The sequence below is a fragment of the Thermobia domestica genome, chromosome 1, assembly GCF_964235325.1.
Source record: "Thermobia domestica chromosome 1, izTheDome1.hap1.1, whole genome shotgun sequence".
In the NCBI taxonomy this organism is placed as follows: domain Eukaryota; kingdom Metazoa; phylum Arthropoda; class Insecta; order Zygentoma; family Lepismatidae; genus Thermobia; species Thermobia domestica.
In genome coordinates, this window is record NC_137454.1 from 154,989,242 (window position 1) to 155,133,420 (window position 144,179).

General features: G+C 35.2%; 1 protein-coding gene across 2 annotated transcripts; it reads left to right on the plus strand.

Moving 5' to 3' along the window:
- Nucleotides 1-7,879: 7,879 nt before the first annotated feature.
- Nucleotides 7,880-73,007, plus strand: LOC145690220 (uncharacterized). 2 transcript variants are annotated; one of them, XM_081764899.1, is made up of 8 exons: nucleotides 7,881-8,076; nucleotides 25,769-25,881; nucleotides 27,845-27,948; nucleotides 48,596-48,721; nucleotides 54,231-54,375; nucleotides 58,537-58,635; nucleotides 71,227-71,377; nucleotides 72,637-73,007. In XM_081764899.1, exons 2-8 carry the CDS (start codon nucleotides 25,794-25,796, stop codon nucleotides 72,719-72,721), a joined length of 798 nt encoding a protein of 265 aa, XP_081621025.1. In that variant the 5' UTR covers nucleotides 7,881-8,076; nucleotides 25,769-25,793; the 3' UTR covers nucleotides 72,722-73,007. The 2 variants fall into 2 exon arrangements, with proteins under 2 accessions (XP_081621034.1, XP_081621025.1); XM_081764908.1 differs by lacking the exon at nucleotides 58,537-58,635 and having other exon boundaries at nucleotides 7,880-8,076.
- The last annotated feature ends 71,172 nt before the right edge of the window (nucleotides 73,008-144,179 follow it).

The following is a 144,179-nucleotide window of genomic DNA, read 5'->3' on the forward strand; positions in this document are numbered from 1 at the left end:
TCACCCCGGGCGCTGATTTTCCACGGCACGACACTGTTCCTAACTCAGTGGTTCTCAGTCCATGTGTCGCCACACACTGGTGAGTCACGCAGTTACTTAAGGTGTGTCGTGAAATCTTAGAATTTAAAAATCATGAAGAATTTAATAGTAATTAGTTAAAATCGAGACAGACTGTACCAGTGAACACCTCTAGCGGTAGCAATAATGCTCAGTGCTATACAGAATCATTATAAAAATTAATTGAGGCCGTGAGGCACAATTCCAGCTGAAGATACATTGAGAAACTCAATAAAAACTGAATATTTGTTGGAAATGTGTACTTGGAAATCAGATCTTTCTTCATACTTAGTGACATTTGTTATTCAGCCAAGTGTAGGCTAAGTATGAAAAAAAAAATCTGATTTCCAGGTTCACCATTTCCAACAAATATTCAGTTTCTCAATACCTCTTCAGCTGGACTTATGTGGTTATGAAACTCACGGCTTCAATTGCTTTCACTATTATATGGCAAGGTACGTACGAGCTATACAAATTCGCAAATGGAGTGAAATACGTTTCTTTGTAAACAAAGTAAGTTTTTACCTATAACAGCCAGGGAGCTCAAATTTTGTATATAGGTACCTTAGGTCAATACTGAGATCCAATAATTGAACCAGCCATCTAGGGTCACTCTCAAAGTCAAAAGATCAAATTATTGGAAAATTTTCTAAAAATCTATAGAAAGAGACCTACACAGTGACCTTAAAAAGGATATGTGTAAGCAGATGACAGACACTGGCAGAAAATACAAACACCCATGGGTCGCAATTGAAAAGTAGGAAAGTTATTTTTTCTAGGATATCACTTTTTGTGCTTGAAAAGTTTTTTTTTTATTTAATGCCAAATTACAATAACGGTTTACAATAACATAAAGACAACAGATGATTTTCAAGTTAACAAACACTATATACATTCACTAAAGAATATAAAGGATCACACTAACAGTTGTATCATACCACTACAAATTTGATTCATTATTTGGAGACGATACTGATACATCTGGTTATCATTTAGTGAGAAAGGTATTTCTCTACTAGTAGCTAAAAATGTAACGACAAGCACACAATATAGCCCACAATCTATTGCATTATATTGCTATCTATGTTTGTATAACAGCTCACTGAGTTGACGGACAGGTACTCCAGGTCTTGCTCTGTAACGCAATTTGTGAATTGGTTGCTTCAATCTTTCGATGCGTGTGTTATCTGCCATACCATACTAGTCGATTATTCCAACTCTATCATGTCGTTGATCCCAAAAACGTAAATAAAAGTGCCCACCATCGGCATAAGTGAAGACTATCAACTGTGACTTAAGCATTCTTTCAACACAATATTGATGTGTGTCACTGCACTCGAATGTCGGAACATTGCAGAGCTTCACCAGCAAAACTTCGTTGAGGACAGAATAAATACTATAGGGCAGAGGGAAAACGGTCGGTCAATTATTCGAATGTCAGTTATCGTTTATGTATCCTCTCAACATATAAAAATAAATATCGATCACAGAAGTTGACACGTCCCGAATTGGATCCACGAAAGGTAAAATCTCTGAAACTGAAGGAACCACTCTTATGTCATCATAAAAGTTAAATTCCCTGGCAGATGTAATTACTGTGAGGATTGAATCGTATTGAGCAGTTGTCCGGCGTATTGTGAGGATGCCGTATATTTCTAGATATGAGTAGAGATCTGTGCTAATTTATGAGTTCCATTGTTATATGCGTTACTAACATCCATTTTTTCACAGAAGTTCTTATGTCTATATTTTCCTCAACTAGTTTAACTTTTTTACGGGTCGTATTCATATTTTGTCTGTATTTCTTTTTGTTTGTTTGTTTTGAGGGTATTAGTCTCGATGTTTGCAACATAACTCATATCTATCAGTCGGACATCAGGGAATTTCTTCATATTTCCGACTCTGTAGAAGTGCAAGTAGAGCGAAATAATTCTTTTTCCATCGGAGTTCAGTAAACATTGGGTCAAACATGATGCCAGATAATGTTTTGCATTTACTTATCGCAACATATGTTAATCCCAGGCTAGCTTCTCTGTTACCAATGTCTATTACAGCTCTGTGAAGTGTAATGTCTTGTGCTTTGTGGATTGTGAAAGTGTAAGCTAGCTATAGAGAAATTTGGGTACGTAAGAATGATACACCATTATCCTTCCAATTCTTAGTAACAAGTGACACAGGTACTGATTTCTCATGATCGTTCACAGTCGGTCCTTAATAGGTATCAAAGCAAACCATGATGACTAGTGGCTGATGCGCAGGAAGACCTTCTCCACATTTATGAACAATCGCTCTGCCGTGTCGTGACAAAACGCTGTAACTTTGGCGAAGAAGTTTTGCGAAAATGAGCCTTAAAGTTTTCATCCGAAAATGTGATCTGTATCGTGTAGAACCAGTGTAACTAGGCAATAATGGTCAACCAATCAATTTTCACGAAATTTAATCACACAACATGCATTTACGTAACATTACATGTAACCACGTGTTTCCAAAATCAAGATACACCATTTCTACACGATACAGATCACATTTTCGGATGAAAACTTTAAGGCTCATTTTCGCAAAACTTCTTCGCCAAAGTTACAGCGTTTTGTCACGACACGGCAGCGCTGTTACAGTACCTAGCGATCCATTAACGAGATCACCTTCCACCCAAAAATTTGTTCATACCATGACATGGGTACCGACAGGCAGTTCCACGTTCTAGTACAAGTAAACGACCTTTTCTTCCATTGAATGGCACGTTGGTAGCTTCAATCAGTGCAACGGGATTACCGAATTCACTCATTCTGTGACGATTATACGAATTCACGCTTTCGAGAGGATAAAAAAAGGCGAACAGCGTTCGAAAATGTTATTATTTCCTCCAAACTGAGGGATGATATGCCACATGTCGCCAAAATATTATAGTTTTCAACAATAGTTATGCCGTGCGACAGACGATCTAACGTATCTCTGAAATTCTTTTGGACTTCATTACTTCCATTTTGTCGATGACACATTTTGAGTTCGAACGTTTTTGTCAAAATATCGGCATAAATTTTTGTCCATTTGTAGACTCAGTCCCCTTTAATTAGCAAAAGGAGGCGAATCCTTCACTAGTTGTAATATTTTCGGAAATCGCCAAAGAAATCGCCACAGAGTCCTCCGAAGCTGATATTGTTCTCGTTGTATTTGCCTTGGAGTAAACATCTTAAGTTAGTAGCATATAGTAGCTTACATCCTGCCACTGAAAATTCGTCCAGTATCAAGAACTTTTTGGCAACATATATTCCTGGAAACTGTTCAATCTCAGATCCTGAAGAGATTTGAACACATTTAAACGTAAAAGTCGGAATACTAAATGTATAATACTGCCGGCAATGTTTACAGCAGCACATCCAGTGGGAGCAACGAGAATGTATGAATTTTCACCAAAGGCTGCACTAATTTTTGAAACAATCTCAGATATTAATGTACTTTTTCCTGATCCTGCTCTACCTTGGACAAGAACAGTTCGAATAATTGATGGTGTTCCAGAACTGCTGAGCATGTCTATCTGCTGGTTCGAAGTATCCATTACCGCATTTTGTTCTTCGCGTAATTGAAAAGAACATTTGTTTGGTGAATCTTGAATGAAAAGCAGTAGTTTTCTTCTCGAATGTTTTTGATGAAGTCCACAAATTGCTTGTCTGTGAATTCGCGAATGTTTTAATGGGGTTTGAATCTATCACAGGGGCCTCGCCATCCTCGTTCCACAAGCGCCTAGTAATATGTATTATTATTACGATGTATAATAAAAATATCAAACAAGTGTGTCGCGATGTCCTGGACGTTCAGTAAAGTGTGTCGTCAATCAAAAAGGTTGAGAACCACTGAACTAACAAGCTACCTATATAGTCTATGCAACCCGGAGGTTCAATGCCGCGTTCAGAAAAGCTCTCCACTGACTTCTATGGGAACAGGTCAAAACTCCCACAGTCAAAACCCCCACACTCAAGAAATGTCAAAACGCCCACACAAACGGTCATAACTCCCACAAAAATGGACAAATCTCCCAAATACACGAATGGTCATAACCCCCACAGCCAAAACTCCCATACTCAAGAAATGTCAAAACGCCCACACAATCGGTCATAGCTCCCACACAAACGGACAAATCTCCCAAATGCACGAACGATCATAACTCCCACAGCCAAAACCCCAACACTGGTAATCGGTCATAACCTCCAACGGTTATAACTCCCACATAAATGGACAAAACTCCCACACATAGCAACGGTCACAATCCCGATATAAATGGACAAAACCCCCACACAAATGGACAAAACTCCCGCATGCAGAAATTGTCACAACTGCCACACAAATGGACAAAACCCCCACACAGTCGGACAAATCTCCCACACTCTGAAATGATCCTGGTTGCATGTCTTGCCCTTGTACTTTTTAATAACATTTTTATTCCACTTAAACTGATGTTGCAACTATTCTTCTTGCACTGTTTTCTAATGACAGAAACACTAAAGTGGGCGTCATAAAGAGCCGCAACAAAGACGTGCAATCACGATCATATCAGAGTGTGGGGGATTTGTCCGATTGTGTGGGGTTTTTGTCCATTTGTGTGGCAGTTGTGACAATTTCTGCATGTGGGAGTTTTGACCATTTGTGTGGGAGTTTTGTCCATTTATGTGGGGGATTATAACCGTTGCTATGTGTGGCTGTTTGGTCCATTTGTGTGGGAGTTATGACCGATTGTGTGGGTGTTTTGACATTTCTTGAGTGTGGGGGCTTTGACCGTTCGTGCGTTTGGGAGATTTGTCCATTTGTGTGGGAGTTATGACCGATAGTGTGGACGTTTTGACATTTCTTGAGTGTGGAAGTTTTGGCTGTGGGAGTTTTGACCGTTCGTGCGTTTGGGAGATTTGTCCATTTGTGTGGGAGTTATGACCAATCGTGTGGGCGTTTTGACATTTCTTGAGTGTGGGGGTTTTGGCTGTGGGGGGTTTTGACCTAGACCCACTTCTATCTTTAGCCAACTGGATCCAGCTTCTACTTTGTTCTACTACTTCTGCAAGATCCATCTTAATATTCATTCCTATAGTAATAATTGTAAAATATACCAAGAAACTGCTTATTTTCTATACGGATTCAGGGTCAGAGGATTGGTTCCATATCTCACGTTATCTCTCTAGTGCAGCAAAAAGTTGTAGATTTTTCTCGATATTGATTTCCCAAGAGATTTTCCAAGAGAAATACATTAATTTTTCTTTAGTGTATTGTAACTTAAGGAATAGCAATTTGTACTTTTTTTTTAAATACCAAACTTAGAGGTGTTATTTTGACAAACGTGATGTTGATTTTAGTCAAACTTTAATTCGACTGTTATTGCTTCCCATCAATTCCGTCTACGAGCCCCTTCTTCTAGCATTGTTGATCTACTCCTGTAGTCCTATTCTATCTATTTGCAGGAGTTTATTTTTGACTCTAATGGGAATATAACTACATTTGTTTTAGATACCACTTCTTATTTCTTTAGTAAAAGGAGTAAAAAAAATGTGTATCTATGTGCTTTCTTGTTAGAAAAGGCTAATGCAATTAAGATAGAACACCAATAAACAACAGCGATTTATTATAAAATTTAAAATTAAAATAACTTACAATTTACTTTAAATTCCAAAATGAATAAATATTAAGACACTATTAATTTTTAACAAGTCATAATATTAAATTATAATATCGTATTGCATGTAAATTCATTTTGTTTTCCTATAGCATATGATTAAACTGAAAACGAGCTAGTAACGTTTACAAATATATTCGCTTTCGCTCAGACTTGCGCAAGTAAATTGCATGTAAAACTGCCATAAAAAATGATGAGTTTTCCTAATTATAATAGATTTATAAGCAATTGATTGATTGATTGATTTTAGTTTAGCGTCCCTTTCAGCAACGAGGCTATATGAGACGTGGACCTACTGATTAACGTGGAATCCGAACCACATGAGCTCCCGCCGGGAATTGAACCCGGGTCTCCCACGCCAAAGGCGCGTACTTATAAGCAATTATTTAGTAGCAATAGAAAATAGAAAATATAGGGTAGAAGGGGGTAGTTGGGCGGAAAACTTTTTAAATATGTATAGTTTGCATTTCACTATATATTTTTATGGAATTTAATTACACCCAAATGTTGGGTGGGTAGATGTTAATAAGAAAAAAACTTTCATGAATTTTGAGACGGTGTAATGACATATTTGAAACCGAGTTTCAGGTTTGTGTATTTTTTGGTTTGAGTTACAATAAATCGCGCATCTGTTAACGTTTTGATCCGGATTTTTTACTGCTACTTAAAAACATCATAAGGATGGCGCCGTGAAGAGCAACAATCTTGAATCCTCATTGTGAGGCAGTTAAAATTTTGCTAAAATTTGTACCTTCCAATTACCCCCAGGGGTATTGGGTGCATGATGTGGGGGTAAATGGGCGGAATGCCTTGTTGTGTTATCTTTGTCTTTTGTGGTGTACACTTTTGCTTCATTGTGCATTGTGTTTATTAAGCTATTTTATTGAACTTAGGTCTCCAGTGGCCATTGCGTATGCCAATAGTGCTGATGCTGTAAATAGGACCTATTTATCAATCCAGAGTTAGGGGCCGCGGTGGCTCAGTGGTAGAGCGTTCAGCTGTGGTGCATGGGGTCCCGGGTTCAAACACTGCCCCCGCCAAGTAAACTTTGTGGTGGACAAACTCCGTGTGCGTGGTTTTTCTCGGTGATCTCCCGTTTCCTCCCACTTTCTTTATTCCGCCATTTCATTCATTTCTCATCATCGCCGTCTCCTTTAGCTTAGCCGGTATAACTGTGGGACGTAAAACTCCAAAATTTAATTTCATTTCAATCCAGAGTTCCAACACATGTTCTATTGTAATAGTTTATGGTTATTTAGCGTTAGTCTTATTACCTTCTCCTATGTTTGTTTGAATATCAGGGCCTGTTCTATTGGTTTTTCGAATTTTTTACGTTTTGGGCCAAAGTTTTGACCGCTTATATATTTTTTTCGTATGTGATACATTTTGAATTAAGTTCACAGGACAATATATTATGGTATAAATAATAACTGGACGGCTTGAAAAGTCATTCAAATATCTTTAGTTATTCCTTATTTTGTGTAAACAAAGGTATATTTTTTTTCTTAAGAACCTGCAACATATAATCAGTTCTTAAAAACTAGAAAAACACCTATAACCTGTGAGGAAAAAAGATTGAAAAAACATACCTCCGAATTCCCCCCTTCTACCCTATAACTCAAAACAAATTTCTAATGTAATACACTTTCAGTGATATATATCACATGACAATATCGAGTTAAAACACATAAAACTTGTGTTCTTTGAAAATTCGCCGAAACAGGTAAAAATGGAACAAAAGAATCGGGGAACGAGCTCATCCACAACAGAAATAAAATAAAGGGGGGGGGGAAGAGAGAGTGTACTAAAGAGTTTGATGAGATGACAATGAGAGTGGGCCAAAACGGCTCAGAAGGCAATACAAATATTATTATAACAAGGGCTTCTTAAAAGTTCTTTCAATTTTCAGAAGCAAGTGGCCATGACTCCTGTGCAAAATATCATTGTTACGATATGTAACTGCTATGTCGATTATTGCTAATTTTGCGTCAACGCAACACAAAATCAAAGGATAATAGTTATACGTGTAATTGATTTATGCAAGTTTTATGTTGCTTTAGGCTCCGCAATTATTGCGATGACTGGTACGGAATAAGACCATCACCCTGAAGGGATGATCAATAATTCAGGAGTTTGCTGGCAACACTGAGAAATCTCTTAGCAACGTAAGTTTGTTTACAAACATTCGGAGAATAAATAAGTGGTGGGTTCATTGTTGCTATTCTTATGCTCGAAATGTCTTATATGATGTTAAATGTGGAACAATTCTTATGAAGAAAAATAAAATCAAACTGTATGTTACTGCGCAATGAGAAACTATTCCACCAGAACTTGTAACTAGAAAGTGAAATTCGTTAAAGAAAGTAAGTAGTCTTACTTAAGTAAACATTATCTGTTTTGTAGACCTATGGGAAGAGTATCTCAGTGGTCGGGATATTTTGGAATACCTTTGATCGGAATACATATCTTCATTCCGAATCGGAATTAATATTTGTCATTTTGCAAACTTGACACTGGTTCGGAATTTTCTAATTCTGGATCCTCCGAATTTAGGTCAGAATTGTGAAACCAGTATTTTTGAAAGTAATTTCCAAGAATTTGGAATTATGGAGTCTCGGAACTTCACCACGAATCCGGAATCTCGGAACTTAAGCCTTAAATTTCCCAAGATCGTAAATTGCAAGAATATGGGAACTTTGGGCCGGAATTTTCGAATCGTGGAATTTCGGAATATTGGTCCACGATTTCAGAATGTAGGAATTTTGAGATCTTGGCTATCAAAATTGTTAGCCTTTCTGTGACCTCTGTTTCAGTTGCTGCTAGAAACCTATTTAACATAGTTATCAATTTCGTTTCGCGTGTTCTGCCCAAAGGTGGTTATACTTATGTAGGCCCACTGTTAGAAGTATGCTTGCCAGAATCTTTCCTGCTTAGGTTCGACACGATAGCGATCAGGCACGTAGCCAGGATTTCGTGAGGGGGGGGGTCCGTGACATGAAATACTGTGGTCATCACACCAGGGTCTTGATCATTCTAAACTATTTTGCTGGAACATATATTGGTTCGTTTAATCAGGATTTCGTAACGGGGGGGGGGGGACATGAAATACTGAAGGCTTAGGAGCTCGATCATTCTAAAGTACTTTACTGTCAACCAGTGGCGTATTTAGGGGGATGGCTATAGGGCTCAAGTCCCTCCCGAAATAAATTTGTTATATAAAAACTTCATTAAAATTTATCGGCACCCAAAAGGAAAAATATAAATGCTTTTTACATGTTGTGCATAGCCCCTCGAAACAAAATCCTAAATTCGTCACTGCTATCAACATATATTGGTTTGTTAGGGCAATAAAATGAGGACATGTTGGTAAGTATTTTAATAACGAACTATGAAGAAATCTCGAGTAAAATAAAACAAAGCGTATTAAAAAGATCAAATAATATTTACGTCCTTCGTCTGTTTATTCAAATATAACAATTTTCCTTTCTTTATGACCTCAACTATTATAAAAAGTACATACTCAATAATGTATTGTAAAATATTTTACAATATCTGAGTTCCTTTGTCTGTTGAATCAAATGTTAACAGAACTTTCTTTTCACACAATTTTTTGTTTTTATTGTTCCGTTAACTAGTGTCTGTTCCAAATGACAGGTTAAAGGAGCAGTAGCAAATTATTTTCGAAATAACATGTTTGATACTGCAAGGATGCGATGACGAAAAATTATGATTAAAATTGTTCATGCTGTTACACAACGGCACTATGCTTTCGGAAGCTTGAAATCTCCCTGACTAGTAGCAGAAATTCTGAAAATTCCGTAACTTTTCTAGAAATTTCAAATTCCCTGACTCTTCCAGGATATTTCTCTCACCTTGTCACCATGTATTGCAAGTACCGGTAATACAAATTTCTTCATAAGAAAGGGTAACCAAAAGCTTCCTATAAATTTTATTTTTAACGCTGATCCTTCTTTTTCTCATTTCATTTTGTTTCATCCTTCTTTAATTTTTTCATTTCTGGTCTCGAAGGGGGGTCCGGACCCCCCGGACTTCCCCTTGGCTACGTGCCTGTAGCGATATGGAAAACATAAAACTGTGAGTTAATGTGAAAGGATAGATTGAGAACTAAGATTGTGGATTTCATATATAACAATTGGGTAGCTATGACCTTGTTACTTAGATATTCATTTGCAATCGTCAATTAATATTTCTCTTAATTTATTCCACATAGCACCCAGAAGTCAGATTCCGAACAGTTATTTTGTTTATAATAAAGCATCAAATTCCTTTCCTTCGTAATTTCGTTAGTCTTTAATTTCTTGCACTTGGAAAATATGCTTTAATGTAACTAGAGCCCGCGTAACTAGCAGATGCCGTTCTTGTAACTGCAACAAAAAATGAACTCAATTATACCATGCTTCATTTTTCCTTTTGCCATAGAAAAATGTAACAGGGTACTTATAACTGAGGTGTCCGGCAGGTATATACAGGTTGTCTGGTGAGAAAATGCAGATATTTTCCACGTGCTAGAAGAATTTATTCTAATACAAAATGTTTATATGAACATGTAGTCTATTTCTCCTTGTTTCTGAAATAGGGGGATACCTTTTTAGCTCCAGAAACCTGAAGAGTTTCAGTTAATTGCGTATAGCACACCCTGTAGTTGGTGTAAAGACACAAATTGTGTCTCATTCGAAAGGTAGTGAAGTAAATTTTCCGACGATGTACAGATTATTACAACTATGTCTAAAGGAGAGAAATAACAAGGAAAATTTAAAAATTTCCCTCTAAAATCCCCACGTTTTTACAATTATCTCCTGTTATTGAGTGGAAACACTGTCATTAGAGCAAGAGAAAAAACTGGATAGCTAGATATTACATATTGAGTCAAGGATGTTTCTTAAAGATTCATGTTGTTGGCATGAACAGTAATTGAAAGAATAATTATAATGTAACTGTATGCCTATAAAAGCAATGTTGCTTGGGCTTTGCGACTGTTTATTTCAATCAGTGGCCTAATTAACGAGCCCGCAACGTGGGGGACCCAGGACCAAAGAGGGCCCATTTAAGTTTCGAAGATTAACCTTACGATGATAGGATGTTAAAATCCACTTTTCAGGTTTGATATTATTACATACGTTTTCCTCAATTGTGTTCTGCGGGGCAGCGGTGGCTCAGTGGTAGAGCATTCACCTCTGGTGCATGGGGTCCTGGGTTCAAACCCTGATCCCGCCAAGTGAACTTTGTGGTGGACAAACACCGTGTGCGTGGGTTTTCTCGGGGTTCTCCCGTTTCCTCCCACTTCCTTCATTCCACCATGTTATTCATTTCTCATAATTACCGTCCCCTTTAGCCTAACCGGCATAACTGTGGGACGTAAAACTCAAAGATTTCATTTCATTTTTCAATTTTGTTCTGTAGACTTCTAATATTATCAGGTTAGAAAGTCATTTAATTAACGGCGAACACTTTGTATAGAGACTGGAACAATAAATGGGATCGAGTTCTTTTTTAACTGAAATTTTCTTGTTTAAGGATTACTTTTGTTTCCTTGTAGTGGATCATACAATTAAGAAAATGCATTTACAACATCTAGTCAATCCTATCTTCTGTTCACAGCAGGTTGTCTTGATTGATTTTTAAACTGACATCAGTTTTGCTACTAACAAGGGACCTTGTTCTGGTGTCACACAAAATGTGGAACGAGACTATGGTCAATCGATTTGTGTTAGTGAACAAGAAAATCCATAGGCGGGAAAAACTCTTGATCACAACCGTTCCGTAGACTACTTATGGGGAGGGAGTAGAGGCACTGGTATCACAACACGTTGTGGATAATGAGACGAAATATGGAGCGAATTCGATGTAAATACGCGTAGAAGCACAGTTAAACATACTAAATGTGATAGTACATTCGACAATACTCTGACAAGTGAGGGCAGAGGCATAGAACGTAAGGACAGAGGAGGAGGGCTGGTAAGCGTGAAGTATAGCGTAGGGGAAAGTTCCATAGATTGTATGAACACATACAAGCCGGAATTGAGGTGAATAGCATAGTAATATATGATGGGCATGGTCAAATACATGGGTAGAGAGTAGAAAGGCAAGGGGGCAACGGCCCCCACCTTCCTGAACTGATTTTTCAATGGATAGTGGTGTATTGGACTTTCTCTGCCTTTCCCCCCCCCCCACTGTCAGCATTCATATGCGGTCCATCGTTCTTGCCACTGTAGCATCAAATCTCCAACAACTAATCAATTAAGTCATACAAACATAATGAATCACAAACGATAGTCAGTCTAGAAACGATACTTTCTTATTAGACTTATCACAGATATACATGTGCAAAGTTGTGTTATATATCTGCAGTATATTGTGCTTCTTTGGTGCTTTATAGTGGGCGTATATTGTTGTTCTACTTTTATGTCATCATCCTCATCATCATCATGATTAACCGTTGTCGATCCATTGCTGGATGAAGGTCTCTCCAATACTTTTCCACAACTATCTATCGTGGGCAATCCATTATGTTGCACTAGATTTCTTTGTACTTTACATTTTTAGTCAAACTTCTCGATCATTCTTATTCATGTTCGACGTATACTTCCAACCAAGTACGTAGCAAGTCAGGACTTTAAGGGGGGGAGGGAGAATCCTAGCAATGTTTAGGGGACGTTCGACAAACATATAAAAATGAATGGCTACATGTATACAACAGTCTATATATATCGGACGTTAAGGACCCTACGGACAATCCCTTTCATAGCTCTCTTTCTTCCATTTTTGCTTCACGATGTCGTGTAGACTGATTATTTAATTATGTATTATTACTGTACCATTCTCCTGACGTCTTGCTTCTCGGCTTTCCTCATTTATATCACCATTTTTACTTGAGCTTACCCGCCCCCTTCCCTGTCGTTACGTGCTACGCCTCTGCCCTCATTTAGTAGAGTATTGTCGAATGTAATATCACGTTAAAGTATATGTTTAACTGTGCTTCTATGCATATTTTCACCGAACTTGCTCTATGTTTTGTCTCATTATCCACAGTCTTTTCTTGCCAGTGCCCCTATTCTTACCCCCCATAAGCATGGAACGGTTGCGATCGAGGGTTTTTCCTATGGATTTTCTTGGTCACTAACACACATCGATTGACCATAGTCTCGTTCCACATTTCATGTGACACCAGAACAAGATACCTTGTAAGTGTACGCTATTCAACCACCGTATTCCAAATGTCTCTTCGCTTGCCTATCCATCTTATCAAGTACTTGGAAGTTATTAGGAATGGCCACAAAGTTCCGGATCCAGCGGAACCGCTTCCGCGAGGAACTGGTTATCGGAGATCCGGTTTTTAGAACCGGCTCCAGAAACCGGATCCGAGGAACCGGTTCCAGACCTGGATCCGAAAACCCGGTTCCAGACTGAATCTTAGGAACCGGTTCCAGATCTGGATCTGAAAACCCGGTTCCAGAACCGGATCTTAGGAACCTGTTCCAGACCTGGATCCGAAACCCCCAAAGACCCGTAAAGGAGGCACAAAGTTCATCTTCAAAACACTGCAAAGAGGACCATGCGCTAGTGCCCTCCCCTCCCAGACCCGCTTGTGTTCCCAGAAAAAAATTTTTGTACCACCAGTGGGTGTTTAGCCAAATGAGTTTGCCAGTTTGCCTGTTTAGCCAATGAATTTGCCAGTTACCCAGTTTGTTTAGCCAAATGAGACAAGCGGCCGCCGTCTGGGCGCCTGCCTGTCGCTTCCACCATTTCATCTAGCACACTGTTCACAGCCTGCCAGCAGCTCGGGTTTAGCGTAGGGATAGCCACAAAGTTCCGTGGTTCTTGGGGATCCGGTTTTCAGAACCGGTTCCAAAACCGGTTCTAGGCCTGGATCCGAAAAACCGGATCCGGAACCGGATCCGTTCATATCCGAAAACCGGTTGCACCAGGAACCGGTTCTGGCCAACCCTAGAAGTTATACATCTTATATTAGGCGTTTGCATAAGTTTCCAGCATTCTTTTGACAGAATATAAACTACATTTCTAAGCAACGAATTACAATCCTAATCATCAAAATAATTTCCTTTACTCTCCATTACTTTAACCCATAAGTCAGATAGCTTGCAATTTCCCTGCTCAAAGAAAGACTGTGACTTAGTGGTTATGAAGTTGTTGATGCACTTCTTGATATTATAAATGTTCCCAAAGCGCTGGCTAGCTATAGGAGCCGAAACAAATTTAATCTGAAGGAGCGAGATTAGGTAAATATGTCACATATAGAAGAATTTCTCAACTCAGGTTGAAGATTTTTTTCTCGTTGTTGAAAAAGTAACATGTGGAAGAGCATTGTCATGCAACAGTATGACGTCTTGCATTCCTTGGGTAGTAAAAGGTTGTTTCTCCTCGATTTTTTTTCACTTAAATGGAGCAATTTGGTTTGAAACGTTCGGCCTTGATTGTTTCACCAGACTTTAGGAATTCGTGATAGAGCACGCCCTTCATATTCCATCAGATTCACAACAAAACTTTTTTGTCATGGATATTCGTTTCAGCATTGGAAGTTAACGGCGGTCTAGGATTTACCCCGATTTTTGATATTTTGGGTTGTCGTAATAAACTCGTCTTTCGTCTCTCGTTACAATTTTCCATATAAAAAAAACTTAGTTATATGGCTAGCATGAAGTGACACACAAATGTTCAGAGACTACCGTAGCTATACTTCGTTCTGTAAGCCCATGTGGAATCAATTTACCTGCTTTCTGGATCTTACCAAGCGCGCACAGAGGTCTAGTGATAGTCTAATGTAGATTCCCAGCTTTTCCAATTCTTTGGTTTAACACAGGTCTTTGAGTAGCGTTTCCAGATCGTCATTTTTGAATTCTTGAAATCTTCCACTTCTTCGCTTGTCTTTCAATTTCCCTCCTTGAAATTGGCAAATCTTTCTCTCACCGTACTTGCACCAATGCTGTTCTTACCATTGGCTTCGTTGATCGTTCTTTTGGCTTCGCAGCAGACTTCCCAAGGTTCAAATGGAATAGCAAGTAATGTCGAACGTGTATCTTGTTGGCAGCGATGACAAATTAAATATTAACTCACTTTATCGGGAAGCTAGGTGTGAAGCTATGTAATCCTTACCCCGTCTTCTCAGAAAGTTTAATGAAGTTGCTCAAAGATACCGCTGGAAATTCATGCACATACTTATGTATTTTGCTGGTTGTCTAAATCAGGGGTAAAAGTGGAGCTGAAAAGGTAGGGGGACGCATGACGTCACGTCGTCTTTCGTGCCTATCTGCTCATTGTAATTTTTTTTTAGGAACTGGTAGACCCTTAGATATTTTCTGGAAGTCAGGGCACGACATCCTCCCGCGTTCCCACTCACTTTACCCTTGGTCTAAATTCAATCTAGCAGGCGAGAAAAAAGTAGTATTTATAGAAACGATTAAACAGATACAAAACTTTGTTTTTCGGTATACAATCTTGGTTACACCTCGATCTCTGCTCGGAAAGCATTTTATCCGGAGCTTCAGAAACTTCAGTACACATGCTTATTTCAGCTATGGTTTTAGTTTAAAATCATTATTAATATAATTTCCTTCTTTCTTTACTGATACAGGGATACATGTTTGAAATAAGAAACTCGTGAATAATGAAAAAGTTCTTCAACCCTCGAATTTTAGCGGCCTTAATAAATGTCATAAATAGCTGTAACGAAGTGCTAGTTCATTCATAAATTTTAAATAACATTTTGGTTCCATTTACTACATTTTAAGAACAGTAATCGCCAACATGATTAAAGTTTTATTAAAACATTGTTGTTGGACGTTTATCTGACAGCTCCATAAAGAATTCATTGCTACTAGAAAAGCCACTGCGTCCACCAATTTGCACTTTCTCTGTTCTATCGAATGACAAATTTTCTTTAATTCTTAGACGCTTTCAGGGTTCTCTTTTCAGAATTCAATAACTAAATAAATATTCTCGTATTATAATAGGAAAACCAAGCTGGGACGTACCATTTTCATTGCACTAAAATCGAAATATTTTTAAAAGACCAAAATTCCTTAGACAAAAAAGCCACGAAAAAAGCTCCATCTGAGAGTGAATTAAAGTTTACTTTTTACTTGGTAGCAATGAGAACAAAATCAAGCCGGGCATCACCATCACAATATAATAATAATAATAATAATAATAATAATAATAATAATAATAATAATAATAATAATAATAATAATAATAATAATAATAATAATAATAATAATAATATGCAATTTTTGTATAATAGGATCAAATAGTGAGCGACTAGATGGAACATCCAAGGTCAAAGCATTTTTTTTTCTGTTTCTCTATAAATTACATGTCTTTATGAACGTTGAATTGAGGGGGGCCCCTTTTGACATTTCCGCGGGAGGACCATGCATCCTTACTTACGCTACTGATTTCAATAATGATATTTAATAATAGTTTATAATTAAAATGTGTTGCGTTTCGTGAGTGTAGTATCCTAATGATTTGCCATTCATTCTGTTTACTGATGGGGCCTTTTCACCCGGAACGAGATTAATAACACCTGCAACATATATCGTTGGAGTGACAAAAGTCCTAGGGCATCGACAGTAAGAAATTATCAAGAACGATTTGCGGTAAATATGTGGGCTGGGATTATTGATAATAATAATATTGATCTTTTTTCCTGCATCAGCGTTTGACCGGTGAAGCTTACTTGCGCTTCCTACGCGATGACTTACGAGGACTGCTAGAGGATATCCCTCTTCAGACCAGGTTGTTGTTAATACACCAGCATGACGGACCACCATCTCACCTTACGCAATTTGTACGTCCGTATATTGATAAAAAAAATTCTAAATCGCCTGGATCATCGGAAAGGACCAGTTAACTGGCCACCTCGTTTACCCGACCTAACACCTATGGATTTTTGCTTGTGGGGATAATTGAAGGACATCGTACACAGGCAAAGATTTAACTCAAGAGACGAACTAATACACATCATCATCCAGGCATTTATTACCATCAAAAAGCACAGAAGACATCAGTCGGACAACAAGACGTATAAGGACTTGTACTGCAAAATGCATCGAAGGAGATGATGGTATTTTTAAAAACCTTCTTTGACCACATACCATAAACTGTATGGGAAATCCCGATGTTAGGTTTCTGTTTGGTATAGGGTGTATCTTCTTTAACTGAATTTGCCTTTCTACTGTATCACAGAAATGCGCCCAATTACAACAAGTGAATAAATACTTATATATTTCCTTTTAAGTGCCGACAAATTTTAATGAAATTTTGCATATAACAAATTTATTTCGGAGGCTTGAGCCCGATAGCCACCCCCTAAATACCCCACTGGACATTGTCAAATACTTTTTTTGAATCTTGAATTGCATGTAACATATTCAAGTTTATGTGTACACATACTTACTTAAGAGACACTTTCGTGAGAAGTCCCAAGAAGTCAGTCTCTAGAGCCTTACGAGAGTTGCAGATTCCTAAGGCATCAGTGCACCGCATCCACATAAACATCTTTTCCGTGCATACAAAGTCCAAATCGTGCAATCTCTTCAACCAACGGATTACAGTGTTCGTTATGGCTTTGCTGTTGCCATACTGTCTGAGATTGAGGAATATGTTTACTATCTGAAGCGCGTCCTTTTCTCAGATGAGGCCACATTTCACATGAACTATGTTGTCAACCGACACAATTCTAGGATCTTGGGGTTCGAGACCGTCAGAGACAGCCGTTAGCTGAATGTGTGGTGCGGTCTTATGCACAATACGAGTAAAATCATAGGACCGCTTTTCTTCAGTGAAAAGACGATCACAGCCAATACCTATCTTGATGTGTTGCAGTTATTTGTTGTGCCACAGATTCAGGATATTCCGGACTTAATTTTCTAACATGATGGTGCGTCACCTCGTTGGGAGTTAGATGTCCGTGCCTATTTGGATGCAACATTTCCGGAAAGATTGATCGGACGGGATGATCCCATGAGTTGGCTTCTACGATAACCGGACATAATACCGCTGGATTTCCTCCTTTGGGGTTATGTCAAGGACCAGGATTACCAAATACCAATGAACGACATTGCAGCATTACGAAGCAGAATTACTGAAGTTATAATGTCTTTAACATCCATCCCTCAAGTAATGCTGACCAGTGGGTGAAATTGGAATATCGACTGGATAGCCATCGGGCAAATAAAGGTTCGCACGTAGAAATGTATTAATTGTGTACACAAAAACTTTAATATGTTACATGCAATTTAAGATAAAATATATTTTGTCTATGCGTCTTACTTTATGCCTTATGAATGTTTGTAATTAGGGGAAAGAATTCTTGGACATCCTATACATATATATATATATATATAGGTGTGGGTGTGTGTATATATACAGAGAATTATATGTTAAATGTAACATTCATACATTTACAATGAAATATAATTAATATTCATAATGATATCCAAGTTATATATTATTATTATTATTATTATTATTATTATTATTATTATTATTATTATTATTATTATTATTATTATTATTAAATTTTACTGTTGGATATCAAATTTCACTGTTAGTTTTCTTGGCTTGTAGATACGTTTAACTTAAAACGTGTTTTCTTGATAATCCAAACTTTCAACATACGGTATTAGTCCCCTAGATTTTTGTAAATAACGATAAAGATGATCCTAAATCTTCCAAATAATTACAAAAAGCGATCACTAAAATTTACAGTTGACGTTTTGAGAACATGCTGGCCCTAATTGATATATCACATCACTACCTTTCCATTTAAAAAAAATCACAGATTTCAAAGTGGCGGATTTCAAGATGGAGACGGAAGTTCGTGATCTACTCTGCGTATTCTTATTTTGCCAATATGTGAAATTACCACCGTTTACATTGTACATCTTTCATTATTTTTACGATTCAACAGTTTATTTGATGTATTTCAATAACCACGAAATTTGACCCTCTCCCCCTCCGTTTCTTATGGCGCTCAGCCGCTATAATTTTGCACATATATATATTTTTACATCCTCTATCAGGCGCACTATGTTCTCATCCCACAACTCGATTCATCCATTTGAACCCTTTACTTATGAATGGGGTTTTTCCTGGGTTTTCCTTATTCACATCAGGCATATACCGGGATAGTACTAAACATGAAAATTTCAGCTTATTCCCTTTCTTCTTCACTTCCCCGGCTAGTATAATCACCAAAGGACATCCTCCGTCATACATGACGGCTAAAATGGCCATAGATGCCGAAAGCCCAAAAATATAATACGTAATCCTAATCCATTTCCTCGCCTTCTTTCATTCCACTAATTTTCCTAGTATTTTTAACTTACGTCTTTACTGCCATCTTCGTTAGTTCGTTACGTAAATTGGGTTGTTAAACTTAAAGATTATCTTGAACTTTCAATTTTAATGATTTTCAAATTATTTTATTTTAAAATGTGTGATTTGTACAATATTTTTTTTAATGAAGACTATAAATCTATATATATAAAAGAGAACGCACAAAATCCTTTGTCCGCTCATCACGCTAATACGGCTGAACCGATTTCTTTCATTTTTGGGGGGTTGTTAGGATTTGGACCCTAGATGGTTTTTATCATATCACTTTAATTTTCAATTACCAGTGTCTTGAGATAATTGACCAATCAGGTGTCAATACGTAAAAAAAATCCTTTGTCCGCTCATCACACTAATACGGCTGAACCGATTTCTTTCATTTTTGGGGGGTTGTTAGGATGTGGACCCTAGATGGTTTTTATCATATCACTTTAATTTTCAATTACCAGTGTCTTGAGATAATTGACCATTCAGGTGTCCATACGTACAAATCCTTTGTTATTAGTTCATCATAGGTATAAAAATAAACGTATTTATATGCAACCCGCATGACCCTGTGACTCGGCGGGTTAACATAACTGACAGGCGCTATAAATCACTTGAAAGCGAAAAAGTAAAAATTATCTAAGTAACAAAGTTTATTGCGTTCCGGGATGACCGCAGCGAAGCGGGGCGGGTTGGGGTGACCGCAGCGAAGCGGGGCGGGTTAACATAAATGACAGGCGCTATAATGTTAACATTTACTGCAATCTTCTATGGTTTTTATCATATCACTTGAAAGCGAAAAAGTAAAAATTATCTAAGTAACAAAGTTTATTGCGTTCCGGGGTGACCGCAGCGAAGCGGGGTGAACGCTGCTAGTCACACATAAAGACTTTAAAAATCACACATAATAGAGTCTTAATTAACGTGATAGTATATTATTATTATTATTATTATTATTATTATTATTATTATTATTATTATTATTATTATTATTATTATTATTATTATTACTGGAAAATTAATTTAGAAAATTCTTTCGCTCCTGCCATGGTATTTTACAGCCTGTAGGGTTACTTAAATCTATTTTAGAGTTGAATTATATATTCATATTTAATGACATTAAGTGCGAACGTGTAATGAAAGCAAGAATTAAACTGACGGAAGAAACTACTAAACTACAAAGGAAGAGACTATTTTGGGGATTCTTGAATAAAGACTTACGAAAATTTTGAATTGATTTGATTTTAAGTTTAGCGTCCCGCTTAGCAGTGAGGTTATATAAGACGTGGATCTACAGTTAACATGGTATCTAAAGTTGATGATGCATGGGAGCTTCTCAGTTGAAGCAAGTGACCTGGCTATAATGACAGAATACCTACGATGTAGTATCCCATGATTCTTTGAACTATTTCAAAATACTGTGATGTCTTCTTCAGTTATCCTCGCATCTCGCACAATCGACAAACACCGTGTGCGTTGGTTTTCTCGATGTTTTCCCACTTCCTTCATTCCACCATTTCATTCATTAGCATCATCACCATCTCATTTAGCCTTGGAGCATAATCGTGGGACATTAAATTAAAAAAAAAATCATAAATCCATAACCCAGTTGCACAAGACTCCTAAAAGGATTTTTATTATGTAGGATTATGTCAGAAGAATTAATACAACTTATATATCGGAAATAAATTTACGCAGAATCCCAGAGAAATTAATGATCATTTTCTGTACTTGCCATTATTTTCATCAAAGATTACCTGCACTTGAGCCACACTGAACCAGGAGAATTGTATTTTACAACTACACAAAAACTTGTATTGAATCTATAACAGTTACTTTTCATGTGATATCCTTGTAATATTAGACACTTGCTTTCATTGCTTGCATTTTGTCAACTTCTAGAACATCACCATATAAATATCTCTTTGTAAACAATTTAATCTTTGTTATTATTCTGAAATCTTATTTTGTAGGTTAAATTATGCCAGATTTTATTCATTTTATCCAGTGTATGTTGATTTTAATTTGTTCATAAGTTATCTGTTTTTTTTTTTTTTTTTGTGACAAATTATTAAGAATAACTGAGCATGAAAATGTTTATCTGAAATCTTGCATGTACCGAAGCATTTTTTCCTCGTCTTCCTCTTCAAAATATATAGTTAAAAATGACACATAAATATATAGATCGGAAAAGGAAGATATAAAAATATGACTAAAATGAATATTTGAATGTAAAAACAAACCAAAGCTGGCTATTCTAATAGAAGTTATGTACGATCAAGGTTAAATAATTTACAACACTCTTTTCTTTAATCCTAATCTTGTTGTTTGTTGTTGAGGTGAAATAAATAGTAAAAAATTATGAGTCTGCAAAATAATCAGGCCTAACCTTGAGCAATTGAATTGATGTCAGCTACTTCTAAATTTATAAATTAATGCTCCGTTGTGGTATCTTCCAAGCATTGTAATAAGCCTAATTCTACCATACCATACTACCATCGTGATCAGCGTTAATTAGTCATACCTACGACCGGCCAACGAAATACTAAGAAATGTATTGTATGTCTGATATGATTAGTAAGGTATTCGTCGATATTAAAGTAAAATAAAATATAGATATAGGGGTCGATCTGTTTCACATTATGGACAATATGATTAAATATTAATGAGGATTATTATCAAATATTTTTATTCTTTAAATGCTATGAAAGAATGATTGATGGAAACTGTTATATGGGCAGTATAAGTATTTCCAGCTGGTTGTAGTTATTATTAAGCCTTATGTAACGCATAGTATATATTAATGACAGTGTCGACAACGATGCGAATAAACGATACTGCATTTAGAATTTGAGTTTGGTTATTATCAAGATTTGGAAACTGCATTTTCGGAAGATTAAAGTTAATTTTCATGTGGAGACATCTTCTGCTTCCCGAATCTTACTTCATGAAGTTCATAATCTGTTACTCTTCCGTATCTACATTAGTTGTGTGAGTCAGACGGACGTTATTTTGAATGGAAGGGATAAAAATATTCGAAATGCAATTTCAGACAATAATTCACGTTTAATTAAGTTTCTCTGTCAAGAGCAGCGGAAGGAATTGAGGAAGAATTTATCAAACAAATGATCACTTTTTGTCTCTAAGCCACTTCCTTGGATGCACTTGAGCCCAATTAATCCAGAAGAATTGAGAAGATCCACTTTAATACAAATACGTAGAGAAAGAAGGAATTTTAATTTCCTGAACTAACATTGGATTAACTTCAAACATTATCAGAAATCTACCAACCGCAATTCAACATAACTTGTTGTCAAAAAGAATGTGGAGACAGGCGAGATTTATATTGAGTTAGGGATCTTTACATGGTAATCAAAATGTAATTTAAATCATTAAGTAAATATTATTTTGCACTTATTTTGAAAATCAATGAATAAGCTCCAGTTTTACTTGGATATATCAAGGCAGAATAAAAGTTCATACCATTTACATATTATTATTATTATTATTATTATTATTATTATTATTATTATTATTATTACGCTTATTTAATTGAACATTATTTTCATCATTGTAAAGTTGTTCACAACAAGTTGAATGACTTCCTGCACAAACACGGGTACGTCTTACTATCTTTTGTCTTCCATATACTGATAAATTACATATTGGACAGTTATCAGATAAAAGTGTCATTTATAAAATGCGTAGAACACAAAAACCAATGAACAAAATGGCAAAATGGAAGGGAAGATTATCATACTCCCTGGCAAAAGTGGAATCAAGCAAAAGTTTCAAGGTACGCTTCTCGACCTGCCAGAGGATGTAATAGCAAGGAACATGGAAACCTCTCGATCTCATCTACAGTGCTATAGACACTGTAGCATAATAGAACAACGTAAATCAAATCAGGGGTAAATTCACTCCCACACAATTAACTCACTTGAACCTCAGGCAGTGAAGATTGTGAGAAATACTCGAAGAACATATACAGAGAATAATTTTCATAAGTCATGGCGGTATGTTTTTAACGTGGGAGAAAGAGAATTTGAATTTACTCTTTCTCATTTTCGGTTAATTTTAATTCTATGCTTCGGATATGATTCATAAACGTTAATAAAAGTACGCGCCATGTTTAATCAGTAATGCCATATTTCTTTTTTACGAAAATGATCATGAAATCCTTAGATCGGAGAGGAGAAAAATTACCTCCTTCCTATTTGACAGATTTCAACCTCAAGAAGTGTGGATGATTGGGAAACCATAAAGAAAATATTCTTCATATTTAAATTTGAATAATTTTGGCATATCGAAAAAAATTACTGTATGAGCTGGACACAAATATTATCTTGCTAATTTTGGTATTCTCAGAAGATGATGAAAATGGTTATTTCACCAAAGAAGAGGCTTTTCCTCCGAAACTGCTTCATCAACAATATAGGTACCGATTTAATTCTTTCATATATAATTTAAATCAAGAAACTTAGAAGTTCGTGGGAAGTTGTCCCATTTACCTGCTTATCCGTGGCCAATTTCAACCACAAGCAATGGACGTAATCGGGTAAAAAGAAAATATATACTAGATTATATCTAAATCGAACAATTTTACACAGGTTATACTGAAAAATGGTTTTATCGCGCTGTGTATAATATACGAAACTTTAAAACGGAATGGGTTTCTTTTACCCTCTTATTGTAGATGGATTTCAACTTCAAAGAATAGGGTTATTTTTGCACGTTAGGAGAAGATACATGCAAAGTTTCGTACGAAACGGATAAATTTTATGAGAGTTTCATTAAACAGGTAGATAGACGGACAGACACTCAATGTCGATTGAGTTGAATAGGCAGAAGTTTGCTGCGCTCGCTTCAATCATATATAGATGCTTCTACCTAATAATAAGGACGCTAATAACTATACTTCTGTTCAACAGCTTAAATTAACTGCATGATGATCTTAAAACATAAGCAAAATAGATACTTTTGTTGATTAATTTATCATCTTGTATATTAAATCAATTAAATGTAAAAGTCAGTAAGCATACTTAATTAAGATACATTCAACAGTGTGTTAAAATACTTTTGGGACAATTGGCTTTTTATCATAGATAAAAATATTATTTGTTCAGCATGATCAACGGCAAAACATGTTCTGTAATTTGCTACTACGCTGCTATCACAGCTGAAAACTCGCGTCAGTAAGCATACTTAATTAAGATACATTCAACAGTGTGTTAAAATACTTTTGGGACAATTGGCTTTTTATCATAGATAAAAATATTATTTGTTCAGCATGATCAACGGCAAAACATGTTCTGTAATTTGCTACTACGCTGCTATCACAGCTGAAAACTCGCTCACTGGAGACACTCGTATGAGCTGTACACAAATATTATCTTGCTAAATTTGTCATTCTCGGAAGATAATGGAAATGGTTATTTCTTTATGGAGAAAAGAAGAGGCTTTTTCTCCGAAACTGCTTCATCAACAATATATGTACCGCTTTATTCTTTCATTTGACTGTCTTCATTATAATTTCTGTCACCAAATTAGTACGGTTGTATTAATGTATTAGAACTTTCGTTTACTTATGAATTTTTAAAGCGACATATACATATAAAATAAATAATAATTTTTTATCTGTACACTATTCTTCTTAAACTTCTCGTGCTGTGTACCACTGCGTACGGGGTTAAGGCTGTAAGAACTTACAGTTGTATTCGCTTTCGTTTGGTGACTGAAAACCTCTTACATCGCACTCTCTGAGCCAGAGTGGCCGCATCATTCCCGCATTTCGAATTCCAAAATTGAATTTCCGGAACAGAAAAATCAGCCGTCGAAATGGCGTGGTCTATCTCTCGTCGAGGTGAGATAGTATGAAAACGGTCTATATTTTGAGGGTTAATTATAGAAGACGGTCTGTGCACCTTCCAACTGCAGCGAATTCAAGTTCTAGTCGTGGTTCCGAGTTCATGTTTACTAGGGATGGCCAATTCCGGAATTTGAAAAGTAAAATCAGAAAAATTCCGGATTTTGGAAAAATTCCACAATTCGGGAAAATCCAGATTTCTGGAAATTCCGTATTTTTTCCGAATCCCAGAATTTTCTAAATTCCGGAATTTTCCAAAAGCCGGAATTTTTCCAAGGTCCGGAATTTTTCTGAATTCCGGAGTTTTTCCGAATTCTGGATTTTTTTTTGAATTTCGGAATTTTTCCGAAATCCGGAAAGTAAAATTTCCGATTCCAGAAATTTTTTTACGGAATCCAGTTTTCGGGAAATTTTAGCCATTCCTAATGTTAACCATAGGTTACACCCTTTATAACCTCGGTGAGGCATAAGGACACAGAACACAAAAACTCAAACTCCGCCCGAATACCCTTACTCAGTGGAAGTTGGATCTGAGAATGCATATGGCTTTCAGTAGTGGTAAGGCAATATTGCTAGGCTACAGTAGAGGTTGTTTGGTGTAAGTGGATTAAGTGAAACTCAAAGGATTAATTGTTCAATTTTATGATCTGTTGTAATCCGCGTACGGGGTGATTATTTACTTAAAGAATTATTTGATAATCATAATCGTTGAAAGTGGATACATTTCTGTAATTCTGGAATATATTTTTTTAAAGAACACAAGCTCACTTTTAGGTACTTCTAAAAATATGATTTAAGAAGTCTCTTAAAATAATTTTGTCTTTCAGGGAGCTAAAGATTTTTCTTTTAAAAATGTTTAAGAAAACAGCGTCTGCAAACGATAATTCTGTGCCAGCCCATAGATTTCGCTCTCGACAGTGTCAAACGAAGAACCATCTTGGTAAGTTGAACAAAGTAGTGATATCTGTGACCTTTTCACTTGTAAACCTACAAAATTGTCCTATTTTTAATGTGTTGATTGTAGTAGAAGAGATCTACTTTGAAGATTTGAGTCCATACATAGTGTTATTCATATCTAATGTTCATTTGTATAGAGTGTTCTAAAATCATAAGTTATTCACTTCCTAGGTTTGTTTTTCATGGGTTGAAACTACATGTTACCATTTTTTTTAACTTCTGCCATTGTTGTATGAAATAGAAAGTAATATCCGATAGTAATTAATTTATTTTGTAATGTAAAAATATAAACAGGCTTAAAAGTTCCATTTTATTTGGTATGCAGCAGTTTTTTTTTAGCTTAATTAACTTATACTGTTGATTAAGAAGAGATTATTAAACATGTAAAATTAGGATAATAAATAGAGCGAGAGCAAGAGTATATACAAAAATTAATAGATAAATCGATACCGGTCTATGTTGCAAATTAAAATGCTTGTAAATAGTTACTGTGTCTAAATGATCGTGTCATGAATTTTTATCAATATTACTGAGTATGACTTAGTAAGGTTTAAATATTTGGTGTATACGAAGATAAAAAAAAAAAACATGTATACGAATCTCACTATGTTTGCATTCCTAGTGTGTTCTAATGGAAAGTCTTAAATATTATTTAAAGAACTAAACTGATATATGATTTTAACCTAAACTCAGGAATGTGTCTAAATATTTATTAAAAGCAAAATTTTCAGTGAGATCTCCCACCTTCGTCAGCGTTTTTTTTTTTTTTTAATCATAATGTGCGGCTGTTTTAAAAAAAGCCGCTGATGAAGGTTGGGGTTTGAAAATTTCGGTATTATTAAATATTTAGACACAATACTCCTTTTGATAGCCTTATTTTAAAAGTATACACATACTGGACTATTTAAAAAACCTAAGCTTTTTATGCACGAGGAGGAAATGAGTTGACAAATGACATGAAAGAGAAATTGTCATCATATGTCTGACATACGATGACAATAGAAAATATAGCCTACCTGTATCTATTAACTATTTGAAATGTTACTGTAGGCTAAGTATATGTGTTCTTGTTACATGTCGTTACGTTTAATTTTTGCGATTGGCAGTATAGTTATCTAAATTGATTGAAATGTTATTAAATGTTATTTACCAATATATTTTATGTAACTTATCTGATGCTCATGTATTCTTTACTATATTTCACTTTCGAGTAATTGTTATTCGTGCCAAGAACTTGGATGTATGTAGAATGATATATCTTAATGTGTAGAATGTCAAACCCTAAAAGCAAATGTGTACTCTAATGTATCCTGTAGTGAGTAGGTTGGTAGTGTGGTTTTCGTTGTTTACGTCCCTGTCCGTTGCGTGTTTTGATTTCGCTTTCGTGGAATTTCTCTATCTGCCACCATGTAATGGATTAACCACAATTGCTGTTGGAAAGGTTGCCGACTCGTACAAGTTATCCCTGTAATATTAGCGAATATGAATGTAGTGAAATGCGGGAAGCAACATTGGCTGATGATTACTAATGGAGAGCACTACATATGTTATTCGTCTATCACAGTCAGGATTAGGATCGTTGGTGTTTGACCAAAATGACTGACTGATTATTGTTGATATATAGAATAGTATTACATTTACATTTACATCTTGTTTTAATCTATCCTTCTTGTTCGTGTATCTGTCTTGGAAGTTGCTACCGGCATAAATAATTGAAATACATATTGGAAATCATGTTTCGGCATTCCACAGAATAATATTTTTCCTTCTAATATATATTGAGGTAATTGAATCATTGCAAGTTTATTCTCCTTTCTTTTAAGGAAATTATTCGGAAAGGGAATCTCTATTGAATTTTTCGCTGTACTTCAGAATTTAAATTAGGTTAAACTGAGCTTGTACATACGTCCGAAATGACAGTAAATCCTGTTGTTTTTCTATTTCAGAAATAGCAAGAATTTCTAGTCTGCAAGGGAGTCCTCAATTAAGAAAATCAACAACTGCCAAATCACTTCCTTGTCCTATAGGTATTCCATCATTAGAAACAAAGGTAATTAGTTTTATAGTTATTAGCAGAATTCCCCACTCTTTTCATGGGAAGAATAAAGTTGAATGGATATTACATTTAAACCCTCACATATGTGGGTGATCTTCGTATGGATTATCGGCAACTTTCAAAGAATTCCGAAATATAGGCATCTCTTTATAATAACGGCAACTCTCATTTCACCCGTTCCAAGTCGAATTTCTAATACTGTGATGTTCATATTTCGGAATTCCTTAAGTTTAGACACATGAAATTTGGTATTTGGACTATTCATTTAAAATAACTAATCATATGTTTCAGTGTTTCGTGATATTTGACATAGATAAATGAACCATACCCATCCCTTTGCCTTCCCTTCTAGGTCAAACATCAAAAAGTAATCAACCGCATGTTTAATTATATTAAATGAAAAGTCTAAATACTGAATTTTATGTCTCTAAAGTCAAAGAATTCCGAGATGTGATCTTATTATGATAATTGCAATTTTCATCCATTTTCTTCCCTTCTTGATCAAATATATATATATATATATATATATATATATACAGTATATATATATATACAGTATATATATATATATATATATTAAAAAAAACTGAAACGTGTGTTTGATTAGTTTACTTGAAAAGTTTAAATACCAAATTTCATATCCCTAACCTTAAGGAATTCCGAGAGATATACATCTTATAATATCTGCAACCTTCATTTCTTCCGCACATCGATTTTTTTAAAAATCTTCCTTAGTGGTTTCTAACGTCACGAAACCTATGTACTTTCCAAATTTCAAGTTTCTATCTTAAGTAGTTTGGCCTTGGATCAGTCAGTCCTGTTGATCAGTCAGTCAGTCAGGACTTCTTTTATGTATATATAAGTTGAAAATTTAAAATTACAATTCTGTAAATAAGAAATGTGAAAAGAACAGAGAACATATGTCAAATAATAAGGAAATCTGGTAATTAATGTGCAGCTGTATTAGAAAAAATTAAGAACAATCACAAAATAAACAAATAAATAAAAATACAATCGTGAAATAAATATATTTCAATGCAGCGAGACTAAACTTCTAATGATATTTCTAGAGCTTTGTTTTAAAATTCCATCCATATAAACTATATATTATATAATGAGAGTTTTAGAGGTTATATATGAACTCTAGGTTATATATATATATATATATATATATATATATATATATATATATATATATATATATATATATATATATATATATATATAATTACTTAGAGGTTACACAATATATTATATATATATATAATCTATAAAACTCTCTTTATTTTCAACTATTGAACGCCCCCACGTGTTACTGCTGGCAAATTAGAACCTCTCCCTTTTGCACCTTTTAGATGGAATTCATCTGAGCACGAAGTTTTGCACGAAATTGGGACGTCTTGTATATGGATATCTTAGTGAACTACCCTCACTCCTTTTCTAGATTAAACACCTAAAAACGCTTAAACACATGTTTAATTATTTTAGATAATAAATTAATTTATTAAAATTCTTTAACAACCGGTTCTGTATATATATATATATATATATATATATATATATATATATATATAGAGAGAGAGAGAGAGAGTAGATGGATGGATATAACTCTCTTAGGAAACAAACCGGTATAAGGTAGACAAAAGTTTTTTTTTTTTTTTTTTTTTTTTTTTTTTTTGCTAGATACCACAAGTGACAAATAGAGAACTACAAAGCATCCTAATACAAGATATGAAGAAATTAGGTAGCACTGCGCATATCTTGGAAACAAATTATCTAAGATAGATGGTTGTTAAAAAGACCTTAACCCAGCAATGGGTCTATAATTGTTGATAATGGTTCGTATGTGTTTCAAATATAAATAACCTTCACCACTACACTCATGTGACCCCAATTCTCATTTTTTGATATCTGAGCATTTGAGATTTAGAAATAAACGCCTATATCTTATTTTGAGAGATCATATGTTTAACACTGTAGTTGTAAGAATTTCTAAAAACAGAGATAGTTAAACTAAAATTTACTTTTCCTGCGCATAACTGGGTAAAATTTACTGTTAGGGTAGGGTATAATAAACAGTTTTGCGAACTCGGTTCTAGTGAACCGAGCCGAACCAGCTGAATAGAATCACTGGTTTTAATACCAAATTTCATGTCTCTAACCTTAAGGAGTTCTGGGATATGGACATCATATTGTAGTAATTGCAACGCACAACCATTTTCTTTCCACCTCTTTTTTTATGTTCTAGGGGAAACATCTATAAAAACACCGAAACACACGTTTAATTATTTTAAATTATTCTTCTCAAGTGTTCCCACCTTTTACTATGTTTATATGGGTTCGCGTTTCCATCTTTCATTGTTTTCTTCCATTCTACTGTATCTTGAGCGTTCTCTATTCGCCATCCCTTCACCCTCAGATCATTTTGTATCTTGTCTTTCCATCTCATCTTGAGTCTTCCTCTCTTTCTTTTATTTGGTACTTCTAGTTTTCCAATTCTCTTCCCCACATAGTCTTCGTTCCTTCGTTCTACATGTCCAAGACGTCTCAGCCTCCGTTTTTGAAACTTTTTACTCAAGAGTCCCACCTTAACAGTATCCCTTATACAATCGGTCTTTATCCTGTCCTTTCTCGTCACATCACACATTCATCTTAATATTCTCATCTCCGCTACTGATATATATTCTTTTCCTGGATCCTTGTAATTGCCCACGTTTCACTACCGTATATCATCGCTGGACTCATTACCGTTATATATATATATATATATATATATATATATATATATATATATATATATATATATATATGGTCTTTTAACCTACAACTTACTTTCTTGTTACACAGTTACCCGCTCATCCTTCTCCAGTTAAGCCAGCCATGTTGTATTCTGTGTTGGATATCTGTGTGTAATCCTCCATCCTGGTCGAGGTATGATCCAAGGTACTTAAATTTCGAGATAGATAATAGCTTCTCTTCTTATAGCTGTATAAAGCTACATCTTCTTTGCTGAATCTCATATATTTTGTCTTTGTTCTATTTATCCTCATGCCTCTCTCTTCCAACACTCTCTTCCAGTTTCTTTTCTGGTTTTTCTTTGGATGTTTCGCGTATGACGATATCATCTGCAAACAGCATAGTCCATGGTGCTCTACTGCGTGCCTCCCTCGGTAACACATCCATTACCAAATTCAACAAATAGGGCTGAGAGCTGATCTCTGATGCAGACCAATTTCTACAGTGAAACTTACTGTCATGCCTACATTACTCTTCTCGTGGGTCCCTTCTCTTGTATATGTCCCTTATGAAGCATACATATTTTATCAGAAACCTCCTTCTCTCTTATACATTGCCATAGTTTTTAGTCTGGACACTCTGTCGTACGCCTTTTGCAACTCCGCTTGCATTTCCTTAAATCATCCCATCTGAACTATCTCACGCAAAGATTGCGTCAATTATTCCTTTTCCTGGAATAAAACCAAAATCTTTCTAATAGTTGTATCCTCTCTTGAATTATTCTTGTCCAGATCTTCATGGTATTGAGATATTAATTTAATACTACTGTAATTCCACAATCGTGCACATCATTGTGGAATTATATTATGTGTCCATTTTTCAGTCATGAGTCATTAAATGAATGAGTTATACTAAAAGAAAACTGAATATAAGCTATTTTGATCTTGGTAATGCTCTTGATTTGGCTAATGATTCTTACTTGCTGCATAAATTACCTTACATATCTTATGTGTGTTGTTCAAACATTGCTTGTCTTAATAGGTCTTAATCTTTCTATTGCTAGCTACATCTTGTATTTTAATGTTTACCTTTGCTGTTGATACATTTTGCGTTTGATATTTATGCCATATCTAACTGTGTTTGCATGTTTCACATTGTAGTTAATGATATGTTAGTTCACTAATATGGCCATAAGGCGTAACAAATCTCTTGTAATCTCTGTATTTGGAAATTATCCATGAATTCTTCTTTTCTAAATTTTTCTATGTCTTCTTTTTCTAAATTTTATTTAGAATTATTATATGATTGATCCGCAATTAAATTACCATAAACAAGTGTAATTTGATCGAGGATCTTTATAAAACACTGTTTTTACTGATGTTATAATAATGCGAAACAATATTTAAGATAAATATATAAACATTCAAATATTACAAAAACGTTTGCGATTTGGAGCACCTATGACATTTACTGAAGTTACGAGAATGGATTACGAAACGCTTAACTATCCTGATCCTTGTTGCTGAACTTGCTGTCTTGCAGTCAAATTTGTATGTATAAACCTATTCGTGAATAATTTGGTCAGTAATTCATGCTTACGGGAACTAGTTGATGTGCAAGCATAATAAGAAAAGTAATCATGCGAGCTTTTAGCTACACAAAACTGTAATAGAAGACGATGGAAACAACACGTCTGGGGTCGAATTTGAAATTGAATCTAGGAATGTACAATCTATGAATTGTAGTTTTTCTGATATGAAAATAGGTAACACTCTTTCTATATAGAGAGATGTAAATAAATAAATAAATAAAGATAAAATGAATGAGCGATGACAAATGTATAAGAAATAAATGTAATGACATGTGTTGTGCTACGGTAGTAATCAATGATAATTAGAAAAGAATGTTCTACAAAGGATAATCTAAATGTAATAAAGCTATGATAAAAGTGATGGAAATAATGATTTATAGAATTTCTTATTATGTTCTTACTCCTAGAACCAATCCATTACAATGTCTATTTCTTTGTATTGTTTCTTTGATCTATGTATTTTTGTTATATACGCTGATTACCGTCTTACTGTTAGTTGACGATATTATCTAACTATTTATAATTCCATGAACTATTGGATGAATGTGCTTGAACTACAGCCCTTATTTCGACACTATTTGTTTTATGTGAGAAATGGAACAATAAATTGACACTACATATTACTTTAATCAATAATTTTCTTCAGTATTTATATTAGTTTAATAACTTCTGATTAGCTTAATTTTGGTTCTTCTCATAATGATGATTTTGTCTGATTGGGTCATGCCATCTGGGCACCGTATCTTATCTTCATTCGAAATCCTGATAACACGATTTAACAATTTAAGAGAGTGACTGCTCGTTTTGAAGTAGCCAAAGCCAACGACGACACAGGGTTATTCACTCAGTTAAATTCCAGAAAATATTCTGTTCACAATAAATTAATACCTATTGATACAGTTGATAAGTTCAATTCCATAAAGGTAAATTTTCCTTTGGAAAGTACTCAAACAGTGATTAAAGCTGAATAAATTTAACAGTTTGCAAGTGTATGTAATAATGTAGCAAATTTTGGAGACATGTTCATAGATTAATTTCTTTATCTTTGAGGACGAGGTGTATAAGCATAGTTACGAGGATTAGCAATGGGTAAGCTACTTTTTTTCGTTACTGGCAGCATTGTTATGAACCATTCTTAAATGTAAAATTTTGGAAAAAGGATAATTTAAATTTATTAAATATTCTAGATATGCTGATAGTACTATTATTCTACAAAACTGGTGAACAGTTTCAGAGGCTTCTTCAGGAATTGTAATATGATACATTCACAAATCAAATTCACTATTGAGTATAAAAAGATAATAATTTGGATTTTCTATATTTGGCGTTTAGTAGGTGGATTAATAAATTAATATTTAAATTTTACTGAAAACAAATTGCTTGTGAGTATATCCACGTATGCGTATATAATTTAGGCCAATTTATGGCTAAATTTCTTTCCAAGAGTTCCAGATTAGTATTTACTGAAGGTAACATAAAAAAATCCATTAAAAATTAGTTTTGAATCAGGAAAAGTAAGTGGGTGGAAGGAGAGAGAGAAGATGGGCACTACCTTAATATTTCTTCAAAAAGTAGGGTTTCAATTAAGCCTAATAAACCTTGTAACGGGAATTCATTTTGTAACAGATCAACAGATCAAAATTTTGATCCGAATGCAATCTTGTAATGTAGTTGCTTGTACTTTGTTAATGTTACAAGCTTAAATTCTAATTTATTTCTATTTATGTTTATCTTATTATACATTTCCTTTCGAAAGTTGGATTATGTCTAACAGGCATTTTCATCTGATACAGATGATTTTCAAAACATTTCATTTAATTATTTTGTCGCTATTTTTGTACATACAAATGTTACTGATGATGATTTTTGTTTGTGTGATAATTTATTCAAATGGCAATAAGGTGCATAAATCTGTCCCATTTTTTTTTCTTCTGGATTACAAAACTTTGTTTGATAGAATACTAAATACTGCTTCATTTTTAGAAAATTGATTGATATTTATTCTTCAAATATCTACCTTCATCAAACATATAGAACTGTAGTTTACTAAAACTTATTAATAGTGTATGGATTTGTTTTGTTATGATGGGAATTAAAATATGTCAGATGAAACTGTAAACCTGAAAGGTCCAACGCCGTTGATTTGATGTAATGTACAAAATTTTTTTCTCTTGCATGTTTAATTTTTTTAACCATAAAGTTGAATAGAATTTAATGGAAATAAACACAAGTTATATGGACAATCTTGAAGGTCTGTGCAATATTACGGTCACTTTAAGGCGTGATTTTCATTATAATTTCAAATGAGTACTATATATTATTAGGCGGGTTTATGTCTCGATGTTTCAATGTCTCCATTGTAAGAAGAAATATGAAGAACGATATTTAATGAAATAAAAAAAATAAGGAATATGAAATACGACGGAAGTAATATATAATGTAAAATACTGTATATTGAATTTGGCAACAGTGATAAGCAGAGGGTTAATTTATATAGTTTTACTTACTGTAATTGCATGTTCTAGAAAACGTTGATATCATCGCATGTGCTTTGATTTGGTACTCGTATTAAGATCCAATGTCATACTTGAATATTCTGAGATTTGTCTGTTATGATCTGTATGCTGTAGAGTTGGAATGCATGTACGTGTTTTGTGTCTGCATTAGGTACTATTTTCTTAAACTCTGTATCCTATCATAATTTAGAGTGTTGATACAATATTTAGGTAGGTAAATTTAAGTAGAATTTGAGGTATCATGAAATAACAACAAAATTTACATTTGCTTTCTGAAATGGTGAGTTCTATAGTCATTTAATATTAAAAGATAGGTATGCGTTTTTCCAAAGACCAAATCAGAATTATCTTCCTCTTCTTGTTTACTTCTTTGTGAAGTCTGATAACATGGACATTATTTAACTATTGTATGTATAGTACAAGTAAGACGCCACAGTGGTGCGACATTTTCAGTTTTGGTAAAAATTGTCATTGAAGTCAATTAAAGTAGTTAAGAAATATAGTTTATTTGTTAACTATTAATCTACTATAAGTATTGAGAAACACTTCACGGATTTCAAGAAATATTTGTTATAAGGTCTAGTCATATGAGAGTGTATGAGGCTATCTGTCAATTGTGATGGTTCATACATTGGTATGAGTGAAAGGAATATTGATACCAGAAGAAAGAAGCATTTAAGACGCCAAGGTTCGAGATTTTGCAATTTCCGTCTTATACAAACATTTAGGTGTATCCAAATATAGTATTTAGGTACTCAAATTCTTTCGCCAAAACACATCACAAATCGAAAGGAACACTGTATTAAAAGTTGCACTATATTAAAAGTAAAAATTGTAAGTTAAATTTAGACGATGGCAACTCTGAAAACATGAAATATTGCCATTAATAGTTTTATTTTTTTTAAAAAAGTGTATTCTATTGACGTTAATCCTATTTTTTTATTACGCTTATAATCAAAGGTGATACATAGGAGCACTTTATTTTCAGCGTGTGGGAACTGGAAATATTAAAGATTTTGCAACATTTACTCTACGTAGTCTTAAGTATAGTTCGGTTGTATTCTGTGAAGTTCTTTGTAAATATGTTAATGTGAATTTTTCTGAATATGTGAGTAGTAAGAACAAGTTTAGCTGGCCAGCTAGATTTTAATAAAATGACTCATGATACAGTACGTTGTTAAAAAAAAGGACAAATAAGAAGGTGAGTTCTTTGGTACCTGAGTTCATCGTACTAGTGTGATCAACGAAGAGAGTAGGAGCATCTTTCGAAATTATTTTATCGTGACAAATATTACGGCTTAATACAGGTTAGTTGTTGATATCTTGTTACTTTAATTCGTTTCTTCATACTGAAGTTTCATCTTATAACGACGTCAGAGTTTTTGAAAACTCAAAGTTTGTTTTTATAACCATATTACTAAGTCTGCTAGAAAATGTAAGGAAAATTTTAGGTTTGCTCTACAGGTTATTGATATTAGATGTAAGAACAGGTAAGCTTTTTCTTTTAGTTTTTAATTTTTATTTATTTATTTATTTTTACAAAATATCTCTTTTCATGTTGAGTATTGCTCATCTATTTAGACAGTAACATTTCATATAGTTCTATCCAAGATTAATAGAAAGTTATTTTTTTCCCCCCTCTCTTTTGAAATGTCAATAGAAACCAGTACTTAGAAATTCTGCTTCCAGAACCTTTACTCTAGATATATTTGCACGACTTCAAGTGACTCTATAATCAACACTTCACCTTATGGGTTGTATTTCATTCAGCAAGCCATCACTCGAGACATGATAAATGGGTGTAATTTATAGTTCCGTTCCACAACATAGTGATTCTGGATGTTCTTGCATGGAGATTTGGAAGAGCAACGACATACTCTACAAAGGATCATAGAAAATGAATGAGATCGTCGTTTTCTCCTTGTATTTGGCGTGATTTCTTCGAACAGTCGTCGTAGTTCTCTTAAGGATAAGGATAAATCATCACTTGGAACTGTTTGGTAGAAAAGACGAGTGGATTCAACTCTTATTTCGCGCATCTTTTTCTCGATTTGTTGATTGAATAACTATGTTTGTATTCCATTTCTTCTAATCTTTGCGACCTCCGTATTGAAGTCCGGATAGACGGCTAAACTCTGTGATTATTTGATAGCATTGTTCCAGAAAGTCATCTGACATACAAATATTTCGTCATTTGTCAACTCACTGTTTCCTGTGAATTAGCGGATGATTCGATAGAGTGTCTCCTAAAGAGGGAATTTTAAGCTCTTCTCAATGTTACAACCGTTTCCATGCTTACGATAGTAATATCACTGGTGCTAATCTCTGAATCTGTGGCAGGACGTCTTATAATTGGAGACATTCTACGGAAAGCCCAGGGCCGGTGCTAGCAGTTTTGCCGCTCTGGGCGGTACTTTCTCATGCCGCCCCTTTAATCCGCAAACTTTATTTTGACACAAGACATTCAAGTGTCACGAAAAAGTAAGATGCCCTATTTAAAAACATGTATGAAATGGAAAAGTAAACAAAAATTGAACTACCTCTCTCGAATGCTTTTTTCTACATAATATTTAAACGACTCTATACGTGACACAATATTCAGTATGCTCGATTTCGCTGTATATATGCAGTCTTGGTATACATGTAATATACAGCAGCGCATACAGAAAATAAAATTTTAAAAATATGCTTTAGTCACGACAAAGAATTTTAATTTTTAAGCCTATTTTATATCAAAAAGTGTTTCCAATACAGTATGGAGCATAAAGATAATATAGTGAATCAAATATTACGGCAAAATTAAGTGATTAGCCTGAGCCTTATGTACTAAGACACAATAGAGATACACAAATTTAACATATTTTAATTGAAAGTTTTCTTGCTTCGATGTGAGCAAATTCCTTGATCACATTCGCGTAGTTCAATGTTTCAGCCAATTCACGCTCTATTGATATTCTAGTTAGACCATTCAAGCGTGTTTCAGACCTGGAAGACTATAGATAGTTTTATATAACTTCCTTCTCCACTTGTCATTGTTACCTGTAAGGTTAACAAAATCCTAAGTGCAGCACTAACATTGGGAACAAAGTCGTGTTCCTCGATTAATTTTAAAGCTTATTCTTTAGGCTTAATTATAGCGGATAACATGGGGTTGGTATCTTTCGATTCTTCTTGTTAAAATGCTGGCAAGTTTACTACACTTTTCAGACAAAAGTTCAGGTGGCATATCTTTAACATTACTTATATCGTAAAGAAAATCGAAATACTCTGTAATATTTAAGTTGCTCAAACCTTTCTCTTAAAGCTAACATAATCAGGTCTAGAACTTTGTAATAAAAATCGATCCTGTATCTTGTTTGTGGATTTTCAATAGCTTCATCATTTGCCTCGTACTGAAACTGTCTCTTCTTACGACTTTGAGCTTGCATTGTATTCCTTATCCGTGGATCGTCCATATCTAATACTGATGGCAACTCATCGCATCAACTAAGTAAGATTGAAACTTTGTATCATTTCTGCTGCTCTCAAAGTACTCGGATATATTTTAAAGAAACCAGACTGCACCCAACACATGAGAATCAATGCTATGGAGACTTTTGCTTACTATGTTTGTATGGAGTAAAAAGGCATACCAGATAACGAGTGAGCAAAAGAAAGTAGTCACGCAGCTGGTTTGTTATACACAAAGCATCGTGGCCGACCATTCTATCCAGTCGTTCTTTCAGAAAAAAATGTTCCGGGGGGTCACACTTAGTATTCCGGCGGGGCACTGCTAGTACTATTATTATTTATTATTATATTATAGGCGTATTATTTTGGTCTCTTCCGGGCGGCACTCTCAGAGCTCCGAGGGAGCAGTGCCCCCCAAAATCATGTCTGGAAGAAACACTGATTCTATCTGTTCTATTATCGTTACATATTTGAAGTAAGACATCATAAACCTCGCTTATTTTATATCTAAGTGGAGTCAGAGCATCAATTCGGCTCTCCCTCCTTGTGGTGCCTAATGGCTTTAAAGTGAGACTGCTAACGTGTTCCTTCCTGACGTATACTACAATATTTTGCAACTCGCAACAAAGACAGTATTTTACTTTTAATTTATTCACTAAGAATTTGAATAATTTCATTTTGGACATCTTTTCCTAACTAATGGTGGTATTTAATTGTCCTCCCATGGTTCTTTTCATGTGTTCGGCCATGACGCTGTCAAACTTTGCAAAAAGTTCTACCAGTTTTAGAAAATTACCATTATTACTCGTGTAAAGTTTATCAGATGTTCTACGTAACGGTACACATTATTCACCTAAAAACTGTATTATTGCAACTAGTCGTTCTATTACGTTCTTCCAATGTTGTGCTTCGGCATTTAACATTTTCTCGTGTTCTGCGTCAATTGTAAGACCACTCTTCAGTCGTATCGAAAGCTCCATCTACCTTCTTTGCGACTCAAGGTGAATAGGAGACCTATCATGACTAGCAAAAGCTTCAGAAATGTGACGACAATTGTTATCATCAACTGTGAAAGATATTTTACTTGTGGATCTTGGTCTATAACGACATCACTATGGGTGATATTTGTGCTCGCTTTTGTGGTGAGATCGTCATTCATTGTATCTATAGAAAATGTGAAAACGAAGGTGTATCACTAACAGAGAGCAGTCACTGAATTATATTTCCTGACTGACTGAGTTCTTCATTTAAATCTATTTTTTTGACTCATTGTCATTTGAAGGAACGTTAGGAACTTATGCAAGCTAACTGATAATCTTATCTACGTCGCTGCAAGAGAAATATTGAACGAGATACATGTGGCTAGTAGTTTGATAATTGAAAATGATGAGAAGTGCTCTGAGTTTCCTAAATGAGTATTTTTCTAAATGTGAGTGAAGTAAGTTTAATTACATTCTCAGGTGAACACCATGTGGACTTAATACGAAGCATTATATTTTGATAATATTCTTTCTTCAAATTTTGCCGCCCATTAGACTTGCCGCCCTGGGCGGTGGCACGGCCCGACTCCCCGTCGCGCCGGCCCTGGGAAAGCCCATTCTCAAGGTGGAACGATGTGTTCAACTTGTAAATTTTTTAGCTGTCCCAACATCGCTAGCAGCTATGGGTAGCTTTGAAGCTGTCTCATATAAAATAATAATGTATATATCACAAAGTTTTGATGACAAAATAAAAACTTTTGAAATGATGTATGTGTGTTAGTGGTGGTGGTTATTTAATTCACGAAGACTATTTTCTAGGATTATTTTTAACATTAATTATCATAACATTAGTAATGTTATCGTTATTGAATTACTTAAACAATTAATTAACTACCTTTGACAACTTGATGAGATAGCAACAAAATAAACAATTACAGCAATGAAAAGTAAACTAAACAAAAATATTACATAAGTTGTTAAAAATACGACTTCTTGCGTCTAAATGCACTTTAACTGTTTCAGCAATCTCTGCTACCTTTGTCAATATCTCTGGGAAATTCATTTGATTTTTTCTCTCACTTCTTTAGAGTTTCATTTTACACTTTTTTCTTGAGCCCAGTGGAAAATTGATGAGAGTAGAACCCTCGTTAATGTAAATCCCTTGTACTCGAACAACTCTTCTTTTGAACGATGTACTACTTAAGTACTGCAAATATTTTGCAGTAGAACTTCAGTAATGACATATGAAATGTAGAACTAGCTTCGTAGATTTGTGTTTACCATTCAAAAGTACTTGTAGACTTACTATGGTATTATGATTATAAACTTATAAGATCATATGCTTTTTCAACTTAACATTCACTTGAAATTCCCATTAAACAATTGATATGTAATTTTCGTAGTGTTTTAATATCAAACCATAAATAATTAACTTTTTGACCTGAACAAGCATTAATCGCTGAGAAAACTTAAAATCAAATTTAGTCACAGTAAATCGTTGTATATATATATATATATATATATATATATATATATATATATATATATATATATATATATATATACACAACGTTTTATTTTTAAACATAAAGGTGTCGTTACGCTGGATCTCAGGTTCATAATGGTTAATTAGTTGCAAAGATCCATATCTTTCAGGGTATTATTATTATTATTATTATTAAGAATAATGTCCAGTAGCATATCACTGCAATCTTGTAACTAAAATCTCTTACATATATAGATATAGATATAAAGATGCTTTAAAAATGTCTGATTCTTACATCTTAATTTTATAATACAATAAACGTAATGATAATCAGTATTTCTTTGTGATTGGCTTCTTACTTTTTTCTCTTTTTGTAAACGGGCGAAAGTAAGGTTGATATTGTTTGTTTTCAAAAGGCATCAAAAGTTCCACAAATATTGAATTTCAATAACAACACACCTACAGTACATTGATCGTTTAATGTTCTTCAGAATACTAATCATGCTACCAAAATGTTCTACAAACCGCTACTAAATTAATGGATAAACTTTGAGAAAAAATCTAGGGAATGCTTTCACTTAATTCTCTTCCAAATAATGAATAAAAACAATTAATTGGATACATTAAAGGAGGAACTGAGCAAACGCTCCTCTGCGGAAAAGGTATTGAGGTGGAGTCCGAACAGAATTTTTGTACTGGCTTTCAGTTTAGCCGGACTTCAGAGACAGACAAATTTGTTGGGATTGTTTCGTTGTGGGAGGACAGTCTTTTCAGAAAAAAAAAGAACTGGTCGGTTTAGAACTTTTATTGTTTATATTACAGTGCAAAAAAAAAAAAAAAAAAAAAAAAAAAAAAAAAAAAAAAAAAAAAAGAGGAACAAAGATTCGCAACTCTTTCTTTAGAAAGAGAAAAAGGAAAATGAAAACAATAAAAACTCTGATTTTCAATAAATCTATATATTTACTATTTGATATTTTCGAAGTTTCTCTTTAACTTCTTTAAGACAGAGGAGAAAATATTCCTTTCTCATTAAAAAGGTGCCGGTACGTCGTACCGTTGCGTACCGCCAGAAATAAAACACTAACCTGTTAACCATGAACAAAATTATATTATTGTTTCGGAGTCTTATGTTCATTTTCAGCACCAATATCTATACCCACAACTTAACATGGAATCGGACCCACATGAACTTCCACAGGGTGTTGAAGCCGGATTTCTCGCGCCGAAGGGCAATATGACCACGAGGGAGTTTATAAAAATATGTTCTGGGGTGGAAAAGCAATCATTTCATGAACTTTACGCACATCACTATTTACATTCGTAAAACATTCGAAGCATTTGGTTAAACTAAAATATATCAGCCCAGTTAGAAGTGATAGTTAAACCAAAAACAACGCTCGGATGTTTTGCTTTTCCGGAATTAATTTTTTGTTGTGAAGGAAGGGTACAAATTCTGACCATAGAAACCTAAATTATCTTTTAGAGTTTAAGTCCAAAGAATTGAGTATAGTTATATAAGTGAATATATGACATACATTTTTGGCATTAGTAAAAAGTACGAATAGTATTTTTATCGTCAATAACTGTCTAATTACTTGTTATATAATGTCCTTCTTAATTATCACGTCTCAGCAAAATGAATGATTTTTCCCTACTTTTGTGAAAGACAATAACTTGCACAGTCTGTAAGATGAGTAGACTGTTTCCTTGTAATCAAATATATAATTTGCCCATAAAGAACATTCTTAAGGGATAAGAAGGAAGATGAAAGTAAGAAACAGGGACATTGTGTGACAGATAATTCAATCTTATAGCGGCGTACGACTACCAAGAAACGAAGAGAGATATACTTCATAGTAGAGGCTTCATGGTGTAGTGAGTAACGTGTGTAGCAGTAAGCAGAATGCTCTTTAAAGAATGGACTTTAGTCCTATCTATGGAAAATATTTCATTTTTCGCAAAGAATCTGCGTTTTATTGATAAAGAATGTGCTGTACGAATGTAATATACATGTATATAATATGCCACATATATAATATAGTGAAATATTTAATAGCACAAAGGACCATTCCTTCCACGGGAGTAAACAATATTATTCTACTTACAGGTTTCTGTAATTCCTGAATCTTTAAATTTCCAAGCTTTCGACTCTCCCTTGGAGTCTTGGTCACGGAGGTTAAAAACAGGCAGGAAAAGAATAGAAACATCAAGGAATAAAGAGCAACGGAGTTACCAAGGGGAAGAGCTGTGTGGAAAACACTTTGTCAAGTGCGTCAGCGATCTGCAGATGTTCTTGAAGCAAACTAAAATATGGCGGAGTCAGTTTGTGCGCCTTTTATGTTTCTGTTGGAAGGTTGCCAACACATGTTATTTTTATTATTGTGCCAATGCTGTGAAAATTCTGTGATAACCGCCTCCCATTCGTCACTTAGCCATCCATTATCTAATCTAGGTTTAATTTATTTTTAATGAATAAATAAATTTCCGAAAACCAGTCTTTTTACTTCATTTCTAGCTCCAAATAAAATTTTTGAATCTTCTACCCTGTGTTGCGTTTCTTTTAAATGTTTCGATAAACCTGACACCGAATTTTTCTCTTTCGAATCTCTAATGTGTTCGAAGCTGGTACACAGTACATTCATTATAAATCTGCACATTCAGCAGGTACTAAAGCAAATATTTGGAAGAATTTCTTTTTGCGAGCCATGCGTCTTACTTCCCTAAAAGCAAATTTACAGACAGAGATTGAATACCTGATGAAACTGGGTAGTCTGAACGGATACCCAGCTTCATTATTAAATAATTGATATAATCGGATTAAAAGGAATGTAAGTTCCGATAAACCTGAAACCGACGTGAAGGATAAAAGATGGATAGGTTTGCCTATTTTTTCTAGATTGACAACTGCATTAAATAGAATTTACACACAATACAGTTTATGTACAACTTTAATACCACCTAAAACTTTAGAAAAGAACATCACTCAATTTAGGAGTTATTACACAGATGCTAATAAGAAATTGGGTATTTATGAAATAAATGCAGTTGCCAAGAGAGTTACATAGGCAAACGGAAAAGAAATTTACGTTAGTCCGAGTAAAGGAACACATTAGAGATTCGAAAGCGGAAAATCCGATGTCAAGTTTATTGAAAAATTTAAAATAAACACAACACAGGGTAGAAGATTCAAAAATTTTATTTGGAGCTAGAAATGAAGTAAAAAGACTGGTTTTCGGAAATTTATTTATTAATTAAAAAAAATGAACCTAAATAATGGATGGCTAAGTGACGAATGAGAGGCGGTTATGACAAAATTTTCACAGCATTGGCACGATAATAAAAATAACATGTGTTGGCAACCTTCCAACAGAAACATAAAAGGCGCACAAACTGACTCCGCCATATTTTAGTTTGCTTCAAGAACATCTGCAGATCGCTGACGCACTTGACAAAGTGTCTTCCACACAGTTCTTCCTCTTGGTAACTCCGTTGCTCTTTATTCCTTGATGTTTCTATTCTTTTTCTTCCTGTTTTTAACCTCCGTGACCAAGACTCCAAGGGAGAGTCGAAAGCTTGGAAATTTAAAGATTCAGAAATTACAGAATCCTGTAAGTAGAATGATAGTTCAATTGCTGTGTGTGGTTTTGCAATAAATAATATTAGTGAAAAAATATTTGAAACATGCATACTCTTCTAGTTTTAGGAAATTCGTTGACGTTAATTTCAAATTCAGTGTAGTTCCTCAACCCTCTTACATAATCACTCTTAAATGACTTCCTGCAACATTGATATAGAGACAGAAATGTTTAACTCACCCGAAAATAATAGAAATCCATTTCATGCAAATTATTAGGCAAAATTGTTTGCCTTCTTTGCAATGAATATCTTCAAAATCGTCAATAAATTATTTCGGTAAAGTCAAGACCTAGCCAAATCACTTTTTCATATCCAAAAACGATTGGTTCACCTAATTCTGTGAAAAGTACCCCTTCTACACTTACCTCAAAATGAGTTGTCCCAAATCCGCTCTTAAGTGATTTCTGTCAAAGCTAAACGACTTCTGCTAAGTCATTTTCTTGCACTTAAAAACAGTGAAAAATAATTCCATCTGATGCTAGTTGTTTAGCAAGCTCTTTAGCCATAGTCCCGAATTAAAGTTTATCGAAATCGATCCTAAGTAAGTTTTCTGAGTTAAATCGTTTTCGTATACCCGAAAACGAAATATTTTGTCCGTTTCAGGAAATCGTTACTCAAATCTCTTAGTTCCCTCTCCCCCAGAAATGAATTTTCCCATTCACTTCTAAATGGCATTACTCAACTTCGAAATGTGGCTACCTTTTTTCTCTTGTTCGCAAAAAGACAGAAAACTCTCTGTATTCAGTTTATTCGAATTTACGTAATGTAGTTTTCCTACATTCGGTTCTGATGAGAGTTTTTTTTTTTTTTAATTTAATTTTTGGTTTATTCCATTTCGTAAAAGTAATTATGAAGAATTGCTAACATTTCCAAGAAATTAATTTTGTCGGATTGACACTCCGTCCTCCTAAAAATATTAGATTACCACAATATAATGTACCATATTTAGGGGTACTTGCCACAAATACAAACATGAATATTGTTTGGATCTCATTTTCAACAGTAGGTTTTGTCTTGTATAGCCTCGGTGCTGATAAAAGACGTTAAACTCAAATCAATCAAATCCAATTCAATCTTGTGTACAGGACAAACTCTAATTTGTACTACAATGTAAAACATTAAAGGGTGTTGTATGTATTTATTTATGAGTGTACATGTTTGACTCAAAACCTACTGGATCGCGTTCAATAAAACCTGAACTAGGCCTTCACTGGAATCTTAGGGTGGTGAATAATAGATAAAATTTTTTGTTAAATGTTGCGTAATTCTACCATATTATTAATGTTCAACGAAAACAGTCTAAAGATGACAATATATCAATTGATAGGTCTCATAAAGCTGAACAAAATAACATGAATGAGAGTAAATTTTGGTGCACAACTTTCGAGAAAATAGAGAAGAACGAACTTCTTTGTAAACCTAAAAATTGATGTTTCTTAACAACTAGCATCAAATGGGATTATTTTTCACTGTTATTTAGGTGCAAGAAAGCGATTTAACAAAAGTCGTGAGCGGGAAGGGGCTTCTTACGGAATTAGACGAGCCAATCCTCTTTTGATACGAGAAAGTGATTTGACTAGGTCTCGACATCGGCCAAAGGAATTTGTTGAAGATTTTGGGGATATTTATTGCCAAAGAGGCAAACAATTTTGCCTAATGATTTGCATGAAATGGATTTCTGTTATTTTCGGGTGAGATAAACGTTTTTGTCTCTGTATTAATGTTGCAAAAAGTCGTTTAAGAGCAATTATATAAGAGAGTTGAGGAACTACAGTGAATTCGAACTTACATCAATGCATTTCCTACAACTAGAAGAGTATGTACCTTTCAAATATTTTTCATTAGTATTATTTATTTCCCGTAGGAAGAACAGTCACTTGTGCTAATTCATTATATTATGTATGGCATATTTTATAATTTCTTTACATTTGCATACACATGTTCTTTGTCAATAAAACGCAGATTCTTCGCGAAAAATGAAATATTTTCGACAGATAAGACTAAAATGCATTCTTTAAAGAGCAGTTTGCTTACTATAAAAAATATCTTTGCTTACTAAACCATGAAGCTACTACTGTAAAAGCCTCTCTCTTAATTTCTTGATAGTCGTAACATAACCACGCTATCAAAACAAAAATGAAACTGGATCATTAATCAAATTTTTCATTATAATACTAGCAAGTACACACAGTACATACTATGGTTAATGCGATTATAGTTCAAAATTATAATTAAGTCTTCAATTTTAATTTTTGTTTAACTATAACATTTGTCCTAAGACGAGATGCATACCAATCGATAGAACACATTAAGCTAAACAAAATGAGATGCATGAGGGTCAATTCTCGTGCGTATTTTTCGAGAAAACATGGCATATGTCGTTTCGTTGATTTTTTAAAATTGTGCTGGAACAGGTTGTTTATTTATTTATGTACTATATATATATATATATATATATATATATATATATATATATATATATATATATATATATATATATATATATATAAGAATACCGTTAAAATGAAATGAAATCTTTGAGTTTTACGTCCCACGATTATGTCGATTAGGTTAAAGGTGACGGTAATGATGAGAGATTAATGAAATGGTGGAATGAAAAAAGTGGAAGGAAACGGGAGAACCCCGAGGAAACCTACACACACGATGTTTATTCATCACAAAGTTCACTTGTCGCGAGCTGGGATCGAACAAGGAATCCTATGCATCAGAGGTGAACGCTCTACCATTGAGCCACCGCGGTCCGCAAGAATACCGTTAAATCGCAAATTGTATCTATTGGTGTTTGTCATCCAACGGTGACACAATCCTCTTAACAATGATGCACATACTATTTGTAATTCTAGAAATAGTATGATTCAGGGTTCAAATGACTGTATGAAAAGGGTGGTGATACAGATATCGGGAGAGTCGGAGAGGGGTTAGTAATATGTCATTTATGGATGCCTTGCTACAGACATCTCGCATTATACCAATACCCTCATATGATTTTATTGAAATGAAGATACTTCAAACAAAAAGTATTGTATTAGAGGTTTGGTTAAGAAAACAGCCGCGGCAGTATTGCTGTAACTTCAGATTTACTAGCCTTACATGAACGTTGCAAACTTACGACCAACAAAGATCCACCTGGTGTTGTTCCTGAAAAATCATGTAAATATTTCAGTGAAATTAATTCATTTTATTTTTGTTCCTAATTTTCTTTCGGGAGGGAGCACTGGCATATTTGCTCGACTACCCGCATAGTCTATTCCTGGCAGTAGCGTAGCCAGGATTTTTGTTTGGGGGGGCCTTAGTGTTGGGATCATTATATATATATATATGCGTTTGTTGAACCACAATGTTTAGTTTTAATAATAATAATAACATAACAATAACAATAATAATAATACTTAAAATTTCTCTGAAGTGCCGGCTTCTTTAGATATTTCTTCGTTGTTTCTGGATTGCTGGGCATTTTCTTTGCCAAAATTAGCACACTGTCTTTTTTTCTTCGTTCTAGCCACTTTTCTACAGCGTTTTTCGAGTCTTTCTCTGAATTAATATTTTGTTTAGATGTTTTTACGTTGTTATTTTTTTTTTGGGGGGGGGGGTTGTTTGCACATTTTCCTCACCGAAATTAACACAGCTGTCTTTTTTCCACTTTACCCACTATTATAAAACGATTTCCGACATTTTGCAATTGCAAAGTAAGCATTGGCGAACACAGCGTTGGCAAACACAGCTTGTCTAGGGACTGTTTAGTGGCATATTTTGTTTTCAAATAGAGTACATGAAAGGCAATTGTCTTTTCTTCTGAGAAAAAAAATTACCAATATCAAAGTGCCAAAGTACATTCTTGGAACCCTTTGGGAGTCTGGGCTCACCCCTTCCCTACGCCACTGATTCCTGGTATAATGGTACCATTTTTGCGTATGAAAAAACAATTTAACTTTTTTTTTTTATGTCGAGTCCACTTCGGGAAACTTATTTAAGTGGAGATGGTGCAACGATTTCATATAATTATTTTCATGAGATAGAGCGAAGCTGGTATCAAATTTTGGAAAATTCATTGAGAGGCGACTTTTAGGGAGGAACTAGTCCGGATCTCCAATGGACTTGAAACCTAATCTAGAATCTAAAGTAAACTATATACGTTTAAGATATATTTCATTAATCTCACCTCCTCCTGATAGATGAACTGGAATTTCAGTAAGTAATATGTACGCCAGTTACTTTAATCTTTTAGGCTGAAGTAGAAGAGGAGGATGAAAATAAGCGTAAACTAGACAAGGCCTGCAATAATTATCTCAAGGCTCTTAAGGAGAACGAAAAGACTTTCATGGCCTCAGAGAAGGGACAGATCGATATAAAGGTAAGTAACAAAGATCCGTGCTGCAGTACGCTATAATGCAAATGTGTAATAGATATTCATCTTCACCATCGTTTTGATCACAATATTCGCTATTTGTACCCTTGGATAACTTCATACGCAGGCTTATAATAAAAGTTAGAAAGAGACAAAGAACTTAACACATTTGTATACATGTTGGTGTTGCCATAAATTAATATGTACAGACTGTAGTGTAGGTAGAAAAAAAACCATCACACCTGAATTAAAATTCGTATATTTACAGACCAAAGCTATAGGTGTTCCTCGCCAATGTAGTTATTCAAAATAACAGTCTTTCTTTTACACATTTGTTAGATCATTGATGACAAGACTTGACAATATTGTACCACTTCCAATGGAAATCATTGCACTGCTTGACGAAAAGATTGCTTGAGATACAAGGATAATATGAATGTTTGCAGCAGCAAACCTGACCGCAAACAATGGGCTAAGGGGTTAAGATATGGACTATTAATAGGTACCAGTTTTTACATAAGTGAAGGTCTGTACCCACATAACACCTCACCTCCATTACACCATCACTGACGTCTCATGGTGACCTCTTTTGATACTTTTCACGAGTTTAAAAGCCTCACCAGAGTCTTGATTTAACTCTTTGTGGTTGAGCTTTACTTAGATACTACTTTTTTCTTAATCTGTAAAAAGGACAACCCCTTGATTTTGGGTGTACCACTGAAACAGAACCTTTTCTTGTTAATGCTAGTTGATTGAAAAAGAAAGACTGTAATTATACTACTCAAGGCAGTTGATGGCGAGAGCACTTGTACACTGTTACGTCACACAACGTAATTGTCTAAAAGAAGGCAGTTGGAAATAGTTTTAGGTAAATTCCTATAGATGATTTATTTATTTATTAACTATCACCTATAACAGAGCTTAAGCTCCAATTACAATAGGCATTATAACTATGTATTTAATAATATTCATACTTACAAACATTCAATATATCACACTATACATAGGATATCACATTGTACAATTATTTAATATGATATAAGTATTCATAATACACAACTACAGCACAATATGTATATCCACAGCATATTATGAAGAAATTCATGTTTTCCTTTAACAGCATTATTATGTTTCCTTGAAAGCCTTGTAAGTGGTGAGTTTTGATGATATACTGAATTAGATTTCTTACAGTAGAATTGTTGCCGATTCCGTAACGCATTCATTTTAACATTAAAGTTTATTGTAAACATTCATCACATTTCAATAGGCCATTTACAATCTTATACAGAAAGAGATGATCTGCTAACTCTCTTTGACTCGAATGTATCACAAGTAAATTCATCAACTAAATTCTATTTTTTGTAATTCATATGTAGTAAAAATTTAATTTGAATTCTTTCAATTTTCTTAATGTAACAGTGATAAGGATTCCATACCACGCTTGCGTACTCTAATCTGCTCCTTACATAATATTAAATAACTTGAATGCAGTTTGAATATTATTTAAACCTTTAGAATTTCGTAGCACAAAATCAAGTGCCTTATAAGATTCATTAACCGTTCTCTCAACACGTAATTCAGATGTAAGTTTTATTGTTTAGCCACACATCCAAATCTTTAGTAAAATTTACTCTTTTTAATGATTCACAATTCATAACATATTCATGGGTGTACGGAGCGTATTGCCTTGAAAATATACCCACAAAACATTTCTCTATATTAAACCTAAGTTTATTTTGCTACTGCCATATGTAACAACTGTCCATATTATCGGTTTATTAAGCTAATTCCAGTCTCCAGTTTTAAAGCTCTCGTTTTACTTTTTGACAAAGGACTCCGACAAAGTTCGAAGTATCAAGACCAGGCCTAAAAGATTGAACGGAATGGTGAGTGCAATGAATTACGTCGCTCCAGCGCAGTTTATTTGGTAAAAAAAGAAACTGTGTCATTGATGATTCTTAAATCGTGTCTCCAATCAGGGTTGAGTTTCTGATTACACACCTTTGGTTTGTGATCCATCTAAAATTCGACATTTCTGGTTTAACTCGAACAAATCACAGCAAGTTCAAGCGTAGTGAAGAAACAAGCCAGGAGTATGATAACACTACTGTCAATGTTAGGCACCAAGGACCCTAAGTTTCAATTCTTGTCTATTCCGTAGTGATATTTCGTTTAACACTGTTGGAGAATTTCTGGTGAATCCAAATCTCCCAATTTGGTAACCTGTGTGTGTAACTCTACCTGCGCAGCTATTGGATTTCTTTCATAAAACGAATAATATTGTATTTATTACAAACTTTAGTTAATAATAGTTAGCAGGACCTAGACGGAGCTAAGAGATTGTAGTAAGGAGCATTCAGGGCCCAGACGCAGCCAAGAGAGAGTAAGGTAATTTTCAAGACCGAGTGCAACCAAGAGAAGGTAGGTAAGGTGGCCAGTTTCAATGCAGATTGAGGTCTTTGAGGGTGCTGCGGCGTCTTAAATTCCGTACCCTATCTTTATGAGTCGTAATAGATCCTTAAGGTGTGATGACGTTTGTCCTTTTTTTCAGATTATATGTTAATTGATAACATCTGTCGTCTTCCGGGTATTATTCTTGTTGTTGAGCACGTGCAGCGTTGTCATATACAAAAGATATTACAATATGCAATTCAAAAACAAATACAAACGTCGGAACTTTAAATGGTTTAAAAAATAAATAAAATAAGAAATAAAAATAAATAAATAAATAAATAAAACCGAACATCACCTCGTTCGACCCTTTAATAAATCTATATTTTCATATTATACGCTTTTCTGTTTTTCTTCCTTTTATTTTAACTACAGAACAGAAGATTTTTTAAAACAGAACTGAATAATGAATGAGTTCTTATCTCTTGTAATTTAATTGAAATAGACTGAAATTAAATGTTTAGTAAATAAATAAAAATAATTTATCCTTCCTTTGAAGACGAAAATTAAATGAAGTTATTGTTGGTTACAGAGATTGAAAGTTGGCATGGGAGACTTCAGTTTGATTCCCGACAGGAGCTCATGTGGTTCGGATTCCAAGTTAAGCTGTAGGTCCACTTCATATATTACTTCGCTGCTGAACAGGACGATAAATTCAAATCCAATCCAATGCAATCCAATCCAATCCAATCCAATCCAATCCAATCCAATCCAATCCAATCCAATCCAATCCAATCCAATCCAATCCAATCCAATCCAAGAGATTAAAAGTGACGAAAGAGAACAGCAATAATTTCTCAACATTAAATGCAAGGAAATTGGGGTAGAATTTAGACATTAAACGATACAGTATCTTATAAAAAGTTTTCTTTCTGATAAGATCGGTGAGTTGCTTTCCTATTCGGCAGTGTAAAGGAGGGAGAGGGGAGTTCGTTTTGATTATCTATTAGGTTAGGAGGAATGAATAGCAGTAGGGGAAGCGACAAGAGATTGCACTTGTTTTTTTGACTTTCTAGCTTTTCAGAAATATACCAAGATTCATTTATGAAGCCACTGTCTTTTAAGAAGTAAAATTTATTTATTTAGGAATTGAACTTTTAATTGAGCTACAGGAAGTTTCAGTTTAATACTTACTACTAACAAAAGGTCGAAGGCATTCAAGAACCGCCAATTTTTCCCAATATGATAAAAATGATAATTAATTATACTTCACTTCGTTCAAACATTTGATTTTTTTTAAAAAAATTAAAACTAAACTGAAAAAAATAAATTTATTTATTTTCTTCAGTTTAGTTTTATTTTTTGTTAAAAAATCAAATGTTTGAACATCTACAAATCAAAATTTATTCTGATAATTTGTTTTATAAACTAGAACGAATTCAAAATTTAGCTATTGTTTTAACATTTTAAAAATACTACAATGACTTGTTCGATAGAGTCTAAGTAAGTCAGAGATTTGAACACTACACCTTTTATTACAAAATAAAGTCTTATATAAAAATTTACAAAGTCTATAAAATGTATTTCCAGTGTGGAAAAGGTCTTCGGCACACAAGGTGGCTTTTGATTTGAATTTTACATGTCTTAACCCAGAGCGGCGTCAGATGGTAATTTAAGGATCTAGGTAATCTTCTTTGCTAGTTAAAGATTAGGACTTTTGCTCATCGCAGCCTTAGGGGTAGGTTGATTAAAGGACTACTTCCTTGCTCATAGCAGCCTCAAGAGTAGGGACTAAAGGAAATCTACGTAGCTCATAGCGGTATCGGAAGATAGTTTAGGTAGGTTAGCGATCAGCCCTGGCAGTATTGGCTCTGTCCTCTTGAGGTCCTCTTTTATAGACATCCTTTAGAAGTGAAGGACCTTGAGAGCAGGTCAGCCGTCTGCGTTTTCCTTCCGAAACCACTTCGTGCCTTCCTGGTGTTTATGTTTGAACACAATAACTCGTGTTCATGGTAGGAGCATATGTTTATAGTAAACACACGCAGTTGGGTATGCGTGAGGGTATGGAACCTTATAATACATTATTACATTATTATATGCTATATTTGAATTGTAGCAACTTTGTAAATGAGAAAATATAACAATCTGAATGCTGCTTATTTTAGCTGTGGAACTACGTATAATTTAAGTACAAACTAAATCTGACCCAAGCAAACACTTAGATTACTAATCTGTGTTACAGTTTCGGTAGGATATCATTGCCTTCATCAGACATTATCTATCTGATAAAATTGTCGTTAGAGTTGTAATCTGAATCAGTAATCTTTCATTGGATAGTATTTCTGATGAAGACAATGATATATAGCCGAAACTGCAACACAGATTAGTAATAACAAATGTTTGCTTTGGTCAGATTTTATTAACTTAATTTATAACATTTTTAATAACAATTATAACGGAAATAAATTATTAAGATAGCAAACATTAATGCAATTAAGTTAAATAAATTTTATTAAGTGATGTGATTAAAATAATAATAATAATAATAATAATAATAATAATAATAATAATAATAATAATAATAATAATAATAATAATAATAATAAATTAAATAAATAAACAAGTAAATAAATAAATAAATAAATAAGTAAATGACAACCTGAACACCATCTCGTCCGACCTTACGACGAGACATTTTTGTCGTCCATTGACATTTGTGTGTACATCTGTGACATTTATAGACATATTAAATGATCTTTTGCACAAAAATTTCATAACAAGTGGTTACACTGTTGTTATTCGAAATTCATGCCTTCTGCTTATATTATTTTTGTATTGTAAAGTCTGTATATTTACCAACATTCTCTTTATTAGACTGAGGTTTAACGAAAAGAAAGAAGAAAAAGTTAGTTTTTGGATCTGATAGGAACCGAAGTTTCTGATTACGTATCAACTGGTTCCTAAATATGTGCATGGTAAAGGCAAGTCCAATATACGGAATAACACGCTTCCATAACGCCATTTTTGAGTGTTTGTTGTATTTGTAATTCATTTGAAATACTAATAATATTAAAGGTCATGTATAAAAGAAGGTAATAAATTTCAGTATTTATGTGTTTTCTAGGAAGAAATGGCTGCTCTTAGCAAACGTATAGAATTTAATCGTCTTTTGTTATCGTCTATGAACCAAAAGTTTAAAAGCGTGTCCTTTGGCAGCAGGGATTTTCAACCAGTGAATTCCAAGGAGATTGTTCCAAACAATTTCTTTAGTAAGTTTGAATATTATTTCCTTCTTTCCTTAAAAGTATAAAGTACTATAAGGGGTATTGGAAAATTTTAATTATCCTCCAGAAGTTGAGAGGTTTTGATGTAACTTGGCCTGTGAAGACATTAAATCTCACATGTATAATTTAGTGGAAGTTGTTTATGGATGCCATTTACTTTATAGGTGACGGTAGTTGTCAGTAAGATGCAAGGTAGAGAAGATAGAAAGCGTAGCGTGAATAAGTTTCTGCATTTGAAGGGTTACAATGCTCTTCAAGTTCATGATGAAATGTAGCTTGTGTACGGTGGTGATTGTCCATCCTATGACATTGTCGTGAGGTGGAAGAGAATTTCCAAACATGTCACAGTCCCTTATAGATAAGGTAATATCTGGACGTCCATCAATCACGGACGATGACGTCATAACGAGAACATCGAGTAGCTGATCCTGGAAGACCGACGAATAAACATGCATAACATCGTGCAGCAAAGTAGACTCAGTTATGGCAGTGTGTGGAAAACAACTAATGGGAAATTGCACATGTCTAAGGTGTCAGCACTTTGGGTTCCGTAGAGCGTTCACCTCCGGTAATTGGGGTCCCTGATTCGATCCCAAATCGCGCCTATGGACTTTGTCGTGGACAAACACCGTGCTTGTGGATTTTCTTGGGGTTCTCTTGTTCCTCCCACTTTCATCATTCCACCATCTCATTCATTTCTCATCTTCATCTCACCGGTATAATCGTGGGACGTAAAACTCAAAGATTTCATTTCATTTTTCATTTTGAGTTCCGCATTTGCTGACTCGTCTTCAGACACAAACACGGTGTGATATGTCGAGTCACTTGTTGATCCATTTGGATTACGGTGAGGAAGATTTTCTCGCCCGTATGATAACTATGGACGAATGTTGGATCTATATATAGATATATAATCCTGAGACAAAAGAGATGGTTAAGGAGTGAAGGCACTTCTCTTCATCTTCCTCCTAAAAATGTAAAGGTTCAAAAATCTGCCGGTGAGGTCATACTCTCAGGATTTTGGAACTATCATGGGGTCATCCTTACATACTACCTTTAGAAGGGTGGTACTATCACTGATACATACTACTTCTCATTTCTGTGGAAGTTGCGAGATGCTGTCAAGCGAAAACGTCAAAGTGTGCTCACCAAAGGGATCCGTTTCTTTGCGGACAATGCACCCACTTATGCACCCCAAGCAGAATTTGTGGAAGCACTTTTTCAAAATATTGCTGCACCTATTCTATTCTCCTGATCTGGCACCAACTGACTTCTTCTTGTTCCCACAAACGAAGAATCTACTTCGTGGTCATCATTTTGACAACATAGGTGACATCATAATAGAGTTGAACTAATGGTTTTCCATGCAATTTTTGAAGTTCTACAATGACCAAAAAAAAAAAAAAAAAAAAGATAAAATGTGTAACTCTGCACAAAGACTATACAGAGAAGTCTTAAGAAATGACATAAAACTCACCTGTGTCTGTATTGGTTTAAGGGAAGGTTGTTTTATTGAACTTTACTTTCTCTTCGTTGTCTTATGTTCAAAACTTGATCTCGTATCTTTCTTTCTTTCTCCATTTTTTAAAACTTGGTGTGTATATGTATTTAGTCTTTTACTTTCTTCTGATAGAAAATTCTATCGGTTACTTCTTATAGGGCTTTGTTAGACTTTTGTCGAGTGAGTGCATGCGAGATTGGCAGGTCCGTACTGGTTGTGTGATACGAGAGCTAGTATTGTTTCATCAGGTACTTGAAAAGACATACCGTCGGATATCTGAATAATTTTCTTAGAGGTGACAGTTTGGGAAAAATAAATTAAAGAAAATAAAAAAGAAAAAGGAAAAAAATGTCATGGATGTGTAGACGAAAGTGAAGTTGATTAAAACAGAAAAGAAAAGGATAAAACTCATTTTCTTTAGAATACTTTCGTTCGTGATCTTAGCTTTGTTACTTTTACGATCATGGAGGGTAGAGGAAAGTCATAGAGCGTAATTACTTGGAGACTACGAGTACTGGATTCTCAGTTCATAACTTGTAAGCTTCTTGTAGAAAATTTAGTTTAAATATTGCACTATGACGTTCATGAAAATCTTTCAGCTGTGTTTTAACTAGATGTTCTTTTTTCCAACTGAAGTTATTATTCATACATAGTCATTTTCCTTTATTTTGGTATCTGTCATCAATTTCCTTTTGCCTATAGGCAGAGGAAAGTAGTAGGAGGACACTAAAGGGAAGAAACATCCAGTATGCCTTAAGTTTTCTAATGCAGAACAAAATGCTATTTACGCAAAGGAAAGAAAGTCTCTAATAGGAAAATAAAGATTCTTATATATCGAAAATTATCTTGAGTTTGAAATTGCTACAAATGTGTATGGAGATCTTTCCCGTGGCTATATTGTAAGTGTAAGCGTCTTTGGCACGGGTGACCCGGGTCCAATTCCCGGTGGGAACTCATATGATTCGAATCCCACGTTAACCTGTAGGTTCACGTATCAGGGTGCTGGAAAGACTCTAAATACTACTTCAACCAACCACCAACACACATGGAATAAAATATTTTTTTTTCTAAAAGGAATCACTAAAAAGTAGAAAATAATAGAAGTGCTAGAAAGCAGAACATAATAATAATAAAGTGCTTAAAAAAAACCTATTATCTATAAAAATTGTGAAGTCTATACCATTCGATGATAATTTTATGAGGGATTAATTTGTTCACATGGTACAGACTTCAGAATTTTTTATAGCTAATAGTAATGAATTATTTTCTGCTTTGAACACTTTATTATTGTTATTTTCTACTTTTATTATTATTTTCTACTTTTATTATTTTCTACTTTTTAGCGCTTTTGTTGAAGTCGGTTAATATTGTTCTTTTCAAAAAGTTTTTAGTGCGTTTTTGAAGTCAGTTACTTTACTTTTAAGTTTGTTTAGTTTTTCCACTTTTTCGTTATGGCAGTAATTTAATGATATACCTAATCTAAAGACAGGGTACTACTTTTCTATAAAGTGGGTCAGCATTAGAAACATGTATGACCACACACACAAACACACACACACACATCTATCTATCTCTCTGTCTATCTACCTAGGTATATCCTTTGATAAAATTTATTCTTTGAAACTTAAAAAAAAAATCAGTATATTTGTGTTGAAGTTATGCGTGAACATGCACACAATGAAGTTGGTTAATTATGATATTAACATTGCGAGTCGTTGAAAAGTTTCGTAGTTTGGCTGCGAAGACTGTCTCTAGATCCTTATGAAGTTCATGTGGGATCTCAAGGAAAGAATACTCTTTCAAGAACAAAAAGAATAACCAAAACCGGTGCTCCTATGTCGAAGTTATGTGTAAATATACACACATTAAAGTAGATTAACGGTTTTCACACTATATCCATTAAGGCATTTCATGTCTAGCTCCAAAGACTATCACTACATTCTGATTAAATTTATGTGGGCCCACCAAAAGGCATGCTTTTTCAAACAAATAAGTAATCATTCAAAATCAGTGCACTTAGGTCGAAGTTAAGCGTAAACAAAGACACAATATACCATATATATAGGCAAGTCTAGTTGAGAACTTCCTGCTTTTTTTGAAATCGGTTAAAAATCGATAATATAAAAGTTTCACCTAATTAGAAAAAAAAATGATGTTCAATACTAGGCTTTCCTTTCTAGTTTATCTTAAATAAATTCTTCAGCAATTTACTAAGCTTGTCAGATAGAGTTTCCTGCCATATTTATTTCTCTCTCTCTTTCTCTTAAAATATACGTGAAAAAAAGTTATACTACAAACTTCACGGTAGGATAAGTGATAAGTTAAGGATAAGATAGGTTAAGGTAGGTTATAAGATAGGATAAAGTAGGATAAGTTAAGTTAAACTCTCATTGAAGTTGTTTCCAAGTGATTTTCCATTTTTGTTAAGTAAACTGTTCTAATTTGATGAATTACGGAGGTTAAATGAGACGATACGACAGCTACTTCTGTCCATGTGATGAACGGTGATTCGGAACTAACTTTTATGTAGGAATTGTGATTGCGCGTAACTTCTATGGAATCTTGAATTTCTTTCTTTCTTTGTATTTTTTTGACTGTATATATGTGTATGTGTCATTATTTCTTTTTGTTTTCCCATGGAATAGAACAAATGTCCAAGATCAAGTCTGAAGAAGGTTTGTGGAATCAACGAAATAGGGATCAAACTTCAGAACTTTTTAATGGCAGAGCAAAAGAAGGAATGCGTATGTATTTATAATCTTGAATTACCGTAACAATAGATTTAACAACCAATTTTGGTGCACGAGGTTAGTTAGATGTTTTTGTTATAAAGTACACGCAATTAATTCTCCATTTTAAGATTGTACATGTATATTATGAACAGGTATATTACAAACACGGAAGTAAATAAGAAATGACGATTTTTATTTCTGTCCGGTGACTTGGAATTAGTGTGCTCATCTTTGAAGTATAGGATTATGAACATTATAGTACACATGATGTGAGTGAGCTTAAGAGTTGATTAATAATGAATGGACAGTCGGATCTCTTAGGCTGGATTATTATAAGAGATTTGAAGACAAAATTTTCGAAGAAGAACAAAAGGTACTGTACATGGAACGGACATAGAAGGAAACTGTCAGGTACTAAAGAAAGAGTCAGAAAAAAAGACATGTAGGTATACTGGTAATTCAAGAAATGATAGCCTCTTGATAGAATAATTCACGTTCTTTTATGGAGAAACTGAAGCACGAAATGAAATTGTTCGTAGAACTTCGTCAGTATAATTTATATATATAGAAATGAAAGTGACTATGTTTATGACTTCATACTTCTTGAACCACCTGATCGATCTTGATTAAATTCTCAACATAGAAGAGGTTCGGGCCTGGGATGGTTTTTGTCACTTCACTTTGATGGTACAATGTAGGGGGGGGGGATATATAAAAATAAATAAAACTTTGTAACTCTTGAATCACGTAACAGATCTCGATCAAATTTCGGATGAGGTTCGGATCTGAGATATTTTTATCATTTCACTGTGACGGTGCAACTTTGGGGAGGGGGAGATGTATAAAAGTAAATAAAAATGAAAATGAATCGTTTATGACTTAATAACTCTTGAACCATCCGATTGATCTCGATCAAATTTTTAATATAGATGTGGTTGGGGTCTGGAATGGTTAACATTTACTTTGACGGTTCCCAACTTAGGAGAGGGAAAGATATATATAAAAGTAAATAAAAATGAAAATGAATCGTTTATGACTTAATAACTCTTGAACCATCCGATTGATCTCGATCAAATTTTTAATATAGATGTGGTTGGGGTCTGGAATGGTTAACATTTACTTTGACGGTTCCCAACTTAGGAGAGGGAAAGATATATATAAAAGTAAATAAAAATGAAAATGAATTGTTTGTGACTTAATAACTCTTCAACCACTCCATTGATATTGATGAAATTTTCAACATAGATGAGGTTCGGGTCTGGGATGGATTTTATCATTTCACTTTGACGGTGCAACTTAGGGTAGGGGGAGATATAAAAAAGTAAATAAACATGAAAATGAATCGTTTATGACTTAATAACTCTTGAACCACACGATTGATCTCGATCAAATTTTCAACATTGATGAGGCTCGGATCTGGGGTGGTTTTTAACATTTACTTTGACGGTACAACGTAGAGAAGGGAAAGGCAAGATATTTAAAAATGATCGAAAATGACTGATATTAGTGTCGAATCCATCGTTTTCGGGGTCGCTGAGATGAATAGTGACACTTCCGATGCCGTTTAAATCGAAATTCAGCCCTTTACATCCAAAATGAAACTATTCTTCCCGTGCAAAGAACGGGTATTTTGCTAGTATATAAATCATAGAATATCGTACATCAAACTGAAAAAGCGGTTCAATGATATATGTGTCAAAATGTGTACGTATCAATGAAAGAAACTGTGAAGATTATATTCGAAACAGTTTCTACTAAGAAATGGAACAAATATTCGACCAGTTTCCAAAGTTCAATGAAAGTGATTATAAAGGGAAGATAGGAAGGGAACACTGTCGGTAAAGAAAGCGTACATGAAGGAAATAACGACAATGGGGTAAGAAATATTTTTTTCAACATTCAAGAATCTACGCACCTTCTACAAACGTAAGAACATTCACATATATATAGGACATCTCTGGAAGGTTGAAATTGTTCAGTTTTGGTAGATCGCCGGAAACATACATACCGACATCTTAGATATTCGATCGTAGAGAAGAGCTGATTGTAACTTGGCCATAATATGCTGATTGTGAAGTTATTGTGGAGACTTTCCATGAGAAAGAGAATCGCGGAAGCTGTGAACGGAGGAAAAAATGGCGTTAAAAGATTAAATAAGTATAATCTGGAAGCTCAGAAAGAAATTCAGATCAATGTTCGTATTATATATTTAAAGTTCTTCAGGCTGCAAATCACTACAAAAATGAAGGCAATGCAAGGTGAGGTAAACGCAACGATAGGAATGGTGAGAGAAGTATTTAGAGAAAATAAAATAAAAATGAGTTTTGGTATGCTTGAATAAAGACTTAATGATGAAATAATGCTAATGTTAAAGAAACGTTGGAAAATTTCCGCGAAACTGTGAAAAGACCAGCGGAGAAGCAGAAGTAGTATAGACTATGACGATGTCGGGAAGGCATAAGAAAATGAATTAAGTTGACGAAGTGAGAATGATAAAGAATTTAGGATGCTTCGAAACGAGTTTGAGATAGCGATATCTGAAACAAAGAATGGAGAAAAATTTGGTAAAAGCAAGAGCTCATTATGAACAAACGAGAAGAACGGAAGAAAAAATTATTCTTACTTTGTAATGAAGACAATGATAAAATTGACTAAGAAACCGAACTCAGAATGGACTATGGAGCCATTAGTTTCATAGTGCATGCAGTAAAATTAATTTCGACAAGGAACAGGATACTATATAGAGGATTAAATGAGGAATCCGCGAAGGGATAGTCTATATTTAGAAGGTTGAGAACAGAGCATACTGTATATCCGCAAAATGCTTGAGAGGGCAAGGAAGTGTTTATTGATCTAAAAGAGATTTTTCAGCAAATGAATTAGGAAATGTTAATGAGAATGCAGAAGAAGAAGATTGGGCGGGAATGGAAAGATTGAAGACTCGTAAGAAACTTATATATGAATTAGTAAGTAAATGAAGAGTGGAAAATAACTGATGAAACTAGACTTGAAAGGGGAATTTTACAGGAATGTTGCCTCCCACCAACATTATTTAATAACAATTTAAGAGAAGAGACATAAAAAAAAAAAAAAAAAAGGTTGTACAAATTGAAGAAGGTATTTTGGTAGAGGTAGAAGCATTATGACTTCACGTTTGTAGATTAAATTATTTGATTGTCCTGTTTGTATGTTAAAGTTTAACATCCCTTTTCAACACTGAGTCTATATAAGGAGGGGCGTCATTTCAGACTTCGCTTGACGGGGGCAAGAGCCCCACAGACATAAGACTTTCACGTTTTGTACTAGTATATTAGTAGACAATTTATTAAAGTATATGTATTCCTCAAATTCTTGGGGAGGCAATTGCCCCCTCCTGCCCCCCCTAAATGACGCCCCTGTATATAAGACGTAAACCTACAGTTTAAAGTGAAATCCAAACTACCGCAATGTATTCAATGCTATTTCACCAGGAATATAAGGTGAGACTACAGTTTCACGCGCTGGTCACTAAACGAGCGGGGAGGAAAAAGAAGTTGATTGGAACTAAAAAGAGTGACAGAGACAGTAAGAAGGAGGGGAAGAAAGTAGAAAAAGTGATGAATTTTTGTAGGTAATGAAAGGGAAAACAAGTGCAACGATAGGAATAGTGAGATACAGTAGCGACTCGTAGTCTGTAGAAGCACCGGTTGCAATGTTGTAATATCAAAGGTATGTAGGTACGCGCAGGTGTTCCCCTCCCCCAGCATTCTTGAGTCTTATCCAAGAAATATTCAGGAAATATGAAGAGGAAAGTCTTTTAAGCTCTATTTGTATATTATTGATTAAATTATTTCTCTAATATTAATTTAATATATAAGCTATTTACTTTTTTTTTCAAACAACTACTATCAATGTATGTTTATACACAATTTATATACAAAACCTCTACACTCATGTTATTGAACACGATATAAATCGAGTGTATAGTGTGTGCTGTAAGCCATGAATGATGGCGTTAATCCGAAAAGCAGAAAAAAGCAAGAAAATTGCATGCACGCAGTTAAACAAAATTATTTAATTATATAAACTATGCATTATTTTAGAATGGAAGGTCTTTCTTCGATCTTTCGGGCTTCAAATTAATCTATGACCTTATTGAAATCTGAAATGCTGCTCGCCAAGTTTCTCTGAATAGAAAGCATCGCTACCGCAAATATTTTCCGCTTTATTTTCTTTAGGGTCCAGAAACACCTCTCTCCTCCGACAATATGCATTTTGTTATCATTTCTTTGTATAAATATACGGAACAAAAAGTCCATTTTCAGGAACCACATATTTTTTTGTCTGTAAAGAAGCATGAAATCTAAGATGCTTTCCTTTGAAAATAATAATAATAATAATAATAATAATAATAATAATAATAATAATAATAATAATAATAATAATAATAATAATAATAATAATAATAATAATAATAATAATAATAAATAGTTTAACATTCCAGCAAATTAGGCTAAAGAAGACAGATGAGTATTGGAAGTGAATGATTTGATATTAATTTATGCTCTCCGCCGGAAATCGAACACGGAATCATGTGCACGAAAGACACAGAGCTAGGAATTAGACCAGTAGTAAGACATTTTGTTCTTGAAGACTCGATTGACCCCCCCCCCCCCAGAATAGGATTTTTTTAAAAATAAATCTTATCCCAAGAATTTTCACCTTTGTATTATAAATGTTAAATAAAATCTATTGACTTCGAACGACCGCCCCCCCCAAACTTTCAGCCTGGATCCGTCCCTGCTACCACCAGACTTATATTTGTTCTTTGCGAGTTTATGTTTTGTGAATAACTTCTTTCTTCCACGCATCTGTATCTTCCTCACCCTATCAATTGAGTCAAGCGCTGCTAAGCGGAGTAATTCGTAACTATTACAGAAGCTGACCAGTTGCGGCAGAAATTGCAACCGTAAGGGACCAATACGGGAAGATAGGAGCGTTGCAAGAATAAATCCACTTCCCCATGTTAAGAGATAGGAGCTCGCTGCCATATGCTCAATGTTACTGCTTCCAGTGGCAACGTTCGCTGCCACTGGAAAGGTAAATCTCTCTCTTTCTTTCCGTTTTTTTAATTGACTTTTTTCAGAAATGCATCAATACTGTTTTGCGCTCAAGAGCAAAGGTTTATTTTTTACTGATACACTACTTTAACACTTAAAAATATTTTTAGTATTAAAAAAAAATATCCGGTTGCACAACCATGCAACATATAGTACCAGCCGCCACTGGTGAGATAAGTATTTAGAGAGAAGAAAACAAAAATGTGCTTTGGTATGTTTGAATAGTCATCAAATCTGAGAGTTTTCAATGTTTGAATACTCATCAAATCTTCTGTGTGGAATATTTTGCCTTTCGAGGCAGGTAACATGGCCACTACGCAAAAGGGACAATAAAGACCAAAGGCATTTGGGATATGGATGTAAAGGTTAATGAACAAAATTAGCTGAGTTGAAGAAACCAATGATGGAAGTAAGAAAAAGAGTACAAACGATTAAAAATGGATATATACAACATCAAGATATAGAAGTTAGTTAACGGAAGACTATAATGCATAGCAGCGTCTGAATTTGAGGAAGGTAGGTAGCTTATCAGTGATGTCAGAATAGATACGATGATTTCTTCAGGAGTAGTTTCGTTCATAAGTCTAAGTGTATTTGGAATTATGACAAAACTTTTACATACAATGTCGCATACTTTGGTGTACATAACTATACAAAATCATTACTGTGAAAATTTGTAGTCTTTTATAATTCCAATATGAAAAAAAAAAAAAAAAAAACAACTTGAAAATTGTACAATTACAACCGAGTCTGTAGTCATCATTCTTTGTAACCATATTAATACATTAATGTAACACAGAATTCCTGAAAGAAACCCGTACTTTTCTTATAGTAAAACGGCTTCCCTTAAATTTCTTAAATATGCGATATTGCGATTCGTTACGGTATTGCGATCCTGTACATAAGTCATGATGGACACAACAATCGGAAAGCCCTTGTCGGCTTTAAATAGAGTTTCCTACCAACCAATTGTTGTAAATTCAATGTGATTGTGTCTAATTAAATGTCACTTTCAGTTGACGAATCGAAATGTAATTGTTTAAGATGTATAACTCATAAAATAGTTGGACAATTAAATTATTAGATGACTGGGTGATTCAAAGATGGATTTTTAATACAGTCGTGTCCAGAAGTTAAGAGACACCATGGAAAAGTGACACACAGATGAAGACAGGAGGATCTATACTGAATTACGGAATCGAACGTGTAGGAGAGGTACCCAGGAACAAAGCTGAAAGTTATATGAGACAGGGCATAAGGCACCTACCTCTTGAGGTTTATCTTGTCGATTTTATATCGGTTCCGTTTGACATCGCCAGATGTGTTCAGTATTGAAGTGTGTTCACCCAAACGGCTATACAGGACCACCTTGTTTCCATACTGCGGATGAGGCTAGCCAGCAGCTCCTGTGTAGGGATAGGTGCTGACTGCCACGGGTGCTGACTGCCACAGCCAATTATTGGTGCTGACTGCCACGACTGTCACTGATTGCAAATATGAAGGTGCTGACTGCCACGACGGCGTGCTGACTGCCACGAGCCTGGAAGAAATTGTATTTGGAAAGAGAGGAATTAATCCCTCATTCTAAATTTATGATTATTAATTAATTTAGTAATCATCACAGCAAATGTATGTGGCATCCTATAAGTTATAAAGTTGCTCACTAAGTGGAACGACATACACTTGAATGTTTATAACGGTATTGTCTTTTCTGTTCTATGTACAATTTGCACATTTCATTGTTTATATTAATTTTTTTTTGTATTATTTAATGGATATGATGGTCTGAAGCCAGCTGACAAGGGAAGTTTCGGAGAAGCACTCGCCTGCAGAGAAATAAGCATGTCATTTGAAGGACTAATTCATGCTGATTACAACAGGTAATAAAACTCCTGTACGTTGAGAACTGTTCGAGATATTCAGCTTGGAAATTTATATGAGAAAATGAGTGGATGCACGTTTTAATGCGTTAAGTATTCTCATCCATGGCGAAGCCTGATGTTTTGAACTTGCTATTGCTTGATCACTGGGGTCCATTCACAGACAAATTGTCCATTACAAGTTGCATGACGAATGGCAAAGACCTAATGGTTGAGAAGATACCAAAGAATTGCAAACGATTTGTGCAACCATTTGATGTGTTTTGATTCCGATCAATCAAAGATTATGGCAGGAGATTTGTACATGTATGAATCTTCTTCATCTGGACGTTATAATGTACCAACGAAACAATCAAATAAAGTTCGTGTCCATACGAATCACTTCCGATCAGCGCGATACATTGGATTGTTTCAGTTTGCGTTCTGCAAGGCAGGTTACGAACAAATTATAGGCCTATAACTTTTGAATCACTTGCTTTTTGCTTTGGTTCTGCGAACTGTTCTCTTGATGGATGCAACACAATTGCACATATAAAATGTTCATGGTGCAAGGGAGTATTTTGCCTGCGTCATTTCTTCATAAAACAAAAGAACAACAGTGATCAAGTTTCATCTCTAACCTATGATTATTGTGAACAATGTAATGACTAATTGTATCTAACAAACCCGTTAGTTATTGCGAAACACTTTTTTTCTGTTACTTCCGATAGCTTTCAATTCGTATGTCAATATTAGTTACTAATTATGTTGTACTTAACGCGTATAAATGCGTATATCCTCATTTTCTCATATAAACTTCCAAGTTGAATATCTCGAACCGTTCTCAACCGTACAGGAATTTTGTTAGCTTGTTATAATCAGCATGAATTGGGACTTCAAATGGCATGCTTAGTTTCTCTGCAGGCGAGTACTTTCTCCTGAACTTCCCTTGTGAGGTACAGCCAGCAGTGCTTTTTTGATGGAACTTTCAAGAGCTGCTCGAAACAATTTGCACAGCTATACAGTTCATGCTGACATAGGGAGTTCAAGTGAGAATACATAAATCGTACCAATTTTGTACTCACCGCTCCCTGACAAAACTGAAATTACACTCATGTCCAAAATTATTGTCGCATATCTATAACTGTCTTAGAATACTTTTAATACTTATATTATGTGTATAATCAGGAAATTTATATTTGTGATAAATTTCATAGGAAAGGAATTATAAATACGAAAATCATAATGAGTAAAATAAAATGTAACTAAATGGACAAGAAAATTTTATTTTCGTTTTATTGTTCTTATTTACTGCTCTTTTGACATGAAATTTACCACATACTTGTCTTTGCCGATTATACACATACTAACATTATAAGAAATACCGGACGAATTCGTTATCAAATTATATTACTAGAACAACATATTTATAAACATGTGACAATAATTTTGGACATGAGTGTACATACAGAGACCTGTTTACCTTTGTTAGGTGTTGGTCTGAACAACACGACCCAAAGGATAATCTAGTTTCTTTCATGCTTCTTGGCGTCCGGTAATGTTACGTCTAGCAACTTTCTCTCAGGCTCGTGGCAGTCAGCACGCCATTGTGGCAGTCAGCACCTTGATATTGGCAATCAGCGTCAGTCGTGGCAATCAGCACCAATAATTGGCTGTGGCAGTCAGCACCCGTGGCAGTCAGCACCCCACCAGTGTAGTACGTCCCATTCTTGCACAAACACCCGTCCGTCGTCATCTGGAGTCGCGGGTGGTTATTTCCGGTTGCAATCGGATGTCCAAGGGCGTCCCAGACACATATTCAGCTGGTTTAAGAACTTGGGACTGTGTGGACACTCGGCATACGTGATATCCTTCTACCAAATTCGGTGAATGATTTTCTAATGATTTTTTTTTGGGGGGGGGGGAATTGATTTAATTCACGATGTATTTGATGTGTGAAATAATTCAGTGAGTGATAACTTTCCACCAATGATCTTAGACTATGAGTTATGACTAAAGTTGAAGTGTGAAATTGTTGTTATCAATCGAATGAGTGCAAAGTTTTAAACCAAAATTTTCAAACTAAAAATTTAAACTAAAAATGTCAAAAACTTTTCAGGGAGTGCAAAAAGTTTCGAACTAAAATTTTTAAAATAAAAATGTTCAAAATAATTTTAAACAAATTTCAAAAACTTTTGAAAAATTTTAAACAAAGATTTGAAAATCATCAGCCAATCAAATTGCTCCAAGAATAACTTTCCACAAATGAACTTAGACTCAGGGCGCACAATTTCAAAGCCAGACGCATTCGCCAATCCAAAACTGATTGTCGCCAGTATCTCTCACATACAAATTATAAGAGGTCCTCCCCCTCCCCTACGGCTTTTGGTTTGACAAAGAAAGAAATTACATCAGGTCATAAAATTTCAAAACCAGACAATTAGATTCAGGATAATCAATTTTGCATTGAACAATTCATAATGTTAAAAAAATATCTTACCTTATACTTCATGTTTATGTAACGTGAAGTACTAGTTATGGATTGCAGTTTCTGGATCAAAGTCTTTAAGTGAAGGACCATTGATGGAAATTGTCAGCAAATCATCCAGTGTGTCAATTTTCAGTGAATTTCTGTAGGTAGTCTTAACTCAAGTGAGACTACTGAAGTCTCTGTCAGATGAAGCAGTTCTCACAGGTAAAATTGCACAAAATGTGACAATTGGAAGCAAATTTGGGAATCTCGAATGAAGTTTTCACTGTAAATCTGTTTCACATTCCGTCTTTTTTCTCACTCAATAACAATTATTTTCGTGCGAAACAGAAATTGCGCAGCCCTGTGAATTTAGGCAGAAACCATTCCTACTAAACAATGGTGACCTGGCGACCAGAAATTTTGCGCCATGGACTTAGACTATGAGTTGTGACTAAAGTGTGAAATTGTTATTGTTACGTATTAATCCGTGATTGCAATACTATTAACAAAAGTTTTTAGACTAAAAATTTTAAACGAAAATTTTCAAAAGCTTTTCAGTGTCAAAATATGTTTGCACGCAAAATACGACGATGGATATATTGGATCATAGAGATTTAGTTCATAAAGGAGTTCCAGCGTGCAGAGCGGCTCGTTTACACTTTCTGTCAACTTTGAGTAACACTTGTTTATCACATCTATGTCTTCCTGGGTTTCTTCCTTTTCCTCGTTCTCTTCATCGGAGCCCTCTTCTTCTATATCATCTCCTCAAGCTTTGTTCTGTTTTGCTATTTTGCTGGTATCGATATATTTAGACTTTGGTAATGATTTGTTGTAGTCACCATAATGTTGGAAAAACAGAAACATTTCTTTTCGGGCATCTCCTTCACTTTGGAATAATAAATTAGAATACCCATAGAGGGTCTTCAAATAGCTCTTGTAACAAACTGATCTCGTTGAAATGGGATAGATGTAGCTAAGCTCTATCTTCCACAAAATGCTACATTCGAGATAAAAGGAGAATTCACTTGCTGAATTGCGGTGACAATGGTAATATTAAAAACGTTTATTTCAAACCGTTTTGATGGTGAAGACGAAATATTTCTTGTTTCGTCGCTGAAAGTTTCACCAAGTCGTAGGGTTTATTTGGGTACTGCCTTAGTTTGGGAGAAAACTTTAAATTTCAGTATTGTAATCGATTTCATGTACGTTTTTTTTTAACAATAAAATTTCAATCAAAACGTGTATGACTATACATAGGTAGGAAAGAAGAATAAGATTAAACTCTTCCACAACCCAAGAAGAGGATAATTTTGTTTAACAAAATTGACATGATTGTTCTTTTGGAAGCATACTTCATTTGTCACATTCTTATTGACCCTTTTTTATGTATAGGGCTGTTATAAAGTCCTTCTTATAGAACAAATGCTTATAACTTTTTTGAAAATAATGATATTGCAGTGAAATAAATGTTAAGATCTTTTTTTGAGACTTACATTTTGTATCATCATCCATAGATACACCATTGCCATCATCGCCACACCTCCAGCTGGGCTCCGTTGACATCTACACATTCCTGCAACCTCCGGCGAAATCTGTAAATGCTATTCCATCTGGCGTCGTCAGAAAGGTCATGGGTCACTTCACTAATCTTAGCTTTCAGGTCCTGGAAATCCTTTGGCTTTTCTACATACACCTGTGTCTTAACATGACCCCATAACCAAAAATCACAGGGTACAAATTGGGATACCTAGGAGCAGGGCCGTTTCTAGATATTACTTAAGTGTAAGCAAATAATATTTATGCGCCCTCTTCTAAATGATAATAAAAGAGTAGAAAGTTGTAATTGACAAAAATTCTTCAAATAATTGTTACAACTGCAAATTTCTTCAATATCTGTATTCCTGTCAGGGACGGATCCAGGACGGACTTGGGGAAGCGGTGGGTTGTAATACTGCTACTTAGAGCTACTCTTAAGAGCTCCAAACTCTGGGATGGGTTTTATTTTTATATAAAATAAGAAAGTTTTTTTATTCTGGGGGCGATCGCTCCCTGGATCCGCCCCTGCTTCCTGTGAATATTAACGAAAAATGGAGAAATTATAACTAATTGACTGTAGATGAATACTGAACAGAATTCCAATTTTAATAATTAATAGTATTTTTTATTAAATAAGCACAAGACACAACTAAAATATATACCTAAGATGTATTTTGACAAGTACAATTGAAACAAAAGTCGAAACAGAATACAATGTGTAATGACTAATGACGATTATTTTGATTTTCTTCTATTTTTTTAAAATATTATTCACCAACAATGGAATTCGATCCTTAATAAAAGCACACATAAGTTAGATTCCATTTAAACTTTAGGTGCATGTTTGTGCTGGAAAGGGACTTTGAAATACCAATTAAAACAAGTACTATAATTTCTTAGATTTTATTTTACAGTTTCTAATTTGATATACCTGCTAGTAAGACGATAGTGCTTTGATTTCTCAGTTCCATTAATAGAAATAGTTTTACATGTCCTACCATTATCTATTAATTTTATTTGTATGCAAAACTGACTCAGGCGCGCACCCACTGACTGGGGCCGCGCTAACTGGGTTCGTGCCCCTCTTCTAAAACTTACTAACTCAACTAACATTTGTACATTTTCTTATCACAACTATACTTGTTTAACAGAGCAATGTTATTGATGCAGCCTAAAGATTTGATTTTACACTTCATCTGTACCCTTTCTTTTCTTTTAAAAATAATATAGTTTAGTTCTATCATTCTTAAAAAAAAGAACATATGTGGCAGTAATGAACAATTATTTATCGTCTTCTCGGATGCAGAGTAACACAGATTCAACACTGCATAGACGTATTAGACACCTCAAAAAGAAAACTTTGGACCCCTTTAACAAAAAAAAAAAAAAAAAAAAAAAGGTGCCCACCTGGAGCAATTGCATGTATTTATATTAAAGTAATGGAGTACGTAAAAGTTCACCAAGGCGGGGGGAGTTCAAGTTAATATAATTTCAGGTGATTGTATACGTATCTTAATATGGGTAAATATTTATTTTTGAGTAATATCTGCTCAGGGAGGATGTAGAACTCCGAACCGCCATTGTGTACGCCACCGTGTTCAAGATTCGTACATGACAACCTCGTTTTTTTTTTCAGGTGTTCTTACTGGTACACTGCAGGGTGCATGCCATTACTTAGACAAAATTCATATGGCATCAGAAGAGTATTCCAACAATTGTAGAAATTTCCTGAAAAAGAAACAAATTCCAAGTGAAGGTAGTGAAGAGACTACTGATCCGCTCAAATCGTACGTAATTAATGCTTTATATACAAATGTAATGATATTTTTAAAGCACTTAATTGGTTAGTCATATATCAGTAGGAAAACGTTTTCCATGTTATTAAATTTGCAGTTCTTTGTACCATTCTTGATTCCCATTTTAATCGTTTCTGTATAACTTCCTTTATCTTGAAGGGAAAAGCAAAACCTAAATTTATAGGAAAAGCAATGCTATCCAAGTATTAAAAAAAGGGCTAATTTTCTATGTATAACTTCACATTATCATACTCTCTGCTTATTTAATAAGAAGTTATCCCTTCACGTTGTCACTATACCATTAGTTTCCCAACAAATACCATTTCAGGAAATGAATGCTACATTATTACTTTCAACAGCATGTTAATCACTATAGTAATAAATTAAAAGGCCACAATAATAGTGGAAATAAGACTAAATTTACGACTTTAAAAAAAATACTAGAGTTATTTGTTTCACTACGTCTTGTATAGATTTGTATAATCAATGATTCAGTCATAGAAGCGAAACGAGCATTCATTTGGTTTTGCAATATTTTTTTTTTTTTACTAGGTTCAAGGAAAATACGAATTATAGTTTCCTGTAAGTTACCATTAATAAGGATATCCATTTTATGTAGAAATCATACCTGTAAATGTAGTTTAGTTTGTGTTGGCATTCCTTTTAAAAGGTCTTATATTTCCAAAATTATTGTCGCATGTCCACAAATATGTTGTAGGAATATAATTGGATAACGAATTCGCCCGGTATTTCTTACAATGTTAGTATGTGTATAATCGGCAAAGACATGCATGAGGCAAAATTAATGTCAAAGCAGTAAATAAGAACAATAAAACTAAAATAAAACTTTCTTGTCCATTTAGCAACATTTTGTTTTACTCATTCTAAATTTCGTATTTATAATTCTTCTCCTATGAAATTTACCACAAATATATATTTTCAGATTATACACATAGTATCAATATTAAAGGTACCCTACAAAAATCATTATCAAATTATATTCTTACAAGAAGACAGTTATAGATATGTGACAATCATTTTGGACATGAGTGTACGTATGTATGTATATTTAGATTTATTTGACTTTTGAACTACTGGACTAATTTATGTTACTAGTCTAGTTTTGAATTACTTTTAAATTGCAAAAGAGCGATGGAGTATGAAACAGCTCACATATTTAAATGTAAGAACCATACATTATTTTATTTTTATCTATGCTGTTGTACCAATACACTTGTTATTTATTTCAGACCTGATAGATTTTCTTCAAGACTAGATGTTTTATTGGATGATATCGAAAAGACTAGACAGGATCTATATGTTAAAGACTTTTAGGAAAAAAAGAACAAATTTAGAAACCAGTGAAATGGAAATTTGATGTTGATCTTTTAAAGATCATGGTTTAAACGCTTAATCTTTTGGTGTATGAATGTGCATGTGTAGGTATGTGCTTTGAGTATTTGTGCGTGTGATTTATACCTGTATATGTGTCGTTATATTATTTTTTATTACTATTGATATTGAAATATTTTACTACTGTTTTTAAAAAAGCTAAATTATTTGTAATGGTTTTGATATTGAAACTTCTCTAAGTAAATAAAGAATTATAGTAAGAAATAAATTAATTTTCATTATACGAGTATTTGATATAACACACCTTTCAAATGCAATCTTTTAAATTTATTGTTTATAGAAACTTCGAATTTAGGATTTTATCGAGACGAGACCAGACGACTTCACATAGTCTTCGTCTCGTCTTGATTGACAAATAGCTGTTTCGGTCTCATCTCGATAGTCTCGAAATAAATTGCCCAAAAAATAAAATGTGTAAGCAGTATCATCTTAAGCCTGTTGCTCGCACTTTTTATTTTTTTCAGTTCATTCTTGACTGAAGAATTATTGTAGGTTGCGTACCCCTTCATAATTAAACGGCTAACGCTCTTGCTTTATGTGTGTGTGTGTGTGTGTGTGTGTGTGTGTGTGTGTGTGTGTGTGTGTGTGTGTGCACGGGTCCAGTCTTCACTGCGTGTATCAAGCCTTGGATAAAACCCAACTAATAATCCACATCCTAGTTTAAGTGATAAATCTTGTCACCTATAGTCTCAGTTTTGACAATACAATGGAGCTCTAGTTAGTCAACTGGAAACTCAATATTATTTTCGTACCCTTCCTGTTGAATCAGCGTTATTTAATCCCACATATTATATAACACAAGTGATAACAGGAAGAATGTATTTAATCGGACCAAAACACAGCTAATAACAGTAAGAATGTATTTAGCCTAATTGGACCAAAACACAGTTGATAACAATAAGTGTATTTAATCGGACCAAACACAGCTGATAACAGTAAGAATGTATTTAATTGGACCAAAACACAGTTGATAACAGTAAGAGTGTATTTAATTGGGCCAAAATACAGTTGATAACAGTAAGAGTGTAGTTAATTGGACCGAAATTCAAATTTTACAATTTCTCATTTATTATCCATTACATTCTTCTTTAACTGATGTGTTAACCACAGACAGAAAACCACTCACATTATCTTAATACATATCCGCTCTTGCCAATAACGAGGTCATGGAAGTATAAAGCCGTATTACCCTTGTGCCTGAGTTACATGGAGAGCCTACTTGTATTTTTTATTTTTGTGTATCTCTTTTGAAGTAATACTAATTTAACTGTATATAATAATAATAATAATAATAATAATAATAATAATAATAATAATAATAATAATAATAATAATAATAATAATAATAATTATTATTATTATTATTATTATTATTAAATTTGGCAAAAGTGAAATTCTACAACCAAGAAAATAATTTTGAATTATAGATTATAGCAGTAGTTTCCAATCTTTTTTTATTTTTTTTAATAGGCGACATCTTTTACTGAATGCCACACCATCGCGACATACTTGTTTGATTTCTGTATTAATATAAATTATAGTAGCGTAAACCTATAAATTTGTATAATGCCACTATGTAGTACTGAACATTTCCGCAACACAATTTCTCAATTTCCGAATTTTACAACAAATATCGGGGTTGTATCTGAAATTAAAGTCCAGGTAGAGATCAAGAAAGAGAGGCAAAGAGAATGTTCGCTTTTTATAGCTTAAGAAAAACATTTTTTTAAGAAATACTGTATTAATATATACTTTGTTACACATTTTATATATAAAATGCTGGTTAATAGCTTTAACTAATTCTCTGGTTTAATTTGATGCTCTTTCTACTTCCATGATCTTGCTGTAACCTATTCCAAAATTTGTTTCTGCTTTCCTTCAATCTGAAGAGTTTAATTTGAGATATTACGATATAATTTGATATTACGATTAATTTGAGAAATTGGCGGTTGTACACGAGCGCTTGTACACGAAAACACGAGCGGTTGTAGTAAAACAAGAATTTTGAAACATATTCTTGCCTGAGTAATTCCTGAAAAATATTGTTGGGAGGTTGAAACCTCATGTGTTCGCTTTACAAAATTAGGATTATGTTTGAAACATGCTCTTTGAGTAATTAAAATTATTGCAAAAATAATAAAAATGTGGAATCCCAACTCAAAATTGTGTGCTGCTTAAATTACTTTCGACATAGCACGTGATCAGAGGTGGCATTTGTTCCCCTTCCTTCCATATATACGCCCATGACTGTGGCTACCCAAAGAAATTGTTCCATATGTAACGCAACAGTTCACGAATTTTAAATAAAAATAATTTCAGTAATTTTTTGGCAATATTTGAGCCGACATCGAGACTAGGTTTATTCTTGTCTCAGTGTCGCCTCGAATTACAATTGTCTGTCTTGATCTCGGTCTCATCTCGAGTAAGTCTCGGTGCTATTTCTACTTTGAATTGCTCATCAAATCGAAACTTTAATTATGTGTTACCTTACAATTATTATATTTAATACAATGTCCAAATTAAAAGAAAGATAATCAAAAGGATGTCACAGCTTCTTTCAGTGTAATTTTTCTCATGCGAGAAATTTATAGCTAGGTAACAATTGGAAAGTTGAGTGCCACAGTCACCTAAGCGCCAAAATATAAATTTCTCAGTTAGGTCCACGAATCGCCCTTAGAAGCCATTGTTATCCAAGGAGACATTAAACTATCGTGATGTATGGCTCATTCACTGCTTGGAGAGCAGTGATATCTTGTTACGCTGTTAAAACTTATGAAAAAAACTGGACTTTAGGTCAAATCTTCTCAAAAGTATGAACGTGGCACATAGGCTACTCTGGCACGTAATCCATTGTATATTCTCGTATCATCATTTACTTACGTTAAAATATTGTGTTTACTATGTCAAATTACATTTTGATCTCCGACAAAAAATATGTTGTTTTTCCTGTTGATCTAGTAGGTAGAGCGCGCGCGCCTTTGATGCATGAGGTCCTGGTCCCGGGTTTGATTCCCGCTGGAAGAACATTTGATTCGAAGATTAGGATTTCACCTTAAACTGTACGTCCACGTCTTTATAGCGTTGGTGCTGAGAAGAGACGCTATAACAAAGGAACAAAACATATTTTTCTAGTTATATTGACGTTCTTGTAAGAAAGATGCAAGAAGTAATATTTATCGATACTACAGCAATATTCCAGTGGTGTTCTATTATTTAATTATTTAAGAACAGGTTTTATGATCAGTATAATAAACGGACTTAGTGTTAATATTATTACTATATGATTCTATTATTATTATTATTATTATTATTTATTCTATTGATACTATTAATAGTGACTAGGATTAAGGCATGTAGCATCTTTATGTTGATTTTTTAAATTTTGATTTTTAAAACTACAGGGTAGTAACTGGTAAACGCTTAAATATACGAGGGAATGCTGATAAAGATTGAGCCTTATCAAAAAAAAAAAAAAAAAAAGCTAGGAAGCTGAAATTAGGAAAGTATAGGGCAGGATCTGTATAGACTATGTTGCAAAATTCAATGTTCTTTGATATTAACACCCTTTTCATTTTCATTTCAGAAGTGTACATGGTAGCTTCTCCAGCAAGCTTCTGTCCAGAGAAGCATAGGACCGTCATGAAGTTTCTCTTCCTCCAAGAGAAAGGTGCGACTAAGATCTACGATGAAACGAGTTGAGTTGATTTTAAGTTTAACGTCCCGTTCAGCAGCGAGGCTATATGAGACGTGGACCTACTGATTAACGTGGAATCCGAGCCACATGAATTCCCGACGGGAACCGAACCCGGGTCTCCCACCCAAAGGCGCGTACGCTAACCGCTTAGCCACGAATGAGCTCTATGATGAAACGAAACAAATTTTGGGGGACCGTGGGCTGTCATATGCAACTGTCAAACGCTGGGTGGCAAACTTCAGAACTGGCCATTTTGATGTTGAAAGTGCGAAACTCAGTGGCGAGCCTGTTTTGCTGTGGGGAACAGGTCAAAACTTCCACAGCCAAAACGCCTACACTCAAGAAATGTCAAAACTCCCACACAAACGGTCATAACCCCACACAAATGGACAATTTTTTCAAATACACGAACGGTCATAACCCCCACAGCCAAAACTCCCACACTCAAGAAATGTCAAAGCGCCCACACAATCGGTCATAACTCCCACACAAACGGACAAATCTCCCAAATGCACGAACGGTCATAACTCCCACAGCCAAAACCCCACACTGGTAATCGGTCATAACTCCCACACATATGGACAAAACTCCCACACATAGCAACTTTCACAATCCCCACATAAATGGACAAAAGCCCCACACGAATGGACAAAACTCCCACATACAGAAATTGTCACAACTGCCACACAAATGGACAAAAACCCAACACAATCGGACAAATTCCCACACTCTGAAATGATCCTGGTTGCATGTCTTGCCCTTCTACTTTTTAATAACATTTTTTATTCCACTTAAACTGATGTTGCAACTATTATTTCTGCACTGTTTTCTAATGACAGAAACACTAAAGTGGGCGTCATAAAGAGCCGCAACAAAGACGTGCAATCACGATCATTTTAAAGTGTGGGGGATTTGTCCGATTGTGTGGGGTTTTTGTCCATTTGTGTGGCAGTTGTGACAATTTTTGCATGTGGGAGTTTTGACCATTTCTGTGGGAGTTTTGTCCATTTATGTGGGGATTATGACCGTTGCTATGTGTGGCTGTTTTGTCCATTTGTGTGGGAGTTATGACCGATTGTGTGGGCGTTTTGACATTTTTTGAGTATGGGAGTTTTGGCTGTGGGGGTTTTGACCGTTCGTGCGTTTGGGAGATTTGTCCATTTGTGTGGGAGTTATGACCGATCGTGTGGGCGTTTTGACATTTTTTGAGTGTGGGAGTTTTGGCTGTGGGGGTTTTGACCGTTCGTGCGTTTGGGAGATTTGTCCATTTGTGTGCGAGTTATGACCAATCGTGTGGACGTTTTGACATTTTTTGAGGGTGGGTGTTTTGACCTAGACCATTTCTGTGTCTGTTCCTGAAAATGTGCAAGCCATCCAGGACATGATAATGGAAGATCGTCGAATATCAGCCAAAAGGTTGCTACCTATTTGGGGCATATCACGTGAAAGAGTAGGTACCATTATTCATAATGCTCTGGATATGAGGAAGGTTGCGGCAAAGTGGATCCCCAAATTTCTGACGAAGCAACAAAATCAGGAAAGAGTGAGAACTTCACGGATAGTTTTGGAACATTTTGCAAGACGTTTTTTTTTTTTTTTTTTTTTTTGTAGAAACTCGTAACTGAGACGTGGATCTATTGTTATGATCCCGAGATTAAAGAACAGTCTAAGGAATGGAGGCACGGTTCTTCTCCCCGGCCAAAGAAGTGCCGTGTGCAGAGGTCTGCAGAGAAACAAATGGCAACAATCTTTTGGGATAAGGATGGAGTTCTACTGGTGGAGTATCTTCCAGTGGGTGCAACGATTAATGCAGCATATTACTGTGGTTGAGGAAGTTGCGCGAAAACATCAAGGACAAACGTCGTGATAAGATCTCCAAAGGTGTTCTGCTTTTGCAAGACAATGCCTCCTTACACATGACATTTGAAACACAGGATGCATTGACCACCCTAGGCTTTCAAGTGTTGCCTCATCCTTCTTATTCGCCTGACCTAGCTCCATCCGATTATCATCTGTTCCCGAATCTCCAAAAACACCTCAACAATCACCGTTTTCAGAGTGTTCAAGCGGCAACTGATGCTACAGATGAGTGGTTACAGCAGGAGACAAGATACTTCTATTTACATTGACTTAAAATGTTGCAGGACCGATGTCGCAAATGCATTAACCTACTAGGGGAATTTGTGGAATAGTGTGGAAGTTTCAGCTTTCTAGCTCAATTCTTTCTTGGTAAGGCTCAATCTTTAACAGCACCCCTTCGTACAACCAAAGTAACATTGTAATTGGGGAATAAGTTTGGGAGAAAATGTCTGAGAACACATCACAATGACGTCCGCCACCTTGCATTTTACGTAAAAATTGTCTAAAATGGAAATCATAGCACGTGATATATCATTTTAACAGCAAATTTTCGTAGAAATTGAGTGGCACTGTGATTTTGGTCTAGTACTAACCATTTTGAAGTTATGACTGTTTCTTTGTTTGTATCGTTGGAGGTGACTTACTAGCAGAAGTGGTCTTGATGGATGCAGAGCGCATTGAAATCATGCTGGCGATTGGAGATGATTTTAACTGCCATCCGGCTACCATCTGCTGTACAGTAGTGATGGGTAGTTCCGGAATGATTCGTTTCGAAAGAACGAATCCTTCAGAGGAATGAAAGGAACGAATCTCTGAAAGGAATCGGATTTATTTGGGCGGATTCACACACGGGATGGATTCACTCAGGAAGTTTAATTATTGAATCAGTGGATTCGATTGGTGGAATCAGATGGCGGAACCAAACAACAGACAAGTGGATTGATATGAATGGAGTCGGATTGATATGGATGGGACAAAAACAGTAGTAAAGAATAGACCGACACTGCACAACAGAGAAGCAAATAAGGCACATACTGCGCATGTCTGGACACAAGCAATCTATCTTACGCGCTCTCGTGTCACTTTTCCGCAATATTCTGTCCGCCGCAACTGCTCTCCCAACTGGAGAATAGGGGGAGATCAGCTGCTAGTCTTATCACTATTTTTTCTTTCTTTCTTTTTGTTTTTACTTCAATGTTCAAGGTTCAAGATTCAAGGTATTTTCCTTCCTTCTCTTCGGAAGATTGGTTCCTGAAAAAAAATTAAAAAATCGCGAGAAAAAAATGTGCTGCTCTTTCTTCATTTAACATTTTCCATTTTCTTCTTCCACCAAAATTCAAGAAGTCCGTTGGTTTTTCCATTTCCTTCTCACTTAGTTCCTTTCCATTTACATTAAAGCCTAGCCTCCAAGCTAATTTAACCAAGTTCCCTTCCTTTTCCATGTCATCGTTCCATTTCCATGTTCCCCTTATTTTTAGAGTTTCTTCCATTTTAACAATAAATGTTCTAGTGTTTCATCTTCTCTAAAACATAGTTGACATTTTTTGTTCACTTCTTTAAATTTTTTCAATCTTACCCCTGTTTCAAGGCTCCCTTATTTGGCTTTGAAAAGTAAAATGCTCATTGTTCATATAATTTATTTTTTCATAACGCTTTTTATATGTGTAAAATATTCCTTTCAAACTTCTCTTCTTGACTACTTCTTCATACCACTTTTCATGCGCTTTCTCTTTAGTTGTTTTTCGGTGATTTTTTTTAAATGTTTATAATTCTCTTCTATGTGCCAACAGGTAGTTTGATCATATTTTCTTTCTAAATTCCTAACTCTCCTCAACCATTTTGTGTTCTCCCCTTTTCTTATATGTTTAGTGGACTCATGCACAACTTTTACTAATCTTGTTTCTTCCATAAATTTTAATTTTCCAAGACATTTATTTTACTCATAACTTCTCTTTTTTCAAAATCACTCCATCCCATCTCTCCTGTTTTTGTTACATTTGCAATTAATTTATTTGCGCCTAGGCCAAACCTTCCTATTTGATTTTGTGCTTGTTGTAAAACACTCCTGGTTTTATCCGTTAAAGTTATTACTTCATTTGCATATGTTAGCACCGGTACTGCTACTTGTTTCCATTGTATTCTTGACACCTCATATCTGTTGTATGACCACATTGCTTTATTTTTTATAATTGCTGTATATTTTTATAGTTTATTTTTCAGTTTTTTCTCGTGTTCAAGTAAGTATTGTTCTCCTTCTTCAAGTGTAATTCCTAAAAATTCTATTTTTTCAGTCCTGTTTATTATTGTATTCTGCTTGTATATTTTGATCCTCTATGTCTCCACTAAAAACCATGAACTTGCTTTTTTCTTCATTTATTTTTAAATCAATTTTTCTTCTTTCCTAACTACTGTTTCTAACATTTCCTTAATGCATTCAATATTATTACTCATCAATGCTACATCGTCTGCAAATAGAGTGCCAGGAATTTTTCTTACTTTTTCTTTTCCTTGCAATCTTAATTCTATCCCTCTGTTTGTTTTGATCAATGCTTCTTCTACTTTGTGTATGTATATCAGGAATAGAACTGGTGATAGAGGACATCCTTGTTTCAAATCTTTGTTACTGTCTATCCATTTTGATTTTGTTTTCCATTTCATTTCTGTATTTGTTATCCTTATATAGTTCCTTAAGGACATAATAAATTTCTTTGATATTCCTAAGTTTTCCATTACTTCCTATAATATCTTTCTCTTGACTGTATCCTACGCCTTTTCAATATCAATAACTGCTTTGTATCATACGTCTTTTAAATATCAATAAATGGTACTATGAAATTCTTTTCTTTCTCTCCTGTATTTCTATCAGTTGTGTTATAATGTAAATGTTATCTGTTGTTCTTCTATTTGTACTGCATCCATTTTGTAACTCACTTAATATTTTATTTTTCTCTAGCAGTTCATTACTCTGTCTCTTAGAATAATTGCGAAGAACTTATATACGCAGCTGGTAATAGCTATTGGTCTATAATTTTTATGCCATGGTTATCTTTTCCTTTATATATTAACTTAATCTTTGATTGCTTCCAACTTGGAGGAATGGTTCTTGATTCAAGTATTACTCATAATATCCTTTAAACTTTCCAAAGATTTATTATCTCGGTTTATTAACATCTCATTTGACACCTCATCTGTTCCTGTCGTTTTTTCTCTTCTTAGCTTTTCCCTAACCTTCTCTATTTCCATATTTTCAATATCATATGTTAATTCCTGACTTTCATCTTCTGCACTCCTATTACTTATTTTTGCTCTCGTATTTGTTTCATTTATCCTTTCTTCATAAGTTTGCTTCATCGCCCAATTTGTTACGTACGTCTCAATTTCCGTCTTGTCTTTCAGCATTTGTCCGTTTTCATTTCTAAGAATTTCTTTTCTGTTTCGTTTTGTTTTTGTCTGACATATCTCAAAATCTTTTCCCTGCTTCTCTCCCTCCTGACTTAATTTCTTCTGCTATTTCTTTATTGAAATTTCTAATTTCTTTCATTTTAGCTATGTGTGCATCTTTCTTGCTATTTATATATTCATTCCATGCTTGAATTACTTCTTCTTTTCCAATTTTTCCTTTTCTAAATTTCTTTAGCATTAATCTATGGGTTCGGCTTTTTTCCTTTCTTATATTAATTTTTGTTTCTGTATCTTTGGTCCAAATGAACTTACTACTTTCTCTATAACCTTTCTTGCCTTCCTTCACATTTGTGAGTTCTGCTGCAGCACGTTTAATTTTTGTTTCTAGGGATTCATAGTTTCGTTCATTTATGTATTCTTTTTCTAACTTCTCTTTATATTTCTTTATCTCTTCTTCTTTTTCCAGCCTTCTAATAGTAGGTTTGTTTTGATCTCTTTTATTTAGTTTTTTGAGTAATTTCTCTTGCCCTTCTGATCAAATAGCTCCATTTCTAGTAATCTATGATCACTTCATACACTATAAATTCCCTCTTCATCAACATCAAATTCTTTAACCATTTTCCTGCTTTTTTCACTAACAAGAAAGTAATCAATAGTAGTAGCTATCTCTCTTTTGAAGTATGTCTTCTTAACTGGTGTTTATCTTATGTTCATTATTTCTAAATTAAAATCCTTTACTAGTGAGTATAAAAGCTGCCCATTTTGTTTACTTCTCCTTCCGTTTCTATCAAATGCGCATTTAAATCTCCACCTATTATATAATCTACATTTGCTTTTCTTATTTCATTTAAATCTTCATTTACAGAATTATATATTTCCGTATCCACTCTAGATTTTTATCGGGTCTCCAATATATTACACCTATATAAAATTCCTTTTTTTCCAGTTTTACCTTTATCCATAAATGATCATTTACAGCCTTGGCTTTGCATCTTAATTTGTTTTCTATGATACTTATATTTTTATTTATTATAACTCCAACTCCTCCTCCTCTAATATCTCCAGTCTTTCTATTTCTTCCTTTCCACTTGTACTTAGTATCTTCCAAAGGTAGGGTAATTTCATCCCTCATGTGTGTTGCTGTAATTGGCATTATGTTTATATTTAATTCCTCCATATTATGAATAATTTCCTTCCGTTTTTCTATTTGATTTCCCCTTCCCGAATATTTAAACAACCTATTTTTATATTTACAGAATTATTTTTATTTACTTTTTCATTTCTGGCAACCTTACTCCAACTTGCTTTCCCTTCCAGTCAGTAATTCCGATCCATAATTCTTATTTCAAGGATTTTTTCGCATACTTCCAAGATTTGTTATCCTAAGAAACACCCTCCTCTCCAGTTAAGATGTATTCCATCATTTGCTGCTTCATATTTGGTTAGTCTTCTATTTGCATCTTCATATACCGTTTCTAACTGTTTAAGGCCCAATTTATGCCATCATTCAGCTTTTCTATAGTATCCTCATAAACATAATTTCTATATATTAATCCATTTACGACCCATTTACTTTCAGGATTTAGTTCCTTACCTTTTTCTAGGAACTCCCACATTTCTTGGATTAGATGCTTTCCGTTTCTTTTTCCTATATTATTTGTTTCTACATGCCCTACAATTACTTTTGGATTTTTATATTCTTCTTTATTTTTCTTTAACATCTTCCCTAATTCATTTATCCTAATTCCTGGGAAAACCTGGGTTTATACTCCATATTTTCGTAGAATTTCGCTGCACTTTTACCATTGAATCTCTTATTACTAAAACATCTCCTTCCTGTACAATATTTTTTACATTTGGATTTTGTTGCTTATTTCCTATATTTGCATTTGATCTTTTTCTCCTTTTACTATTTTCCAGTATTTTTCTTCTTGTTTACTTACTGGCTGTTCTTTTTTATTTTGTGTAACTTACCTGGTTTTTCTTTTTTTCCTGTCCTTTCACTTCAATTTTCCTTTTTCACTTTCATTATCTGCAATTGTCTCTATGCCTATTCTTTTCTCAGGATTACTCTGTTTGGTATTGATTTTTTTTACCTATTTCTTTTCCAGGTATGCTCTCTCTTTCTGCAGGTATGTACTCTCTTCACTTACATTTTCACTTACTTCGGAGCTTCTTTCTTTTGTAACTTCTTTAAAATTTTGTTCCTTGCTTTATGACTCTGGCACCTCCTTTGCTCGATTCTTCATTTCTGTTTTGTCTTGTTTCTTATCCTCTACCGTCTCTGACTTCTTATCTCCTAAGTGCTTACCTGTGTTTATTTGTTTGGTTTCTTCTCCGCACGTATATGACTTTTCTTGTATTGCTTTCTTCAGTTAGTCTATTTCTTCCTGAAGTTGCTGTATTATAGTTAATAGGTTCTGTACGTCTTCTGTTTTACTATATTTCCCTTTCTTTAAGTCTATCCATTCCCGTTTGCAGTTTTCACAGCTCCAAAAGCCATCTATCTCATTTTCGTCTCTTTTAAGTTTTACTTTCTTCATTTTTATGTCTCTACTTTCTGTTTCATCAGCTGCTATCCCTATACAGAGTAGGTGAAACCAATTACCACACAGATCACAAGCAATCATTTTCTCTCCACTGTCCTTTCCTTTGTATTTACATTTTTGAAAGCAAAAGGTATTTTTACTTTTATCCATATTTATTTAAAATTTACACTTAAAATATGGTAACTCCTTTCCCAATTCCTTATTTAGAAAAAAAAAACATGCACTATTTATCTACTAAAGTATTAAGTTTCTAAGATATATTATTAGCTATATCAGAAAGTGTTAGTTACACCCGATGCACATGCTGCAATACCTACTGGTACTATCTGTTTTCTTACACCCTTTTATGTAAATCTATATATGTACTTTACCACCTAGTTTGCGTTCTTTTCTTGTGAAGGAATTTTCAAGAATCCTATACTCTATTTATAAGTTTCTTGGACATCACTATTTAGTTCCGAAGTAGGCCACTCAGGTCCTTGATAAAACCTTGTTTTGCTTAGGTAAGTCTTATAAGTACAAGGGCACAATTTATCCACTTACATACTTATATCGTTTAACCACTAAATTCCGATTGTTGATAATCGCTGCTTTTCCTTATGTATAAAATTCGTGTGCACGAAGTTACACTATTATACAGTAATAACACTGACCAGTAATAACGGAAACCTGCCTTCCAAGAACAATTCACTTCAATTCACAACCATTCTTCATACAATTATACACTCAAATTTCTGCAATTCACACAATTCACAACCATTCTTCACACAATTAAGTTAGAAACAAAAACGACAGCGTGTCTACTAGTCCACTGTGTAGATGCACATTTAGCCAGGACTTGAGTGATTCATATACTTCAATTATCGAACATTTTAACATTTCTCTTTCAAAAACTGTAATCCAAAAACAAACCTACTCGGAGTCGACAATAAACCAGAGATTAACTTATAAATATTTTCACCAACACCTCATTCTATTTTATACAAAGCCAGAGTTTTCGTATTTTCTATGACCAGTGTCTCTTTTTTCTACCACCATTTGCCTTGCCACCTTGCCTGAACACTTTTTCACAGGTGTTCAGCGTTACCAGATCTATAGATTTTTGTTGCAAGACGGATAATAAAACTATTTGCTGTAACACACAAGCTCTTATTCAATATATTCTGATGTAATGTCCATATAACCCTATACTAATATAAAATTCGCAATTGGTTGTTTGATTAGGTTTTAATGCTTATTTCAACACCAAGATAATATGAAAAAAATGAAATGAAATCTTTGAGTTTTACGTCCCACGATTATGACAGTTAGGCTAAAGGAGACGGTGATGATGAGCAATGAATGAAATGGTAGAATGAAGAAAGTGGGAGGAAACGGGAGATCCCCGAGAAAACCCACGCATACGGTGTTTGTCCACCACAAAGTCCACGCGGTGCGAGCTGGGATCGAACCAGGGACCCCAAGCACCGGAGGTAAACGCTCTACCACTGAGCCACCGCACCCCCGAACCACAAGAAAAGGAAATGAAATGAAATCTTCGAGTTTTACTTCCCACGGTCCCGAACCACAAGAGTTGCCGTTGGAAATACAACTCGAGTCTCCCGCGAGGAGACCCGAAATTCCGCGTAACGTTTATTATTATTATTATTATTATTATTATTATTATTATTATTATTATTATTATTATTATTATTATTATTATTATTATTATTATACAATTTATTAAACAATATGTAATTCTCAAAATCAGGGTAGACAATTGCCCCCTGCCCTCTCCAAATGACACTCCTAGAGTGTTTCTTCCAGACATGTTTTTTGGGGTGCACTGCCATCCGGAGCTCTGAGAGTGGCTCCCCGGAGGAGACCAAAATAATACATCTGAAATATGTTAATAAATAGAATAGTACCAGAAGTGCCCCCCGGAATACTAAGTGTGCCACCCCGGATCATTTTTTCTGAAAGAATGACTGACTCCTAGACAAGGAAGCCCGAGACTTCGTTTGTTGTTGCTGGTATTACATATTTAAATAAATAGTAATGAAAATTACAAAACATTTACTTTTTTGCGTTTAATAGTCATGTAAAAAATGAGAAGAAGAAGAAAAAGAAGACCATCTGTTATTCTTTAACAGTTTCAACGTGCACTCTTAGCAACACGCTTTAATAAAACAGAAAACTTCAAAGAAACAAACAATATCTGTATCTGCTCTTGTCCTATGTGCAATATTATCTCTGTCTTATAAGAAAAAAATAGAACCTTGTGAACATGTTTCAAAACACCGCAATCCCTCCTTTTGCTTCTACTCATTCCAATTTCCCACACCACCACACTGCAGCAACTTCTCAGGCGATAAGAGTGGTTTGACGAATTTGGGTGAAAGGAGGAATCGAATTGGAGAGCCATATGAGAACTCAGAATTATTCCGACTCATCGATACCAAAGGATTCGATCCAGAGAGGAATGATCCTTGTTTAAGGGAATCAAATCGAAAAAGCCATGGAATCATTTAACTTTGCGGAACCAAAGGATTCGGTCCGGAGGAACGAATCCTTCTTCGGAACGGATTCAAAGGAATTGATTCCGGGAAAGGAACCGAACTGCCCATCACTACTGTACAGAAATGCAACTAACTTTAAATAGACGCTAGACCAGTAGAAGATAAAGAAATTCAAACAGATCAGTTTTAGGGTGTATGAACATATACACACTGATTTGTTTTAATTTCTTTGCCTTCTACTGGTCTAGCGTCTAGGTGAAGTTAGTTGCATTTCTGTATAGCAAATGACAGCAGTAATAAGTGCTGCAACGTGGTTTTACCATGTAACTAACGGAAAATAGAGAGGAAACATGCAGAAAGGTGGTTTCATGGCGTAACTAAAGTACAGTCTCTAAATTAATTAGTTAATTAAGAATCAAAATATGTTTATATTTGAATTTTCTTTTCGGGAGAATTTTAGCGTATTCATTCTGAAAGAAAACAATGATTTTATTTTTCAAATAGTAGAAAATGATCAGTATAAAACGTGTAATAAGGAAACGTAAGAATAAGGAGAAAATAGAAATTTTGTCTTTTGCTTTGGAAAGTTGTGACGCAAAAGACAGCAAGAAGTTAGCAAGGAAAAAGCGCAACGCAGTGAGTGAAATAGACTCTTGTTCCTTTTGAGATGAAATTAAAATTCTTATCACGTTTCTTGTGGATTGCTTCAGAATCTCCTTCATTGGAGCTCAGTGATGCGATGCATCTCAGGAACCCGAAAGCATTCGTGCGTAACTAGTTGCGGAGGTCAACTACAGACACGGGAAACAAAATTTCTTTTTCCTTCTGCTTCTGTTGCTTCAGTTCATGAAGAGAAATTATTTGCAGACTATTCCACGAGGTAGATTTTAAAGGAAGCAACTGTAACAACCAACATTTAGACTCTACAAAAGAAATAAAATTCAGATAGAATATAATCAGAGGGCCTTTCCAACAATTTTTTCATTGTGTTACGTATTTTGGAGGAATATTTTTTGCTTGGAAGGATGAGTTGAAGTTTGCGTTGTGTTGCTACTTGTACTCTACTATATAGCAATGACACGCAGAAGGCATTATTCTGCAGAAAATACTATCCACAGCTTGGAATTTTGAGATCACACTTCTCATACTACGAACATACGGCAAATTTAGTTTTCACAATATTGAAACTATTTCGCCATAGAGATAAGGCGGTCTGAGGAATTAATTATTTTAGTGAAATGAATATATTCATGTATATCTAAAAGAGTTCTTAACGAGTCGAACGAAATGGTGCATGGCAAAATGCATGATGGCAATGTAGGACGTTTACAGTTTCCTTGGTGTATAAATCAGTATGTGCTTTGAGCCAGCTCTATCTAGGGAGATCAATCACTCCTTACGACCACCTTCAGCTCAGGCCCGTATCCAGGGGGGTCTAGGCCCCCCTAAATTTTTGCGGGCCCCCCTTAAATTTCCACGGTAGAATTGCAAATGAACTATAATATGGTGATGAACTATATTATTTTGGGGTTGGGCCCTCCCTGACTTCAGCCGCCGCCCCCCTACATTTTGGGGCTGGCTACCGGCCTGCTTCAGCCACGTGAAACTTTCATTTGCTTATTTAGATAAATATATATGATGTGAACTCAAGTTAGCTCGTTCTCAGAAACACAGCTCCCCCGTCTGTTTTAGACTTCTGGCTACTAGCTTGAATTGAATCTAATCGAAATGTGTGTGAATATATGTTTCTTATACTATGTGTACTAGAAATTTACAATAGGAAAGAAGTTCGTTTTTTTAAAATTCAGTTTCAAAGCGTGTTAACTGTATTTATTTTTAAACTGCAAATTATTGGTACCCCGTGATTAAATATTCATTGGCTTCAGAATGGATATACTTTTTGTCTTAAAAAACCTGGCTAAAATAGTCTAAAGTTGGCGAGAAATGTACACTGTTGCCAAAAAATATGAACCATCTTATATTACATAAGGAAATGGCGACCGTATGAGCTACTGCTACAAAACTATTTTGTTCCTTCCTTTAAAAAAGAAAGTCACCATTATATTGAAAAATTAGCATATAATAAGCATTTGCATCAATATAATGTGCAAAATAAGCAACTGATGTCTATTAGTGAGATCTCTCTCTCTCTCTATTTGTATATATATAGGTCTCTCTCTCTTTCTCTCTGGTACTTCCGCAACAATTTTTATAGACGTAGTTCATAAGTGCTTCAACTTATATGCCCGTAGCCAAATTCCCTCTATAAAAATTGTTGCATGAGTACCTTAGGATTCTGAAACATGGGTAGGGCACATATTAGTTCCTAAGTGAAGTCTTGATCCGACTACAGTAGATCCCATAGTTTTGGAGCAATGGACATACCTTTTGTCTTATCTTGGTTTGAAACACCCTATATATATATATATATATATATATATATATATATATATATATATATATATATATATATATATATATATATATATATGTGTATATATATATATATATCTTATATCGTAAAATTTTGTTAAGAGTTTTCTTTGACAGGGTTTAATACTTTCTTCGTTCGCTTATCCCATTGATTTAGTATATTTTAAATAACTTCCGTTTTCTTTGAAATGTACTTTAATTTCAATTGTTTGGTTTTACTGATTGTTTTTCCCTTAAAACCTATCTGAATGTCACTTACTTCGAGAAAATTAAATTTTGTTGTATATAATTTGATATTTAACAGTGGTAGTGTTCCTTGATGCGATTAGCTGGGCGAGTCAGCGCAATTTTTGAAGAAATGAAGTAGTTTTCTATTTTGCTATTCTTTTCTCATCAAATACTGGATACATACAAAGGGCGTTTAATAAGTTTTGCACAGACGGATATAATATTTTTATTAGTTGCAATATGATGATGAAATGTTAGATGAATATTGTAATGTTCAATGTGCTTGTGTTTACGAATATCCTCCATGAGCTGCTATTTATAAACAACAACCACGTGCAATTTACTATGAAGTACTACAGCTACTACAACTGCAGAAAATAGAGACGACAGTGACACCATGGATCATATGACGACGAGGGAACTACAGCGCCATCGTCTCATTTGGAGCGCCTATATAACCGTGAGGATTCCATCGACAGCCCTCACTTTCGACTGATCAAATCCCCTTTGTCGGCTTGCAGTGGAGCATAGGAAGTACCTACCCAAACTCAAAGTCTTAGCTTGCAGTGGAGCAATCGATTCCTTTTGCTCCTGGCTCCCGGTAGAGCCTTGTGGGAAACTTTACTTCCCTTTCTGCTTCCAGTGAAGCAGCGGGAGATTCCTAATCACAGCCCGAGTTGGCTTCCAGTGGAGCATAGGAAGTACCTACCCAAACTCAAAGTCTTAGCTTGCAGTGGAGCTATCGGTTCCTTTTCCTCCTGGCTTCCAGTAGAGCCTTGTGGGAGACTTTACTTCTCTTTCTGCTTCCAGTGAAGCAGCGGGAGATTCCTAATCACAACCCGGGTTGGCTTGCAGTGGAGCCTAGAAAGTACCTACCCAAACTCAAAGTCTTAGCTTGCAGTGGAGCTATCGGTTCCTTTTCCTTCTGGCTTCCCGTAGAGCCTTGTGGGAGACTTTACTTCTCTTTCTGCTTCCAGTGAAGCAGCGGGAGATTCCTAATCATAACCCGAGTTGGCTTGCAGTGGAGCATAGGAAGTATCTACCCAAACTCAAAGTCTTAGCTTGCAGTGGAGCTATCGGTTCCTTTTCCTTCTGGCTTTCAGTAGAGCCTTGTCGGAGACTTTATTTGTCTTTCTGCTTCCAGTGAAGCAGCGGGAGATTCCTAATCACAGCCCGAGTTGGCTTGCAGTGGAGCATAGGAAGTACCTACCCAAACTCAAAGTCTTAGCTTGCAGTGGAGCTATCGGTTCCTTTTCCTCCTGGCTTCCAGTAGAGCCTTGTAGGAGACTTTACTTCTCTTTCTGCTTCCAGTGAAGCAGCGGGAGATTCCTAATCACAGCCCGGTTTAGCTTGCAGTGGAGCTTTGTCAGAATCTCTAACCCCTCTCTGCTTGCAGTGAAGTAGCGAGTGTCCTACACATCCTCACGTAGTTTGCTACTGAGGAATACTTTCCGAGGCGTCAGGTCGAAGAACACCCATTCCAATATATTAGAGAATTTATATTATTATTGTAGTATTTCTGTAAAAAATACTGTTCATAAAGGTTTTTTTTATAACAAAAATCCGGTAGTGGGAAACGATACCGGACTATAATTTGCTATACCTAAGCTCCACCTACCCCTATACAGGGAGAACGTTACATGTCATGATGTTACGTTTAGTGATCGATTTATAATTTTCTAGCATCCATACGTGATACATGAAACATGAGTGTTGTTGCAATAAAAATGCAGATTCTTTAATTTAAAAAAAAATCTAGCAGAAAGGATTCTAACCCAGGTTAAAATAAAAAATATATATATATAGAGGTCTGTTACGCTAACAACCAAACCACGTTGATTTCCGCAATGCTCCGTTTGTGTGTATGTAGCTTTCTTGGTGATCCTGTCCCTTACAGGCCTGAATCATTCTGTATTACCCAATATGCTAGGTTTTGTCTTTTATCTATCTGTATATAATTTATATACTCCTTTTTGTAAATTTTTATGATTGTATTCTGTGTGCCAATTATATATTGACTTGGCGGTAACGTTAAGATGGTCTTTTGTTCTTGTAAACCTACGCATTTACTCTTTGTCAGAATGGAAGGAAAATAATTTCCCTGTAAGCACAGATCCGAGGGAGATAAATATGTATACGTTCAATTTTTTCGTCTTAGTCTAGGTTTTTTTGTGACCAGAAGCGTACAGCATGTGTGTATGAATGTAAGATAAATTCAGGTTAGCTTCCCAAAAATTACCTCAGCCTCCGTGTCTTAGTGTTCTGGCTAAAGCCTGGTCTAATTTAACCAGGTCTAATCTATAATGGTTTGTGATAACTAATCGATCATGATTAAAAGACTGCAGAACGTTTGCAGCAGAGTACATATGGTAGTCTCTACAGACTGGATATAATTCTGCAATACATGCCTCTCTTCTGATATGTTATTGTTAAATAACACCTTATTTTAACACATAGCATATATGCTACCTATACTCGTATATGAATTAAGTACATGTTAATATAATGCATTATATATATATATATATATATATATATATATATATATATATATATATATATATATGTCCCTCTGCCTATCTTTGCCCATTGTAAATTTTTAGAAACTGGGAGACGTCGTACATATTTTTGGAGGTGAGAGGACGGCGTCCCCTCGCGTTCCCCTCAATTTACCCTTATGGGTGTCCCAGGAGGAAGGGGCAATACTTCGTAAAATGATAGGATGGGTGATTCTAAGCAAAAAATGTTCATATAAACATGGGTCCTAATCTGAAAGGTTTGAGAGCTACAGGTTTTGAACCATTTTGAGTTTATATTGCATACGGTACTTCTCATCCTGTAGTTATTCTACAGAGGTAAGACATAGCGGATGAAAGATGATTATATGGCCTTTCCAACGGTATGCAATATGTAACAGTGGTGTCTTTGGAAGAGAAGTTATTGAGGACTATTTGGGAATCAGTGTTGCCATCCAATTTCATTTAATAACCTTAACATTTCCAAATTTTCCTCAATAGCTTCCCTTCCAAAGATACCACTGCCACATGTTGCCTACCGTTGGAAAAGCCATTCCATCACCTTTCAAGTTCGCTATGTCTCACCTCTGTAGAGTTAATACAGGGTGAGCAATACTCATCATAAAGTCAAAAATGGTTCTCAACCTGTAGCTCTCAAACCGTTGAGATTAGAACCTATGTTCATATGAACTATTTTGCTTAGAATCACCCATACTATCATTTCCCAAAATATTGTCCTTTCCTCCTAGGACACCCTGTATATATAAAGGCTCGATTCGAACTCTGGCTTTCAGAGATATTTCCTTGTTGAGAATAAAAGTATGGCTTTTTAAATTCGTCTTCCCAGAAGTTGTGAAGGGTGAAAATAACAACAATGAAAATAAAATAAATACATTTCATACACACTACATTTCAAGAAAAGAGTGGCCTAGCGAGAACTGAGTCAGCTGCATGCTTCTCACACTAAAGCACCATGTTAAATTAACACGAAAGGCAAGGGAAGAGAAGATCTTGCATGGAAGTTAATAGCATTCACTGTTGCATGCTTTCACAAAAGACAAAGTGACTTGGGTTGTCGACGCCCCCTACGGCACGTAGAAACATCATTTGGAGGGCTCAGACCAGAGACGCAGCTAGAAATTTTAAGTAGGAGACGACGTCGACAATGGAGGGGGGGGGGGGGAGTAGAGTAGATAGAGTCAAAACCGGGGGAAGGAGGTTTGAAGCACATAGTTACGTCATGGAGCGAGGTTGAGATGTAATACACTCTGTGAATTACTAATATTCTCATAAACACAAAAGGTTTAGCAAAACTTGTTTCCAACAATTTCTCCTCTTACGCAGAGTGCGTTTGTTATGTAGTTTGTATGTGACGAACAACACATAATTATATCTTTTGTCCAGTATGTTTTGTCATATAGTTTATGAGTTAAAATTTTTATTTTACAAATTTGCAGTTTATTAATACATAAGAAGGGGTGCCCCAAAAGTAAGTAGTAATTTTAGAAGTTAATAACTTTTAAAATAATAATTTGTTTTGTTTTGTTTTTATTTCAGATTTGAAAACTGGAAACTTGGAGGTTTTAATAATTTTTGGTTTCGTTTCAGATTTGAAGAGATTGAAGATAGGAAGAGATTCAATATTGAACAAAAAATCGCAGTTGTAGAACTTCATTTTGAAACGATAAATCACTGCAACTCAGAGAGGTTTTCGTGGAGTTGCCATCTGTCTGGTTTTTAAACTAGAATCAGGTATTTGAAGATATTGTCCTGTTTCCGGTTACATGTTAAAACCTGACGCTTAATGTCAGTTGTTTTCGTATGCTTTTCTGAAGATGTAAATTATTTCAAACCATGATATCAGTTCCATTAAGCCTTTCCCGATAGAATTTTCAATTTGATGAATGCTTCATGGACAAAGGTTAGGAATCCAATTGACACAGGTTTAGTTAGAGTTTAATTCCGTATGAAGGTCAGGTATGCAATGCCTTGTGCTGAATTCATAAAGTGTGTGAAAACCAAATCTAAACGTTTTTTTGCTGCTTGTGGAAACTAGAAATATGATTTTAAGTTTAAAACAAAATTAAACTTAGCTAGAAATACACAATTTCAATCACGTAATTTGTGCATTAAGCGAGTTTGCATATCTAGCCTCCAAACTATGAAAACATTTACGATTATTCCAATCTCAATCATTTCACGGATTTAATCTGTTTTACATAAGTTACTATGATGCAAAATTGAATGTGACTTGTACGAAAATCACATTTATATATTGCAAAAGCTATAACTTCCAATTATTCGTAATAATCTCAATTGTATCTGACTGTAAACAAAAGCTAGTTGAAAGTAGGAAACCACTTTATGAAAACGTTTAAATGAGGTTTCAGATAGCGTAAGAAATAATAATGCGATGTGAGTAGTTTGTCAATGCAGTGTTTGTGTTCAAATACTGCACGAAGTCAAGTTTTTTCAGATTTATTTATTTTTTCGCGTGCTCTTAACTTAATCCGGAGACTGCAAACATCTATCTGAATAACACTTTTGTGACTTCTTTCCTTTCAAATTGTATTAAGAGAATATAAATAAATACGAATTGCGGATGTAAAATATCATAGCTATTAACGAAATATTAAGAATGGGCAGTCCTTTAATCGAAACATAAAATCATTCAGTAAGTTTTTCTTAAATATAGGATCTAATTTGTTTCTTTGTTATATATTTTCAAATGACAAAATCACAATTTTTGTGTAAATGAACGAAAACAACATAATAGATATAAAGTAAATATTACCATGTATAATACCTATTTCCGGTGGGTTGCTTACCTCAGACAAAAACTCGAGTACAGTTTCAGATTGCACTTTAAAGTAAGTTTCCCCTTATATAAATCAGATGCTGGAAAGGGACGTTAAACTCCAATTAATCATTCGGTCAATGCACTTAACACCGTTACAAGTATGAGACAGTGCATCATAAACAAGAAGGGAAAAAAAGAAACAAAATTAGTAATAGAAAGTATACGTAAGTTAGGATTTGGTAATAGTTTTATTATACAGTTTTGTACATACACTCGCCAATCGATATGAGACCAGTACAAATACGCACCTAAATTCTTATTTCACCTATGTAAATAAATGCTGCAACGATTCAACTAGGATTTCTTCATAGTTTAATAAAGCAATTTAAATGATATTGATTTTCTTTTAATTTCAAAAGTTCGACCAAACAAGACTATTTCCTTTTTAAGTTTTAATTTATGTACATTTCAAATTCTACTTAATCGAATCCGGGAGGGAAACGAACACAGGACCCTCGAGAAAAGTTAAAAAACTTTTATATTTTAGTATGGGACTCAAACCAATGGTTATAAGACACTTCATCCTGATCAGCAGCCAAACGTTACAGACCACTAGACAAGAGTAACTGATCATCAAATGCACTAAACTTGTTCGATTAACACATCTGGTTACAGGACGAAGTGTCTTTTGTATTGTCTCAGTTTAAAATTTAATTGGCCCTCGCGCAGTAAGTCTATTGTAATTTTTTTTTATGTTCACGGTATTTGTTTCTTTGACGAGTTATATTTGCTACTAACACTTGTTCTATTTCATATTTGATAATCAAGGATTATTAGGGATTGCTTATGGCAGTGGAAATTTTGAAAACTACAGTTTACTGAGTTTCTGATAGAGTCAGTGGCAAACTTCTAAGTGGTTGTAAAAATATTTCACTCTTAATCAGTGGTTCGCATTCCGAGTTATGTACGCCCTGGGATGCACGAAGAGACAGAAAAACTACATTCTAATTTACAAAATTACGAATTTTGTAACAAAGACGTTAAACACATTAAATTAAATGCCATACAGATTCAAAACAACTATTGAATAGGAACTGTCAACTGAGCAAACCTGGTAAACAAATAATACTGCATTACAAAGGTATGCAGAAATTTTGCTGGAAATATATATAAATTGGTGAGATTACTGTTATTATTATTGAATATTTAGTACGTCAATGCTACAATGAAATTACAGAAGGGGCAGACCAACAAGCGGGAAAGAGGAAGGGATGTATGTAAAGTCTACGAAAGGCGGTGCCAGATAAATAAGGTTCTGATCCACTGCTATGAAAGTTGCGGAGAACTGTTTGTTGCTCTGCGAAGTTAAATCATAGGTCCAGTAACAATGGGACAACGTGTCCTTCAGATTGCTAGAGATCTGGGATGTGGCAAAAAAAAAAAAAAAAAGTCAAGAAATGGATTCAACGACATAAAGAAGGATATGAATAGTTCACATCTTGCCACGGAAATGTGAAGCCTGAAATAACAATTGCTGCTCAAGATCAAGCGCTAATTGAAGAAGTATGGAATAGACCTTTATGTTACACCTATCCTCTTGGACAAAGCCAGGCATATATGCCTGTTCTCATGAAGCAATAAGAAAAAGATTATTACCGGCTGATTTATATTGTTCAAGACTTGCTACTAAGACTTTCTTAATTGAGAATCAGAAGTTCAGAAAAAAGGAGTGGGCACAGAAAAATATAATCCAATCTCAATCATATTGAGACTTAAAAGGGAATGATGCAATTTTAAGGTGGAAATTTCGAACACAATGTATAACGTTGGGAAGGGTTCAGTACGAAATGGAAAATAATTTGTGCAGAATGGATTGCTAGAAAAAAGGCAAAATGTCGATACGTGAAAAAGTAGACGGAATCAAGAGGAACGGTTGCTGTATTGGCTGTGTGACCGAGTGATAAAATCAGTCAACTCTGGAGCGTGGAATCGTAGGTTCAAATTTCATCGTCGACTATCATTTACTTTTTTCTGTGAAAAAATCTGTGATGAAATGAACTGTATATCCATCGCATTGGAAATTATTGTGAGAAGGGTGAAAACATACACCGGCGTGCAAACGAAGATACAAAAGGTGTGTTCTAGTTACATGCAACTACATAGGAATCGTGCAAAATATGAAACTATAGAAACAAATACAGAGAAAAATTTTTAATAATGGACATGCCGAAAAACAACAAAATGATGGAAGCAAAAGCATGCATTACACACAACACTAACATCGGTCGTTCGAACTACATTTCACACGATCAGATGGCTGTTTTACGAAATATCAAACTCGTTTCCCAAGCATTCTATTCGCTTCGTTTGGTTAACGGCTATCAGTTCTTATATAAAACTGCTTCAACTAACCAACCAACAAACAAGAAATAGAAGCCGATAGTGGCATTTGAACCCTGCCCTACGATCTGGATTCCCTTTCCCAATCGGAAACATAGCCGTTACTCTTGCTTTCGTCTACATTTTTCGCGTGTAGACATTTTTCTTTTTTCTCGCAATATTATTTTTTTTAAAAAAATCGTTTTTAATTTGAGTTTGTTTCATATCGGTATTGTTCAGTTTCTATTATGGAGATCTGCTAAATTCGTTCAGGGTGTGGCAACCCAGAGGTTTCGTAGACATTTTAATAGAAGAAGCACACACAGAGAGATGACTATACACAATCTAATTGCACGTTCTCGACAAAGGCGGTCCGTAATTGACCTGGCTCGAACAAGAAGACCAAGTTATTCCAATATAAAGCAGAGTATTTGAGAAATGCAGGCCAGTGTGGAATAAGATGTAGGAATATCACTCGGACGGCGTCCGTGTCAAGTCTTGACGGTGTACTGGGTCATTTGCATATGTTTGGCCAATTAAGCTTCTTTTTTTACCATTTGCAGCCTGTATATTTCCAACAACGACTTCAATATGCTGTTAGCTGTCAATAAATATGTAGAGAAGAAAACAATTTACTTAACAGATTAATTATGAGAGATGAGGCTCATTTCCATCTGAATGAATTCGTCAACAAACAAAACTGTAAGTTTTGGGTCATGGCAAATTAAGAGTCTTCTATGAAAGACAACTTCATCTCACAAAACATTCAGTTCGGAGTTACTACTCAAGACATAATCGAAACTGTTTTTCAAAAGGGATGATGGAAACCATGTAGCTGTTACTGGTGAACGGTATAGAGCCATGCCTCAAAGTTTTAAGATTTGTGTTACTAAATATGCTAGACATAAGGTTCCAATAGGATGGAGGTACTTCTTATACGGCCAGATCAACAATGTAGCTATTTACAGAGCTCTGTAATAAACGAATCGTTTCGAGAAATTCAGCAATTCCATATAGGCCACGTTCCCCTGACCTGAGAGTCACCGTCTTTTCCCTTTGGGGTTACCTCAAGGAGATAGTTTTCATAAATAAACCCGCAACTCATGAGTAGCTGAGAGGGAACATCCGAGCTGAAGTCAGATTTTTAAATGAAGAAATTGTAACATCTGTAATGGAAATCAGCTTAGAAAGAGCAAGAATGTGCAAAGATGAAAATGGGAGTCACTTGGAGACGCTATGAATAAAATAAATCACTCTTCTTTGTCCATTAGTGTCTATAGATTATTCAACCTTTCTGTGTCAAACTTTTCTGAAGAATAAATTACTTTAAAAAATTATTGGTTTTTCAAATCACCTACTTACTTTCTGGACATCTTGTAGTAATAGAATTTTGTACTTATCTTGACTTACACATCTGATCCTTTATTTGGTTTACATTGACCGTAACTAAGAAAGTTAGGATGCACTTTTCGTCTAATATGATATAGGCTAGTCGCCTGCTAGTGCAAGTTCGCTATGAAGAGTAAGTTGCTTTCTAGTGAGATTGCTAATCTTGAAAGTCTAATATGCTTTCTCACCAAATGTATTAAAACAATGTCTCATGCTTTGGTGAAAATGAACAGCCATCTCTCGGGCTTGCTCTTTGACATTTGACGGTGATCAGAGAGTTAGTGGGATACCATTATCTTGGCCCATTCTCCGGCAAAGCATTTGCTTCCTCTACTATGTAGCTTATGCTCTTACTAGAGCACGTATGTGCACGCTATTCCAAAAGGTTTGTGACTGGTATTGTCTGACGTCAGCTAACAGCCAACTAAGTTAAGCCAACTTTTAAGTAGTTAGTAGTACGTACCACTAGAAAAGATCTGAGATGTGAACGGAAAATAAATTCTGCTAAGACAGTAAAACTGATCTCGCGATTCCAAATTATTTTATTATAGGCGACCAACATTTATTTGCTACTATACAGGTTGCATAGAAGATAGGGAATGTTGTAGATTTTACACGGTATATACGAGGCATATGTCAAAAAGAGGGAGGGATAGTAGTTTTTAAAACGAAAATGATAGGAGAAGTTTATTGCGATTGATATGCAAGTAATACCTTGGCTATTTTTCGATGTAGTCACCATGAAGCTCCAGATAATTTGATAATGTGGCACAAGCTTCCGTATACCTCTCTGTAAAATTTAGCGCCTGAAACTGCAACCAGTCCAGAACTGATGTATTGAGCACTTCAGTGTCATAGAAACGCTTCGATATAATCGACTTTTTCAGGTGAAGAAATCACTGGGTGCAACATCGGGAAGGATTGATTGAACAGTTCCCATCGAAATCTTTGAATTGTTTCAACAGTACAAGCAGCTATGTGTGTGGGGGTGGGGTGAGGGTGGGTTCATGGATAAGATTTCCAGAGCGTAGTATTCCTCTCCACCGATTTTGGATGGCACGTTGCAGATTGTTCAGTTCTTAGAAATACAAATCTGTTATAATTATTTGTCCCGTTTCCAAGAATTCTATAAGTCAAACCCTTTGGGCTCCAAATCACTTTTGCCATGATTTTTTGAACTGGTGGTGTTTGTTTGAATACCTTCGCTTTAGGAGAACCAAAGTGCTGTCATTGCATTGACTGCTACTTTGACTCATAAGTGGCTTGCAATATCTAGGTTTTATTTTCCGTCACTATGTGAGGAAAGAGATCATCCTCATCCTCCACCACTCAAAAAATCACGTGCAGCTGTCATTCTTTGCTTTTTGTGAACTTTTGTCAGCATTTTTGGAGTCCACCTCGCACGCAATGCGTAATAACCCAGTTTGTCACTCACAATTCGATGCACTGTTTTTTCAGGCACGTCTGGAAACTCTTTAGCGAGCTCAGGTATTATGATTCAGCGATTGGATGTCATCTTCTCGTTTATGTGTCTTATATGATTGTATCCAAACATTTTCCACACTGATACAATGTACCATTAATGGTTTTTAACCACATTCATTTTCTACGACCTTTCATACGAGAGCAATGACACTTTTATTTTTTCCACACGTGCTTTTTGCCGCCATCAGTAGTGATACACTTTAATTTTCTCATTAAAGATTGTTTTCCTGAATAGTATTTTCAACTTCTTTAACTTCTTCTCCAGTGGTCATGCCGTGAGTGCTATGAATGTCAACAAGCTCTTCATACACTTCATAATTTTTATCTACTACTTGAATAAAAAGTAATATCTGAGCAGTATCTTAAACATCTGTTGACTCTTCCGAGGCCAAAGAGAATCCCTCTAACAACTGGCGATTTTTGTTAGACAATTGAGTTAATATATTTTTGCAATATCATCTACTCTTCAAGCCACAATATTTGCTGACAAACTGACACTTTTAAATAAATTGGCTTTTTCTAGACACATTTTTTCTTCTGCCGCTGCAATCTTGCAATCCTTGATTAATTTGTCGTCAGTAAATGGTTTCCCGTGTTTCGCTATTGAATGAGCCATTGGTGCTTGGGGTCCTGCGATCCCACCCCTTGCCAAGTGAACTTTTTGGAGGACAAACACCGTGTGTGTGGGTTTCCTCGGGGTTCTACCGTTTCCTTCCACTTAATTCATTCTACCATTTCATTCATTTCTAATCACTGCCGTCTCCTTTAGCCTAAGCGGCATTACCGTGGGACGTAAAACTTAAATATTTCATTTCTTGAATGAGCCAGGGGAAAACAAGCACGAGTTACTGCTTCTTGTTCAGCGTTTACTTTCTTAAACAACAATGCAGAAATTTCGCCTTTCACAAATTCATGTTTTTCTAACCTGTAAATTTGGTAAATTACAGATACCTTCATGTAAATTTGGAGTAATCCTGAGAATATTTAGTCTCATAATGAGAATGTTCAGTCTCATATTGTATTCTTTGAGGACTGATAATGTTTCATAGCAGCACAGCTCCGGGGATCTGAATAAATATGGCTCGTTATTACTGCACTGGGTTTATCTACTCACAGTTAAACACACTGGGCCTTAAGCAGAGTCGTTGTGACGCGTGATTAGTGCAATAGTAAAGAGTACGACTAGCAATTGTTCTCAGCAGTAGTCAAGTCTTTAGTATGACGCAAATGATACGTCCAAACGACTCTGCATAAGGCCCACTATATTTTCACTAAGAAATTATAGTCACAAAACTCACTAGTCGCACAACATTTCGCTTTTCAGATTGCACTTGTCACTCCGAACTCAAAATCCGGAATTGTTCAATTCTCGGTTGTTTCTAATTTATATCACGCGTCCTCGGTGCGTAGAACTAATTCAAAAATACTCGAAGTACTCGAATCTTCCAGACAAGTGATCATGAAGCAGAACTTTACCAGGACATGCTCTACTTCTTCTACTCCTACAAAATGGCGCTGGCGCTACGGTAAAGTCATTCTTCCAGTAGATAGACGGCACCATACAATCCTTCGAAATAAGAAATTCTTCATAGATAACTTCAATCTCGAAGGCAAATTTTCCATCTTCGCCTCAAAACTACTTTACATCATGCATGCCGAGTACTTGGGCGCTCCGGTTCCGGAGTTCCGGCACCCACACAAATAATCTTATGGGTAAGCCACACCCACAATATTTTTAGTTTGGACCGGGTTTGAGCCCGTTTCTCTTGCGTTTGTCAGCCGTGTTACCAGCTGAGGTAGGGTAGCCCCAACTTCTCCTTATGGTACCAGTATATTTTACTTTATCACGGCACAGCCCTTTATGACAGTGTTCATAAAAGATTTTAACTAAAAATAAATCGATCAAATATTGAGATTTCCTTGAAAACATATAGGCTAACATGTCCCGCCATTGATATGCACCCACATAAATTTTGGAAAGTCGGCGCCGTTGCTTTACATTCAATCATTTTCGTGTAAAAATAAATCCCATAAAACCTAACTTTAACCACAAATATACTACTAAACTCGAGCAACATCCTTTTACCTCTTTATGATAAATGACATCACTCCTGTATTCACACACATATTCTCACTCACGACCTCAGATGACATTATGCAGGCTGTTGACTTCTGTTTTCAAGTATGGTATATGTAATTGTGTTAAGTTTCTTTAAATCATAGCTACTACTAGAATTTTAATTTAACTTCTCATATTAATTAATTAATTAATTACTAATGGACATCCTTTAGTTGTTTTCAGTTAGACATCCTCCATTTTCTTGACAAAGTGTAAACTTATGTGTTTTGAGCTTTTTCCCCCCTGGCGGTTTCAGCCAACATGTGATTTTTGTAAGACATGTATTCCGTTTCTGCTTTATATCACAGTAACTTTTAGTTCGGATATTTGATGGAAAGAATGAGCGTCAAAAATAAAGTGAGGAAGTTTATTTCTATACGAACGAAGCCTTGCCCAAAGAAACGATGATGATAAACGACTGCAGAATATATTCTGTTCTTAACAATTTCTCGAAGATTCAGTGCATAGCTTTAAAAAGTAGTAGTATAACCCTATATTATGAATTAATTTTAATAGTACTCTAAGTTGGTTTAAAAATAAATATGTTTGAGTTCATTTGCAGTACACTCTACTTGCAGAAAATCTGTAAAGTAAAAATAAATAATTTGTCTTTTTTCCGTATAATACGAATTTTCAATAATTCTAGGCCTGTTTAATCCAATCCGATTCATTGGTACACTATATATATATACCAAAAAAGGAGTAATTCTTAAGCATGGAGGAAGTTCCGCTTTAGTGGTCAATCAATGCATTGTATCTTGAAGTTCTAAATGTTACGGGACTTGCGGGACTTACAGGTTAGTTTTATACGTCTCGTAAAGGGTGGTTTGCAAATATTTATTTAATCCCTTTTGTTAAAAATTTATAATGGAAATCTGTTATCTCCATTTGAATGAATCAAATTTCATGTCACATTTGTTAATCATTTCCGTGAGACTATTGAGTGGTCATGAAAGAGAAGCATAATATTTGAACCTATGTTGTAATATAATAACAGTACAGCTTTATCTTGAAATGAGCTTTAATTATTAATGCATTATATTTTCGATAACACTTTAAAGTTCTACCTAGATACATAGTGCATTCCATTAATTTCACAAAGTGCATAATGTATTTCATTAATTTTTAAACGTTTAAAAGCAATGTTTAAGTTGATTTTCACGTATCTGTCTTTGCTTTGAAGGGACACATTTTGTGATATATTTTTCGTAAATTTCCGACACGGCTGGAATGAATTATGTGGTTCGAACTGTCATTAATTTAATTGTTTTCTTCCCTCAAGAGCTGAATGTATGTTTCTTTTTTTTATTTATTCACGTTTTCAGTGTACTTTAGGATGTAATTTTAATGTAGACGTACTACAGAACAACACAACAAAGTAAAACTTACAATTTGAAAATGCAAATTTATATCACAATGAAGAGAAATAAAATTCCATCTAAATAGTATTTCGGTAATATTTACTGTTAATATTTTCTATGACATAGGTTAAGGACAAGACGAAAATTTCCTTTCTCTGATAAAAAGATGTATATTTCTAATGGCACACTCCATTGACAAATAAGCCGGACTTTTGATAATAAATTTCCTCGTGGTGAAACTTTGACTACCTTTTTACGAACTATTTATTTTATTGATCAACTTTTATATTTATTTAACAATTAATTAATTAATTAATTAATTTAACAATCACCAGATACAGCTCAGAGACCATTTTATACTGAATATTTAACAACAACAATAACAACAATGGAAAGGATTTGGGAAGGTATCGGCCGGGGCCTGTTTAGTAGTTACCTTCCCCGCATTTGCCTGGTAGGACTGTGGAAAACCCTGGAAAACCTCAGTCAGGATGGTCGGCAGCGGGAATCGAACCCGCGACCTCCCGAATGCGAAGCCAACGCTCTACCACTTGAGCTACTTCGCTCGGTAAAATAAGCTGAATGTCTTAATTCATTCTTACAAGTAAATAAGTTATATAATTCATGTATAACTGCAGAATACTAATAACTTTATTTTTACTATTATTATTCTGCTATGAACAGCTATGAACAGCTTATATGCAAAAATACAGCACTGTGTTAAAACCTTTACATAATCGTTTTAAACAGACCAGAAAATGTATAGTATAGAATGACTATTAGAGCAGGTTAAGACCTTTGTCAGAAGGTTAATATATTAAAAATTATAAGGTTCAAACTGATATATAAAATAAAAATATAAAAAACAGTCAATTTCATAATATACTATTTACAGAACTATGCAAATTAAAGTCTCATTTAAATAATCATTTAAAAGAAAGAGTTAATCTGGCTTAAAATTGCACATCCAGCATGGAAAAATCTTGGCCACTTATTGTCATGTTTTAACATAGAAGACTGGTTCTTGGAATAAAAGATTATAACATAAAAATACACTGAAATTACACAATAACAATAAAATGAAGTTTGGCAGCTAGAATCCTTGTCATAAAATTAAAACAGTTTAATTTTTGTAAGAATTGCTCTGTTATCTCTCTTAACATATGTTCATTTTAAATTGTAAGACATTGTCACCCTTGTTAGTATTTCACGTTTTGAATTTAATGTTACCAATGTCGATTGATTCCTATCACTATAAATTTGCACTCTTATTCCTATATTTTCTAAGCAATATTCGCTACTATATTTGTTATCTAAATAAATATTTTTATTAATAACTTTTCTCCTTTCCGATAGGGATTGAAGTCCCGAAAATGTTAACCAATATTCATATCCATGTGCATAATAATCCTTCTTTATTTTATAACACAGTAATCTTATAAAACATTTCTGTGCAGCTTCGATTTTGTTAACAAGATAAACTGTTCCAGACAAGTGAACCAAATTCCAGTTTGAATCTAACAAGTGTCTTATATAGATACACGTAAGAACTACTATTTATAAAATCAGCTTTTGATTAAATATAAAATCTATTATTTTTCTTGTTGATTGAAGTATGTCATTTATATGATTACCAAATTTTAATTACCTGTCATACAAAATACTGAGATCTTTAATTTGTTCAACTTTGTTTATTGTTACTCCATTAATTTTATATTTACTAACAAAATATTGAGTTTTATTAGTGAATGTCACATGCAGGCCCGTGCTGGCCCACCGGGACACCGGGACGTGTCCCGGTGCGCCCTCCAAAATATCACCGTATAAATAAAGGTACAAGTTTTTAGTAATAAATTCTTAAAGTTTTATTGGTAAAGAACCCGTGAAAGGTGCAGTGCGTCCTTTACATTAGGCGCCCTTCCGAGACCACATCAAAGATTAACGATTTTATTTACTCTTCTGTATAGCACAGTTCTGTACAATAAATATATATAGTTACTATTGGTAAACAACCCGTGAAAGGTACAGTGCGCCCTTTACATTAGGTGCCCTTCCGAGACCACATCAAAGATGAACGATTTTATTTACTCTTCTGTATAGCACAGTTCTGTACAATAAATACACACAGTTACTGTTAGCGAAGAGCCCGTGAAAGGTACAGTGCGCCCTTTACATAAGGCGCCCTACGAAACATCACATTATAGATAAGTGGTTTTAGATATCCTGTATACGAGCTTTGTATAATAAATTCAAATACTGACTGGTAGTACAGAACCTGTGAAGAATACAAGGCGCCCTTTACATAAGATGCTCTGCGAAATATCACATTATTTTTCTTAATTTTATTTTTCTGTATTTCAGTTTTGTATTATGAATTTATACAGTTGCTATTGGCAGAGAACAGTTAAAGAGTATAATCACTTACAAAAATATTATAAAGTTATATATTTATAAAACGAATCAATGTGATACATCAAGAATAGTTCGCATAGTCAAACGTACGATGCATTTATGTAATACTGCACTGACACTAGTCTCTAATTTACGATTTTTACGGCATCGAAGCTTTCACAGTCTTAATATGCATCCATATATCCGAGCATATTGGTTGTTCCTGTAGGTTTTAAAGCAGTGTTCGAGTAATCAGTACCTGTTGTATTTCTCAAATCTAGCTGTATTAATTTCCGTAAAATGTGGTCTTTCTATCACCACGGCACAGCGCGTCCTCAGGTTGTGGATCGAGAAGGCCTCTGGGATATAGAGGTTAGCTGCGAATATACTGAGTAAGCAGTCGCGGACAGACAAGGGAATATAATCCAGCTTGAGAATTTGGTGTGAGGCTAACAACCTCATCCTACAAAAAAAAAAAAAAAAAAAAAAAAAAAGGATTGTTCAGCGCAGAATCCTCTGATCAGAACTGATAACTTGGCACGAACTCAGCAAAGTAGAATCTAAAAGTATGAGATCTGGAACATAAAATATAAGAAGTCCCTATAGGACAGGCGTGTTAATATTTGTAAAAAATGAGTTTAGAAATAGAGGTTGGACCTAGTGGGATATCAGGAAGTTAGATGAGAAGGAAATAGAGGAGTCAAGTCGGGAAATTTTACGTGCTTCTACGGGGAACAAATTAAAAATTACCAACTAGAAACAGGACTTTCCGTTCACAAACGAATACGTAATATCAGCAATTACATGGGTTGAATTTGCTAATGATAGATTTTCTTTTACTTCTCTTAAGGGTCGGTGGTGTAATATTATTGTTTTAAATGCACATGCCCCAACAGAAAATAAGGATGGCGATAAAAAAAAATACAGTTTTTACGAAAGAATAGAACGGATATTTGATCATTTCCTGCAATACCACATAAAAATTCTGTTAGGCGGTTTCAATGCGAAGGTAGGACGAGAGGGTATTTTCAAACCAATTATAGGGAATAAGTGTTTGCATCAGGAAGGTTGTGACAACGGCGTTAGACTCGTGAACTGTGCAATATCCAGAAACCTTATCGTGAAGATTACAAAATTCCAACATCGCGACATTCATAAATACACTTTGTCTTCATCAGATGAAAAAAAACATAATCAAACTGATCATGTTTTAGTAGACAGAAGAAAACAGTCTAGTACAACTGATGTTCGGTCGTTCAGAGGAGTTGATTGTGATAGTAAGAGGGAGACTATCGTTGAATATAGAAAATATTAAATATCTGAAAACGGAGCGGTTTATTTTTATTTTTTAAAATAGAGGAAAGTCAGGTGAGAGGGGAGCCAGATTGAAGTGTCGAATAGATTCTCGGTTTTAGAAGGTTCGGAGTGCAGTAGTTTAAGATACTTGGTTGAAATGAGAGATAACATTAAAATTTCTGCAAAAGATATATTGGGTCACGCAGAAATACGTAGGAACAAACCATGGTTCAACCAGGAATGTACTAAAGTAGCGGAGAAGAGAAAACAGAAGTAACTGCGTTGGCTACAAAATCCGAACGAAATAACTACATAAAATTTCATTGTCATCTGGCAGAAAACTTCTAAAGCCTTTAGAACAAAGAAACGCGACTTTTGAAAGTAAAAATTAATTAACTTGAAAATAATAGTGAAAACAAAAACATGCAAGACATGTATAAATGCATCAACGAACTTAAGAAAGGCTATCAACTTCGTGCTTATATATTAAAGAAACCTAAAGGAGCAGTTCGCACTGATACAGATAGCATCTTAAATAGATGGACAAATTTCTTTGACGATTTGCTTAACACATAGCCAAAAACTAATGCGCGTGGAGAAAGTGAAATGCATGCAGCATAACCGTAATTCCAGAACCTAACCAGACAGAAATAGAAATCGCTATTTAAAAAAATTAAACTCACATCTCCGGGTGTAGACGAAATTCTGATTGACTTAATTTTACCTGGAGGGGAAAAATTGTAGAGCAAGATACACAAACTCATTCTCCTTATCTGGAACAATGAGGAATTACCACAAGAGTGAAGAAAATAATCATTGTTCCAGTTCAGAAGAAAAGTAACAAAACAAATTTAATAATTATCGAGGCATTTCTCTTCTGTCAACATCAAATAAATCCTCTTAAACATTGTATTAGCAAGATTGACTCCATACGCAGATGAAATTATTGGAGATTATCAGGCCGGATTTAAGTAAAATCGATCAACTATCGAACAGGTATTTACCATTTGACTAATACTTGAAAAGGAATGAGAGAATACAACATTCTGGCACATCAATTATTGACTTTAGACTCTGGTAGAAGAGAAACATTGTACAACGTGCTTACAGAATTTGCAATACCGAAAAAGGTAGATTAATTAAGATATGTTTAAATGAATCCCAAAGTAAGGTTCGAGTAGAGAAATTCTTGTTTACGAGCTTTCACGTTGAGAATGACCTGAAACAAGGAGATGCGTTGTCGTCATTATTATTTAACTTTGTTCTGGAGAACACTATAAGGAAAATCAAAGACAGCAATCAGTTACTAGAGCTGAATTGTATTTGCCAGGTTATGGCGTATGCTGATGATGTAAATTTAATAGGGAATGATAGGATAATAGAAAGGAATGCAGAAATCTTAATTAACGCTTGCAGGGTTATAGGCTTAAAAGTTAATGCAGAGAAAACTACATAAATGGAAGTTTGTCGGGATCGTAATACTTCATTTTATGGATGCGTTAAAATACCAACTTATATTTTCTTGTGACAAAGTGGATACTTTCAAATATCTAGGATCATTATTAACAGATCAAACCTATAATCACTAAAAAATTTGATGTCAGCTGAAAGCGGGGATTTCGTGCTATTATTCAGTTAAAATCTTTTGTCGTCGCTAATTCTGTTGAGGAATTTGTAGCTCAAAATATAAAACGATAATCATGCCTGTTGTGCTGTATGGTTGCAAAACATGGTCACTGACTGAGGGAAAATCGCAGACTGAAAGTATTTGAAAACAAGATTCTTAAACCAATATTGAAACTTCAAAAGGAACGGGAATGGGGAAAGGCGGAAACTTCATAAGGAGGAACTACATAATTTTAAACCGTTTACCAAACATTGTTAGGGTCATCAAGTCTAGGAGGCTCAAATGGTCAGGTTATGTAGCCAGAATGGAAGAAATTAGAAACGCTTTCGAAGTTGTAACTGGAAATCCAAATAGGAAAATGACCGTTAGAAAGACCGAGGCGCAGATGGGAGGACAATATTAAAATGGTTCTCGCAGAGACTGAAATATAAAGTAGAAACTGGGTTCAGTTGGCTAAGGACAGAAATCAATGGAGAGCTTTTGTAAACGCGGCAATGAACCTCCAGCGTGCTGTATTAAGTTGTTGATACATTTAGCTTCTTTTTATTTGACAGAAATGTTATTACAGGAACTAAAAAGTTTTTCTGTAGTATAGAGGATTTCGATTCGAGGTTAGCTATTTACGTTACTACTAAAACAAATTTGGTGGTGATTTTGATATAAAATAGCACCCATACTTTCTTTCAAAGTCTCTCTCTCTCTCTCTCTCTCTCTCTCTATATATATATATATATATATATATATATATATATATATATATATATATATATATATATATATTCCTGTTTGTATGGCGCCCTTTTAGTAGACTTGTCCACCGCCCTCATTAGTATCCCAGCACGGCCCTGGTCACATGTTCTGTTTTTTCAGAGTTGATCATTAATAAATTATTTTCTCACCAATGATTTATTATATCATAAATCTTTCTGCAGCAGATAGTTACCATACTCATTAATTAACTACTCTAAAAAGTTTTATGCCATCTACGTATAATAGTATTTTTGAGTATTTGACTTTTCTTGGTAAATCATTGATCAATAGAGAAAAAAAGAAGTGGCCCCAGGGGAGATCCTGGAGGTATTCTTTTCCTATTTGACTTTGACTAGACATTACATTACTTATCTTTACTTTAAAAGTTCTATTTGACAAGTAACTTTCAAACCAACTAATATATGGTAGTGAAGGGCCAATGTTTGATAACTTACTTAGTAGTAATTTGTGATCAGTGGAATCAAAGCTCTTTTGGTATTTATTTGTCATGTGATTTTTTGAATGTTCTCCAGAAGTACAGAGTGTCTTTACACATACTGTTCTCCAGTGTTAAGAAGTAAACTTTTCTAGCCTATAGATATTTCTTTTTAACCAGCTTTCTTAAATCGGAGTACCTTTGATACCAAATTTTATTATTTGATTGGTCTTTACAAAATATTTTGTTTTCTTATTTATTAATGATTTAATGTCTCTAGTCATTCACGGGTCCTTATATATAGTATTATTATTATACAATTTCTTCGGTACATGAGAATCAAAAACTTTATATATTTTGTCATAGAAGATTTCAGACATTCTATCGATGTTGTTGGTGGGATCATTAATTCCTTTTATATTCTTTGTTCCGTAATAAACCTGTAAGAAATCAGTTCTCTTAAAGTCATAATTGCTGGTTTGTTTTGAATTCTTTTAAAGTTATTATTCCTTACAATATTCCATTATTATTATTATTATTATTATTATTATTATTATTATTATTATTATTATTATTATTATTATTATTATTATTATTATTATTATTATTATTATTTTAGTATATTAATATAACTGTTACTGTTGGAATTAAGTACATTCGTAACATTGTGGTAACCACCTCAATGTCGCGGTTCTATGTGGTCGTGGCAAACTTCAGAACTGAAACAAATAAATGGAATAAGCACAAGACCTAAACGGCACAAGTCCTAAATTGCATAAGACCTAATATTTAGGATTTTGTGCCCATATTTTAAGGATTTATGACGCTCAGGTCTTGTGCCATTTAGGACGTATGAGCGATATCCAAAAAGTTGCTTAATGACAAGATAGTGGAACGTGCGTTGGGAATTTCTTCGCATCACATACTACAAATTTGTTTCGTTATGGAGTCCAATCATTATCTGAGCAATGGAAAAAGTGTGTAACTCCAGCCAACGGCGGCATTAACTAACCAGGTAATTGTGGTTTTCCCTTCTTTTCTTTTCTTTTGGCCTTTGAAGATGACACAGTTGGTCATACATTTCAATAGCACAAACCAAATAGAAAATAGAGAATACCCATTGCCTGATTAGGTCGGAATAATATCAACATTCATAAAAGAAGAGAAAATTCCCATTAAATGAAATTAAACGTATCAGATTTACGTCCCACAATTATATCTTACATTTCTAGGCTAAAGAAAACAAACGATTAATGAAATTCAATGATTGTGAAAGAATTGATGAAATCCGAATGTGGAAGCAAACAGGAATACACCGAGAAAACCCACGGACACGTTGCTGTTTAAAAGAAACACGTGGTCTGGGACCGGTACCTCACACCAGAAGTGAGCGCTCTACTGCCTATCAAAAATGCTTTCCGACTCATTATTTTGTTTCTTAGACTTATCAAGGCTCCAAAACTCGACAGGGACACGAATATTGTAACCAACGAGGATAGTTAAACACGCCCTTGCTCTTCAGAAGGATTCGAACTTCCAATGAGTTTTGTCTCATGATCGTCAGCCTCTAACGCCGCAGACTTTTCAACTATACCACTGAGCCACAGTGCCCCCTAGAGATAATTTGATTTCAAAGGATAATTAATTTCGCATCAACTAATAAGCAGTAACTAAAAGTACAAAATCAATTACATACCATAGAAAAAATTAAAAGTGACAAATGAACTAGAAAGTTCTTTTAAATACATCATGCAGTAGTGTACGCAAGAATTTATTTCGGGGGGTTCAAACTCAATATGAGGATATTTTATATAAAATTCCTAAAATTGCTCCTAAAATTAGGCTAAATTTACACAAAAGTTGAAATTTCGGGGGGGGGGGAAGAGTCCGGACAACCAGGACCCACCCCCTGCGTACGTCCCTGACACCATGATATTGCATTGTAGTGTATTTTTGAATCTTATGCTTTACGGCTTCGTGCTTTCGGCTAAAGGAAGTGATCAGAAATAAATGGCGAAAGAATAATATGCAACATCCTTTGTAACAGATGTACGGTTGCCCACGAGACGAGACGAGACGAGACAGACAATTCTTGACGAGATAAGAGGCGAGACAAAACTCTACTCTTCCAATAGAAGAACAGTATTTTCTGAGACGAGACATCACATTCATGGCTTCTTTAGAAGACGAGGATGTCACAAAGACAACCCTAGGAACCTCATCTGTATGTAGCACGTTGCTAATCATCCTTCATTAACACAAAAAACATACCTTTATTTACTTGAATGAAGTAAGGAAATGTCTTAAATTTCGTTTTAAAAAGGCTACTGTAATAATAATAATAATAATAATAATAATAATAATAATAATAATAATAATAATAATAATAATAATAATAATAATAATAATAATAATAATAGTCTGAAATGTGTACAATCAATACCTTAAAAGGGCAAAATAGATCCAAAGTGATGCACCTCCCAACAGATAAGTAGCAGATGTAAATACAGTTTTCCTTGTTACTGAAGAGGGTAAACAAAAGAAAGCGCAAATGAAAGAGCATAAAAGCAACTGACCCGAACATAAAACCTGCTTACTGATAAAATCCAGAAGATTCAAGACAGCGCACGAGCTTTGTTCATTTCCGCCATTCTCTGTAATTCCTCCTTGTTGTTTTCCACAGTGGCTGAACACGGAGAACTTTTTAAAATTTAGACGAGAAAAATGTCTTTCTGGAACGTTTAACCTGAAGTTATTGCAAAAATCTCAACAAAGTGGCACATGAAGCGTTAAAAATCCTTTGGTTGTTATTTAGAACAGTTGCTATATTGCTTGAAATGGGGCACAATCTCACAGCTAATCTTAAGAACAAAACCACCTACGTTTCTCTGTCTCCGCTTAAACCGCAGATGGCATACATTTGGTTTACCTTCTATTTCGACTACAATTCGTCAGAGGACGTTGAGTGAAACCAAAGGAAAACCACAGAACACTGTAATAACAGGAGGACACTAAGCACATGTAAAGTCAGTATATATGAGACCTGTGTGTATTTGGTATGTCTCTATTTAAGTACTTCCGTTTGAAGAAAGTGGTTTCGTTTTTATTTTGGTTTTGTTATTTGTTTAACCAACTGGAGGGGTGCGGCCTGTGGTTTATCTTCGATGGAACACACAGAGCCATTTAACTTCCATTAAAACGATCTTAACTCAAGTTGAATGTTGTTGAAGTAATTCGAAAAAATATAACATTCTCTCTTCAGAGTTTTATCTTAAGTTAAACGTAAAATAATATGGACTTACTGATTGAGGTAGGCCTTAGCTACCTGGCATAAGACTCATTGATATCGAGTTAGGCCATGTTGTTATGTCTACGGATGACTAAAAAATAGATGAACTAACAGAATCCTGTTACTCATAGGAGATCCACTCTAGTTGATTCAGTGGCGGCTAATGAGAGAAGTCACTTTGGTTAAAGATTCAACCATATCGCTACGAGCTAAGGGAAGCAAACTTTAATGTTCTAATACTTGAACGTACAGTTTCCTGACACCAAAATAATTTTAAAAGTTGATATGGGCCTAGTTTCACAGTTAGGGTTGTCCAAAAGCGTAGAAAAACTACATTGCAACGCGCGTTATTTCGAATATCAGACACTGTGAAGTGGCGGTCCATATCAGCGCAACGAAAGTCATACATACGTCACCCAAAAATGTATTTCAGCGATGTGCAATGTGTGATAAAGGGATTACCTTCAGAACATACAGTTCTCATGCATACTTCCAACAAAATTCTCAGATATGTTCTGACTTGAAGATGAGTCCAAAATAGGCAAACGCTAAACCTTGACAGCAGTGAGTATGGAATGCGTCAGAAGGAAGTCTGAAGTGTTAGGGAACGCCAGTTTCACACTTCCTTATGTTCGGAATATAGCGTGGTGCGATATATTGACTCTTATATGTGTACGGAAATATGAAATGTACCGTGGAACAGTAGAAACCAGGCGGTATCATTTCAAACACGAGGAACCGTGGAACTGGCGTTTCCTAAAACTTCAGACTCCCGCTAACGCATTCCGTATTCCCTGATGTCAAGATTTACCGTTTGTTAACTTTGGACCTACCTTGAAATCAGAGTATATCTGACATGTGAGAATTCTGTTGTGAACATATCTGGGAATTATGCCCTGTAGAGAATCCCTTGCACGCAAATTGCACATTGCTGAATATGCATTTTTGGATGGTATATGTGAGACTTCCTTAACTAGTATGAACCGCCCCTCCATAGTTTCTCATGTTCGAAATAAAGGGTGTTGCGATGTAGCTTTTCCACGGTTTTGGACAATTCTAGCTGTGAAACTAAGCACTTCCCCCGTAAGTCCATGTGTATATTTCAACTATCTTGGTGTCAAGAATCACCTCCCAGACGTTGTTAGTGTTTTTAAACACCCTGTATACTATGGAAGATCAAAACCTTTTACTTATTATTTAATTAATTAATCAAAAATTTATTTATTTATTCGTTTATGAATTGTATATGAAAAATATATACTGATAAGTAAAATATTCTGTCCATTGTTGTTTGATTTCTCCTAATCCTCAGCAGTGATGCAAATAATACTTGTAAAACTCACATCAATTAATTTATATTTAAATTACATTAAACAGCTTCGGCCATGTCCCATAATTTCCACATTTAAGATATTATCAGCGGCGTAGCGTAAGGGAACGCCGGTATGCCCGGCATCCCCTGTTAATAAGAAAAAGTACGTATTTCATTATATATAAATTGTCTGCTTGTAATTATCACAATTATTTCCACTGCAATCTTCTGGCGCGCTCTCTCGACTTACTTTGACAAGAGGAACCTACGCATGCGCGTCGCTCAGATGCACATTTTCTGTCTTTCCTCCTGTCGTATGCTATTTTCCTCGGGCTTCCAGGCCTACTGAAAGCATCGGGGTTTTCGTCTGCTTTCTGTTGAACGCGCATGCGCAATACTTCCCTTCTCACTCCTCCTCATCCCTTGCAACCCTACATTCGCTTTAGATATACGCTGGCATATTCAAGTATTTCCAACTGTATATATTTTGAACTAAGCTATAGTTTCTGAACAGAACGTACGAGCCCTAATATAAAGGAAATAGAACAAAACGGAAATGGTTAGTTCAACGCATTTTTGAAGCATGCCAGTTATGTAAATAATAGTATTAAAATAGTTATGCCTTAATCGTAACTAAATGCATCGTAATTGTAATCTTCATTGTAAAGGAACTCACAGACACAGGCATAAATTTAAAGCATTCTGTAGAATTACGGTCACCGATCTGGTAGGACAAGAGAGCCACCACTCCCCGTCACTCGCAAAGGTTATACCAGGGCCCTTCAGTCACTGCCACAAATCTCGGGGACATAAGGGGAACATGTTCCCTACAATCTTGTCCCCCCCCCAATAATCCGATTTGAGATTGTGATGATGATGATTTCTATCCGACTGCCACAAAGGAAATGGATGTCCTTTGACTTGTTTCATTTTAAAAAAAGAATCGTATTCTTTAATATTTCATTGTCATTAATTATTAGTAATCTATTTTCAACTATTTGTTTAATTCCTGTAACAATTCCTATAATGCTATTGTGGTAATCATAATTTTGCTCAGATAAGAGTATTGTTGCGCCAAATATAGGCCTGATTGATTTTCTTGCATAGTTTTGAGGAAGTCATTATTTGCATTGTTATAAAACAAATGTCCTAAAATTTTTAATGTGGATCATTGTGGATGCGTAAGTAGAAACATGTCAATTATTATTATGCATATATTCAAATTTCAGAATGTGCTCACGACACTGAGTTGTAATAATGATATGTACCACTATTTCATCTACATCACTTGGTATATAATATACGAGTACAACAGGTTTACCTCAGAAATCTGATTCATCTACTGTAATATGAGTCTCTTTTCTCCCTTCCCCCCACAATAAGCCTAAAAATGTGCCCTTCTGCCGATGTTATAGACAACTCTGCTCCCCTAATCCTCCACAGCATTTTTTTCAACTTCATAAATATTTTGAACATCGTTAAAAAAAGGAAAGGATTATGGGAACGGTCTTACCCATCCCACGAACGTTGAAGACAGATTTGCGCCCTTGACTTCAGCATCTGGGCCCCAGGCCCCCAGAGTTGGTTTAAGTGCTTCGTATTTACATCTTCAAATGATATATACACTCAGGCCCATATTCACGAACGGGCGTCTGAGTTCCGGACCCAAGATGACAAATTTTTAGGGGTGATATATATATATATATATATATATATATATATATTTTTTTTTTTTTGAAAGAACGAGATTGACGTGTGGTATGTGGAGAAAAAAGCCGCCCACGAGAAAGAAATGAAGGGAACGATACTGGAAACAATGTTCATACAAAAGTGGGGCCTAGTTTTCTCGTCGCAACGGTAGTGGCAAGAAGGAGCTGAGACAATTGGTTATTAAATTCTAACGTAATCCACGCATTCGCTTCTCTATGCCTCACTAGACCTCCAATTAAGGGGGCTTCCTCCTAAATTTTGTATAACCCTATATTTCCATTCGGAATAGCTATGTATTGCTGCTTGCAGTAGTACTATATCGCACAAATGACTAACTTTGGCATCCCCCTTTCGGAATATCACCCTACGCTACTGGATATTATACAATTTTGTGTAGCTTATAACTCTGGAATGACGTGTAGACATATTTCTGGTTTCATGGTAGTTAGGACCATCTTTATTATTTGTATGAGAAATTAATTTCGTTAAGTTGCAGGCCAGAAATTTATGTTCGACGTGGTGTTTATCCTACCAGTTATGTGTGTTCCCAACAAATATATACAGGGGTAGACAAAAAAATCTAAAAACACTTCATACAAAATACGTAAGTTTGGCCCTCCACTGTACAACACGTGTTGCGGTTGCCGATCGTTTTTTGTTTTCAATGTGTCATGCGGACCTTCCTCTTCCGTCAGCATTAACCAGTTCACCTGTGTGTGTCGTGGTGTGAAAGTGGTGCGGTAAAATGGGCGACCTGACAGACTTCCAAAGGGGCATGATCGTTGGTGCCCGTCTGGTTGGAGCTTCAGCGGCAACAGTGGCGAACATTGTAGGGGTATCGAAAGGCACTGTGTCCAATGTCACGAGGGCATACATAATTCATAGGCCAACGACGTCTGCAAAGCACAACAGTGGTCGAAAGACAATCCTGTCAGATAGGGACCAGAGGGCATTAAAACGGATTGTAGCAGCTAAAAAGAAGACCACTGCAATAAAAATTACGTCTGAACTTAATTCCGGCCTACAGAACCCGGTTTCATCGAAAACAGTGCGACGGGAATTTCATAAAATGAAAATTCATGGCAGGGTCGCTATTACCAAATCTCTGGCCACAGCAGTAAATGCGAAGAGGTGGTGCAAGGGCCACAAGGCGTGGACTCATGAGCAGTGGAAACACGTAATGTGGTCCGATGAATCGACCTTCATCTTGTTTCCAACAACCGGCCGTGTTTACGTATGGAGATCACCATCGCAGGCCTATGATACAGACTGTCTGCTCCAAATTGTAAAGCATGGGGGTGGTTCTGTTACAGTATGGGCAGTGATATCGTGGTTTTCTGCAGGTCGTTTCGTTTAGAATATAATAGATGCTACTGAGCCTCCTTTCGTACGAAAATGAATATGAAATCTTTCAGTTTAACGCCGCAATATTATGCCCTTTAAGCTAAGGGAAACGGATGATTAAGGCAAATGAATGGCAATGCAAGAATTGGTGGAATAAGAATGTGGGAGGAAACGGGAGAACCCACAGACACGATGTTGTCCACCATAAGCTTACTTAACCGGTGATCGAACTAAGAACCCCACGCACCAGAGGTAAGCGCTCTACCACTGAATCGTGCTCTCTTCTTTTGTATAGTCTATACTCAGAAACCTCTGTATTATTTTTGAGTATGGCAAGACAAATACGCATGGAATTATATTTGAATTATACAAGACATAATATGTACCTTGATTAAGACATATCACAATGGTAATCAAACAAATTAATGTTAGAGCTTCAGTACTGGATGTCTTAATCCACTATAGAATTTTCTACTAATACTGCAGAGTTTATACCGTATATTGGCTACTTCCAGGTCGCCGGGTCTAAGAAACTCAGGTCCAGACGAAAGTACACAGAGAAATAAACGGAAGTGGCGTACGTAAAATCGTGTGTTACATTTGTAAATCCTGTAGTTTTTGGACTACAGGAAACGTATACAACAAACGTATAACTGAAAATGCATGTTTTATAATACTTTCTGTATAACTGTTCCATCTGCGCCCACTTTCCGTATGAAACAAATAGGCAGTCAGGATCTCACATACAAATGGACGTATATAACATATAGCTAACGAAAGTAACATACATATATGTATGTAATATAAGGAAGACTGCAACAGCATGATGTAATATCTAAGGTTAGTGCCTATGTAGCATACGGATAACGTACGCTCCGTACTGATTTCTGTAGTAAGAAAGAGGATTTCGTATATTTGAACAATATACCGCTGTCCGGAGAACGGATTTTTCTCAGTGTAATGTACCAAGTGACCTAGTGACCCTGACTCTTTCCATCACTGTCCCTGACTACCATTAGGAGAATAATGGGCAGGTACTTCAAAGCCTTGGCAAAATTTCTAGCCAGATTTCAGTGCTAGTTGTTTCCAGTGTAAAATGCCTTGAAATTGATTTCAAAACTACGTTAATGATTAATTAATTGAATGACTCCAGTGATTCATTAATGACTAAAGAAAATGTATCTTCCAGTCAATGTACTTACTAGTCCCAACTCAATTTCAGATCTCAAAAATACACTTTTGCTTGCGACTGTACCTGCCCTTGTTGTTTTTACCATTTTTTTTCAAATAGCCTCAGTCAGAACCAACTTTCATTTCTCTTGTGTAATCAGAAAAACTTTTATGTGCAGCTGACGACTCTGGCGTAGCAGTAGTTTCAGAGTAAATTTTCCAGAAACATTCTCATTACATACGTTTACAAGACTTCTATATTATCGCTTTCATCTCTCATTCGTTCCTGGTGTTCCCTTTTTCGCTTTCCCAGTTCTACTCATCCTGTACTCGTTATTATATTTCCACACAAAGTATATATATATATATATATATATATATATATATATATATATATATATATATATATATATATATATATATATATATAACAACAACAAAATGATCAGTATGTTAAAACTCATCTCTTCCATGGACTTGAAAAGCTATCCTATCCTATTATATTGCCATCAGTCTACGATCCTGATGAGTCCTTTGTTCGGTTGCAGTCCATACATAGGTGACATTACGGCAAATTTAGGAGGAAGAACGGGCGGTACGGATGTAATTTTCTCTACAATTTCCAGTTATTTCGCTTCGCTAGTACAATATAATCACCTCATTTTGTCGTTTCTATTGTTGGTTATTGTTGTTCTTTGGAGTGGATTAATCTTCCTTCTATTTTTGTCTTCTAAAACTCACAGAATAAAAATAATACAAATATTTGATCTCTTATTTACCAGACTAACACATATAATAGAATGTGACTAGAATAAAAGACAATAACAATAGTTCTTTTGACATCAAATTATATAACAATTTATCTTTCACCTCTCACAGTGCTGTGAGCCATAACTGCTGTTGTACGGTGATGTTAAGCTCTTCGAGAGAGACAATTCAGTTAGCAATGAACATAACGCTCACTCTTGGAAAATGCTGTAAATAGAATGAACAACTAGTCTCAGTATTAGAGAATGTTATGAGATTAGCACCTTCGTTGTGTAGAACGCTGTGAAAACTTTGTTAAGTACTGGTTTCTTGCAAAATGTACTGGGTGAAAGGCTAGAAGCTGTTCTTTAACTGTTGTGATAATTTGAAATACAGTTATTATTGTTGATTGATTTTTACAAAAGGGGTGTTTATTTATGAACTTAACAATTCTTGGAATCTTCAGATAGAATATTGGAAGTTATTACATAATACGAATTTTTCTGCTATGAATCTCCTATTAGGACAATTATATTTTTCACATATTTAACTCATTTAAACTAGTTGCAATCAGGAGGGTTTTGTAGCGTCATCGATTTCTATATAACTTTGGGGTGGGGGCTTTTAGTTACGTATATTTCTTTGTTACATACCGTCTAACAAGACACCAATGAAGATGTTAAAACGGATTAGGGGCTCCAACCTAACTAAAAGGAACGGCTATGGCCCTCTAGGCCCCATAAGGATCAGCGCCAATAGTATTAGTAATACACAATTTTGGAAATCCAATTCAAATAAGAAAAAAACCTTCTGTAATATATTACTGTTTGTGTGTTTGTGAAAATTGCAACATCGAGAAGGTACGACGGTAATGCATTCAAGCTCACAAAAATTTATATGGGAGGCTATGACATAAGATTACAACTTCAGTAGGATAGCACAGGCGTGCTCAGCAGCATTCTCGGTTCTGGTACATAAGGAGGGTTATTTTGAAATATAATATCTTACCAAACAAAATTTTAGAGGTTGATATTTTTAGGCAGTATTAAAAGTAGCAGGATTTTCTTTTATTCATTTTATACTTACACCTAATTTCCAATAGCAGACACATGTAGTTTATTGGTTTCTAAAGCATACTCGTCAAGCCCTAATTCTTATACAACAGGCGAGTTACAATTTGTACATCTTTTTCATAGATACTTGGGTGACAACAGGCAGCCATTCGGAACAGATAGGCTTACAAAGCACTGTATCTAGCCATTAATCATATATTATCCAGCACCTGAACTACAGAAGAATTTTCAATGATGCAAGTTACTTCTGTAGCGTTCGACGCTTAGTAACTTCTATATAGTGTCATATCTATTTCACGGAATATAACAATAGAGCTAAATTGGAGCTACAAGGAAAATAAATAGGGATAAATAAATACATTTGTAGTATAAAGAGAAAGAATGTTAGTGTATACAAAATATTAAAAATTCTACATCATGCGTACAGCCTGCAAAATTAAGTAGAGGATTTCTGACTTAGTTTACTCTCCGTGAATGTATTATTGCTTATGTGAAAGGGCAATGGACACTTTGGTGGATTTGTTGTTATATTCAGGATTGTAATGGGGGAAGTATACGGTGTATTACTAGTGCGGCGTATGCTGACCTTAAATTTACGAGAGAACGAGTGTATGTATGTTGGAGTGGTTATACTCCATATTTTTGAAAACGGTAGAGTGTATACATAGAATTATCCACCTTTCCAAAGCAAAACATACAATAACTTTATGCAACTAACGGAGGAGAAATGTATCCGAAAATATTTGCTACAGAATCCTGCAGTACTTCCGCAATAACTTTTATAGAGGTAGTTAGTGAGTACTTCAGATTATATACCAGTAACCAAACTGCCTGTACAAAAATTGTTGCGTGAGTACCTTAGGATTATGAAACATGTATTTTTGGATAGAGCACATATTAGTTCCTAAGTAAAGTCTTGACCCGACTACGGTAGGTCCCATAGTTTTGGAGCTATGGATCTTTAAAGTTCATTTTTTCATGTTTTCGGCAGCCTATAACTCCGAAAGGAAGCATTTGTGCACCCAGGTTGGTTTTCGTTTTTTTCTTTTTTGGTGTCAGGAATCACCTCCCAAACGTTGTCGGTGTTATTCTGAAACACCGTGTATTCGGCACGTGGGATATTACAATAGACGCCTCTCCAACCATGCACCCAGGACACTTGCTCTGCTTCCTCCCCTTTAGTTGCGGCCTTGTTGTTAGTCATAATACAAACTGATGCAAATTAAACGAATGATATATACTTGACTAGATCAAAATGGAAGACAGTTCTAAAATTGGATGAAGTCTGCATTTATCTCAAATGCAATGGTAATATTAGGACAATTATTTACGGTTACGAGAGTGAAGTTAGAAGTACGTAAAGTGAAGAAAAACATGAAAATAAATACTGCCTACTTCCAGGAATCTCCTGACCTCAATCTACACCGTATCTTAAATATATCCTTCGTTTGTACAGTGCTAATAAGAACAAGATGTGGATCCATATTAACTAAGCGTCCTTATGCAATTTTTGTCAAAACTTCTGACGCCATCGCTATGTATTTCTGCGTAATTTGTTTGTTAAAACGTTGATATAATACCGCCCTCATTATCCTATGGAAGTCCTACAGGGAGGATTGGGATGGAATTCTTATGGTTGAGCGTAGTTTGTTGAGGTGGAAATTGTAATGGGTGATTGTCCATAATAGTGGTGGTCCGATACAAAACAAAGTTATTCATAGAGCAGGATGGTTTTTCATACTGTAAGTACACTTTGAAAATCGGTCGGATTTAACCCACTTAGCCTTCTGTAGATGAAGAAGGGTAGAGAGCAGTTTGTATAATTTATAAAAGGACATTAAGTAGGAAAAATAACTTTTTACATAGACTATTTGAGGGTAACGTTTAGTTCACAAATCGCAGAGGCATTAAAATATTTATTACTAATACTCGACAAAAGAAGAAGAAGAAAAAAAAGAAATGGAAAATACAATACTTTTTGGAGAAGAGTCTTTCAGTGTTACATTAAAGTTAAATTACCTTCTTAAATGTATATTGTGTTTCAGTCTGTTTGCATTTCGTTTTTCTCTCTCTCTCTCTCTTTCTATCATTGAAAGTGATGAAAAGAGAGAAAAAAGAAAAAGAAAGCAGGAAATTCTTGTCATCATAGTGAAATTGCAGATAGCTGAATGAATAATTCAAGATGTCCGAAAACAAAAAAATAGCGCGCTGTTTATGTAAGAAACAGGTCTTTTTTATGTTTATTTCTTTTGTTTTTTGTCGCTTCTCGTGTGCATGAACAGAGATTTTGTTTTGCATTTTTGAACAGCAGTCGGCGTCTGTTCTAATAAATTCGAAATCAAGGCAGCAGATGTTTTTCTTCATTCGTTCCATATAATACGTGCTCAGTGATGATATTTTGAATGTGCTTTTTTCCTCTAACTTTCCGTATCTTCGTCCTTAATTTATATCAAGCTTATATTATGGATATAGATCCGAGGTTGGAGAATAGCAGACCCAAGAGCTAAAGTGTAGTTCAGTTCTGCTTTGCTTTCATTCCCAGTTCGGTTAACATAAAACATTTGTTTGCTTGACTTGGTAAAATGACAATGATGATGGTAACTTTTTGTTGCCTTCAAAGTTAGAATGATTTCAAATAACTATGCTAATCAATGGGCTAATGGCGGTTCTTGAGGGAAGTTACATCTGATATAATTAAAATTGTATTGCTACGAGCTAAGGGAAGAAAAGGAACCTTACTAACATTTTACAAGATTTCTTTCCTTAGATTGGATCGATTAAATTTGAATTTTTACCAATATGATTTTCCTCAAGAGCCGCTACTGATTTTATACACAAATTATAAAAAATGAAATGAAATATTTCAGTTTAATGTCCGACGATTATGCCCTTTAGGCTAAGGGAGACGATGGTTAAAGTAAGTGAATCATGATGGAAGAATTGGTGAAATGAGAAAGTGGAAGGAAAGGGAGTATCCCAGAAAACCCACGGACACAATGTTGTCCACCACAATTCGTAACCAACTGTGGCCCCGTAGCGTAGTCGCTAACGCTCTCGCCTTTGGTGCGAGCGGCCCCGGGTTCGATTCCCCGTGGGGGCACTCGGTCGAAAAAGTGTAAAACGCTTTTTCAGGCCAACCACCCTGAATGAGGTTTTCCTCATTCACACCAGGCAAATGCCGGAGTGGTACCTAACTTATAAGTCCCAGTCGACTTCCTTCCTTCCCCAATCCTTTCTTTTCTCCCTTTCCTCGGATAGTGTGATCGCCGAGGGACGTCATCCCTCAAACGTGACGGGCTAACATGGCCATCGATGCCGAAAGCCCAGAAATCTAATTCGTAATCCCCTAAATCGTAAACAAACCACAAATGCAATGCAATATACAGATAGAGTAAATTGTTTGAACATTACAGGCCCGCAACCAGAGGGGGCTAGGGGGGTTGGCTCTCCTAAACTTTTTGTGGCCCCTACAGACCTCAATACAAAATGCTATTATTAATACAAAAAACACAATTTAGATATTGGTAAGAGAATTTTTAATGACTTGGCCCTCCACTAACATATTTATACCCCCCCGCAACCTCTGTAGCTGGTTTCGGACCTGTGTGAATACATATAAGTTCTTGTTTAATTGGTATATTGTCATTCTGTGTAGAATATTAAATATTGGAGTGTAAAGTGAAAATTGAACCCTTGATTGTTGGTTCTCAGTCTACTAAATCTTAGGTTGATTTCTGACAGAATATTGCGAGAGACAGATACAAACATAAATTAAGGACAATAGGGAACTGGTAATTGGGTGATAAAGAGGATCAATTTCATTACTTGTTCTTATAACTTGTGTAAAGCCTATGCTTGAGATACGAAGCAAGGAATCTGTAACTGTCAGAAAAAGGTCAATATGAAAAGGCACTTACATTGTGATCCTTGTGGTAGTTGAAGTAAACCTCGAAGGCTCCGCTTCTTCTTGGCTTACGGAACTTATGTAAAGACGTGTTCAAATTATTAGACTCACGCTCGAAAAATGCAAAATTGATGTAGGAGTCCTAATTTCAGAGTTCTAGAACATTTAATTTAATGGTTAAACCACCAATATAGGATCCTTCATTTGATTACTGTACAGTTGAAGTGGTGATATCACCGTTGAACAGCAGATGGTATTAGTGAGGGGGGAAATTCTGAAAGTGATGTTTCAGTTGTAGATAGCTATTGTGGTTCCTATCAACAAATTACAGTCTGAAGTGTTGTGGTTGCTGTCGTAAGAAGTTAACGACATTCAAAGCGTTCAACAGTTCGAATGGGCCAGTTTAAAATGATCGTGACATGTTTCATGTATCAATCTTTTATTCTCTGTAGTCCTGTAATTGCAGCATAATGGGAAATGCAGAAGATCTTTCTCCGCATAAAATGAAAGTTAACAAAACACTTGTGGTGGAAATAAGATATACACGGCAATATATTGCTAGAAGAGTTGGGATAGAACAGAAACCTGTGAGTAGAATCTCTGTTGAAATGAACAAGAGCCAAAATAGGGTTGGGAAGTGTGGATGAAAACCAAAGCTATCGCTAAGAGGTATCAGAAAACTAAAACGATTGGCTCTGTGAAACAGAAGTGCAACTTCTAATAGACTTAAGCATAAAAATGGCTGAGTATGGCGCAGACATTTGGCCTGAAAGTGTTCGAAGGATTCTTTGTGCCGAGGGAATAAAAGCACACGGTCAAGAAAGAAAACAAAAATTAGAGTTTACTCCAATCATGGAAAAGAAGAGCTTCGAATGGGCACGAGGCCTAGAATATTGGACTGCTTTTTCAGTGATGAATCATGTATCTTTGTGTCTGATGAATGTTCACAATATGTGCGACATTGACCTGGGAGGAATTCAAGTTGGAATGTCTTTAATAAACCGTGAAGCATTCTACTTCAGTCATGGTCTAGGATGTGATCTCTGTCTTCGGGCCTGGAAGACTGTATACAGGGTGTTAATGAACTATACCTACAAACTGTAAGAGGTGATTCCTCACATCAAAATAAGAGAAAAAGTTCATATGGACCTGTGGGGAAAGGTGCATAGTTTCAGGGCTAGGGCTGTCCAAAATCGTGGAAAAGCCAAATTTCAAGAGGCCCTTTTTCGAATTTGACAAACTGTGGATGGTGGTCCTTATCAGCGTAAATATCGAAAACGACTAATGTTAGTGTCAAATCATTAATTTTCAGTATTATAAGTTAATTGGTGGCAGTCCTGATCCCTTTTAAGTCCAAGTTCAGCCCTCAGTGGGTGCAAGACTGACTGCTCCATGATGACAATGCACCCTGTCACTGTGCTCTCCTCAGACGTGAGTTTCTCAGCGGGAACAAGATGATCGAACTTCCGCACCCACCTACCATGCTAATCTTGCGGACTTTGTGATCTTCCTGAATCTGAAGAGCCAGCTCAAAGTTCGTGGTTTGGACACATTGCGGAGATCTAGCGCGAATCGCAGAAGGTGCTTGACATACTTCGAAAAGAAGAGTTTCACAACACATTTCAACATTGGCAGAAACGCTGTAAGCGCTAGAATGCTGCACAAGGTGACTTTAAACGTAGATAAATAACGTATCTACGTAGTAAACGTAGATAAATAAAGTACTTTCTTATCTGTTACTACTCAATATCTTGTGAGTCGGATAAACAAAACTAGTCTCGAAACTTTTCCCAATACAACCTCGTACTCTTTTCTAATTCCTTCACTAGCTTCATAAGTGCAAGCTACCACTGGCAAGAGCTTTGAAACCGACTTATCACATGAATATTGTAAGCAGAGGTGCAACAAGATTTTTGTTGCTTCTTTCTTTTTCGGAGAGGAGGTAAATATTTTAATCTGACCTGAGTCTGATCAGAAGTTTGCAGAGCAGAAAGTATTAGATATTTTTAACCAAAGAAAAATTGTTATATTTGAATAATGTGGGAGTTTATTTAAAAAGAAATAGTATACACTGTATACCACAGACTAAAAACAACAAAAAAATCAAGATATACAGTTGTACACTAATAAAACTTATTTCGAAAAAGATTAATTTTGTCCAACTCACAAAAAAGAAATACAAAATAGATTATTTGAAAACATTAAAGTTGTCACAGGAACTTCGGTTTCTTTCACTATTCCAAGAAAACACTAAATCCGTTTTTCACCAAAACTTCTGCACCAGTCTGCGTTCAGAAATAAATTAGTGGCTTGAGAGAACATTTTCTAACAATTATATGAACATTTTCTAAGTTCCGAGTAAACTGGAAAAGAAAGTTTAACATTCCCATGCAATGCAATGGTACATACCAAAGAAGTCCCCTACCATCTCCAGGTACATTTTCGAAATTAAAAAAGTACTTATATACTGTTCTATGGTCCGATCCCAACCTATTTCACCTAACAATATAACTTCACCGAAAGTGGTGCTTACCGTTGTGTTCTCTCGAACTGATACTATTTTCAAACATTGAAAATCGAGATTCGTTTAGTTTGCAAATTTCATAGCAATTGCCACCACATTGAATGATGTTGCCAGCTCCTTATATATATATATATATATATATATATATATATATATATATATATATATATATATATATATATATATATATATATATATATATATATATATATATATATATATATATATACATAGAGAGAGAGAGATAGAATGGCGCCATTTTTAGAACACCCTATATATATCCCCTATATAACACCCTATACAAAGATCTTTGAGCCTTTTCTGTGACTTTGTGCTTAATTCTCAGTCAGTCTTAATTCTTTTCACTATTGAAAATGACCACTCGCATGTTGCCATTGTTGCTGGAATTATTATCAATATTCATAGAAGTTTCCATACACACAGGAACAGTCGTTTTATTTATTTATTTATAATAGGTTTCAGATACATCACTAGGCCATTTTACACGTCTCATGAAGAAGGTTTTTGTATATTTTTTGTACGTCAGTTATACTAACATGGCATTACCTCGTCGAAAAGTCGAGGAAACATTTTCATTTCTTGAACGAAAGAATTCCATTCAATTCCATATGCTGTAGTTTTAGTCTGAATCATCTTGTCATTCGCCCATTTGACAACTGGCGATAGTAACGCAGTTTCTAGAAGTTTCACTTTTGCTATTCTACTTTGGGAGAACTTTTCTTTCATCTGACACAATATTCTATCAAGTACTTCATACTGTTTTCTTCTGCATTTCTTTGGCTAATTCAAACTTTGTGCTTTCATTTGAACTGGACATATGCTCGAATCTTTTTGGTGCTTTTCATTTTCTGGCCACTGTACACACAAGAAGAAAGTAATCTTCCTCACCTTTCAACATCTCATCCCACATTACAGGAACCCACATTAGAGAAACAAAATCTCTAATTAGTTGAAGTATCTCATTTTAGATTTTCCAAGAAGTCTAAGCTATTTTTATTTCAGGGAATTTAAGCAGGTCGTGAATTTCTTTGTTCCAAGAATCCATGAAAATTACTACAGATGTCTTCTTATCCCCTTCACTACGAGCCCCTGTGTTGCTAAGTACCTTTTTGCAGTTATTATTGTACCCAAAGCAACACGGCATTTGTTTGCTGCTGTTGTATAGGTTTAGACATTTGCATAACAACGGTGAACTATCGAATGCTTCTGGGCTCTTTACAATAGCTTCACCATGGATACTACTCGCAGCGTGAGCTTTGAACTTAATTATTTATGGAATTAGTAACAGAGGTACAGAAATGGAAGGAACAGAAATAAAATTACAATTCTGTAAGGAAAACGTAGAACCTCATATTCTTATAGGCCTAGGGAGCCGCGGTGCCTCAGTGGTAGAGCGTTCTCCTCTGGAGCATGGGGTTTTTGGTTCGATGCCAGCTCGGGCCAAGTGAACTTTGTGGTAGACAAACACCATGTGCGTGGGTTTTCTCGGGGTTCTTCAGTTTCCTCCCACTTTCCTCATTTCTCATCATCACCCCCTCCTTTAATCTAGTCGGCATAATCGTGCGACGTAAAACTATGAAAGATTCCATTTTTCATTTTTTTCTTATAGGTCTACTTTTCTATAATAATATAATAGTTAGAAATATTTAAGTTGATATCAATTAACGTAAGTTAACTAAATTGAACTTCATTCTGAATATTCACTCTCGTCAGATCATTCGGATTTCATTCTCTTGATTCTTTCGTCTTTCATGTTTGTTCTGTCCTTGTGACTCAAAAGTTGACTTCCATCCAAGTTTGAAGAGACAATATCCCTTCACCCTCCATAGTTGCGTCACTGCCTGTAATCCAGACATGTCTGGAATTTACTGCAATGGATCCAGCTCCTCAAGGCGAACGCAAAAATATACACTAGACTCTCGCAAATCTGGCCTTTTTTTTTTTTTTTTTTGCAAAGAGGGTTACTGGATTAGCGAAAGTGCCGGAATGATTGAGAGTGCCCGAAATTGAATTTACCACACACACAGTACAATACTTTATTAAATATAAGGTCATATACATTATCACAGAAAAAGTAGGGAAGCTTAATGCTTGAGATTTAATGTAGATTATCACTCACTATGAAACATTTCCCACATTTTCAGTTGAAGCAATGAAGATGGTCGACAGCGGCATGCATTATTACGCAACCGCTTTCCAAGTAACAATAAACGGAAGCCAAAATAGTACTGTATTTATCTTTCCTCAGCTATAGTATAAACAAATACAATCGTTAATAGATTGTTGCAATGTTATGCGGCAGACGCAGATGTTGGGACCGGATTACTGAAAGGATGGGCTATTGAGAGCTGGATTGGCGAGAGTCTAGTGTATACATCATGTATGTCTGGTAACATTTTTATGCCTAAACCCAAAATCTGCAGTTCTACCTTTTTTTTTCATTTTTAGCCCCTGAAAATTGAAATCTGTCTGAACTAATTGTTGTGTGTAGTTGGGAGACAAATAATATTGCTTACAAACAATAGGACATCAGTCTTGCAATTCCAGATTTTCAAACTTATACTCTGTTTATATTGTTGATTAGATATAAACAGGCCCAAAAACAGCCAGAGGCTTGGGGGCCATGCATATGTTGGGGGGTGCCATGTCATTAAAAATTCCCCTACAAATTGTTTTGTATTAAAAATAGCATTTAGTATGCAGGTCTGGAAGGGGCCACGAAAAGTTTAGGAGGCCAGGCCCCCTAGCCCCCCTCTGGTTTCGGGTCTGGATACAAACACTTCTATTAAAATCAACAATAGGGTTTATATGATTCTTTTTTCTCATTATTGAACGTAGATTTACATTCTTTTAACACAAACAATAGAACTGTACCGTTAGCGTCATTGTGCTGATTAAACTTCGGTTAAGAAAGCAGGTGTTAATGTCGAACCGTAAACTTCTTTTTTATTGTTGGATATAGATTTGTAACGTGCGTGAAGCTGGCCCATCCCAATTGAGCACATTTTTTTAAAAACAGTACCAAAAAATGTGCTAAAATGTGCTTCACAAAATGCAAAATTTTAAAAAATGTGCTCTTCAAATTACCAAGAAATTAGAAGATTAATTTGGGCGGGTCTAGCTTCACGCTAGCCCCGCCCACCCAATGCAGGGCCCCCAAACTAGTGCCAAATAATAGTGCTAAAAATGTGCTTCCAGAAAAGCATCAAAACAAAAAATGTGCTCAATTATTTACCGCAAAAACAGGGTTACCAAGCTAGGGGCCAGCATGAAGATAGCCCCGCCCACCCAACGCAGGCCCCCCCAAACTAGTGTCAAATAATAGTGCTAAAATGTGCTCCCAAAAAGCATCAAAACAAAAAAATGTGCTCAATTATTTACCGCTAAAACAGGGTTGCCAAGATGGGGGCCAGCGTGAAGCTAACCCCGCCCACAAAACGCAGGGCCCAAAACTAGTGCCAAATAATAGTGCTAGAAATGCTCCCAGAAAAGCATCAAAACAAAAAATGTGCTCAATTATTTACCGCAAAAACAGAGTTGCCAAGTTAGGGGCCAGCGTGAAGCTAGCCCCGCCCACCTAACGCAGGGCTCCAAAACTAGTGCCAAATAATAGTCCTACAAATGTGCTCCCAGAAAAGCTTCAAAACAAAAAATGTGCTCAATTATTTACCGCAAAAACAGGGTTACCAAGCTAGGGGCCAGCATGAAGATAGCCCCGCCCACCCAACGCAGGCCCCCCCAAACTAGTGTCAAATAATAGTGCTAAAATGTGCTCCCAAAAAGCATCAAAACAAAAAATGTGCTCAATTATTTACCGCAAAAACAGGGTTGCCAAATTAGGGGCCAGCGTGAAGCTAGCCCCGCCCACCTAACGCAGGGCCCCCAAACTAGTGTCAAATAATAGTGCTAGAAATGTGGTCCCAGAAAAGCATCAAAACAAAAAATGTGCTCAATTATTTACCACAAAAACAGGGTTGCCAAGTTGGGGCCAGCGTGAACCTAGCCCCGCCCACCCAACGCAGGGCCTCCAAACTAGTGCCAAATAATAGTGCTAGAAATGTGCTCCCAGAAAAAGCATGAAAACAAAAAATGTGCTCAAGTATATACCACAAAAACAGGGTTCCCAAGTTGGGGCCAGCGTGAAGCTAGCAAAGCCCACCCAACGCAGGGCCCCCAAACTAGTGTCAAATAATAGTGCTAAAAATGTGCTCCCAGAAAAGCATCAAAACAAAAAATGTGCTCAATTATTTACCGCAAAAATAGGGTTGCCAAGTTGGGGCCAGTTTGAAGCTAGCCCCGCCCACCCAACGCAATGTCCGCAAACTAGTGCCATATAATAGTGCTAAAAATGTGCTCCCAGAAAAGAATCAAAACAAAAAATGTGCTCAATTTTTTACCACAGAAACAGGGTTGCCAAGTTGGGGCCAGAGTGACGCTAGCCCCGCCCACCCAACGCAGGGCTCCCAAACTCGTGCCAAATGATAGTGCTAGAAATGTGGTCCCAGAAAAGCATCAAAACAAAAATTGTGCTCTATATTTAGCGGAAAAACAGGGTTGCCAAGTTAGGGGCCAGCGTGAAGCTAGCCCCGCCCACCCAACGCAGGGCCCCCAAACTAGTTGCAAATAATAGTGCTAAAAATGTGCTCCTAGAAAAGAATCAAAACAGAAAATGTGCTCAATTATTTGTCGCAGAAACAGTGTTACAAAGTTCTAGCCGATTCATCTAATGCCAAACAGTGATGCTAAATTCCCTTCCAAATTGGATATCAATTTTTCTAATAGAAATATTGAGAGTGTAGGTATGTACATTTTGAAGCCGAATGTTTTTTCATTGGTGGTTGGAAAATCCTGTTGATGCAAAAATCTTTTTTTTTATCTGAAATTAGTTGGAAGGGATATATTGGCAGCGCATAATTATTATTTTTTAAAGTTTATTTTACCACGTTATTTCATGCTTACCACGTTTAACATAATGCATACATGCTACAGTGATAATTTGTTTATAATAACTAGTTAATGGTGATATCTGTAAGACGTTAAGTTTGTCATCTTTGCTACTGCATGTAGTACATCGTGTATTAAGAAATTCCTTAAATGAATATTCCTGAAAACGTCTTAACATTCACTTATCGCACTTCTCAGCTTCATTGTTAAAAAAAAAAAAAAAAAAAAAAAAAAACGCTTTTTCGTTCAATAATTCCTTCACAGCAGCTCACCCTCCACTTATCTTAGTGTTTCACTCCCCTCTGAGTTATTTTTTTCTACTGTACTTACAATAAATCAGTTTATTGGAAGAAGAAACTTGAACCTCAAAGGTACTTCGTGAGTGACTTGCAAGAGTTCTAGACGGTGTGCATTGGTTGCTCTGTAATAATTTATAATAAATTGGCATTGGCAGTAATGAAATTTATATTCTTTCCTGGAGAACTTAACAATTTAATAAAATATTATCTTATATACCCTGAGAAATTTTTCATTATGATAAACAATACCGATACTACAGGTTAACCGGTTTAGGTTCGGTTTAAGGTTTAAACAAATCTTTCGGTTTATTTCAGAAACCAAACCATATTTCGATTCGACTAGAAAACGGACACACGAAACTTTTCTAGGATATTCTTAACTCTTAAAAAAAAAAAAAAAAAAAAAAAGAACTGAAAAATGTAATGATTTTGTTCAGGTTAAGTAACTTCGAATCTTTTGTTTCATTTTGGAAACGAAATTACGATTTCTCAGTTTTTTTAAAGAGTATTTTTGCTATAACACATATCAAGAAAAAGAAATAAAACCTTTTTTCCGGTTTTCGGTTACCTCTTTGAAACATGTTCATATTAGAAAACTGCACTGTGGTTTACGATCCCAGGAACCGTCCAGGAACCAATGTCGGGGCCATTTGGTTGTAGTGCGACATCTTCAAATCTGAATTTTAACTAGCTCAGAATTTGGTCCAATTTTTGACCATTTTTGTCCAAACCAACTAACATTTTGAACCATTCAAATAAACGAGGGAGGACCATTTCAAAATTTGGCCTTTTCGATTCCTGTTGTAGGACATCTTCAAATTCCAATCTTAACCTCTTCGTTCCTGAGCATATTTTTGATGATAATTGCATGCATTACTGTATTTGCTCCCATCTATAGCTTTGGCTAGCATACATGTGATGGCAAGAAACGGGTGACGGTGTTGTGAGTGTCGGGGTTCTATGTCTCCTGTAGACGACATTGGGATTCAGTGACTCAAAAATATCTCCTACTATGGTTATGCCTCCTACAGGAGACGTGGGGAACGAAGAGGTTAACTAGTTCAGAATGTAGTCCAATTTTTGTCCAGTTTTGGGTAACCAAGAAAAAAAACATTCAAATTAACCAAGGAGGACAATTTCATAAATTGGCCATTTCGTTCAGCTGTAGCGCGACATCTTCAATTTCGAATTTAAACTAGCTCAGAATTTTGTCTAGTTTAGTTCAACCAAGAAAAAATATCATACCACTGAAATTAACCGAGAAGGATCATTTCAAAATCTGGTCACTTCCATCACCTGTAGTGCGACATTTTCAAATTCGAATTTTAACTAGTTCAGAATCTTGTCCGATTTCTGTCCATTTTTGTCCAACCGAGAAAAGTTTTGTATCATTTTCAAAATTTTGGCCACTACGAACACATGTAGTGTGACATTTTAAAACTTCAATTTTAACTAGCCCAAAATTTTGTCTTATTTTTATACATTTTCACCACCGAGGGAAAAAATACCATTCCAATAAAGAGGGAGACCATTTTAAAATTTGGACCTCTTCAATCACCTGTAGTGTGAAGCATTCAAATTCGAATTTTAACTAGTTCAGAATTTTGTCCGTTTTTGTTCATTTTTGTCCAACCAAAAAAGTCATATCATTTAAATAAACGACGGAGGGCCATTTCAAAATTTGGCCACTTCGATCACCTGTAGTACATCTTCAAAAAAATTAGAAAAATAAACACACTGCTGAACAAGACTGCACTTATTTAATATAAAGACACATTTACACGTGACGTTTCGATCTTCTAGCCAACATCCTCATCAGACGTACACTCTGATGTACGTCTCATGAGGATCTTGGCTAGAAGATCGAAACGTCACGTGTAAATGTGTTTTTATATTAAATAAGTGCAGTCTTGTTCAGCAGTGTGTTTATTTTTCTAATTTTATTCGCAAGACGTTGACTATGAGTGTGTACATCTTCAAATTCAAAATTTAACCAGCTCATAATTTTGTCCGATTTTGGTACATTATTGAACCAGCAAGAAAATGATTTGTACCATTCAAATTAACAAAGAAGGACAATTTTAAGATTTTGTGTACATTTTTATACCACCTGGAAGAAATTTTGTACCATTCAAATTAACAAAGGAGAGAGATATCAAAATTTGGCCACTTTGATCGCTTGTAGTGCGACATCTTCAAATTTGAATTTTAACTAGTTCAGAATTTAGTGATCGAAGTGGCCCAAATTTTAAAATAGTACTCCTTTGATAATTTGAACGGTAGGTTAATTTCATGATGGTACAAAAATGTACAAAAATTGGACAGAACTCTGAACTAGTTAAAAGTCGAATTTGAAAATGTCGTAAAACAGGTGATAGAAATGGCCCAAATTTTGAAATTTCCTTCCCTCCTTTCTTAATTTGAATGGTACAAAATTGTTTTCTTGGTTGGACAACAATGAGCAAAGACTGTACAAAATTCTGATCTAGTCAAAATTCAAATTTGAAGATGTTGCAGTACAACTAAATAGACTTTACAATGTCTTACAAAGTTCAAGGGTGTGGAATAATATTCACTTATATAAATCAATTCACCAATAATAAATACATCTTAAAAAAATAAAAAAAGAAGTATACATCGCACAGGGTGAGCCAAAAGTCTTAGGACAGTCGAATTAATTCCAAAATATGCAGCAGATAGGAATGAAATGTCACTAGTCATGTTACCTTCAAAGGAGAAAACGTCACAGACCATATTGCTTTTCCAGCGGCCATCCTTATATCCGGGATCTTGGATTTAACTTCAAAATTTCAAATGGGAATGCATGTGTGTAGCACTGAATTTCCATCTTCATCTTCCTTCATCTTCCTTCATCTTCCTTCACCTTCCTTCATCTAGTACCAGAATTTTCTCAGAAATTCAGATTTGTAATTGTTTTTTTGACTAACTCTAACGGATATTTAATGTTTGTTTCGTTTTCTCTCGTTTCAGGTTCACTAATTGAAGATTGTACTCACCAAGTCAGAATGCATAGAGATTTTAAAGTTGCACCCGTACAAACTGCAATTATTTCAGTATCTTACTGAAGATGACACTGATCGTCAAGTACAATTTGCAGACTGAGCCACGCAACAAATTCAAGAAACACCGGGTTTTGCACATTAGATAATTTTGTCTTAAAACCTGTTTTGTACGTCAATGGCGAAGTTAATAAGGAAAACCATCAGTATTCGTTTTATGTCAATACGCATTGGATTTATTCCAGCAAAATGGTAGGAGCACCGAAGGCAATTGTATGGTGTGGAATTTGGGGGACACGAAGGGTCCTTTTTCACTGATAGGACTCTAATGCAGATGGCTATCTGCTATTACTGCAAGAGGATGTGCTTTCATCACGGTTATCCGAAGATGGTAATTTTCCCACATTCTTCCAACAAAATGGGGCTCCGCCTCGTTTAGAATCTATCTGGATCAATAATTTCCGTGGAAATGGATTGGACGAAGGGGACTTGTTGAGTGGTCCCCACGATCACCTGATCTTGACGCCTTTAAATTTTAACCTCTGAGGCCACGTAAATTCGACGGTTTATTCAGTGAAGATATGGGATGTTGATACCTGATACCTGATATCCGTAAAACCATATACTCTTTCCAGATTGAAGTGTTATTCAGAGTTCATACATAGAGGGAGCACTGATTAATATTGACGACTAAACAGAATGGGCAGCATGTGAAACACATATTGTAATGACAAGTGTTACGTGTTTCTCATAAATGTCCCAAAAACAATTAGAAATAGTCAGTTGCGTATTCAGGGGGACTTCCGGGCTTAATCCTTCCCAGAAATTGTATTTACTATATCAAAGTAAATTCAATATCTTGCAGAATTTTCACATTTCCATGAACAAAGTTAGCAGAGCCCCCTCGAAACAAAATCGTAAATACGCCACTGGAGATATTAAAAACAATCACAATCTGAATTTCTGAGAAAATACTAGAGCTACATAACGTGTCTCACATACCCCTTTCGTGTCTCCCATTTGAAATTTTGAAGTTGAATCCAAGATGGCGGATATCAAGATGGCCATCAGAAACACGGTAAGATCTATGACAATATCCTTTGTATATAAAATGCGTATATGTCTCACGACACTATTTTAAAATTTTAAAATTTACTCCACTGACAAGATTTTTGGAACCATTCTGTACAAGAATTCACTCTAGACACAAATTATTGCTAGCGTTCTTTCTACAGCAAACAGCTCGGAGAATAGGCAAGTGGTTAGCGTTCTTGGTTAGCAATCGGGAGGTCCATGGTCCCGAGGTCGGCGATCCTGACCTGTTTCTCCCGGACTTTTCCGTTACAATAGGCGAAATCTTTAGCGGTATTAGAACTAAAGAACATTGCCAACTTCTTTTCAATTCCTCAAATATTAACATTTGCGCAGTGTTCTATTATAAAATGGCCTCTGAGCCAATATACGTATACTAGCACAATTCCAGCATTATGTTTAAAAATTAGTATCTTACATCTAAGTTAGGTAGGTGAGACTATTACACACTGACCCACAATTTGGCGACCCTTTTTGTACGATAAATACCTGAGCACATTTTTTGTTTTGCTGCTATTCTGGGAGCACATTTTAAGCACTATTATTTGACACTAGTTTGGGGGCCCTGCGTTTTGTGGGCGGGGCTAGCTCCACGCTGGCCCCCAACTTGGCAACCCTGTTTTTCCGGTAAATAATTGAGCACATTTTTTGTTTTGATGCTTTTCTGGGAGCACATTTCTAGCACTAATATTTGGCACTAGTTTGGGGACCCTGCGTTGGGTGGGCGGGGCTGGCTTCACGCTGGCCCCTAACTTGGCATCCCTGTTTTTGCGGTAAATAATTGAGCACATTTTTTGTTTTGATGCTTTTCTGGCAGACTTTGAAAAATATGACATATTTATGGAATAAATATCTTTATATAAGTCTGCCATATTTTTCCCATGACAATACGGGACACCTTCGACTCCCCCTCCAAAAAAAAAAAAAAAAAAACACTTTGCAACAGAAAGCATTTATTGGAAACATTGTCACTGCATTATTTGAAATGGATATAAAGAAGTAACGAACAATCTATAGTGCAATCTGTTTTCAGGAAGCTTTATGCTTTTGGAGAACTTTTATGACTGTTTCGCACCTACATGGCATTGTTTTCTCTGAAAATGCTACCTAAATAGTATGTTATTTATGAACCTATCAGACGAAAGAAAATCACGAATCTACGATGTCCTACATAGACACAATAGTACTCATTCTACAATAATTATAAAAAAAAGTGTTGTTCTAACAAAAGATTATGATGATGATAACGGGGTTTTCACACATAAAAAATTAGTACATAAAATGTTTCTCATATATTGTACGAAATATAATTTTCTTAAACACTGAACGTTACATCTTGCTGATATTGATTTCGATAAGCTGATATTGAGAGCAGAAATGGGACGGGACTAAAATACGGAACATTTGCCTGTCCCGACTAAATTGGCGGGGACGTGGCACCAGAGCCGTAGCTAGGAGAGGGCGAGCGGGGCGGTCGAAGTGGAGCGATCCGCTCGCAATTCATACGTTCCAATAAAAGTCACAACAACTTTTTATTTATTACTTTCATTTGTTAATGACAATGTGATATACAATGTGCCGAGTAATGACATATTGTACACAGGAGCGGTTTCAAAATCGGAAACGGTCGAAGTCTGAAATATTTGTTCTGTGTTGTGATGGTGATGAGTTTGCTTAGTTAATCACCCTTTTCTACCCAATCGGATTAATCACGATGTTGAGAATGAAGGTATGAAAATGAGAGGAGTGTAGAGACGCATGAAAGCTGCTATTTGCGAGGGAGTATTAAAAATGAAGGTAAACAAGGATAATAATATTTTAGAACTCGTAGAAAAGGGGCTTAAGGGGTCAGAACTTAAGCCAACGAATTTTGACTTTTTCAAAGACTGATCACTACGAGTGTTTTTTCTTTATTTCATTGACATATGAAATGCTTCCAATTTGAAGAAATTTATTGGGATCATTTCTCCTTTAACTACTTGTGTCGCTAGGATATCCAAGATATTTTTGTGCATACGTATCTAGTTGTGTTTTATCTATCTATCTACATACATACATACATACATACATATATACATACATACATACACACACACACACACACACACACACACACACACACACACACACACACACACACACACACACACACACACATATATGTGTGTATATGAACGTGTATTAGTGTACTTTTAATATGGTAATTAATAATAAGTAATCTTCAGAACTTTCAGAACTTTCATTCATTAATAAAATTAAATAATTACTATAATTTAAAATATATGTATTCACTAAGAAGGCTTCTTCTGAATTTCCGTTATATTTCACAATATATATTACCATAAAAGAACTAACTAACTCTTTGGCATATGAAAGCCGGAAGTTCTTATACTTGCCCCCCTGGAAACCACAACATGGGCGCCCTTGATCCTAGGTACTTAAAAGTATCCACTTTATCGAAAGTATTATTTGATACTTTGACGCATCCATAATTTGCAGTATCACGATCCCAGCTAACTTCCATGTATTTAGTCTTTTTTTCTGCATTTACTTCTAAACCTGCAAGCTTTTAATAAGGCCTCTGCATTTCTTTCTATTGCTCTCCTATCATCTCATATCAGATTTACATAATTAGCATACGCCATAATCTGGTGAATACCATTTAGCTCAAGGCCCTAGTTGCTATCTTTCATTTCCCGCTGTAGTATACTCCAGAATAAAGTTGAATAATAATGTCGACAACGCATCTCCTTGTCTCAGGCCATTCTCGACGTGCAAGTTCGTAGACAAGAAGTTTCCTACTCGGACTTTACTTTGGGATTCATTTAAACATAATCTTAATTACTGTAATTAGCTTTTACGATATTCCAAATTCTGTAAAAATGTTGTACAATGTTTCTCTCTTAATAGAATCGCCCTTATAATTGATGCATTGGAGTATTGTATTCCCATTTCTTTTCGAGTATTTGTCAAATTTGTTAGATACATGGTCGATAGTTGAATGATTTCGTCTAAATCCACAATGATAATCTCCAATAATTTCATCTGCATATGGGATCAATCTTGCTAATAGAATATTTGAGAGGATTTGATAGGATGTTGACAGAAGAGAAATGCCTAGATAATTATTATAATCTGCTTTGTGGCCTTTCTTGTGAATTGGAACAATGATACATTTTTTCTAATCTTGTGGTAATTCCTCTTAGTTCCAGATAAGGAAAGTAAGTTTGTGTATCTTGTTCCAAACTTTTCTCCTCCAGATAAAATTAACTCAGTCGGAATTTCGTTGATGCCCTTATACATGTCTCGATTTTCATTTACTATTACAAGTTCATTAATTCTAGCTTTCAAAAAATCGTGTTTCTTTGTTCTACCTATTTTGGAAGTTTCCCATGTGATGTCAATGAAATTTTGTGTAGCTATATCGTTCGAATATTGTACCCAACACAGTTTCGCCTGTTTTCCCTTCTCCGCTAGTTTGGTGCATTCCTGATAGAACCACGGTTTGTTCCTAAGTATTTCCGCGGGTCTAATTTTTTCTTTTGCTAGAATTTTAATGCTATCCCTAATTTAAACACAAGTATTCTGAACTCTAGTGCTCTCAAAACATTTTAAAACGAAGAATCTATTCGACACTTCAATCTGGTATTCCCCTCTAGCCCGGTTCTCCTCTGATTTCTTTAAACTAAACCTCTTAGGTTTTAGATCTTTAATATTCCCTTTATTTACCAATATCTTATTATCGCTGCTACCAGATAGTAATCAGTGTCACAGTCAGATCCTCTGAAAGACCGAACATGAATTATGCCAGACTATCATTATCTACTAAAACGTGATCAATTTGTGTGTTCTTCCATCTGGCGAGGCCCACGTGTATTTATGAAAATAGCGATGTGAGAATTTTGTACTCTTTACGATAAGGTTTTTGGATATTAAAAAGTTCACGAGTCTAACACTGTTATCATTACTTTCGTTATGCAGACATTCATTTCCTATAATAAGTTTGCAAATATTCTCTCGTTCTACTTTCGCATTAAAATTCCCTTATAGAATTTTCATATGGTATCGCGGGAGTTGGTCAAATACCTGTCCTACTCCTTCTTCATAAAAACTATCTTTTATATCATCATCCGTATCTTCTGTTGGGGCATGCACATTTAAAACAATTGTATCACATCACCGACCACTAAGAGTAATAAAAGAAAGTCTATCATTAACAAATTCAACCGTTTAATTGCTGGTATTAAAGGAATCGAAATTAAAATGCTATTTGTATGGTCATATACAGAATAAAATTACAAAACTTTACAATTATACTGGAAATTTATGCTGTCACCTATTTCGAACATTTTAAAAGCACATTGAAATGTCATTTCTTATCGATAGTATGAAACGTAAATAGCTGTAAATTTTCATAACTGTTCTCCAAGTGGATTTGTATACAACCAAAGGTAGTTTTGTGAAGTTTAACAATAAGTCCCAAAAATCTTGAAAACAGCTCTTATTTGTAAAAGAATACATAATGATCGTTTTTGGCTGTTGCAATGGCCTGTCCAAGCAGCTTGATGAAAATTTTGCATACCATAACAACAAACTGCTTCTCTTATATGCATAAAAAATGGAAGGAGGCAAAAGTTCGGTATGGTAAGTGTAGGGGGCGCCGAGTTCTACTCTAGCCACGGCTCTGCGTAGGACACTCTGGTCCAAAATCGGGACTATCCCGTTTTTTACGGGACTATGGTAGGCTTATCTTTATAGCAGAGTGAGTCTAAATATACATCTAAATTTCTACAATACCTAGGGTTGCCATATTTGAAAATTAGAAAAGCGGAGGATTCTAAACCGTAAGTACTGAGTACGGTAAGTACTGTGAACTTGTGTATTACAAATACTGACCTGGGATCCTTTGGACTTTTTTTTTGCCTTTAATGTTTTATTAAGTTGAACAAATGTGAGTCTCGAATTGTAAAGTAAGTATTAAATAAGTATTAAAGTAAGATATCTGTAATTGTAAGAATATCTGTAAGACAAGCTTTCCCAAAATAAATAGATAAATAAATAAAAAGCCATATATGGCAGATAGTGTTCATACGGTTTTCTTTCTAAGAAACACAAAATAATTTATATGAAGTCATAAAGTCATAATTCAAGTACGTTTGTCACAACATCCACAAATGAATATTCATTCGTATAGAACCTCCAGTACATTACATTAAAAACACATGAACTACACAAAGAAAACCACTGTGCATCTCTTATTAGCAAACAGTTCTGCGCACACGCACTGGAAAAATAGCTCACAGCCTGAGCCTGAGCGCGAGCTCAAATTTAACTTCATCGCGATTGAGATTGACATAGAGATGTAGCAGTTTACGTTGAATATAATAACACTTTATCAACAAAGTCGTCTTACATTTTTCTCCAATCCAAAAAAAGTGGGTGGTTTTTCGTAATTAAGAGATGATTAGGGGGGAGGCGAATATAGGACCTGAAAATCGGGTAGTACGCGCTAAAATCGGGTAATATGGCAATCCTAACAATACCGATTATGGAGATATAAAGTTTCTTTCCTTTGTGTTTACAGCTGGATGCGTTCTTTTTCCTTGGAATTGAACATTGCAACAATTATATATCAAGAATTGTAATATTACGAGTAGTGAAGCTGTAACAGTTATCTATAGCTCAAGAAAAGAGGACATTTCTACATTTTCCCATAGACTCACCTGAAACATTTTTAGGGCCCGAGAAGAGGACGTGTGGTAACACTATATTTACTTATGTTATTGTATCCCATAAAATATCATGAACGTGATAAACAGTTTGTTGTTACTGTTTTCTTGAAAATGAACTTCGTTCATTAGCGAGCTGTGGTTTACCTGAGCAACATCAATAAATTTATCAATTGTTTGCAACATCGTAACAAGCTCGAGGTATCGCCCAAACATATCAGTTCCGCTGAACTCCACTTCCTTTTTTCATTCTACTTGTTACAGGAAGTCGATGCAGGTGCCTCGTTATAACTTTTCCTGTGTGAACAAATTTATTTATTTTCTACTTGTTTTTTCCTTAGAAAAGAAAGTTCGTTCATTTTCTCTTAAGGGGGATGCTTGGATCGTTACTTTTTTCTTTCTTTGTCTCGTCGTGTCAAACTGTTGTAATTCAATTGGGCCAAGTTCCTTCATCGCTATCCTCATCAGTGTTGTTAGCAAAAGAAATTGTCAATTTGTCCTTATCGTGATAATTAAACTTGAAACAGTACATTTTTAAAAATAGGAAACTTGTGACATATACGGTAATACGAGTAGCAATGTTCATTCTTCCTTGTTAATAAAAAGTTGAATTCGAAATCGTAGATTCTTGGGAATGGAGTACGTTGTTTCATTAGCAAATGGTAAATGCCCGCAGACTATATCTTATGCTTTTTCTTCTTCTTTCGCCTACTCCCAGCGTAATCTATATAGAAATAATACGTTTAGTTTCGATTAACCTTAGACTGCCGTATACTAAATTTCATGTCTTTGAATTCTGAGTTCAAAGAAAGATTTGATAATAGTTGTATTTTGCTTTACCCTCTCCGAGGTCAAACTAGTTATATAATAGGTTGTCACAAGTGGTGACCAGTTATTTCTATGAACAAAGGCATCACAATGCCTTAGAAGGAGACTCAGGTCAATAGATCTGAAGTGGCCCAAAGATGGTAAAAATGGTTGCTCGACTATCTCCGAAAATTATAGGAGTTCGAGTGTGATGAACTTTGTGTATGGCGAGGTCAATAACATCATTTACATTGAAGTACGTTTAAGTATTCCCGTATGGCTGCCATCTTTGTTGTCGATAGAGTGCCAATTTATGCATTTGCAAGGGTTTACGAAAACTACAGTTGCTCAGGACATACGAATCAGAGGAACACGAAAAAAATGATTGTTTACAAGAGAGACTGAGGTGCACGGACAATATATAATTATGCAGGGTTGGAAACCATTACATGAAATCACCAGAAAAGTACAGAAAATTACACTTTAAAAGGGACTGTATTTTGGAATGGCATCAAGTTGGGGGTTCATAAGTTTTCTGCTGAATACTATTGTACGTAAAGAGTCTGCGGAAATATCCGCAGCTATGATACTAGTGGCACTGTAGATTAATGGGAGCCAAAAAGTTGAAGTTTGTTATTTTGATACCATTTTGGGGGCGTAATATCTCGGGAGGGCAAAGTACTAAAAATTGCTGCTTAGGCCACAAAGTAATTCTGTATGTGAATAAACTGTTGCAAAAAAAATCATGACTGATATTAATGGAGATGAAAGTAAGAACGTGATAAATACGCGAAGAAAGGAGGTTCGTGACTATGGTCGTGGCCCGGAAAAAAATTAAATGTTTCTATATGTTTCATGCTAGATCTCAAAACTACGCATAGTTCAGCAATTAGATCCGCTTTTATTTGTGTTCAGTTGTGCAAAAGCTTGCGAATGGCGTTTGTTCCATCTTTCTAGCTCCATGATCAGGAGCGGACTAGGATAAAAATTTCACTGTGGAACAATTACACCAACCGACCCCTTTCAAACAATTGCCTCTATCTTTTGTTATCCAATAATATTTTTTATAATTTTATATTTTTAAATTGGTCCTTTATAAATTAAGAAATATACACTCTTGTAAATGAAACTATATTCAATTCGAGATAGGTCTACTTTGTGCTTAATATTATCCATGTTCCT

What these genes read in the sequence shown, in the direction of transcription:
- LOC145690220 (XM_081764899.1), top strand. Translation starts at nt 25,794, where the DNA reads ATGTTTAAGAAAACAGCGTCTGCAAACGATAATTCTGTGCCAGCCCAT. An exon ending in TTCCATCATTAGAAACAAAG is followed by an intron (nt 27,949 to 48,595) that starts GTAATTAGTTTT and finishes TTAATCTTTTAG; the next exon opens with GCTGAAGTAGAAGAGGAGGA. An exon ending in ACTACTGATCCGCTCAAATC is followed by an intron (nt 71,378 to 72,636) that starts GTACGTAATTAA and finishes TATTTATTTCAG; the next exon opens with ACCTGATAGATTTTCTTCAA.